At 59.2% G+C, this 126,391-nt stretch overlaps 5 protein-coding genes across 13 annotated transcripts; 2 read left to right on the top strand and 3 right to left on the bottom strand.

The window, feature by feature from the left end:
* Positions 1-330: 330 nt before the first annotated feature.
* Positions 331-6,579, bottom strand: LOC106491494 (dnaJ homolog subfamily A member 1-like). 3 transcript variants are annotated; one of them, XM_067313381.1, is made up of 8 exons: positions 6,527-6,579; positions 4,954-5,104; positions 4,673-4,871; positions 3,513-3,617; positions 3,142-3,369; positions 2,782-3,012; positions 2,243-2,343; positions 331-2,148 (listed from the first exon to the last, which is right to left on the bottom strand). In XM_067313381.1, the coding sequence occupies exons 2-8, from the start codon at positions 5,083-5,085 to the stop codon at positions 1,921-1,923; spliced, it is 1,224 nt and encodes a 407-aa protein (XP_067169482.1). In that variant the 5' UTR covers positions 5,086-5,104; positions 6,527-6,579; the 3' UTR covers positions 331-1,920. The 3 variants fall into 3 exon arrangements, with proteins under 3 accessions (XP_067169482.1, XP_067169484.1, XP_067169481.1); XM_067313383.1 differs by having other exon boundaries at positions 4,954-5,165; positions 6,527-6,544; XM_067313380.1 differs by lacking the exons at positions 331-2,148; positions 2,243-2,343; positions 6,527-6,579 and adding an exon at positions 2,350-2,517 and having other exon boundaries at positions 4,954-6,372.
* A 4,547-nt stretch (positions 6,580-11,126) lies between these two features.
* On the bottom strand, positions 11,127-19,618 carry NES (nestin). The gene is made up of 4 exons (XM_067313365.1): positions 18,744-19,618; positions 17,404-17,528; positions 16,880-16,953; positions 11,127-15,953 (listed from the first exon to the last, which is right to left on the bottom strand). The coding sequence occupies exons 1-4, from the start codon at positions 19,554-19,556 to the stop codon at positions 11,881-11,883; spliced, it is 5,085 nt and encodes a 1,694-aa protein (XP_067169466.1). The 5' UTR covers positions 19,557-19,618; the 3' UTR covers positions 11,127-11,880.
* Positions 19,619-23,794: 4,176 nt separating this feature from the next.
* On the top strand, positions 23,795-40,272 carry BCAN (brevican). Of its 4 annotated transcripts, none has more exons than XM_067313367.1 (14): positions 23,795-23,852; positions 28,839-28,931; positions 29,038-29,430; positions 29,931-30,105; positions 30,233-30,360; positions 30,445-30,738; positions 32,382-32,780; positions 33,549-34,343; positions 36,549-36,656; positions 36,807-36,965; positions 38,396-38,478; positions 38,958-39,102; positions 39,289-39,471; positions 39,762-40,272. In XM_067313367.1, exons 2-14 carry the CDS (start codon positions 28,847-28,849, stop codon positions 39,785-39,787), a joined length of 2,973 nt encoding a protein of 990 aa, XP_067169468.1. In that variant the 5' UTR covers positions 23,795-23,852; positions 28,839-28,846; the 3' UTR covers positions 39,788-40,272. The 4 variants fall into 4 exon arrangements, with proteins under 4 accessions (XP_067169468.1, XP_067169469.1, XP_067169470.1 ...); XM_067313368.1 differs by lacking the exon at positions 23,795-23,852 and adding an exon at positions 27,188-27,244; XM_067313366.1 differs by lacking the exon at positions 23,795-23,852 and adding an exon at positions 27,821-28,040.
* Positions 40,273-41,164: 892 nt separating this feature from the next.
* HAPLN2 (hyaluronan and proteoglycan link protein 2) lies at positions 41,165-42,998 on the bottom strand. Its single transcript, XM_013951109.2, has 5 exons — positions 42,911-42,998; positions 42,360-42,710; positions 42,029-42,145; positions 41,562-41,747; positions 41,165-41,448 (listed from the first exon to the last, which is right to left on the bottom strand). The coding sequence occupies exons 1-5, from the start codon at positions 42,996-42,998 to the stop codon at positions 41,165-41,167; spliced, it is 1,026 nt and encodes a 341-aa protein (XP_013806563.2).
* A 2,783-nt stretch (positions 42,999-45,781) lies between these two features.
* Positions 45,782-51,686, top strand: RHBG (Rh family B glycoprotein). 4 transcript variants are annotated; one of them, XM_067313378.1, is made up of 10 exons: positions 45,795-46,239; positions 47,774-47,960; positions 48,152-48,302; positions 48,438-48,585; positions 48,776-48,942; positions 49,232-49,369; positions 49,629-49,762; positions 50,044-50,165; positions 50,761-50,834; positions 51,066-51,212. In XM_067313378.1, exons 1-10 carry the CDS (start codon positions 46,050-46,052, stop codon positions 51,129-51,131), a joined length of 1,377 nt encoding a protein of 458 aa, XP_067169479.1. In that variant the 5' UTR covers positions 45,795-46,049; the 3' UTR covers positions 51,132-51,212. The 4 variants fall into 4 exon arrangements, with proteins under 4 accessions (XP_067169480.1, XP_067169479.1, XP_067169477.1 ...); XM_067313376.1 differs by lacking the exon at positions 50,761-50,834 and having other exon boundaries at positions 45,797-46,239; positions 51,066-51,686; XM_067313377.1 differs by lacking the exon at positions 50,044-50,165 and having other exon boundaries at positions 45,797-46,239; positions 51,066-51,686.
* The last annotated feature ends 74,705 nt before the right edge of the window (positions 51,687-126,391 follow it).

Below are 126,391 nucleotides of genomic sequence, written 5' to 3' on the forward strand. Positions count from 1 at the left end.
GGGAGGGAGCCCAGCTCCGGAGAGGAGCAGGTCCCGGAGTCCGGGTCAAGCAGCTCTTCTCCGGGGCTGAGCCACCGGCATGGGGTGGTGCCGGGGGCACGGGATCCCGCAGCCGGCTCGGGGATCAAGGCTTGGGCGTCCCCGGGAGCTGCGGCAGGTCGGTGACCTCGTTTGGGTCCCCTCCCTGGCGTGCCAAGCTGGGGAAACTGAGGCACGGGATCCAAGCTGGGAGCAGCAGCTGGAGCGCGAGTCACCTCCCGCGTTTGACCCTCCCGGCCCCCGGGCAGCCCGGACTTGATCCCGCGGGAACAAAGCAGCTGAGGTGACTCGGACTCGGGATCGCTTTTAATGTCACATATACAAAGTCTCCAGAAAAAAAAAAAAAAAAAAAAAGGAGAGATTTAAAATTCTTCCAAAAATAAATTATAGGGACGGGTCTTTCCCCCCCACCCCCTTCTGTTCTGTGCAAAGAGAAAGGAAAATTCCCCTCCGCTCCCCAGGGCCTATCCTAGGCTTCAGCAAGGAAAGCAAACGGACAAAGCAAGTTAGACAGACAGGCCCGGCACCGGGCCGCAAGTCAGGCCCTCGAGGTGTCCGTACCCTGTATCCGCAGGCGGAGCAGCGCCCGACGGAGCCGTGGACGCCGACAGCACCGGCTTCTCCCCTGCCACCCTCGTGCTGGAGCCGAAGGGGAGGGCAGAGGTGGACGGCAAGTTTCTGGTGTTCCCCCAAACCGGCTTTGTCTTCCAGCTGCGAGCGCCTGCTCCGCACCAGCCCCTCACCCCTGCTTCTGGGCACCATCCGGCACAGCCGGCTCTGCCAGCAGTCACCTCGTGGGAAGAGGCGAGAAACTGCAGCCGGAGCAGCACCGTTCGCGGCCGGAGGTGCCAAGAGAGCCGGGTACGAGCTGCCCCGTGCCGTGGCGGCTGCGCGGCTCTTCCCTCCCGGCATCGAGGCGGCTGCTTTCCGCAGGGAAGCGAAGGGCCTCGGCGCTTGCTGATGGGGAAACTGAGGCACGCGGCAAGGCCTGGCTTTGTCATCAGTCGCAGCGCGGCACATGACACGCGCCCGGCTCCGGCTGTAAATGCCAGCTGCACCCAGCCGCTAACCCGCTGCCTCCGCTCACATGGCTCCCGGCCCACAGGGAGGGCTGGCGCTTCAGGCACCTTCGGCGAGCGCCACGGCCCTTTCGGAGCAGACGTGCGCCCGGCTGGGATGCCGGGAAGTGCCACAGAGCCAGGGAAGAGGGCTGCGTCTGGAGATGCGAAGGGCAGCAGAGCCTTGCCCAAGTTCAGCACCAGCACTGCCAGCTCCCTCCTGTCCCTGCCAGCACCGACAACCGGGGCCTCACGTCACCAACCGGAGCCCGTGCGGGAATTTCCCCCATTCGAGAGCAGGTAAAAGGGGCCTGTCCCTGTCCCCCCCACCCCACCCAAGGCAAAGAGCACCCGCCTGCACGGGAACGCACGGTGAAGTCTTCCTGGGGGCACCGCAGCATCTTTGCCAGGGAATGGTGGGGGCCGGAGCAGGTGGGAAAGGTGCGGACACTCCCAGAGCCTGGTGATGAGCGGCGCTGAGCCCCTCTTCCAGCATGGATAGGCAGGAATTAGCCACCGCTTCGCCTAACCGCAACCGGACCCATCTATGCAAGCTGCGTCCTGACCCCACCAAGCCCTGCCTGCGCTCCCCCGGCCCCAGAGCGGGACCCCTCCGGAGGGAGAGGACATGCCGAACCCGGAGGCAGCACCATTCCCGGCTCCTCGGGGGCACGGGGGAGGCTAAGTGCTGTCGGAAAGGTGACCTATGTACATCCCTGAACTTCACGGCTCTGCGAGCCCCCTTCCCCGCTGAGCTGCCCCGCTCCCCCGCCCCTGCGCGGGAGAAGCCCGGCTGCCACCCGCGGGGGCTGCGGGCCCCCGGCTACGAGGTCTGGCACTGGACGTGTTGGCGCGCGCCGTCCTCAAAGTCGTCTTCGTGGTACGCTTCGCCGGCGTAGGGCCGCCGGCCTGACCCGCCGTGGGACGTGTAGTCGCTGAGCTCGACCTCCTCCGTGTCCTCCGTGGCCATCACCTCCTCCTGGGGTGGGAAGAAGGCCTGGAGCTGGCGGAGCCGCTCGGTGGGGAGCCAGCCAGGCTCGGGGAACTTCACCTGGGAACCAGAGAGAAGAGACGGAGGCGTGGGATGGGGCATGCTGGGACAAGGATCAGCTGGCGGTTGGACACCGGAGCCGCGGGCTCCTTACCTGGAATTGCAGGATGAGTTTGCCCTTTTGGAAGGGGCTCCTGAAGACGGGCATGCCCTCATTGGGGACACACTTCAGGTCCCCAGGTCGGATGACGTCACCTGAGATGGGAGGTTTTAGCATGATCTCGCTCTGCAAGACTTTGCCCTGGCCCAGGGCCTCTTGGCATCACCCCGGCTCCTTGCTGGCGCTGCCTCCACGGCAGCAAGCCCAGGGGCATCGGAGCGTAACCTGGGACGTTGCCCGTAACCCACCCCAATTTGTGGAGGCCAGATCTGGATCAAAAAGGGAGGAAGAGTCACATACCCGCAGAGCAAGGATGCAGCTGGGAGCAAGACCCAGGAGTTCTGCGCACCACAGCTCTAACCGCTAGGCCTGCATCGCTCCCGGCATCAGGACCGTCGGGATTTCTCTGCCCAACCTCCCCAGCTCTCTAACCACGCTCCTGCTTCCTTCCTAGGTTCAGCGCCAGAACCCGGTTCCCCAGACCTCCCTGCCCGGCATGAGGGGCCCAGGCGTCCCGGCGGCTGCCGTCCCACCTGGCTGCGAGGCGATGAGCAGGGTCCTGTTGTCCAGGGTGCGGATGACCTGCCGGCAGCCGCACAGGGCATCCGCCAGGCTGATCTCCCTCTTGACGATGAGGTCGTCGCCGCTGCGCCGGAAAACAGGGTGCTCCTTCTGGTCCAAGACGATGATGATGTCCCCGGGCTCCAGGCCGGGTACTTGGTCCCCTTCCTCGTGGAACGTGATCTTCTGCCCGTCCTTCATGCCTGCGGGATGCCCGGGGAGAGCTCAGGGCCTGGGGCTGCCTCCCAGGACCGTCGGCTCTGGGGCAGCGCGTGGCGGCTGTTTCGGAGGCAAACGCTGGCCGCCAGCCCACCGGGGCGACCCCGTCTCACCTTTGTCCAGGTGGACGCTGAGGATCTTCTTCTCTCGGACGACCTTGCGGCCGTTGCAGGTGAGGCAGCAGTCCCGGGGCCGGATCCACTCGCCCTGGCCCTGGCACTGGGAGCACACCGTCTGGATCTGCTGGATCATGCTGGGCCCCAGCTGATGGATGCGGACTTCCATGCCCGAGCCGTGGCACTTGGGACATCTCCTATGAGCACCCTCCCGGACCCCGCAGCCTGCGGGTGAGGGGTGGCAGAGGAGATGAGTGCCCGGGATGCACGAGGGGAACACGGCTTTGATCCCAGCTCCCTTCCCTGCGCTGGGACAGGATCCCAGGCGTCCTGCTGCCCGGTCCCTCCGGCACGAGGCCGGGCCTCACCTCCACACTTCCTGCAGATGATGTTCTTCTGCAAGGACAGCTTCCGGGTGGTGCCGTTGTAGAGGTCCTCCAGCGACACGGAGAGCTGGTGCACCACAGTTTTCCCTGGCCGGATGGAAGGGAGAGCCCAGCTCAGCACCCCGTCGCGCGCGACCCTCCCGAGCGCCCCGTGCCGTCGCTGCCTCGGCCGCGACTGGCTCCTGGGAGGAACGCGGTGGCTCTGCGGCTGTCACGCAGCGGATTCGCCTGATTACAAGGCTGCGTCTTTGGCCGCTACTCTCCCCTCCCAGCGAAGGCCCCTGGGCTACACTGGGCCACCAAGCGCGGCCCAGCCGGGCTCCGTGTCCATAATTCTCCCTTGGGAGTGCTGACTGGACAGCTTCCCTCTGGAGCCGGCACTGCTTAATCCTAGGGACGGGGACAGCAGGAGGAACAGAGATGATTTTAAGCTGAGCTTGGAAGAGCCCTCTGGCAGGGAGCTGCCGGCGTCTCCCAAGCCTGGATCCTGCTGGCTTCCCCAGGGCTTGGGACAGCCTCAGGTCCCCAGCGTGGGTCGGGAATGGCTCCTTCCCCCGGGGCCCATCCACTCAGCCCTCTGTGAGAGCCGCGTGCCCTTCCCAGCTTTCAGCAGGGCCGGGACGGCTTATCGCCTCGACCCAGCTCCAGAGACTTTATCTGGAGTCGCTGGGACGCTCTCGTTTGCTCCCTAATTACCCTGCTATTAAATCAAACCACTTCAGCAACAACAACCGCGGCAGAGTCACCTGGCCAACCTCTCCCATGACCCAGGCCAAAAGCATCTGCACAGTCGCGGGTGCAGCCTTGCACGCCCTGCGTCTTGCCCCAGCCTCCCCCGGGGCTCGCGGGGAGCCGAGGGCAGCGCAGCACTGAGTCACCGCCGGCCCTGGCGGGGGGGAGGCTGGGACAGGGACAGGCCCTTTGAAGAGGGGCAGATGGAGAAAGTAATGGAGAGGATGACGAAGAACCGCGCCAGGCTGCGCGCTGCGGGACGGAGGCGGCCCGCGGGCCACCAACCGGATCCTGCTGCCCCCGACGCCGCTGCGCGCGGCGAGCCGATCCCGTCCCGTCTCCGCTCTCGCTGTCGCCCCGGCGCCAGCAGGCAGCACCCAGGGTCCTTGGCGCCCGCGGCGGGCAGGTACCTCGTCTGTCGCCTCGGCCGCGCATCCGCACTCCGCCGCCAAAGAAGAGGTCGAAGATGTCCATGGGCGAGCCGAATCCGCCGCCCCCTCCTCGGTTCCCCAGGCCGCCTTCCTTCATGGCCTGCTCCCCGCCGCGGTCGTACAGCGCCCGTTTGTGGGAGTCCGACAGCACCTCGTAGGCTTGGGAGATCTGCTTGAACTGGGGAGGAGAAGAGGAGGAGGAGGAGGAGGGTGAGCGGGGCCAGGCGAGCCGGGGCAGGCGCCGGTGCCGCGGTACCTACCCGCTCGCCCTCGCTGGGGTTCTTGTCGGGGTGGTATCGGAGCGCCAGGCGCCGATACGCCCGCTTGATCTCGTCCAAGGTGGCCCCGGGCCTGACGCCCAGCAGGTCGTAGTACCCCGTTTCCTTCACCATCTTCCTCGCTGCCAATGTGCTGGGAGGGGGAAAAAGCCCCGGGATGCCGGCTTCCGCCTTTGCCCCGTCTGCGGCTGCCTCTACCTCGAAAACCCGATTGAAGCGGAAGGGTTTTTATCTCCGCTCTCGCCGCTGGGTCTGCGGCCGCCCTGCTGAGTTACCCCACACCCCCGCCTGCCCAACCCTGCCTCCGTTTCCCCATTTTATAAAGCAACAGCATCCTCCGGGGCAAAGCGCTTCGAGCCGGGGTCCGGGCCTGACTCGGGGCTGGCGACTGCGGCTCCTCGGCGCTGTTGCCGAGCCGCTTTTCCCCCCCCCCCATCGCAGGAAGCAACGTGCCGGGAGCAGATAAACCCCGCGCAGGGTGTGGACGTGTTTATCTTGTGACTTAGGGGCCGTGGGTGCCGAAGGTGCTAGGAGGGGACGCGGGGAAGCGCTCGGCTTCCTCCGTCCTCCCAGGCCGCCCCCTCGCTCGCTTCCTGCCGGCACCGCCGGGCCTCTCCGGGCTGGCAGTAAATAAGTGGCTCTGGCTTGACAACTGTCAGCTGACGGCCGTGGCCAAGGCACGGAGCGGCCCGGGCCCCGTGGCAGCGTTACCGAGCGGGATTGAATAACAGGAGCCAGGGGCTCGGCGCTGGCTCCCTCTGGCCAAGGCTCTGGATCCGTCCCGGCTCCGACAGCTCCGCGGGCCATGCTGCCTCCGAACCTGGGGGGTCGCGTCCCTGCTGCGCCCCGTCCAGGGAGGCCTCGTGGGGTGTCCGCAAGCCTGTCGCCGTCCCCCGTGGGCGCCGGGGGCACCCCCAAAGCCTTGGGCACCCCCAAACAGCGCCCCACCTCCCTCATGGGCCGGGGGGACCCCTGGGGAGGGGAGTCAGGGCAAGCAGGGCCCGGGGGAGGGGTCGTGTCCCCCCCCCCCCCAAAAAGCTGAGTTGGGGGGGGGGGATGGACCCAGGCGTCCGAGCAAGGGGACAGCGGCCCCTTGGGGCTCTGGGGGCGAGCGGGGCCCAGGCGTCCGGGAGGAGGTGGGGGCAGATCCTGCCCCCCCTTCCCCCCCCCCCCCCCCGAACGGGAGAGGGGCCCAGGCGTCCGGGAGCCAGGCTGGATCCCTGCTTGGGGGGGGGGGAAGCTTTTGGGGTCCCCAGAAAGGACCCAGGCGTCCGGGAAGCGGTGGGGGCCGCACTGAGGGGGGAGCAGAGTCTGTTTCCCCCCCTTCTCCCCCCCCCCCCAAGCAGGAGAGGGGCCCAGGCGTCCGGGACCCCTGCCTGGGGGGAAGGGATTTGGGGAGGGGGGGACTGGGAAAGGGGGGGGGGGAATCCCCGCCGCCCCGCGGTGGTGGGTGGGCGGCGATGCCGGCACAGCGCGGGCCCAGGCGTCCCGGGCTGGGGGGGGGCTTGGAGGGGGGAGGAGGGGGCCCAGGCGTCCGAGCCCCCCCGGAACTCACCGCCGCCGCCCGCCGCTCTGCCTCCCGTCTCCGAACTCTCTGGAAGCCGGGACACGCCCCCCGCCGACCCCATTGGCTGGAGCCCACCCTGCGGGACACGCCCCCCTCCGCGGCCAGCGCCGCGCCCATCGGCGCCGGCCACGCCCCTCAAAGCCACGCCCACCCCGCACCTCCCATTGGCTCCCGGCCTTTCCGGAGAAGGCTTGCGAGGCGGGGGAGCTGGCGGCCTCCCGATTGGTCGCGGAGGGAAGGACGCCCCGCCTCCCGGCCGACGCCTCCCCTCCCATTGGCCAGGCTCGGCGGCCAATCGGGTGAAAAGGTGGGAATCGGCCGCGCCGCGGTTTGCCTGCAGGGGGCGCCGTGGTGCGGGCGGCGGCGGCTCCGACGCGGCCCGGAGGGGGCGCGGCCGCGGCACGTGCGCTGAGTTGCCCGGCCTCAGCTGCGAGTCCGGGGAGCGGCGCCGGGCCCTGGCGACCCCCTCGGTCGGGTTAAAGCGGCTCCGCGGGGGGGGGGGGCGGGCAGCTGGATCCTGTTAGTGCTGCCTTGGGCTTCCTCTGACCTGTTGTGGTGGAGAGCTGGGAAAAGGGACTGTGAGGCGAGTAGGCAATGCGGGTAAGGGGAAACTGAGGCACGGGAGGAGTAGATCCCTCCTGGAGCCAGTACTCAGTCAGGCTTACTGGGGTGAGAGGTGCTTTCTGCTCCTGGTGACTTTGTGCCCTGCTTGGGCTCCTGGGGGAGCGGGGCTGCCCCCAAGCCGGGAGCAGGGGGTGCTCCCTGCAAGGGACAGCAGCCAGGAAACAATCCCTGGGGCTGGTGAGGAGGAGGAGGGCATCGGAAAGGAGGGAAGGCAGCAAGGTGGCAGGCTGCCAGGGCGCTCCCGGGTTACAGCAGGATTGGGGCTGTGCGGGCGAGGGGACAGTGGATGTGCTCCCATCTTGCTGCCGGTGACCCCGTTGCAGCGCCCGCGGGGCAGCTGGCTGTGCTGCGAGAGCTGTCTCCGGTGTCGGCCTCCAAAATTGCTGGCCATGTTTGGAAAAGCTGCCGGGTCTGGAGCTGGATGCTCTCCGGTTCCCGCAGGGCCGTCCTGGCCCCGCAGCGCTGTGCCCCTGGGTCTCCCCACGCCCCGGCCCAGGGGGCAATTCGAGGAGGGTCAAAGGCGCCGCCGCTGCCTTCGGCTCTCCCCGGAGGCCGTAAATCTCCCCTCGCCCCTCCGCCATGAAACCCAACCCTGCCGGGCAGTTGTCGCCCAACTGGGGTTTCAGCGACCCCCTTCCCACCTGCCCAGGGACTCGGGGGGGGGGGGGGGTTGCACCAAATTCCTGCGAGATGCTGGGGCTGCTCCCCCTCTGTCAGCTGCTCGCGTGGCCCCGTCCCAAATACCGTGACGTTTGCCCTGTGGCCCGAGCCCCGGAGACGGCACTGGACCCTAATCGTAGCATTACGGCCCCGACCCCGGGCTCAGGCCCGGAAGGCGGCGCTCGGCGATGGGGCGAGCCGGGCTCATCCCGTGCCGGCTGCGCAGCGCGGAAGGAGCCGCTTTGTTGGCGTTTCCTCCGCTGCCGGGTGAGTCAGCTCCGCGCATGGCACGTGGGCTGGCTCCCGGCCCGCCGCGTCCCTTCCCGACGCCCCCGATCTCCCCGAATCCCGCCTGGGAGATGCAGTGCGGCGACGTCGCCTCCTCCCCCCCGCCCCGGGAGGGTGCTGCATCTCGGATGGGCTGGGGCGTTTTTGGGGAGGGATGCTGGCACGGGGGAGCGGGATGCGCCCGCTGTCAGGGAGGAGCGCGACAGGTCTTTGTACCGGGATCGCGTCTTGCCCGCGGGAACGGCTGGAGCCGCCCGAGATCTCGCCTTCACGTGGCCTTTCCCGGCCCGAACAGGACCGGCTGCCTAGGCGAGAGGGGAAACTGAGGCACGGAGCGGGGACGCACGTGTCCCGTGTCTCTGCGTGCCAATCCCTGCTTTGCTGATTGCCGGACGCATCCTGCGCCCTATTTACCGGCTGTTTCCGGGGCCACGTGCGGGTCCCTGGGCTGCTTTTTCGGGAGAAGGAAGCAACTTTTGGGGCACTTATTAGCAGAGGGGTGATTTCCTCCTCCCCCAAACCATTTTGGTGCAAAGGAGCTTTTCGGGGTGCAGCCAGCCGGCGGAGGCGGGGGGGGGGGAGGATTTGCCACCGGTCGCCCCGTCCTTCGCCCCACGCTGACGGACGGCTCCAGGCGCGCATTCCCGGCGGGGGCTCGACCGCCGGCATTCGCGCCGCCCCGATTCGGCAGCAGCTGTCGCGGCCCCGGGGGCACGGCGCAGCCGGGGGGTCGCAGCCCGGCAGCTGGGAGAGCCCCGAAAACCGGGCCAGAGCTTATTATAGCCGGCCGGAGCTATTCCCGGCGGCAGCCGGGGGTGGGTTCGGCAGCGGCAGCACGGCACGGCCAGCCGGGATGCTCCCCAGGCTCATCCGGGGGGACCAGCCCGTCTCTCCGGGGGGGGGTTCGGATCCATCCGGAGGGGCCCCAGCAGCCCCGGCACCGGTATATTTAGCATCCCGCAGGGCTCGTTTTGGGGAGGGGGAGCTGGGGCCGCCTGTGCCCCTCGGGGTGTATTTTTAGTCCTCTCCTTATAAGGCTCCTGTGATTTTTTTTTTTTTTTTTTTTTTTGGGAGCTGTGAGCGGAGTGAAGTCATCGCTGAGGTCATCCCGGCGCTGGGCTCACCCCACAGGGAGGTTTTGTGTGGGCTCCATTGAAATCTCCCTCTCGGCCCCGGCCTTAAAGGAAACAAAACCCTTAATTGTCTGGCGGGGGGCCAGGCGGCGGCCGAGGGGGCTTTCGGCGCCTCTTAAAGAGCCAGCGCGGCCGTGGCGGCGGCGTGCGGGCGCCCACGCGCTCGTGCACGGGGTGCACACACGGGGTGCACATGCGGGGCCCCGCGTGGCTGCGTGCACCTCCGGGTGCCCCAGCACGTTTTTTGGGCGCTGCAGGGTTCCCCTTCCAGCCCAGCCGGTTTGCACCCCCCCCCCCCCCCCCCCAAAATTAGATGAGCAGCCTGGGATGGTGCCGTTGCACGCTGGCCTCTGAGGAGAGCGTTGCCTTAGTCCCGCTCCAGGATGGAAACCCCTGGGGTTTGCAAAGCGCCCGGTGGCAGCCCCTGCCTCGGCCCCTCTGCACCCTGGTGACCCTCATCCCTTCCTCCTCCTCCTCCTCCTCGGCGGCGAGGAGGGGGCTGCCGCCCTCCCTCCGCCATCTGTCCCCCCTCGTCTCTTTGTCAGCACCGGGGCAGGCTGGAATGTGTATTAATTTCGGGAGGAATGTCGCCTCCCGCGTTGCCAGGCTCCGCGGCGGCCCCGCGGCACGGCCGGCTCCTCCGCTCGCACCCGCCGGCTGCCTCGGCCCCGTCCTCGCCCCCGGCCCCGGGGGAGCCCACGGGGCCCCGGCGTCCTGGGCTGCCGCTGCCCAGGTCTTTGGGCCAAGGGCTGACCGAGCGCTGGCTTTCTGCCCGATTAAACTAATCACAGGGGTTTTTTTAATTTTATCACGGAGTTTGGATCTGTTCGAGTTTGTCCTTAAAAGGAAGCCGTCCCCTCCAGGGAGAGGAGGGGGCCGGGGGCTTTGCCTTGGAGAGGCCAGATAAGCGTCGGGTCCTTATCGCTCTGTGGCTCCGAGCGCTGCCGCCCGGGCTAAATTCGGCGCGGGGGCAAGGCGACGGGGCCAGCCGGGCAGGCGGCCCGGGAGCTGGCGCTGGCCGGGCGCCGCGGGCCGATGCCGAGCGCCCCGGAGAGGTGCCGAGGGCGCCCGCGGGTGCGCAGCCGGGTGGGATGCTCCGGCCGCGGGTGGGATGCTCCGGTCCCCCCCACCGGTGACTCAGCCCGTCTCCCCGCTTGGCATAAAGGAGCCCTTTCTCCCGGCGGGCGGCCGCCGCCGCCGCCACGCCGCGGCTCAGCACATCGGCACAAAGCGGCGATTGACTCGGGCCGGGTGCCGGCGCGGGGGCACCCGCGGGGTCGGGCCCCTCCGGCAGGGCTGCGGCCAGCGCCCCGTTTGCACGGCATCACGCGGGGATGCGGCCGGCCGGCGGCTATTTGCGGGGCGCCAGCTGGCCTCCCTCGTGCAAGCTTATTTTGGGCCCGGATTAAATAAAGCGAGGCTGGGCGCTGCCCGTCCCCCGTCCCGCTCCGGGCAGGGGGTTTGCAAGCTCCCCTCGCAGCCCGGGTGCTGTTTGCCCCTCGTGCATGGCGGGGACGGGGCGAAGCCGTGGCGGTGCAGCGCGGGGATCCCCGGCGCGCCGCTCCCGAGTGCCGGAGCTCGGCGGCCGCGCGCTGCCCCGCGGGCAGCCTGCCCAGCCTGGGCGGAAATAGCGGCCGTTTTCTGCTGTCTCATGGCTAAAAGGCGCCGGCGGCGTGTGGGCTGGCATCCCTTCCTCCCCCTCCGGCCACCCCCTCCGCTCCACCGGCCCCGGTGTCTGCAGGGGCGATAGCAAAGCCATTCCCGTTGCAATGCAACCCTCGGCATTTCCCAGGGCGGAAAACAGCCCCCGGCTACATCCCCCCCCCCCTCCGACCAAGCCTGCCCCGTCGCTGGGAAATGAGGAAGCCGGGACTGCAGCGGGCTTCGAGTGGGAGGACGATGCTTTATTAAATTAGTGGCAAGGTAGCGGATACATCTCACGTGGTGGAGCGGCGGCGCGAGCAGCGGCTCGGGGCCGGGCTCCGACGTGCCCGGGAGCATCCCGAGGGCTGGGAGCGGGGCCCCGGCGGCTGCGGGCGTCCTCGCTGCCGGGGGGACACGGCAGGAGGCGTCTCCGGCTTCCCCGCTGCATTTCCCCGGCGGCAGATCCGTGCAGACTGGTGGGTGCTTGTGAGGTGCTTTAGGGCAACCGAAAAAGGGGAAAATGCAAGGAAAGTGGAGATAGAGGTTTAAATTAAATATTGCAATGGGCAGTGGGGTCTAGATGCCAGAGCAACCATGCGGTTTAGGGGAAAAACTGAGCCTGATTCGTATTCACTCTTAAAACAGGCGTGAAATGCCCTTGCCCGTGGGCAGAGCGGTGTAAAGGGGTCCAGGGAAATGAGGATCAGCTCCGATGCCTTGCCGAAACAGGACCGGGCTGGTGCATCCCTCCTCGGCTGCATCCAGCTCCTTGCTCCGCTTCGCTACCTTCTACCGGGCTTCCACCCGCCTGTGTTTAAAAAGAAAAATCCACACAAACGTGTTAAGAAATCATTAAGAAACGGAGAAGTGTTACGTGGGCGAAGAGGCTAGGTGAGGCGTCCGATTGTCGAGAGGGAACGGGCTACGGGAGAGCGTGGAAGGGGCCGGAACGCTCTGTCGCTCCGGGCTCGGGTCCCCCCTCCCCGGGCGCCGTCAGTCATCCTCCGAGGACCACGATTCCTGCTCGTCCTGGAGCCGGCGCCGCGGCGGCTGGCCGGGAGCGAGGTGGAGCACCTCGTCCCCCAGGGCGGACACCACGGATGCACTCTCGTGCTTCCCAAGCAGCGGCATGCTTTGAGTGGGATTTTTCCCGGCGGGGGCTTCTCCATATCCCGGCCCTTCCGGAGGTGGGGGCACCGCTGCGGAGGTGGCCGCCGGCTCCGCTTCCTCGCCCGGGAGCTCCTGCGCGAGCGGGACCTTCCCAAATTGCTCCTGCTCCGCGTGCCCCTCCTGGTGCCTGGCCGGCTGTGCCTCGGCGATGCCGTTGGGCAGCTCCTCGGGGAATTCGGCCAGGTCCTCCAGGCTGGCCTCGCTGTGCAGCCCGTTCAGCTCCCGGTTCTCGGCCCGGATGATGCCAGCTGTCGCCGGCTCCTCGGCGCTCGGTGCAGCGGCCGCCGGGGTCTCTTGGACCGTGGGCTCCTCCTCGCTGGACGACACCGGCGAGGAGTCTCCATCGTCTTCCCCCAAGTCGCGGGGTGGACGTGTCGGCTCGGTCCCGCCGGGAGCCTGCTGCTCGGCTTCGGCCAGCCTTGCCCCCAGCATCAGCCCCTGGTTGAACTCCAGGGCTTGCTCTACTATTTCCAGAATATCCGAGTCTTTCATGACATCCGCCGGCATTTTCGCGGGGAGATCGAGCCCGTCTGCGGTGTCTTGATTCGTCCCCGTGGAACCGTCGTGCCCAGGGTCACTGCCCCCTCGGTCATCGGCCTCCTGCGAGGATCCTGGAGGAGGTGGGTCGGCATCCGAGATCTGCTCCTCCTCGGCCGGGAAAAGGCTGTCGCCATCCGGCATTTTGTCTTCCGGAGCCAGAGACGGCTGCTCGACCAACGCGCTCTCCGCTGGGGCGGCTTCCCCAGGATCCGTCTGTGCTTGGAGCCCTCCAGGAGGGATGAGCTCCGCTGCCCCGGACTCGTCCTCCTGTCCCGGGAAGGGCTCCTCCATCCCTGGCTGCCAGGGGGAATCATGGCTTGGAAACTCTGCGCCTCTGCTGGCATCGCTCTCCGGTTCGGCCGTGCCGCCGACCACCTCATCCGGCTCGGCAGCGAATCCTTCCGAAGGCTCTTGTCCCTCGTGCGTGCCGGAGTCTGCGTCGGGGCTCTCTGCACCCCGATCTGGCTCGTCGGCGATTCCCGTGAAGCGCCCCTCACCCGGGGGCGAGCCGGGCTCCACCGCGGGCACGGCATCCTCTTCCTCGGCAGTAAAATCCCCAGCTCTTGGCATCTCGCGTTCTTCCGTGGGCATTTTTATACCTTTGTCTGCTTCTCCCACAAACGCTTCAAAGCATCCTTCCTCCTCTGGCACTGGAGATGTTTCTCTGGGAGCTTTTAGATCATCTTTGCTGGCTTCAGTTGCTTCGACTGTAATTTCTTCAAAGTCCTCTGAGATCTCGGCTTCCTCCGAGCTGGGCACCTCTTGGTTGGGAGCAGAAACCATGAAATAACCTTCCTCTTCCTCGGCACGCTCTGCCGCAGGGGCTGGCTCCATCCCTGCCTCCTCCTCTTCGTGGCCCTCTTTTAAGGGAGTTGTTGGCGTGCGGCTCCCCTCCAGCTCTCCTTCGTCCTCCACAGCAATTTCGGGTCCCGGATCTGGCTCTGTAGCATCTTCACTAGCCAGAGGGTTCGGGCTGGATGCAATCGCAGCCAGCATCTCCCCTTCGTAGAGGTGCAAAGGCGTGTCGTCCGGCAGGGTGTCCTCCAGCTGAATGCTCTTGCCTGTCCCTGGCTCCTGCCCCAGCTCTTCCGTTCTCCGAGTGTCCTCCTCCTGGGACTCATCGCTTTCTGCATAGTCGCCCGGAGCTTGCTGAAATGCCGCTGAGCCCGTGCTGGCCTTCTCCGGCTCGTCGGGCTCTGAAGAGAGCTCACCCCCTGCGTCCTCAGCCCTCGTCTGCGCCTCCCATGACACCTCCGGAGCTGTGGCTGGCTCCTCGTCCCCAGGTGGGTCCTGGTGGCCCTCCTGGGCTTCCCTCGCCAGCCCCAGGGCGGGCTCGGCCTCCTGCTCCGTTTCGTTTTGTGGCGTTGGCTCCTGCCGGCTCATCCTACTCCCAGTGTCGTCTTCATCATCTTTTCCCATTTCTTCTATTTCCGCAGGTGAAATGCCCTCTGTTTCCTCACTTTCTGGTACCCCTGTGCTTGTGAGGATGTCATCTGCCCAGGCTGGCTCTTGGGATGTGACGCTGGCATCTTCTCTCCCTGGAGACCCTTCCATGTCCTCCTCCCCCTTCATTTCCCGGTCCTCTGGACAGTGCTTTTGGTAGTTGTCATCGTCTCTGCCACCCAGGACTTCCTCCCTCGGCAGGGTCTCCAGGTCCTCCTGCTCCAGCAGGTCATCTTCAAAGCCATTTTCTTGCAGGCCCCCAGACTCCTCCAAGGTAACTTCCTCCTGCCTCAGGTCTTCAGGTCCCAGCGGCTTCCCTTCAGCCCTGAGGTCCTCTTCTTCCAAATCCTCCTCTCCTGGCTCTCCCATTTCTCCCTCACCATCTCTTGCTCTGTCTGTGATCTCCTCTCCCATGGTGTCTTCTTCAGCCCTTGATGAAGCTTCTTCTGCTGAGATGCTCTCTTTGATGCTTGAGGGCTCATGTTCTGGGCACGTCTCCTCCCTCCCTTCTTCGTCCGCAGCAGGATCTGTCTCGCACAGAGGCATTTCCTGGTGCCCCAAACTTTCCTGCTCTCTCTCAACAAGATCCTCTTCTAGGTGGCTTTCCCCAGGCAAAACTGGGTGACTTTCCATGGGGCAAGCGTGAGTGGCTTGGATTTCCCTCTGCAGGGACTCCCCTTCTCGCACTTCCTTCGCTTCTTCTGGGAAATCGCACTCTTCATCCTCCCTAGAAGGGCTCCAGGGTTCCCGTCTCTCCTCATCCTCTGAGAGGTTCAACGCCTCCGTGCTCACAGCCTCCACGTCATCTTCTCCTTGCTCCGGCTCCTCCAGGCCTCCCCCCACAGCAGCCGCCTGGCTGGGGTGACCTGTGCTGCCTTCCCAGCACTCGGCGTTGGGCCCGGATGAAGCAAGCGTGTCTTCACCCAGCGGGCTGTCTGCAGTGTCACGCACAAATTCTGGTTCCCCGCTCTCCTCTGGGCTCAGCAACATCGGCATCTCTTCCTCTCTGCTTCCTTCCTCCTCCCAAGATCTCATCTCCTCCTGGGTTTCTATTTCACTCTGTGCAGCAACAAGAAAATCAGGTGTGCTTTCTTCCTCCTGCTCGCCAGATGGTCCTAGCTCCAGGTGGGACGTTGCTCCGTCCCGCTGAGCAGTGCTCTCCATGTCTGGTTCCTTGTGCATGTCTTCTCCAGCCCTCTCTTCCAAAAGGGCTTCAAAATTGGCATCCTCAGCACCGTCAACCTCCTCCGTGGGGTGATCGGCTGCCGTCCAGCCGGGGAGCTCAGGTGCACTCCCTACCCTGTATCCCTCTGTAGCCCTCTCGGCCTCGAGCATGGGCTCTTCTTTGGGCTCAGCATCATCTCTCACCTCCTTGAGAGCATCTTCCAAAGCTTCGGTGACCAGCCGGTCAGGGTACAGCAACTGTGGGGTGGGTGACTTCCCAGGTGGCTCCTCGCTGGGGTCTTGGGTCTCCTCGTCCACGGCTTCCTCGTGAGGGTGCTTGTTCTTCTCGCTTGGCTCTGGCCCCGCTGGGACCATGGGGCTCAGGGGCTCGGGTTGCTCCTGGGAGCAGGGATGGGTTGCTGCCTCCATGCCGGCAGCTGGGAGCGCTCCGCTGGGCGGTGCCGGGCTTGGCACGGAGCGGCCGGCAGCACCGTGGTCCCTGGAGGGGCCGGCAGCCTTCAGCGCCGGGGACTGGAGGACCGAGTTGATTTTCTGGAATTCCCTGGTGACGGGGCTCTTGCTTTTGGGGGTCAGGGCCTTGAGGGAGTCGCTTTGGGTTTTCGCTAGCTGCATCTTCGCCTCCACCTTGGGGAAGACGGAGGGGCTCATCCGGTGATCCCAGGAAAGCAGCCGCCTGCTCTCGGGCGTCGCGGGCTGGAGCTTGCTGGTGCTCGTTTCCAGCTTGACATCTGCAAAGGGTGACGGCAAGAGCCGGGGTTAGGCTTCTTCGAGGGCGGAGAGGGAAAAGCCCAGTTTTTCAGGGACGGCTGTGCACCGGGGAAGGCCCCCCCGGGAGCACTGCATGAGCCCGGGGGTATTTTGGGGGATGCTCATGTGAGGGACAAGGTCTGCAAGAAATGGGGCTCCTTGGAGGAGCCAACCTGGTGCTCGGCAAATGGGCCCCATGCTGCTGAACCCCGTGGGGCTTTTGGGGAGGCTGGAGGGGCCCTGGGGACGCTTGGGTTGGGGACCGCCAGCTCCCTGCGACACCTCTGTGCATTTTGCTGCCTGCTGGCCCGTGTTCCCTGTTCCTATTTTTAAACAGCCCCTTCATGGAGACCAGGAAATTCCTCCCTGGAGCGCTGCTGAGCCTCAGCATCTCCTGGCAAGCTCGGGGGGGATCTGCACCCTGCCCACAGAGCCGGCTTCCCCGGGCCAGGCAATGCCGAGGATGGTGCTGGGAACCCGATGCGGGATGGCGGAGCCGGACAGGAGCCTGGGGAAGCACCAGCATCCGAGCGAGGTGAGGCCGAGGGGAGAAAAGCAGAAGGCACGGAGAAATGCTCGGAGGGTTTTTTAGGGCAGCCTGAGGTCCAGCCCTCCTTGGCCTCCCCGTGCACGGGGGGATTTTACCAAAAAAGAGGCGAAGAAGCAGATAAACCCAGAGCCGCCTCTTCCCCCTCCCCGGCCTTATCTGCTCCGCTCCGGAGGTGTCGGGAAGGCCAGCTCCAGACGGACCCAGGAGTCCCGCGGCCGCTGTTAGCACCTTGCTATCGCGGCAGAGCCGCCGCTGCCAGGAAAATGCTCGTGTCTATATTCAGCCTCGTCCCCTTAACCCTTGCGGCATCGGTGCCGGGTGGCCCGAGCCCCGCGTGCCCGGCCGCCGCGCTCTCACCTCGCAAGCCGTTGGCCAGCTTGTACTCGCCGGCCGGCATCTGCAACCGGGTGCTTTCCGCTTCCAGCAGTGTCCTGGAAGGAGAGGCACGGGATTACGCGTGCACGGTGGCGTGAGTGTTCGTGCAAGGCAGGATCTGCCTTGCTTTAGGGGGAAACTGAGGCACAGAGCGGCTGCGGACGGTTTCGCACGGCATCGCTCCGGTGGCATCGCTTGCAGCCCAGCTTCAGCGCCGGGGCAGCCTTTTCCCTAGGGAATCGCAGCCCTTTGCAAGGCGGCTCCCGCCTCGCCGGGGCTCTCGTCCCATCCCCCCCGGCCCCGGGATTAGTGTCCGCGCCGGGTGACATCATGCTCTGCCGGGGAGGCCCCTTCGCCGGGGACAGCCCCTATTGTCATGCTAATTGTCCCCCCCATCAGTCCTCTCCCAGGCTGCTTTTGTCCGGGGCCATCTGGAAGCGCCGGGCTGGGAGAGGGGCGCCGGGCTGGCCGGCCGGCAGCGGCGGTGGCCCGGCCGGGGACCTCACCTGTAGGTGGCCACTTCGAGGCTCAGGGACATCTTGAGGTGCATGAGCTGCTGCCTGTCCTCCAGCACCTGGGCGATCTGCACCCGCAGCGCCTGCTTCTCCTGCTCCAGGGCCTCGAGCGCCAGCTGCGGGCGGCAACGCGGCGGGAACGGCGAGGTCAGGGCCCCTCGGCCGCCCGCCGGAGCTGGGACGCGGCTGGTCCCCCCTGGCTGCGTTGGGGGGGGGGGGGCCGGGTGGCACGAGCGGCTCTCGCCGGTGGCGTGTTCCTCCCTCCCCATGGGCGCTCTTCCTCCCCATCCTCACCCTCTGGTTGCATGGGAAATAACCGCTCCGTCCCCCTTCCTGCCGTGGGAGCCGGAGGATGTGGGTGACTTGGCTCCAACAAGTGCCTCCTTCCTAATCGGCGGTGCCGGGGGAAGGACACGCTTGTCCGGGTCTGTGCAAGCCCCGGAAGCGGCTCTCGCGTCCCCGAGCATCCCATGGGATGCTGCAGGGAGAGGGGTGCCGGGGACGCGCAGCCTGGGCACGGGGACCGTGGAGGAGAACGATGCACGGGGAGAGGGAGCAGGGCCAAAAGGCACGTGAGCCAGAGGCGGCCCAGCGGAGGAGGAAGAACGGAAAGGCCGGCTGGGCTGTGGGAGCCGAAGCGCTCCGCCGGCCGGGCCGCGAGACGCCGGCGTGGGAAAGAGGCGTGTTTCGGGCGAGCGGCCGCGGCGCCCTTCTGCTCCGCGTTGCCCGGTCCTGGCTCCCGGACCTGGAACAAAGAGGGACCCCTTCTCCGCAAGGTTTGCGGTTCCGGCTGCTCCCATTGGAGGGGCCTGGCCATTCCCGGCATTTCCAGCCCCTTCGCCGCCGCGGCCCCCCCGCAGCCTCCTCCGCTGAATTATTTTTGCAGCTGTCCGGCCGCAGCTGCAGCAAAGCCGGCCGGAGTTTGTCCTTCCTTTACGCCTCCCCGCTGGCTTGACCCCGGTCCCGGCTCCCAGCAGCTGCGGGAGCCATGGCAAGGGGAAGCCGTTTCCCCTGGGAAAACTCACCGGTGCCAGGGGGAAAAGCCTCCCGGCTGGTCGAAAAACCAAGTTGGGGCCCAGGGGAGGAGCTGCTGGCTCAGAGAGGATCCCCTGCAGCGGTGCCACCTCGGGTCCCTCTTGTCCCGGGGCCAAGGATGTCACCGAGCTGCTCTTCCTCCCGCCCTCTGCCTTGTCCCCAGCTGTGACTTATCCCGAGCCGCTGCCCGGCCACCCCATCCTCTCCGGGGCTCTTCCTCCTGGGCTTTGCTGCCTCCTGGGCTTTGCACCCGTGGGGCAGCGCTCCCTTCCCCGAGACGGGGTGCCCTCACCTACCTGGAACTTCTCGGCCTCCCCTCTCTGCTCCTGCCACTGCCGCGACAGGCTTTCCTCCAGCATGTCCTTCCGCGCTTTGAGCCCCGCCAGGTCCTTCTCCAGGTGCTGCAGCTGCAGCTGGCTCTGCTGGTTGTCTTCCACCGCTTTCCAGAGGCTCTCCTTGGCTTGGCAGAGGGAGCTCTCCAGCTGGGACACCTCCGTCTTGTAGGTCTCCACGGCCCCCTTCCAGATCTCCGAGAGTCTCTTGGAGTAGTCCTCCACCTCCACGGGCTGGAAAGCCACCGGCACGCAGCGGAAGCTCTCCAAGCTCTGCGAGAAGCTGGCGATCTCGTGGTCCAGCCCCGCTTTCTCCTCCTCGTGCACCTCCAGCAGGGCTTCCACCTCCTTCTCCAGCTGCAGGGCTCTCTCCTTCAGCCAGATCTGAGCTCTCCTCTCCTCTTCCAGCTCCTTCTTGCTCAGGGACAGCTGCTTCTTGGCTTCTTCCCGAGCTGCTTGCTCCTTCTGGCACCTGCTTTTCACGTGCTGGATCTCCTCGTAGAGGTTGTCCCGGGCCAGCTCCACCGAGCACTTCTCCCTGAAGGCATCGTCCAGCATGGCCCGCAGGGCTCGTAGCTCCTCCTCGTACTTGGTCCTCCACGAGTCCTCGCCCGGGCTGCCCTTGGCGCTCTGGATCTCGGCTCTCAGCACCTCGTTCTCCTCTTCCAGGAACTTCACGCGGGCCAGGTAAGCCTCCAGGCGCTTGTTGAGGTCCCACATCTGCAGGGACTCCTCGCCCAGGGCTCTGGCGCCCACGAAGCCCTCCATGCTCAGCATCGGCGGTGCTGCCCGAAACGCGCTGGCCGCCGGCACGGGGAGGGGAGGGAGCGGAAAGGCAGGCGCGGGAGCGAGTGGCTGGGAGAGGAGCGGCGCCGGAGCTATTCATACTCCACGGCCGGGCGAGGGGGAGGCCCCTGAGACCCGGGCGGAGAAGGGGGGGTTAACTCTTCCGCAGCCGGGATGCTCACGGCCCGCCCGCGTCCCGCCCGCCGCCGCCGAGAGCGGACACGTGGGATGGCTCCGTCCCGACTCGCACCCCGTGGAGATGGGGGTCCCACGCGGGCACCCAGCCGGGGGAGGGCGGCTTCTTCCTCCCCTCCCTTTCTGGGCTCCGTTTTGCACCGTCCCAACAACGTCGTGCACTCGAGCGCTTTAAGCGCCGGGAGCGACCGCCGGCTCGCGCGAGCCCTCCGGCATCCCCGCCGGCTCCCCCCGGGAGAGGGGGAAATCGCTGCGAAACGTCTGGCAATTTTCAAGCAGAGCCGGGCCGCGCACGTGCCAGATTTCCCCAGCAAGGGGCTGCGGGGGGGGAGACGGGATGAGCCCGGGATGGGGGCCACCTTGCCATGCCTTGGTTTCCCCAGCAGCGTTTCCCTTGTTCCCGAGGTTTGCAAGCGCCGGGGAAAGGCGAGCTGAGCCCCTTCTCTTCCCGGCTGCCTCCAGCTGCAAATCTCTCTCTTTCCAGATGTTGCACGGCTGGAGCCGGGAGCCCGTTGGGACCTCGCGGCGCGGTCGCGGATTGCCGCAGGTTTCGCCGATGGCCCCAGAAACTTGGCAGCCGCTGGATGAACATTTGGTTTTGCTCACGGCTTTCGCCCGTGCGGGGCAGGTCTTTCACGGTGGGGTTACGAATCGCTTCGTGGGGAACGTTTGGGGGGATTTATTTTTCCCAGCTGATTTATTTGGGGGGGGGAGAAGGGGGGGATAGGGTTTAAAAATCAAACTTTGGGGATTTCTGCAAACAAAAGAAGGAAAAAATCGTTTGGATAGTGACTTTTCACCAGCTCTTCCTCTCCCGGTGCAATGGTGGTTTTTCCCCTCCGGGGAGGATCCCTGCTCCGCCCTCGTCCCGTGCAATGGGGAAAAGAGTCGACGTCCCCCCCCCCCCCCCCCCGATCCCTCCCGAGGGCCTGGCGCCGGCTCGCTCCCGCCACGCGCCGCCTCCGGAGAGGCGAGCAACAGTCCCCTCTGCTGGCAAAGGCCACCGGAGAGCTGCCGCCGAGGCTCTCCGGGCCGCGTGTACCCGTCCCCAGCCCTTTGGGGTGGCCGCGTCCCCGGTGCCGGCAGTGCCGGCGCCCCGGCTCAGCTTCGGTGCTCCCCGAAGGGATCGGCTTTCCGGCTAATCTCCGTCCAGACATCCTGTCTGGTTCCCCCGGCTTGGGATTGCAATGCTGTTAAGCGATAGGGCCAGCACGGAGGCCCCGTCTTCTCCCCGTCTCCGGCGCTGCAGGAGGCTGGGAGATGGATCTGGGCCGCGCTCCTTCCTCTCTTCCTCCTCCTCCTCGTGCTCCCATGCAAAGGGCAGGTGGGGCACCAGCCGTCGGCATTGCAGAGGCCCCGGGAAAGCTGCTCTGGCTGCTCCCGGCACATCGTCCCTCTGCCTTTCCCCATCCATCCCACCTTTCCTGCTCCATCCCCCCCTGCAGAAAGCCCGGCTGGGTTTTCCCCTCCGGCGCTTTGCACCGTCCGCGGGCAGGGAGAGCTAAGGCAGCACCGGGAACCGGTGGTTGCTAATTAAGGGATGCTAATTGGGGCAGGCCGCCCGTCCCCACTGCCCTGCTTTTTTCCGCCAGCGCTTTTTCACGGCTCCGTTTTCTCCCTTCGCCCCGCACGGGTGCCGCTCGCGTGGGCACCCGGCTTCCCAGGAGCGGCCGAAGGGAGCCGGGCCCGAGTGCCGGCGCCTGCCGCAAGGAGGCCCCCGGGGCTCGCGGCTGCGCCGGCGCCTCGGCCCGCGTCTCTCCTCCCTTTCCTCGCTCCCCCTCTCCTTCCCCTCCTTCCTCCTTGGCCTCGTTCCCATGCCTTTTCCATGGCTTTTGCCCCGTTGTGCCCGGTTCTCCCTCGCCGGCCGCCCTGGGACCGTCTGGCTGGGAGACGAGCTCGGGGCAGAGATACTAGCTGGGGAGTCTCCCAGGGATGGGGGTGTCCGTGTGTCCTGGTGGGATGCTGAGGGTCCGGAGCCCCTGGGATGGGGGTGTCCATGTGTCCTGGTGAGATGCTGGGGGTTGGGAGCCCCTGGGATGGGATGATCCAGGATGCTGGGGGGTCGAGTGTCCTTGGGGCCAGGGATGTCTGTGTGTCTCTGTGAGATGCTGGGGATCAGGAGTCCCCTGGGATGGGGATGTCCAGGATACTGGGGGTCAGGAGTCCCCCAGGATAGGATATCTGGGATATTGGGGGTCGGGAGCTCCCCAAGATGGGGATGTCTGGGATGCTGGGGGTCAGGAGACCCTGGGGATGTCCATGTGTCCTGGTGGGATGCTGGGGGTCAGGAGCCCCTGGGATGGGGATGTCCGCGCACCCCCTCCCCTCCAGGCCTGGCTTTTCCCAGCTCCTGCTGGGATCTTTCTTCCAAACCACTGGAAGAGGCCAGTGGGGTGAAGGAGGGGGACGGGAGGGCCCGATAGCTGAGCCAACTCTGCTCTCCTGCGGGTCTGCACCCAGGGAGGGGAGCAGGGGATTCTCTGATGTCTGATAAGGGTTGTGCGCCCGCTGCCACCCTTCGCCGCCGGCTCCTCTCCCTCGGCCCCGGCCAGTGCCGCAGCCAGCGGCCGAGCGGAGATTTCCAGCCTGAGCTGCGGCAGCCTCCGGGCTGGAGCGCTGCGGCGGGCGGCAGCTAACGAGCCCTTCTCCGCTGCCCGTAATTATTTCCCGGGGCGACGAGTGATTAATTTTGCTCAGGAGCGGCAGCTTTCTGCAAACTCACCCAAGCAATTATCGGACGGGCTCGGCGCCGGCCTCCCCGCGGTAAAGGACGCTGCGCGCGCGAGAAAGTTGGAGCCGGATCCGGCTTTAACCCCCCTCCCCGATGCTATACGCGGGAAACCCGCTCGGGTGCGGAGCGTGCCCAGGACGCCTGGGCCCCGCGGACGGCGAGCATTTCCCACCTCTCCTCCTCTCGGGCGTCTGGCTGGGCTCGTCCAGCGCCGCAAGGCTGCGTTGCCTCTGGATAACCGAACCGGCGCTGGAATTTGGCTTAACCAGCCCGAAACGCAGCCAGCGCCGGGGTGGGGAGCGGGCGCCAGCTGGCGCGGCGAGGGCCCTGCGGGCGGGCGTCCCGCTGGGGCCAGGGCACCGCGGCCTCGGCACCCCCGGCCCCGGCACACGCTGCCTCCGAAAGGTGGGATTTGGGGATTTTGGTGTGCATTTAAAGCACTCCTCTAAGAGCAGGCTGCATCTAAGGATATATTGATTATTCCGACCGCGTGGATATGCCCCTCTTCTCCCCCACGGTGGCTGCTTGCAGGTGGGGAAACTGAGGCACGGCGCGGTGCTGAGCACGGCGAAGGCACGGGGGCAGCCACGTCTCGCTCCGCTGCTCCCGCGGCCCCTTCGGCTGCTGCGAAACCCCCCCGGGGGCCCTGCAGTCCCGCACGGCATCTCCAGGCATGGCAAAGCGCCGCTGGCTGCCGCTAGCCCCTGCCCGTAGCCCCCCCCTCCGCGGCCAGCCGAAGCTGCCGAATGCCGGAGACGACTCCAGCTCCCGGCATGGTCCGAAACGCAGCCCCCGTGGGATGCCGCTGGCTGCAAGGATGCTCCGGCCCCGGGAGCGTTCGCCTTCCCGCACTGCAAGCGGCGGCTGCTGCGCGAGCCGCATCGGCTTAAATAACGTGCCCGGCCGGAGCATCCACCTCTCCCCGCTCGGGATCTGGTGCTGGGTTTTGCCAGCTGCCAGGAGGGAGGGAAGGGGAGGGACGAAGCGCTTGCCAGCACGGTAGTAATTTTTTTTTTTTTTTTTTTAATTAGGGGAAGGAAGAAAATATAAAAGGAGGAGGGAAAAAAAAAAAAAAAGGAGGCGAGGACGCGGACACACACAGAGATCTCCTCTTTTTCTCGGCGCCTGCACTTATGCCTGGCGGAGCTCGTTCCCAGCCGTCCTGCCAACCTGCTGCCGAGCGCATCCCGTGCCTGCGCTCTCCCGGCGAAGCTGCGGCTCGGCTCTGCGGCGCCGCTCGGCCGCAGCCCCCCCGGCTCCCGGGCGAGCAAAGTTGCCTCTCCCGGCTGCGCCGCTCGCCTCGGATCCCGCTGCCACCGCCGCCTCGGGAACGCTGCTGCCGCCGCCGCGCACGGAGCAAGGTGGGATGCGCGCGGCGCCTCTTCGGGGCTCGGGAGCGGGTCAACTCCCAGCTCCTGGGTTTTTTTCCCCCCCTCCCCGGCTCAGCATTCCTGGGATGCCCAAGGAAGGGATGCTGCCAGCAGGGAGGGGTGGGGGGAGCTGGGTCATTGCTATTAATTCCAATGTCTCCTTTAACCTCTTTCTCTCGCGCTGCCGGAAAGTCTAAAAGCTGGGGCAGGGCGAGGGGGAAGGACACGCGCTTTCCCCCCGCGGCGGAGGATGCCGGAGCCGGCGCTTCGCGGGGACACCGGCGCCGGGGAGGTTTGTCCTTGGCACCGGGACGCTTCTGCAAGTTGGGATTTTTTTAACGGCTCAGCTCGGGCAAGCCGGGCTCTGCGGCGCTGGAGGCGCACGGCCGCTTCCCGCGGGGGGGGGGGGGGGGGGTCTGGCTAAGTTAGACGGAAAAGAGACTTTAGCCCTGCCCGGCTGCCCCGGCGTGTAGGAAATATAGCAAATAATAGGATAACGGAGCAGCGGGATCGGCGCTGGGCTCGTGGACCCGGGGCATCCCCTCTCCCTGTCCCCATTCCGCGCAGCCCCTGGTCCTACGGAGCTTGCGCTCTGCATAGCGGTGGCACCGGAAAGGGAAACTGAGGCACGGAGCGGGCAGGGGGCTCTCCCGGGGTTTGGGGCTGGCTTCCTCTTCCTCGCCCAGCCTCCAGGTCTTTCGGCTCCATCCCAGCCCTGCCGGTGTCCTGGGATGGGGGAACAGACATGTGCATTTTGGGGGGGGGGGGGGTTGTGGCCTGCCTCCTCATCCATCACACGGCCGCCTCCGTCCTGCCTGGCTCCGGATCTGGCCACGGAAAGCCCAGGCGAAACCCGGGACCTGTTGCTTCTCCTGACGGCTGCCGGAGGGGTGGGAAAGACCCGCTCTGCCCCTGGGATATTTGCAGCTGGCCTTTTCCTGGCTGCTCCGGCGGGTTTCCAGAGAGGCTGTGCAGTGTGGGGTCTGTGCCAGGTTTGTCCCAGCCCGGGGGAGCAGGACGCCTGGGTCCTTCCTCCGGGCCTTGGCTCCGTGATTTAAGGCCGCTCCCTGGGGATGCAGTGCAGGGAGTGGGTTTGGCCTGGGGAAACGGGTTTAGACTGGGGAAACTGGGAGCAGGCCTGGCTGCTTCCTGGGGGGGGGGGGGGGTGCTGCGATTTAGCGCCAGGGAGGTGCCAATCCAGAGGCTTCCCATGCCGGGAGGGACGTGTCGCACCCGGCTGCCATGCCAAGGGGACCGCGAGCTTGGACACCGCGTCTCCCGCCCCGCCTCGTGCCTCAGTTTCCCCATCAGTTAAACATTTCTCCCCCGCGGAGGGCTGGCGCTGGGGGACGTGAGCCGGCGTTCCCAGCCAGCGTTCCCGACCCGCCGCTCCGCTGGGAACCGTTTCACCTTGGTTTTCCTTGCGTGCCGGCGCGGTGCTTCGCTCTGCAAGGATGCGCCGCGTCCCGGCCGCGTGCTCAAGGATGCCGGGACCAGGACGCCTGGGCCCCTCAACCCCATGGAGGGGTGGGGGGGGGGGGCACATCCCCAGCCCCGCGCCGGCGCTGCCGGCAATCCGGCGGTGGCCGTGGGCCAGCGGCTCGTCTCCGTGGGTGGGTGCCGGGGGGGGGGGGGGGGCGGGCGCCCACCCCTCCTGCCCGGGGGCTGCAACAAGGACCCCCTTTCTCCGGTGCTGCCGAGCCCCGGCAGCCGGAGGGATCCCCCCTTCCCTCCCCTTCTCCCCACCTGCTTCCGGGCTTTTAAGCCGTGCCAGCTCTCCCTGCCTGCCAAGAGGCTTCCAGGGGCTGCCGTGCCGCTTCCCCGCTGCATCCCACCCCCCCCCCCGCCGCAGCCCCCCGGCTTGCCCGCAGCCCATCCCCATATCCCGTATCCCGTATCCCCCGCGGCCGCGGGTTTTCCCACCCAAAGGCAGGTGCTGTTTTCCTTGAAACGCAGCTGTGTTTTGCACGGGCAGTTTGATAGAACTTGGCCGGGTGAGAAGGGGGGCGGTGGGAGCAGGGCCGGGGGGGGGGCGTTGCAAGGGCGCAGGGGAAGCGGGAGCTGGTGGGGGAAAAACGCCGCGGGAATGGGGCAGCGACCTTCCCGGGAGCACCGGCAGGAGACGCCCGCTTGGCCCCCGCAGGTGCTGGCAGCGGCACGCCGGGACCATGCAGCTCGGTGCAAGATCCGTGCATGCACATGGAGGGGGGGGGACATGCATGGATGCAGCCGGGGATGCAGCCGGCGCTCCAATGGGGCACGTTTCCCCCCCCCCCCCCCCCCCACCCTGGGAAGCCGGCTCGCTTCCCGCCTGGAGCGGGGCCAGGCGCTGCCAGCGCAGCTGCTGACTCACTCTGCAGCTCAGCGTCCCTGGAAAGCCGCTCGCCCGCTCGCCCGGTCCCCTGCCCCCCCCCCCCCGCCGCCCCCCCCGGCTCGCTGCGGGCTGCCAGGGCACCTTGGGAGCCGCCACGAGCATCCGGCACGTGGAGGGGGGACGAGGGGGGGCCCGGTCCCCTCCCCAAGCCGGGCTCCGACCTCGTGTCCCCGCAGCCAGGTAGCGCGAAAGATGGTCCCTGTCCCCTTCCCCCCCCCCCCCAAAAAAAAATAGCCGCTCGGTTCCATTTTCCGCCTGGTTTCCCACGGAAATGAGGTTTCGGCGCTCCTGCCGCGCGCCCGTCTCGGTCGGTGCCCCGGCGCCGCCCCAACCCCTCGGCCGCCTCCGCACGAGGGCTCGGAGACCGTGAAGCGCCGCCGGGTTTCGGCAGCTGGGGAGGGGAGACCGTGTCCAGCCCCCGCTCAGCCCTGTTACGAGCCACCGGAGAATCTACGGGGGGGGGGAGAGGTGGGCGAGCCGCGGTGCTCCGAGAGCCCTTGTCCCTTTCCCTGCTCCTTCACTGCTTTTGGCCCCAATTTTCCCCTCCCAACCTATGGGCTGAAAAATTTCCATTTATGGCAAATAGCAAAAAAAAACCCACCCCAAAACCTCAAACCCGCCATCGGCGAGGCTCCTGCCCCGTCGCAGGACTCCGGGATCTGGAGCTTGGAGGGGAGCCCGGGGCCGGGGCGGATGGAGGGCAGGGAGAGCCCGGGTGTCCCCCAGCTCGCCCCCGCCGCTCCCGGTTCCTCCCGGGGCTCCGCGGCGCCTTGGGAACGGGAACGGGAAGAAAAGGCGCCGTCGACAAAAGCCTTCGTGGCTCCGCCGGGCGCGGGACGAGCCGGGCCGGGGCCGGCATCCAGCCCCCGAGCTGGCCCCCGGCCACGGCGCCGCGCAGCAGCGCTTTGTCTCGCTCCGGAGCCGTGAGCCTGAATTCCAATGATCCGGGCAGAGCAAGAACGGCCCCCGGTGTGGTGCTGGGGGCTGCACATCCGTGGTGCTGCGGGCTGTACGTCCATGGTGCTTGGTGCTGGGGGCTGTATGTTGGTGGTACTTGGTGCTGGGGGCTGTACGTCCATGGCGCTAGGGGCTGTACATCAGTGGTGCTTGGTGCTCGGAGCTGTACGTTGGCAGTGCTTGGTGCTAGGGGCTGTATGTGCGCTGTGCTTGGTGCTAGGGACTGTGCATCCACAGTGCTTGGTGCTAGGAGCTGTACGTCCATGGCGCTAGGGGCTGTACGTCGGTGGTGCTTGGTGCTAGGAGCTGTACATTGGCAGTGCTTGGTGCTAGGGGCTGTATGTTGGTGGTGCCTGGTGCTGGAGGCTGTATGTTGGTGGTGCTTGGTGCTAGGGGCTGTACGTTGGTGGTGCTTGGTGCTGGGGGCTGTATGTCCATGGTGCTTGGTGCTGGGGGCTGTACATTGGTGGTGCTTGGTGCTGGGGGCTGTATGTCCATGACACTTGGTGCTAGGGGCCATGCGTTGGCGGTGCAGAGCCTGAGGGACCGTCCGCCCAGCAGCCCTGGCGCATTGGCCCGGGGGGAGGCTCGGGGAGCGGCGCTCGCGGGGGGATGCCCGCGGCGAGGCCAGCTTCCCGCCGGAGCCGCCAGGGAGCCGGGCCGGAGCGGGCGATGCCGGCGCCGCTCCTGAGGCTGCCGCGATCGATGCAGCACCCAGAGCTCATCAATCGCAAAGCCTCCCCGAGGCTCAGCATCGCTGCGCTCCCGCCGGGAAACCGCCCAGCGCCTCGTCCTCGTTACAGGGCGCAGAGGAAACCGCTAACCCCTAACGAACCGCCGGCGGAGGGGTGAGAAGCAATGAGACCGTGCGGCGGCACCGCTCCGCGCCCCGGCTGCAGCCTCCGTCCGCAGACGCCGCAGCCGGCGGGGCAGAGCCCTTTGTGCCAAGCGGCCGGGGACATAATGGCTGCTTTGCTCGGCCCCGGTTTTCCCAGCCCGCGAGCAGGGAACCTCCAGCGTGAGCTGAATGGCAAAGAGGAGCCGTCCCGCTCCTCGCCTCCCGCTCCGCCCCGCGCTTTGTGCGCCGGCGGCGCGCAGCCCTAACGCCCCCCCCACCCCGTGTGCTCCTGCCCCGGCTGTGCACACGCGTGCACCAATGCACACATGCACCAATGCACGCGTGCACCAATGCATGCATGCACCAATGCATGCATGCATATGCAGGCACACATGCACAACTGCATGCATGCACACACGTGCAAGCGCCTGCTTGCACCCGCGCCTGCTCACCTCTCCCCCCACAGCCAAGGCTCGGGAGCTCCAGCGTTCTGCCTCGCTAAAACCCCACTATTAAAAAAAAACCCTGCTGAGGTTTTTAAGTGCGGCACCTCCCAAAACGCGGCCCGGCTCTGGCACCGTCTCGCCGCCCGCCGCGGGGCCGAGGGCTTGTGCTCAGACTTTCCGTGCCGCCGAGGCCAGGCTCGCCTCTGCTGTCCCCAAAGGACCCGGCTTCCCGGGAAAGCTGCAGAGCTGCATCGGTCCTTCCCCCGCGGGGCAGGTCCCCGGGTTAGACGCATCTTCGTGGCTCTGGTCGTGCCCAGATGCCCCGTTTTGGTTAAGTTTGCACCCAAATTGGCTTCTTGCAGGGCACAGGATGGCCTCGGCCCTCCCGCTGCTGCTGCTCTGCGCGTTCGCCCCCGCGGCGGCGCTGGACACCTTCGTCCCTGAGGACGGCGCAGGTAACGGTGCGGCCTCGCCGCTTGACGGCCCCCCCCCCCCGGGACTCAGGGACGTCCTCGGTGGGGGGGTCTGGCCGCTCACGGCCCCTTTCGCCCTCCCGCCCAGACGACCTCAAGGCTCTGCAGGTCTCCATCCCGCGGCGCCCGGCCCTCGACGCCGTGCTGGCGGGCGACGTGACCATCCCCTGCCTCATCACCTACCTGCGGCCGGTGCCCACCGCCAGCGCGGCCGGGCGCCGCGCCGTCCTGGGGGCCCCCCGCGTCAAGTGGACCTTCCTGGCCGAGGGCCGGGAGCTGGAGATCTTGGTGGCCCGGGGGGACCGGGTGAAGGTGAGCGAGGACTACCGCCTGCGCGCCTCGCTGCCCATCTTCCACCGGCAGTACACCAACGCCTCCCTGCTGCTCACCGAGCTGCGGCCCAACGACTCGGGCATTTACCGCTGCGACGTGCAGCACGGCATCGAGGACAGCCACGACATCCTGGACCTCAAAGTCAAAGGTAGCCGCGCCGCGGGGTTCGGTGCACCCAACGCAGCGGTGCGCTTGGAGCGGAGCAAATCCCTCTTGCAACAGGGTGGCTGGACTCTTCGTGGGTGCAAAGGGGTGGCTGGACCCCACTGGGTGCAAGGGGTGGCCGGACGCTGGTGTGTGCAAGGGGTGGCTGGACCCTGGCAGATGCAAGGGGTGGCCGGACCCTTCATGGGTGCAAGGGGCAACCAGACCCTTCACAGGTGCAAAAGAGTGGCTGGACCCTTTGCGGGTGCAGAGGGGTGCCTGGACCCTTCCTGGATGCAAGGGGCAGCCGGACCCTTCATGGGTGCAAAGGGGTGGCTGGACCCTGTTGGGTGCAAGGGGTCACTGAACCCTGACAGATGCAAAGGATGGATGGACCCTTCATGGGTGCAAAGGGGCGACCAGACCCTTGGCGGGTGCAAGGGGCTGCAGGCTCCGAGGATGCTGCCGAGCCCCCGGCGCAGCGCTCGCCGCTCTCTCCCGCAGGGGTGGTGTTTCACTACCGCGAGGGCTCCACGCGCTACGCCTACACCTTCGCCGAAGCCCGGCAGGCCTGCGCCAGGATCGGCGCCCGCATCGCCACCCCCGAGCAGCTCTACGCCGCCTACCGCGGCGGCTACGAGCAGTGCGACGCCGGCTGGATCGCCGACCAGACCGTCAGGTGGGCTGCGGACCCTCGGCGCTTGCAAAACCCCCCCCCGGGGGGGGGGGGGCGGCTCCTCGTCCGCCCGGGCTTCGCCTCCGCCGGGGCTCCGCCGCCAGCCCGCCGCTGTGCTCCCGCGCCCCAGGTACCCCATCCACGCGCCGCGCGAGGCCTGTTACGGAGACATGAACGGCTTCCCCGGCGTCAGGAACTACGGGGTGGTGGACCCCCAGGACATGTACGACGTGTACTGCTACGCCCAGGACCTCGCGGGTAATTGCGCCGCCGCGGAGCCGCCGGCCGCCCCGAATCGCGGCCGCCCCGGCTCTGACGCCTCCCTCCTCTCCCCGTTGGCAGGGGAGATCTTTTTGGAGACGGCGCCGGATAAATTCACCCTGGAGGAAGCCGCGGCGCGCTGCCGGGCGCTGGGGGCCGAGCTGGCCAGCACGGGCCAGCTCTACGCGGCCTGGAGCGGCGGCTTGGACTCCTGCAGCCCCGGCTGGCTGGCCGACGGCAGCGTCCGCTACCCCATCGTCACGCCGCGGGAACGCTGCGGCGGGAGCCTGCCGGGAGTCAAAACCATCTTCCTCTTCCGGAACCAGACGGGATTCCCCGACGCCCGCAGCAGATACGACGCCTACTGCTTTCGAGGTAAAGGAGCCCACGCCGCCGGGAAGGGGCACCCGGAGCCCCCGGCTGCTCCCGGGCAGGGGCCGGCGCGAGGTTTAGGGTGCAATTGCTGGGGCGCCCGGGCTGCATCCGCTCCCCCTCCCCGCCTGCGAGCTGTTGCACTGCGTGCAAAGCGTAGCGATGCCCTGCACGGCCTCGGTCCCGCGCGCCAGCCCGTCGCGATCGTCTAGCGATGCCCCGCACGCTCCCAGCGCCGCCCGCCGCTCTCTCGTGGCTGTTTTTGCATGCTCTCGATGCCGCACGTCAAGATAGGGAGGCCCTGCACGACCTCAGCGTTGCACGCCGCTATATCGCGACGGCGGAGGGATAACCTGCCCGGCCTCGACGCTGCGCACCGGCATATCGCGACAGAGCAGGGCTGTCCCCTGCGGTGCCGGCAGCCGGCTCGGCTCCCGCCGGCGGTGGCTGCTCTCCGCGTTGCGCCCTGCAGACCCCCGGCGCAGGAGCAGCCGGCCCCTCGCCTCCGCGGGACCCGCCGGGGCTCGGCTCCGGCACGGCTCCATGCGGCACAGCTCCCGGCTCTCCTCCGGCGGCGCTGGCTGCCGGCCAGGGGCATTTCCAGCGGGCTCTGCCGGCTGCTAGGCAGGGCTCGTGGGAGTTATTTTGAGCAACGGAAACCTATCGATAGCGAAAAGGACCAAGGCAGCGAGCGGCGAGCGGTGCAGAGCTCCTAGCTGCCGAGGAAAAGCCACCGCGGCAGCAGCAACGGGCTGCCGGGGGGGCGAGGACGCCTCGCGCCCTGCGGATGTGCCAAATCCTGGGGCTCTGAGGGTTTGCCGGGCCAGGAGGTTGTTGTCGGTGCAACCTCCGCTCACTGCCCCCTTCCCGGCGTGATCCCGGAGGGATCGCACAGCTCCGTGCCTCTGTTTCCCCATCCCTCAGCGGAGCGGGGGGGCACTTGCATCCCGTTGTCTCCAATGCCTGGAGCTAGGCAGGGCGGACCTGCGTGCTGTAAGGAAAGAGCCGGGCGCCGAGTCCCGGGCACGCGGCTGGATGCCGGCCCAGAGCCGGGACCCTGGGGCCAGGACAGGGCTCGGAAGCGGCATCCCGGGGCGGGGGGTGCCGGCGTGCATCGAGGCGCAGGGCTCGGCGGCGGGAGCGGGAGGAGAGAGCTGCACCCGGCGAGGGCAGGGCAGAGCGGAAAAGTGCTGCGAGCGTAAAACCCGACACCGCCTGGCCCGCTGCCCTCGGCCGCGGGCCTTGGCCGGGCTCCTGCGGAGGGAATTGGGGCTGGAGCGCCGCTGGCCCGGGCTCGCTCCGGGGCCGGCGTGCACGGATGGTGTAAACCAGCATCGCTCCGGAGCGCGGCTTCCCACCGCGCCGCCAGGTCCGGACGGTCCCTGAGCCCCACACTCCCCCCCTCAGCGCCCCTGGGAAAAGGGACCTTGCCCCGTGGAGACCCTTTTCAAGGGAGAAAAACGGGAGCGAGGACAACCGGGACCCCCCCCCCCAAACCCAGCGTTATCCCTAGGGAAGGCTGTAGGGCTCCGGCTCCCGCCGCGCCGGGGCATCCCGCTCCGCGATGGCCCCCCCCACCCCCCCCCCCGGCCTCTCGCCAGGGGCCGGGACAAGGCAGTAATATCCCACTTTCTTTCTGCCCACAGAAGGGACAAACTCTTTCCCTGAGGCTCCAGGAAAAAACCGAGCCAGTGATCCCGAGAGCCTCCACGGGATTGTTACAGTGGCAGAAAAGCTGGAGGAGCTGCAGCTGCCCGAGGCGCAAGTGGAGATTGAGTCGCGCGGGGCCATTTACGCCGTCCCTTTCCTTAAGGTTGACGCTGAGCTGGAAAAGCCGAGCTTTGGCCCCGAAGACGCGGCGGGGCCGGGGGCCCGGCGCCCCCCGCTAGCTGCCGCCCCTTTGCCCACGGCCCCGGGCGGCCCCGAGGCGGGCGCCCCGCTTAGGTGCCGCGCGAAACCAGGCAGCTCCGTCCCCGCGGACGAGGAAGGGCCCAAAGGGACGGGTGGAAATTGCCCGGAGGCCGGTCGCGAGCCGTCCCGGACGGGTAGGTGGAGGCTCCGCCGCGGTGCGGGGCCGGGGGCCGGAGGAAGCCCGAGGAGGGGGGGGGATTGAGGCGCCGAGTTTGCAAGGAGCGTTTGGAGGTGTCCGAGGAAAAGCGCGGGAAAATACCCTCCAGTTTGGGGCCGAGCTGCTCCGCTTTGCATCCGTCGGTTGGAGGCACCGGCCAGGATGAGGCACCCGTAAGCGGAGAGGAGGCTCGTGTAGATGCCTCCCGGCGTCTCACCGGAAAACGGAGCTGGTTTTGCAGGGAGCTACGCGCCGGGGCCTTTTGGGGGATCGTTACATCCCTCCTCGGTGCTAATCGCTAGGTGTAGACGTGCCCGAGTCCTCTTCCCCGTGCTCCCGAGGTTTGGGGAGCTCGGTCCTGCCCTCCTTGGCCCGACACGGGGACGGGGTGCCGGCCGGAGCTGGGAAACGCGAGTTGCCGAAGGAGGGGTGCCGGCAGCCGGAGAGAAAGGAGGCAGAGCCCGGACGTCGGTCCCCTCCCCGGGATGCCAGTTTGAGGGGGCGAACGTCACGCCGAGGCTCGGGGCTGCATCCGTCCTGCTGGGAAATGCCCGGGGGGGGGGAGATATCTTTTTTTTTTTGGGAGGGGGCATTTCCCGTTCAGCTCTGCCCACCCCGGAGAGGGGCAGGACCTGAACTGCTCCGAAGCTTTGCCGCTGCCGGTCCCATCTGCTCCGCGGGGTCTTTCTCACTTGCTGGCATCGGGTGCAAATGTCTCATGGCTTTTTTGACTTGCCTGTTGCAGAGGAGGAGGAGGAGGAGGAAGAGCAGGAGCCGGAGCGAGCGCGGGGCTCCTCGGCGGGCAGCGAGCGCGGGGAGCCGGCGGAGGAGAGCAGGAGTCGCCAAGGCGGAGACGACATCCAGCCCACGGAGCCGGCCGGCCCCGGACAGACCCTCTCCGTGCTTTTCCGGGCGGGAACGGCCGTGGAGGTGCCCACCGAACCGCCTGTGCCTGAGCGAGCCGCTGCAGGTGACGCTGCGCAGCTTGACGGGCTGCTCCGGCCTCTCCCAGCCACGGCGGCCGGCTCCCCGCTCCCGACGGAGCAGCCGGCAAGCTCCAGGGACGCCCAGGTGACGTCGCCGACCGGTGCCACTTTTGCAGCCTCGACAGATTCCCGGGAGCCGGCGCCGGGGGAGCCCGTCACCCCAGCGGATGGCTGGGTGCCCGGCTGGGCGAGCACCCTCGGCCCCGCTCCGGGCGGCTCCCCGGAGGATGCCGAGCTCTCCGGCGCCGGAGGAGCCGAGGGTCCCGCAGCTTCACCGCTGCCCGCCGCAGCCACGGTGCCGCTGCAGGAGGACGGCGAGGAGCAATCGGGGGCCCCGTGGCTCCCCACGGCCACGGGCCACGGCAGCACCCCGGAGGTGCCAGTGGCCACCGCGGCACCGGGACGCGGGAAGGACGGGAAAGCCGCCGGCGGGACCGAGGAATCTTCGGAGGAGGAAGAGGAGGAGGAGGAGGAGGAGGAGGAGGAGGAAGAGCCGCCCGCTCCCTCTGTGGCTACCGTGGAGGGTTTCCTTGCAGCCATTCCCGGAGAACCAGGTGGGACCCGCAGCGATGGCCTCACCTCTCCCCATCCCGGCGCCTCCGGAAATGCCTCCGGGCCGCCGGCGACCCCCAGCCCGGCGGCACCACCGCGGCCCGGCCGCCCCACGGAGCGAGCCGGCCGCGGGGCCAGCGGGAGCCCGGCGGGCCGCCCCGGCGCCCGGGCCGCCTTGGCTCTGGCGGCAGCCGTTTTGGCGGCTCTTTGGCGCTAGGGAAAAGCCGCCGCCTTTCCTTCGTGCCGGGCTTTGCTCCGTCGGTCTGTCTTTCTCTCTCTTCCTCCTCCTCCTCCTCCTCCTCCTCTCTTCGGCTGGATAAGGGAAGGTTAAAGGTCCGGAGAAGCACATATTTGTCAAACAAATTGGTCTGAGCTATGCATGCACTTTAAACCTCTTCTACTTCTGTGAAGTGTTTTAATGACTGTTTCCGTGAAAAAAAAGGAAAAAAAAAAAATCAAAAGAAGGCCCCAAACCCTACTCGGACTAACAGTGATACTAATAAAGGGAATTAAAAGCTTTCTAGAACAAGCACCTCGGCTAGCTCTTCCCTCCGTCCTCGCGCCTGCCTCCTCGCTCGCCGGCCCGCCTGCGCGGCCCCCACTGACGAACTAATCCCCCCTCCGAGCCCCCGGTCGCGGCCGGGCTCGGGATGCTTTCCCGCGCGAGCCGGAGGGTAGCGCGGGTTTTTTTTGGGGGGGGGAATCGGCTGTTTTGCACCGTCCGTCCAGCTCCGTGGAGGGGAGGGAGGTTGCAGAGCCGGGGAGGGCAGGCACCTTGCCAGCATCCCGCTGAGCCGTGGCGCTCCGTGGCCAGAGCGGCCGTCGGGATCGGGGACCGGCTGCGGTTCGGCCCCCCTGGTATCGAGGCAGCTCCGTGAGCTCTGGCCGCCAGCACGGGGCCAGCAAGCGCTGCGTTTCCGTCCCTTCCCGAAACAGCCCCGGGGCCAAGCCGGTCCCGGCTCCGATGCAGCTGCACGGCATGGTCCGTGCTCCTGGCGGCTCCGTTAGCTGCTTAATTAAAACCAGCCCCACCGTGATTAGGGCTGCTGCACCTCGCTAGCCCCCCTGCGAGCAAGCGCCCGGGGTGACGCTGGTCCCCAGCGCCCATCCGCGCTGCCCTTTGCACCGCGGCGCCCGGCTCCAGCCTTCGGAGGCGCCTCCAGAAAGAGCCAGAAGAGCCCGGGACGAGCAGCGAGTGCCCCAAAATAGCTCGTCCTCCCGCTTCTCCGCGCTCCGGCTCATTGGCGCTCCTCGGCACCTTGCAGCCGGATAATTGCACCGCGGCGGTGGCGGCGGGGGGGGGGGGGACGGGATGGGCGAAGCGAAGCGGCAGCAACGTCCTCGGCCGAGCCGCCCGCGCTGCAAAGGCCGTTAAACGGGGGCCATTCGATTAGCCGGTGTCAAGGACTTTGCTCTCCGCTCGAGTTGGCATCGGCGGCAGCCCTTAATCATGCACTTTGCAGCCGGGGGGGGGGGGAGGTGGCAGCACGCGCTGTGCTCTGGGCGCCTCCGTGACCCGACCGGGCTGATCCCAGCCGGAGAAGGGTGCCGGCGCCGGGGGTGCGGGCTGGAGGGGCCGGCAGCAGGGCTGGGGGCCGGCTGCAAAGCTCATCTTGCCACGAGACTTGTGGCCACGGCATGCTGGAGGGGTTTTTTCCCACCCTTTGCCACCCAAACTCCAGATGTGCAAGGGAGGGGGGGGGCAGCCCCATTGCAGCCCCCCCCCCCAGCTCCGACAGGGCACACGCAGCCTCTTCCATGCGAAAGCAAGCGCCGTCCCTGGACCAAGCCAAGGACCTGGCACAGCAATGAGCCTGCTGATGCACCGAGCAAAAGCAGCCGGCTCGTGTCCCTTCTCGCCCGGAAGCGGGGGCTAGCGGGGGGCCAAAGCCTCCGAGCCAGCCAGCTCCGAGCCCGGCCAGCTGAGCCGGGCGCTTCCCATGGACTAAGAGCAGCGAGAGCTGAGGTGGGGGGGGCCGGGATATGCATGTTGCCGTGTGCATGAGTCCTTTCCCTCCCTCCTCGTTCGGCTTTCGAGCACTTAGTGGCCAAAGTAGGCACCTAGTAGCCACCCTCTCTAGTCAGGCGCGTTTGCAAATCTGCAGCGACAAGGCCAGAGCCCCCTCCTGTCCCCTGCTGCCCTCGGGGTGCCGGGAAGGCGCCGGGTTCCCGCGGCCGCGGTCAGGAAGGGTGCGTGTGCCTTGCAGGTGATTGCATCCCCAACCCCTGCCTGAACGGAGGGACCTGCACCGAGGACGGCGCCCGCGTCGGCTGCGTGTGTCTGCCGGGCTACGGCGGGAGCGCCTGCGAAAGACGTGAGTCTCGGCTCCCGTTGCAGCCTTGGGGGTAGCCCGGTTACCCACCCGCGAGACGTAAATGCGGCGGATTCAGGTGCTGCTTTGCTTTTTGGGCCCCTCGATGCTGACCCTTTCCTCTCTCCCCCCCCGTCCCCCGCCACGACTCAGCCCTGCAGAAGTGCAGCCCCGGCTGGGACAGCTTCCAGGGAGCCTGCTACAAGCATTTCTCCACGCGGAGGAGCTGGGAGGACGCGGAGACCCAGTGCAGGCATTACGGGGGCCACCTGGCCACCATCCTGACCCCCGAAGAGCAGGACTTCATTAACGGTACGTGCCGCGCGGCGCTTTGCGTGTGCACACGGGGTGGGAAGGAGGCAGATACAATCTGGGGAAAGGCAGAGAAAATAAATAGTAAAGGAACTGCCCGATATGATGAGCTGATTGATGGAAATATGATTGATTGATAGCTTGGCTATTTAGAGGCATGGAAAGCAAGACTGGCAGAGGGCTGGCTAGACGGACAGGGATGGAGAGCCAGGCAGACGGATGGGTAGACGCATGGGTAGGTTACTACAGAGCTGAGTGGATGAGCAGAAAGATGGATAGCTGCATGGATGGGTGGACAGACTGATAGAGGTTAGACACGTTCAACCAAAATTGAAGGCGAAGCTATAAACCATGGGGAAGCATGCGTGGAAGGAGAGAGCAGGGAGGAAAGGAGAAAGAGGCCGAGCAGGACAGAGGAGGCAGCTGTGGTGACAGGGCAGAAAGCGAAGGGGCCTGGAGGGACACTGGTGAGAAGCAGGAAGGGCGAGGGAGAGACCAGGCAGGGACCTGCAGGGAGAGGACAAGCAAGGACAGGCAGGGACCTGCAAGGACCAGGCAGGCACCTGCAGAGACTGGCAGGACCAGGCAGGGACAGGAGGAACTTGCAGGACCAGGCAGGACCAGGCAGAGACTTCCAAGGACAAGCAGGGACAGGAGGGACAAGAAGGAACCTGCAGGGCCAGGCAGGCACCTGCAGGGACCTGCAGGGACAGGAGGGACAGGTTGGATAGGGGGACAAGCAGGGACCTGCAAGGAGAGTCAGGGACCTGCAGGGACAGGCAGGACCAGGCAGGGACAGGAATGGACCTGCAGGGACAGAAGGGAAAGGCAGGGACCTGCAAGAACAAGCAAGGGCAGGAGGGACAGGAACAGACATCCAGGGAGAGGCAGGACCAGGCAGGGAGAGCAGGGACAGGCAGGGACCTCTAGGAAGATGCAGGGACCTGCAGAGATGGCAGGGACAGGCAGGGACAGGCAGAGACCTCTAGGAAGATGCAGGGCCAGGCAGGGACCTCCAGGAAGATGCAAGAATGTGCAGGGACAGGCAGGGACCTCTAGGAAGATGCAGGGACCTGCAGAGACAGCAGGGACAGGCAGGGACAGTCAGAGACCTCTAGGAAGATGCAGGGACAGGCAGGGACCTCCAGAAAGATGCAGGGACCTGCAGGGACAGCAGGGACAGGCAGGGACAGGCAGGGACAGCGGGGACAGGCAGGGACAGGCAGGCTCTGCTGCCCTCTCCTGGCGAGCCCCGGCTCCGCCGAGCCCGGCGCTGCCGCCGGTCCCGCAGCGCGGCCCCGCTGCCCCTTCGCTGCGCTCCCGTCTCCCTCCTTTGCAAAAGCCCAAACTCCTCGGCTCCTTGCCCGAGTCCCCCCCACCCAGGCTCTTCGGGACCCCCCCCTCTAACCGCAGAGCCCTCCGCCCCCCAGATCAGTACCGGGAATACCAGTGGATCGGCCTCAACGACCGCACCATCGAGGGCGATTTCCAGTGGTCCGACGGGAGCCCCTTGGTAAGCCGGGGCCGCCGAAACCCCAGCCCTCAGCATCACCCCCGGGAGAGGAAACCGCCCGCCCCACACACACACACACACACTCCGCGGGGCAGCCACCTCCTCCTCCTTCTCCATCACTTGGAAAATATTCGCTTCCCGCGGGATGAGTCACCCGCCCTGCACCTCTCTATCGCCACCGCGCCGGGGCCAGGCTTTGGAGCGCGAGCCAAAGCCGCTCCAAAGCCTGGCTTAGAGGCAAACTCTTGGCCGGGAGACGGAGCGCCCCGGCGGCGCTTTTTAGTGCATCCAACCCGGAGGATTTGGGGCCTCCGAGTCAGGGCTGGCCCTGCCGGGGGGGGGGCCACAGAGATAGGGCTGGAGGCCGGCGCCCGCTCGCGGGGCGCTTTGGGGCCGAAAAGCTGCAGCCGTGCACGTGCCGGGGCCGTTTCGGCGCGGCGATAACCCCCCCCCCCCCCTCCTTGGGGCCCTTTCCAAAGCTCTACGAGAACTGGCACCCCGGGCAGCCCGACAGCTATTTCCTCTCCGGGGAGAACTGCGTGGTGATCGTGTGGCACGACGGGGGCCAGTGGAGCGACGTGCCCTGCAACTACCACCTCTCCTACACCTGCAAAATGGGCCTGGGTGAGCCGCGGCGAGCGGGGGCTGCCTCGCCGGCGCCCCGGGAAACTCCCTTCGGTTGGGATTTGTGGTGGAAACGGGGTGTGGGGGGGGGGGGGGGGCGAGATGTTGGGTTTTGGCGGTGGCCGGGTTGGGTTAGGGATGGCCACGTGCCGTGACCCCCCCCCCCCCCCCGGCGCCTTCCCGCAGTGCTGTGCGGCTCCCCGCCGGCCGTGAGCAACGCCCGCGTGTTCGGCAAACCAAAGCAGCGCTACGAGATCGACTCCATCGTGCGGTACCAGTGCCGCGACGGCTTCGCCCAGCGCCACTCGCCCATCGCCCGGTGCCGGGAGGACGGCACGTGGGAGCAGCCCCGGCTGGTTTGCCTCCCCGGTGAGCGTGCGCATGCCATGCCGGGCCTGTTTACACCGTTTTCCCCTGTTTTTGCACCGCCCCAGGGCTGTGGGATCCCGGGACACCCCAGCTCCTGCTGAGCCCGGGACAAATTTTGGGCTCCTCCATCAGCGCCCCAGCGAGAGACACCAGCACACGCAGCATATGGGGCAAAGCAGAGGGTGGCTGACCTCAACTCCCCCTTTTCCAGCCTGGAAAATAGTCTGGCTTCACGGGTTTCCCTTGACACGTGGTTTTGCTTCTTGTGTCCCGTTCCCCCCCCCTTCAAGGTCCGGCTCAAACCCCCGACGACTGAGCAAGTGCCCCAGGCAGGAGCCACCACCTCCCCGGGCCCTGGCGCGGAGGGGTACGGCACCGGGATGCCAGCGCCGAAACCAGCAGGGAAAGAAACCCCCACTTTTCCGATTTTGCCTTCTCGGCTGTTTTATACCTGTATAAAGAATTTCTAATAACTAAAGATCCCCTTCGAGAGAGTCAGCAGCGACCCGAACTGGAAAGCCTCACTTTGCACGCAGGGCATTTGGTTCCTGGAGTTGCAACAGCGTCAAAACCGAGCTGGGGACCGCGGGGCAGGGTGACGACACCGGCGTCGCCTTCGGATCCTCGGATCCTCACCCTGCTCCGTCCTCACACGGTGGGGACGGGGACGGCAAAGCCGTGGGAACAGAGGAGCCTTTGCGCTTCCCGGGAGAGGAGGGAAAAGCTGCCGTCCCGGCACACGCTGCCCAAAGCGGCTCCGTCCGTCCCCCCCCCCTCCCCAAACCACCCTCCAGGCTGCTGTTGATATTAAAACAAATAAACCGATGGCGCGGAGCGGTGGCCTGGTCATTTGGGGCAGCCCCAGCACGGAGGGGGGGAAGAAGCAGGGCTAAATAACTAAATAACGGGGAGCTGCGGCCTCAAATATCCCAGCACCCAGGAGGTCTCAGGGACCGGGCAGGGCTTGGGCTGGGATGTGGCTCCCGGCAAACACGTAGGATTTGGGGATGCATCACTGGTGCCGGGGGATGCCGGCGTCTCCCCGTGTTGTTTTTTTCCTCCCCGGCCTCCCGCACCTCCGTGCCAATCTCCGGTGCTTTTTATAGCCGTCCCACACTGCGCTGAGCAGCGAAATGCAGAAATCCCCGCGCCGCCACGCCAGGGACGCTGATAAGCCGCTGGCGAGGGCGGCAGGTCCCCGAGCGCAAGGATGCCGTGGGGCACCGTGCCAGCTCCTCCCCTACCTGGGACGGAAAGTCCTTGGCAAACTCCCCTCGGCGAGAGGCCAAACGGTCCCGGCGGGCAGAGGCCAGGCAAGAAGGCGGCTTTGCCATCGCTTTATTAATTGAGAAGGCGAAACTCCATTAGTCACGCTCGTTAATGCCCGGCTCTCCAGCGTATTTGCACCAGCCGGAGCCTTCGTGGCCATGGGGAGCGAGGACGGGGCGGGAGGGAGCGGGGACCCTGCACTGCCCGCTGGCGGGCTGGATCGGACCCTCTTCCCGGCCTGGCAAAGGGTCCGGCTTCTCCCGCGAGCCCCGAACGCCTGCCGAGAGCGGCCGAAGCAGGTGGGTGCACAGGGAGCAGCTCCGTCGCTCTGCAGGAGGATGCACAAACTACCCCAAACCAGCCCCAAAAAATGCCCTCCCACCCCAAATCTTGAGCCATCAGCCCGCCTCGCGTCCCGGCGCTCCTATCTCCCCGCGAAGCAGTACGTGCCGTACGTCCTCAGTTCCTTGTTGGGGAAGCCGAAGCTCCGGACGCCGGGGTCCGGCAGCCCCCCGCAGCGCTCGCGGGGGGTGGCGATGGGGTAGCGCACGCTGCCGTCCGCCAGCCAGCCCCCGTCGCAGCGGTCCAGCCGGGAAAACTTCCAGGCGGAGTAGAGCTGCCCCACTTTGGCCAGGGCAGCCCCGTGGTTGCGGCACGCCTGCCCGGCTTCCTTGAAGTTCAGGTGGCCGCGGATGAAGTAGACCTGGCCTGGGGGGTGGACGGAGACATCGTGGGTGAGGTGCCACCGTGCACCAGCCCCTGGGGATGTCCCCAGCCCCATGTAAGGGATCTCCGCCGCGGGAGGACAGCTCGGGCCCTACCGTTGACGGCGGAGGTGAAGCAGAAGGCGTCGAATCGGTCCTTCAGCTTGTCCCTGGCGCCGTAGGTGCGGACCCCCGGGAGCAGGAGGTGGCCGCCGCAGGGCTCGCGCGCGTTGATGATGGGGTAGTGGACGGTGCCGTCGAGGACCCAGCCCGCGTTGCACCAGTCCAGGCCCTCGGTCCAGGCTGCGCGGCAAAACCACACGGGCTCAGGGAGGGGACGGGGGCTTCGGGCAGCGCCGGGCTCTGGGGCTCTGCCACTCGCGGGAGGGAGCTGCCGTTCCCGAAAGAGCAGGAGCCCGGATGCCTGGACTCAACTTAGAGCGCAACCAAGGAAGCAGGGCCAGAGCTCAACCGTCTTCCCGACACCTTCCCTACCATGCTCCTCCCCGCTCCCTTATCCAGCGGGGCCAGGTTTTGGGGTGGAAAGAGGTTTGCTAGCGTTGCTGCAGGAAGCAGGGCCATACCTTTGTAGAGCTGCTGGTAGGTGGCCAGCCGGGAGTCCTGCTGCTCACACGCTCGCTTGGCTTCGTGGTAGTTGAACTTGTAGCGCCCTTTGCTGGTCTGGTAGGGGAAGACGACGCCTGGAGGGGACAGGGATGGAGGGTGATGGAGACCCTCTTCCCCAAGGAGGTTTTGGCTAATCACCCCCTGGGTTTGGGGTGCCGAGGAGGAGGCTGGTGTCCAGGCGAGGTGGCTCCAGGCTCCCGTTTCGGTCCTGGGACCCTTCGGGACGTGCCAAGCTCCACCTCGCCTCTCCCCCTGGTCCGGGGATCACGGGAGGGAGCCGAGGCTCACCCTCGAGGTGCAGGGTGAGCGAGACGCTCTCGTCCTCCAGCCCGTTGACCAGCTGGCAGCGGTAGCGGCCCTCATCCTCCAAGGCCACGTCGGCGATGGTGAGCGAGGCGTCGTAGCGGTGGCTGTGCCGCAGGCTCACGCGGGGGCTCAGCGGCCCGTAGTTCTTGTGCGACAGCCCGTTGGTGATGATGATGACGCTCTCCAGGTAGTTGGCCGGCTCCACCTTGCTCCATTTCACCCGGTAGTTGCGGGGCAGGGCGCGCAGCACGCAGGGCAGGGTGACCGTGGCGCCGCGCTGCGTGTGCACCACGGCGTGCAGGGGCTCCAGCAGGTACTGCAGGTGCGGGGCGGCTGCGGGGACACGCGGGTGGGGACAACCTCGGGCGCTGGCTCCGCTCCGCAACCCTCCTCGGGGCACCTTGGTGGAACCTCCTGCAGCCCTCAGTCCCAGCCCTGGCATCCCGGGTGGTTTCCAGCCGCTGGGATGCTCCCCCAGCGTCACCTCCCTCCTCCAGCCCCGACGCCGGGCAGCCGGGCCCCTTCCTCCCTACCTGGGCTTCCCGTCGGCCGCTGGTAGATGCCGGAGGCTGGAGGCGCCCCCAGGAGCCAGAGGGAGCCCAGCAGGAGAAGCTGGTGCATCCTTAGAGCCGGAGGCAGGAACGTGCCTGGGAGCGAGCAAAGGGGTCAGCGGACCTTGGTGTGGCGAAGGGGGGGACGCAAACCCCTCCTTAGAGGGGACAGAAAGATGCTTGGCTTTATCCCGCCGTGGCCTTCCCATCCGACGGTGCCAAGCGTTGCACGAAGCAGAGTGACAGTCCCCGATGGGGATGCCGCGGTGAAGGGACGCGCCCAGCGGAGCCGGGAGGACCAGCCCTTGCTGCGAACCCCGCTGCACCCCTCCGCTTCGCACCGCGGGGATGCGCCGCCGCCGCCGCCGCCTGCGCCACTCACCGTCCCCAGCCGCGTCCTCGGGCGAGCCGCCGATCCCATCCAAAGCCGCCGGTGCCCGCGGCGACTCGGTGCCAAGAAGCCCCGTCAAAGCCACCGCATGGCAGGACCGAGGGCTCCGGATGGGGGCAAACCTGCTCCGTGAAGAAGAGGGACGAGGGTCCAGGACGAGGCTGCCTCCCCGCGGGCCGGCTCCGACCGCGGACGTCGCCCGCTCCCGCGGTGGGCAGCCTCACGCCCGGCGCGCGGCCCCGCTCCGGCTCCGCGGCCCCTTCGCGCCTCCGTCCATCCTCCACCCTGGAGCGGCCGGCACCGAGCCGTGCTCCTGGCGCTCACTCCTTGCCCCGTCGCCGTCTCTTCCCGCTTTCTTTTTTTTTTTTTTTTCTTATTTTTTTCCCCTGAATACCTCCCCGAGGAACGCACGGAGAGGAGGAAGCACAATTTCCCATTGTGAGCGTCTTTCTCTTTATTGTTCTGCTCGGCAAAACACAGCGGGCGCCGCTAACAAGCGGGTCTTTATTCGCCGGCAACAGAGCCGGGGAATTCAAGGAAAATGTCAGCGCCGCGCAGGGCTCCGGCCCCTCCTCGGATCAGGGAGCCGGCCCGACCCACAGCCGCTGGGACACGGGGCAAAGACGCCCTTCGGATTCATCCCCAAACTCACGGGGATGGTGCTCCCTGCGATTAAGGCATCAGTGCGATAATTAATTTTACGCCCCCTCGCAGCAGCGGGGAGGAGGGTTCCCGATCGGGGATGTTGTCCCAACCCTTTGGGGCTCCGCTGGGGTTATCCCGGCCGCGGGAACGGGGGTCCCTCCGCTCTTGCAAGCCTCCGAGGCCAAACGCTTCGCCGTCGGCACCTCGGAGCGCCGGGCGAGGATGCTGCCGGCAGCCCGACGAGGCCGCACAATGGGGCTGTGTTCGGGCCTCCCTTATCCGCTCCCTCCCCCCCCAGGTCCATCTCCAGGGACGGAGGAGGCTCAGCGCGACCGCGACCCAAGACAAGCGGCCGTCTGTCCGCGGCGGCACAGGACACGGCGATCCCGGCTCCGCCGCGGCACGCACGGCGCGGCAAACAAACCTCCCCGGCGGAGACGGCCGCGGGACCCGCTGCCCCTCGACCTCCCCTTCGGTCCGAGCGCTTGGTAAAGTTCGGCTACTTGCTCGGTGAAAAGCGGAGCCCGGGTTGAGGCGAAAACCTGCCCTAACTTTGGAGCCTGCCCCGCTTTAAGGGAGAACCTCCAAGGTCCTCCCAGCTCAAGTTGTTCAACGAGCCGGGTCGTTTTGGGGAGCAAAAAGGGGGACAAACCCCTGCTTCCCCCGGCACAGAAAGGCAAAAACGAGCGGCCGTCACATTGCACGCTCTTTCCCAAGTCTCTCCCCTTCCCAAGGCTTTTCGCGGGTCCTCGGTTGTTCGGAGAGCAGCCGTGGGCTTTCTCAGCCTTCCCGAGCAGTTCTCCACCGCGTCGCTCCTTCACGTGCTCACAGCTGCACGAAGGGGGCCAGCGAAATCCCCCGGCAGGTCTCTTTTGGGTGGAGGATGCTATTTTTCAGCCCTGGTACCATGAACGAGCCGAATTGTTCCTTGCATTTTTATCCCAAATGGAGGCAGCTGCTACACCCACCGCTCCTGACAAAATTACAGCCCAGAGCAGGGCCCTGGTTAGTCCAAACGTGACTCATTCCCTGCGCGGTGAGCATCACCCCCCCCTTCCCCATCCTGTTCGCTTCGGTGGAATGACCCCAGCTCGGTTCTGGTTATCTGAGATCATAATTTGGCCCAGCTCTTTGGAAAGAAGTTACCCCCGTCACTTCCCGAACAACCGCTTTATTTCGCTTGTCAGCTCGTTTCTCTTCCTCTCCCTTTTTGGGTTTCGTCCCGTCTCACGGTGCGTAACAAACACCTCTCCGCAAAAGCAGAAGCGGCCAAAGAAAAGAAAAGCAGAAGAAATAATCGCGCCCCAGAGAGGATGGCGGAGAGGAGAGCTTGGCTTCAGAAACCAGGCCTGGCTCGGCTCCTTGCCCTCGTTTTGCAAGACTAAGCTTTTCCTCCTGTCCATACGGACCCTGGATACGCTCCCTGCCGACCCGTGGCCCCGGAGGCAGCTCCCGAGCGGGGATGGGTCCTGCTCCGGGTTGCACCACGACACCCTCCTTCCTTGCGGCACAGCCGGTCGTCTCACCTGCCTAACCTGTGATCCACCCCGATCCGCCGCGTTTCTCCCTTGCTGACCCAGAAAGTAATTACGGCTGCATGGAAAACATCACAGGGTCTCCCCAGGCTGCGGTTCCCCCCTGCACCCCCAAATCCCACCCCAACCGAGGGCCTGCTCCCTCTTGCACCTGGCTAAGCTAGCCCCGAATCCCGTGGTGCCGACCAGCTCTTTGATTTAATCCGGACTGCTTTCCCCATGCCCTGATCCACTGAATCTAGCAAAACTGGAATCCAGCCGCAAACGCTTCCCCGGGGCAGCCCGGGCTTGGGTTTCCGCGTCATGGGAGCTGCCGGTTGCCCCGAGGCTGACTCCGACTCCCCGCTCCGTCGGCCAGCCGGGCCCGGAGCAGGCTCTTCCGGCAGTGCGGGAAGCATTCGGGACGAGGGCGGGCTGCGGGCAGGAACTCGCGGGCGGAGTTTGTGCCGGCCGCAGGCGTACCTCTCGGCTCCGGGAAAGGCGCGTCTCCGTCTCCCGGCCATTTCAGGGACCGCTGAGGGGTTTGGCCTCTTCTCGGCCGTCCGGTGACATGTCCGCGCACGCCGCCTCCTCGAGGCTCAAGGTCTCCGGGACGTGCTTCTTCCTCCAAATCCTCACCATCATCCTCTTCGCCGTCTTTGTGCGGTACAGCCCAGACACCAGCCCTGGCCTCCGCTCCGGGCAGCTCAACTGCAGCAGCGGGAGAAACCCCAGCTCCGACTCGGGGTTTCACCACCCACGTGAGTACCCCCATCCCGGACGGGCGCTTCCTACCCCTGCTAGCTCCGAGTCAGACTTCACGTTAATAAAAAGCAGGAGGAACAGGCGGCTCATTGAAGCTGCGGGTTTGGGTGCTTGCACATCCCACCGAGGAGCGGGCGCTTGCACATCCCATCGAGGAGTGGGTGCCACGCGTGCCACCAGGCAGGGCCGCCCGCCCGCAATTTGGCTGCTCCCCCTGGACAAACCCACGCCTGAAGCATGGACCTCCAGGGTCCAGAATATGCGGTTCAATAGCTGGAGTCACCTGGCACGGTGATTTAACCCGGGATGTCCTCGCATCCGCGGATGGAAAGCCTGGCAGCTGCTCCTAGCGTTTTGGAGCCTGCAGAATTTCCCACGGACCCGCTGGGTTTTTGCACCGCTGAAGATTTGCACCGATCCCGTTTCACGGGGCTCCGTGGGCACGGAAGGCATTGCTGCAAAACGCACCCTGGCCTGTTTTCGGGGGACGGATCTCGACTTTTCCGCCAGCCGTCATGGGAGACTTAAGGCCCCTCCGCAGCCAGACCCCTGCCCGGGCAATGCAAGGCAGGTGGCTCAAAACGAGCCCGGATTTGCTATCTGCCCCGTTCCGGAGAGCCTGGGCGGGCGGAGGGGAGCCGTGCCGTGCCGCTCCGGGCAGCGAGCAGGCAGGTTCTCCCGGTTTCACCAGCCCACGTAACCCCACCCCGAGCAGGCAGTGACTCACGGGGACACCCGCTCCGCGCCGGAGGACCGCCTGCCTCCCAGCCAGGGTCTCGCCCTGTCCGAGCGCTTCCCCGGCGCATGGAGCGGTGCCTGGGCACAGCGGACCAGACGGCATGGCCAAAGGGGCACGAAGGACGTGTAGCCCGAGCAAGACGCGTGTCTCCCCCCTCCGCGGTTTGCTGCCAGACGGTGCCAGACTGGGGTGACGACCCAGGCTGTTATTTACGCTTCGGGCTCCTTCATCCCACTAACCAGGACCTGACGCTTTCAGGCCTGCTGGGGAATAGAAAGGTCCTCGGGAGCGAGCGAGACGGGGGTGGCTCACATCTCAGATGCACCTTTGCACTGATGTCGCCAACACGAGGTTTCGGGGCTGCAAGGGGAACCGAATCCTTGTGCATTTAGTCTGCGCAACGCAGCTATGTCCAGGCCAAGGCACGCACGTGGGGTGGCCTGGAGCCATCGCAAAGGGTGGCGGGGACGGGCTGAACCTGCGACTACTGCAACTGTCCGTGCCCTCCTCTGGAAATCACCAAGGAAGGTGATGCAGGGCCAGATCCACCATGGGTGTAGAGACACGTCAGTGGAGCAAGGCTGCTTCGCGTTGGCTGAAGCCTCCAGCTCCCCAAAACCTGTTTGAACCCCTTTAGAGCATGAGACGTCAAAGCCTGCTTGGGGGGGACAGGTAGGCAAACCCTCCTGCCTGGTGATGCTCGTTGACATCCGTGGAGCGGGGCTGGTGGATGGGAATCGGTGTCTGCCCTCAGCACCCCCAGCCTCACCTTTCTGCCTCTCCTCCGCCAGGTTTCCGGGACGTCCACCTCCAAACTCTTATAGGCTTTGGCTTCCTAATGGCCTTCCTCAGCCGGTACGGCACAGGGAGCATGGCCGTCAACTTCCTTGTGGTGGCGTTTGCCATCCAGTGGGCCATCCTGATCCAGGGTTTTTTCTACTCCTTCCTGAACGGCAAGATTTACATGGAAGCACAGAGGTAAGGGAGGAGAGACCTACCGCTGCTTGGCCCCACTGGACCAAGCTCCAGTCCTTGCATGCTTGTTTCCCCCCTCTGTAAAAGCTCACAGCTCTGATTTGGAAGGGGAGTATGAGGACAAACATGACCAGGCTTCTCGTGCTGGCCCTCTGGCAGCACTGGGTCCCATCCCATGCCTCTCTCCTTCCTAGCATGGTCAGTGCCGACTTCTGCGCGGGAGCCATCCTGATCTCGGTTGGAGCCATTCTGGGCAGGGTAAACCCCCTCCAGATGCTGCTGATGACCCTGCTGGAAGTCGTCCTGTTTACTGTCAACGAATACATCCTGCTCAGCCTCATGGGGGTAAGTCACTGATCTCGGGCCCACCCGAAAGGAGGTGGCCATGGGTCTCTATTTAGCCTTTTTATATCAAGACCTGCCTTGGCTGCAGACACAGCTCTTTGCCTCTTCCAGCACGGTATTTTCTGTACTCACTAGGTAAGCGACAGTGGGGGCTCCTTGACCGTCCACACCTTCGGTGCTTATTTTGGCTTGACAGTTTCGTGGATCTTGCGCCAGCCCCATTCGGACAAGAGGAACCAGCAGCAGGACATGGGGCACTATCCAGATGTCTTTGCTGCAGTTGGTATGGATCCTACAAAACCAGAATCATAGAAACAGTGGTGGAAGAAAGTTTCCCAAATACTCAACCTGAACCTCCCACCTTGCAATCCGTGGCCACCGCACCTTCTTCCACCGTCTGGCAAAAGCACAAGTTTCTTTCCCTCGAGGGAACGATCCCGGCTCCAAAATCTGCCTGTTCCACTTCCCCTCAGGAACCATCTACCTGTGGATCTTCTGGCCCGGTTTCGCCTCGGCCACCACGGTCCGTACCAACGCCGAGCCCTGGGCAGCGCTGAACAACTACCTAGCGCTGGCAGCAAGCACCTTGGCCACCTTCGTCATCTCCCCCCTCCTCCACGAGGAAGGCGTGCTGCAGATGGTAGGTCCTCTCCTCCATGGGACTGCCAACACTGGCAGCCACCCCAAGACATGACCCTAGTCCTATACACTGCCCAAAGCCTGTCCCACAGGGACTGTGAGCATACATAAGTTATGGGGGACAAGGGGATGGGGAGAACATGTCTTGTAGGTGAGGAAATGTCCTGCCCGTAGGGTTTTTTAGGTCTCTTGAGACCCAGTTTGGTCCCTGATAAGCCCAAATCCCCCCACAGCTCTTGCTGATGTTCTCCATGAGGGCAATTCCCCTGACTCTGTCCTGTTTCCCTTAGACCCAGGTTCAGGACGCCGCCGTGGCCGGCATGGCCATGATGGGCATGGCTGGGGAGATGCTGCTCACTCCGTTTGGGGCCCTCATCGCGGGATTTCTGGCTGGCCTGATCTCCCCGCTCGGCTTCAAATTCCTCACGGTGAGTCGCCTCGTGACGGTCGAGGCCCCCGGTCCTGGGTCAGATGAACCCCCTGAGCCTTCGAGGTGGGGAGAGGCCGCGCTTCCGCCCCGCTCGCTCTGCTGCCAAGGAGAACTGGGGCCTTGCAACCAGCCGTAGCCAGAGGGCAATTCCTGCTCCCAGCCCTGCAAACCCAACCCACAGCACGGCCTCCCCGCGAAGCCGCCGGGCGCCGCGAGCTGCCTCTCCGAGCCCCGGCTGTTCTCTGCGCTCTCCCCAGCCCGTCCTGTGCTCCAAGCTGAACATCCAGGACGCGTGCGGAGTTCACAACGTCCATGGCATGCCGGGGATCCTGGGCGCCTTGCTGGGGACGCTGCTCACGGCGCTGGCAAGCGCTGATGCTTACGGCAACAGGTGAGAAGAGCCAGCGTCGGCATCGCCCAGCGGCCCCGTGCACCCAGCTGGGGATACCTGGGGCAAGCTGGACCCACCAGCGCCCCACCAACCTCACAAGGACCCACTCTGGGGACCTCTGCAACAGGGGATGCTCCATGCACCCACTCGGGGGACCTCTGCAACAGGGGATGCTCCATGCAACCCCTGCTATGGGACCCCACCTACAGCAGATCACCCCGTAGACGTAAGCAGAGACCTTTGTGCTCTCCCTACAAACACGTCCCCGCTCCGGCTTGCAGGATGGAGCTCGTTTTCCCCCACGTAGCTGACGGGAGCTGGACAGCCACCTACCAGGCAGTCTGCCAGCTCTGCGCGCTGCCTGTCACCCTGCTGCTCGTGGTGCTCGGAGGGAGCGTCGTGGGTGAGTTTTACCTCCGGCGGGCGTGGGATGGGGTGGCGGCAGGAGCGGAGCAGCAGAAAAGGTCCAAGGTGGAGATGGCAGCTGTACTTTGCAGTCAGAAAGACAAATGCACATGTATCTGTGAAAAAACAGCAGCGATTAGCGGGGGGAAATTAATGACATTCCCATGCTCGCACACGGAGCCAGGAATAGACTGAAAGTGCAATTTCCTCACCGCAATCACAACCTGGAGCTGTGATCCGGCGCGGTGCCGTACAGCCCAGCAGCCTTGGCCGCGGGCAGCACGGTGCTGTACAAACGTGGAGCCTGCCACATCCCGGATTCATCCCCCTGGGAAAAGCTCAGGAAGGGGCCCGGGCTCCCGCGAGCCATCCGCGCCGGGGCGGCCGCTAGATGTCAGGGAAAGCCCGGCCGTGCGGAGCCCGGGGCTGGCGGACCCTTTCCCAGCCTCGGGGGCTGCAGCCTGGCACCCGGCCCCGGAGGCTGGGAGCAGGGATCCTGCTGTCGGAGGGGGGTGCCAGGGTGTGTGTGTGTGGGGGGGAGCACCCACGATTTCAGCTGTGAAATACCCTTACCTGGCTTTCGGCATTCCCAGGAGCCATCCTGAAAATAAAGAGGCTGGGATCTCCTCCGGACACGCAGTACCTGGAAAACAAGACCCTCCGGGAGGTAAAGCCGTGATTTTACCACTAAAACACCATTGCGCTGCTGCCCCAGCTGAGCGCACGGGCTGCAGCCACCCTCCCTCCTCCCGCGGCAGCATTTCGGCTCCGGGGTGGGCAAGGTGGGGGGGTAAAGAGCTTCATTAAAGTCCCCCCAGGTCCCACTAGGACGGACCCCTATGTTCCCCCCGACAGGGTCCTGATTTGCTCCAGGATCCATGTCTCTGCTTTGGCGCAGGTGTCCGGGGAGCGGCGCGAGCGGCGGGCGAGCGGAGAGGAGCTGGGTGCCAGCACCTCGGTCTAGCGGCTCCCAACCTCCGGCAACGTCCCGCTTCGGCCGGGCTCGGCCCTCCCGCCAGTGCCAGGGAGCTTTCGGCGCTCCAAACTCCCCAGCTGCCCTCTCCGGAGACAGCCAGGGTTGTCCCTGCATGGGATCCAGCACCCGTTCCCAAAGATTTGGGGGAAAATCAGGTGCCCGCGGGCCTTTCCGGGACCGGCCCGCGGTGAAGAGGTGCTGCAGCGACGTGGGTGCTCGCCGCGGGGAGAGGGGACGACCCGGCTCGCTCCAGAGAAACCTCAGGGCTTCGGGAGCAGGACGCGGATCCAAACCTTGCTCAGCTTCCGGGCAGCTGCTTCCCGTCCCCGCTCTGCGCCTCCGTTTCCCCATACGCCGCTCTCCGAGACCTGGGGAAGAGAGGAGAGCTAGGAAGGGGTTTTCTTTCCTTTAGGGATGCTCTATCGGGGAAGGGATATCGCAAGCTCAAAAAAAAAAAAAAAAAAAAAAACAGCAGAGAACTTTCTGCAGACACTTTTCAACAAAAAAAAATAAAGAAATGAGCTCTTTTGTAATTTCAGGATTTGCCGGTGAATTTATACATAAGCTGCCTGACTTTGCCGGCTTGGTTTTCTTCAGGATTCTTTTGAAAAAAAAAGAGAGAAAAGCCCCCAGGACCCCCCCCACCCTAAACGACAACTCTGCAGCCCCCGCGGCCCCATTTGGGCCATTTATTGGGGTTTTGGTGTCACCGTTATTAAATCCTCCCACCTCCAGGATGATTTTTCCCCGAGCTTTGGCCACCAGAGGGTGCGACAGCACAGAGCAGCCTGCGCCTGGGAAGCAGCCAGGGTGACGCCGGTGTCCCCAGGACAGGGATGTCCCCTGCCTTCCCCTTGCCTGCCCGGCACGGCTGCCCTGGCATCGCTCCGCACCCAGGGAAAAGCCCCAAAACGGGGAGACGGCCCTGGATGCTCACTCTGCCCGTTTGGGCAAGGGCCACATCGCACGCTAGGAGCCGGGGATGAGATCCCGGAGAAGAGAAGGGGCTCCACTTCCATCCGAAGTGGCCAGACTCAGTATTATTGCCTTTTAATATCTGTTGTTGTCAATGCACGTAAAGGTTTTTAAATAACTGCATCAAAGACGCAGTAAACATTAGCTTTTGGGTTGACCGAAGTGCTTCATTTTTAGATTGGGCTCTTAAATAGAATTAGAGAAAATTTGAAGACTAAAGTGTCGCTTCCCAACAGAAGTTCAAAACTTTTCACTTCAAGTTATGTCAAACTCATCACTGCAGCTTCTCCAGGGCGTCGGGTGTTAGCTGCAGAAAAAGTTACTAAAAGCCTGCAGAAATCGAGCCATTTGCTCAATGCTTTGGTGCCACCGAGTTTCCAAGAAGCGCCCAGAAACGGGGACACGTGGCTCTGCTTCTGCTTTGGCCATGAGCCCTGGGGCAGGTTTCTCCCATCCCCGCTCTGTGCCTCAGTTTCCCCACCTGCCTCGCAAGATGCCAGGAGCCCACAGCCTTCCCCGGCGTGCGAGCGAGTTTGCAGCTCTCGGATGCCAGAGAGCAGCAGGAGCGGGGAGCACCAGGGCCAAGCGCCGGGCTGATCCCAGCTGCAGCCACGCGGCTCGGGGATGCTGCAAAGCCTCCAGCCCCACATCTTTATCCTCAATTCCCTTTCCTACATCTCAAAAGCAAACTACTGCGACGGGAAGAAAAGCTCCTCCAGCGAGCTCATTGCAAGAGCCCGGACGCGCGGGTCCGGCGCAAATCGACCCTCCCTCCTGCCCTCCGAAAGGCCGCGAGGTTTCACCATCGGCAGCGAGCTCGCGGGGCCCTCGCCCGGGCACCGGCGCGGGGAGGTGGGGACGGCGAGAGCCTGAAAGGTTTAGGCAGCGAACAAATTGCTTCTCTGTAGGGGCCGTTTTCTTCCCGAGCTGAACATAATGACGGCAGTTTGGCGAACAGATGGCGCGGCTAAGCAGCTAATCCCGCCGGCCCCGCTGCCTCGGGGAGAGGCGGCGGCGCTCCCGGGGCCCTTCCCGGGATAGGCGGGTCGTCACCGCCGTCTTCGCGGGCTCGAGGCGTCGCGCCGTCGCCCCTTCTGCTCCCAGGGCGGTTTGGGCATCGGGCGCCTCGTGTGCCTCGGTTTCCCCAAACCCGACGGGCGGCTCGCTTGCCTCGTCACCCCTATTCCCTGCAAAAGGCAGTCCAGAAAAGTTCGGTTTACTCTGCTTTTCCCGTTTCCTTCTCAAGATGCAAAAAGGGCCCCCAAAGCGCTGCCAGCTCGTACAGCTTGGGCGCACCGTGCGCACGTGTCAGGCTCAGGGAGGTGACGCCGGGACCCTCCTGCTTCCAAAAGCCCAATTTTTGCTGACGCCACATGCTAAAAATGATCCTCTATCAGGCCTCCTCTTCCTGAAAGAGGGTTTATCTAAAATGCAACAGCAGGAAAACCCCAGAGCCCAACCAGCTGCCTAAACCTCCTCTTGTTGCCGGAGCAGGTCAAGCGGCTGCTCTAGGCGAGTTTTGCAAGGGAAAGCACTAAAAAAAAAAGATCTTTTACAGCTGGGGAAAGCGAGGCGCACCAAGATGCACCCAAATGTGCGCTGGAGTTAGAGTGGGACGCGGAGCCCAGGCTCCTGCGGCATCCGCCTCCCCGGCGCAGCCGACGCCGCGTGATAGAAAACCAGCTAATCATCTTTCCCACCTTCGTTAGGGTGCGAATCGTTATCCTAACGACACCTGTAAAGCTCCTCGCCAGACGAGGCGGGCGCAGGCTCCTAACGCCATATGGGCGAGGGGAAGCGTGGGACCCGGGCGGCCCCGCGCCGAACAAAGAGGCGCGTGCCGACGGCTGCGGAGCCGAGAGCCCGGGCCGCGCTGCTCCTGCTATTAAATACCTTAATTCTCCCTTAAATCAAGGTCTGTCCACGCTGGATGCATCTTGCTGCTGGTTTGGAGCCTGAAAGCAGCACAGTTATATGGGGACAAGCCTTAGGTGCGTCCCTGCTTGCAGGAGCCGTCTAGGTTGCATGGGGTGGCTGCCGTATGGGGCACGCACCGCCCACCTTTCCCATCATTTTTCCCATATAGTCTTTTGGAGAACGATCATCTCCTTCCCTGACCCCGAATTTTGGGGAGCAGAGCTCAGCATCATTGCCAAATCGCCCAGCAGCTTTGGCCTGCCGCAATTGCAAAGCTGCTTTCAACCCCCCCCCCCCCCCAAGTAATTGCAAGCAGCGTAACGAGCTGCTGGGCACCATTTTAGCAATTAAAATTGTTGGCATTGGGGCCAGGCCGGTGGCTTTGTTACTGTCGGCACCCGTTTCGGGGGAGAATGGGCACCGGCCGGGCAGGATCTCAAAGGGAAGCGTTTCCCTCCCGCCGAACAATTGCCTCGTTCTTCGCTGGGTTAAAAAAAAAATAAATTAAATTAAAAAGGGGGGGAAAAAAAAGCACCAGTAAAACCGGGAGTCAAGTTTATTTACAAACTGAATACAAAGCGAAGGGCTGGGAACAAAGGTGTCATGTAAGGGACAGTCACTAAGGGGCTCTTTACCCACACTAATTGCCGCTTGCTCCTCGGTCTGCGGTGCAGCTGAGCCAGCCCCCGCGGGTTCCCCTGCGGAAGGAGCGGGCGCCGCCGGCCCGCCGCCCGAAACCTCGTCGGGAAGCCGGCGGGAGCGTTACTGCTGCGCAAAGCTGGGGGAAACACGTCCTTACCGAAAGGACATCGAGTCCTACAGCCGGCAAGCGCGTTGCTTCGCCCAGGGGTTCGTCCCGTGCCGCCCTCACCTTAGCCCAGCGGCGTGTTTGATGTCCCATTGGAAACACGCTTGGCTTTAAATTCCAGCAAATTAATTCCGGCTCTGGTTTTCTGCACGAGGCTAAAGAGCCCTTTAGCTCCAGGCCTTTTATCACCGGTACTTGCCCCTTTCTGCACAAGTGCTGGGCTTCCCAAAACCCCGGGCAAAAGCGGGGCCTCCCGGGTCACCTTTGCTGAACAGCCCGAGGTGGGAAGGAGCCGGAGTAAAAGGAGGAGCCGGTTTCACTTGTCCTTGAGCCTGCGACCTCCGCGCGTTGGCAGTTCTCCCCCCCCCACCCCAAAAACAGCGCCGCGGGTGCAAACAGCGCCGAGCCGACCCAGGAAAGTGGACTCGATTCTGCCGGAAGAAGAAAACACCCCCGAGCCTCGGGATAAGTCGTCCTCAAGCGACGATGCCTGGCGGCTGGCAAATGCGGGGTCGCTGCGCTGCGGGAATGACAGCTAATGGCTGTGAGAGGAGAAGGAGATCTGGAGAGGATGAATGAATTCGGTGCTCGCAATGACGTTTCCAAGCGGACCGCGCTTCCATCCAGAGCAATACCAGAGGCCAAACAGCAGGGACTAGTACAAAGAAAAAAGGGGGGAAAAAAAGAAATTCCGTCATGAGCTTGTGCTTTGCTCTGCTCCTGCAGCAGGCGCGGGGTCCACGCGGCTGGACGTCCCTCCTGCCACGTCCCCAGCGCCACCATGGCCCTTCCCTGCCGGCATCTCCGGTGCTGCTCCCTACAGCACCTAGCGCGACCAGAGCTGGTCCCACACCAGCCGGCTCCGAGCATCCCTCCCGAGCCTGGAAACAGCCTCTCCCTCTTCCAGTCCTTTATCCCGCTCCTTTCTTTTCCATCCCCAAATCGCCCCCGCAAGGTCTGCCCTTCCTGCTCCCTTCCCCGCTCTCCCCGGCATCGGCAGCTCCTCCGCGGCTGAACGGCGGCAGCGGCGGTGCAGGGAGGAAGAGGAGGAGAAAGCGCCTGCAGGAGCCCAGGGGTCAATTTTATTGACAAACCGCCTCTCGAAGGGCGCGCGCGGGAACAAAGCGGCCCCGGCGCCGGGTCGAGCAGGGCCCCGGCGGCCCCGGCAAAGCCCTCCAGGCGAGTGGCCTTTACCGCGCTGTTTGCTTAACCCCTGACCCTGCCTTTGGGGCTTTAATTGCAGCCCCGGCTCGGTGACAAATTGGCATGACCAGCGGGCCGGAGGGTGGCCGCCGAGCCGACGCGCGCCGGGAAGCCCGTTCCCTGCTCCGGCAGGGCCCCGGCTGCCCGACGGCAAGGACGAGTGACCCGGTTAAAAACCCACCGCCGTGGGGGCTCTAAAAACGGGTTAACTGACCCCAGTTTAGGGGTGGTGCCCGGCAGCCTGAATCGGCAGCAAAGGTGCTGGCGATTTGCCGAGGGTTTTTCCAGCGACGCGGACTGAACCGCAACATCTGGATCTGCATCCAGCAGGCTCTGACATGCATCTGCCTCGCGCAGCCCTCCCAAACGCTCGGCTCGCTCAGGTTTCCTCGCGCCGGGATGCTCCGACGCATCCCCGGCCGTGGGGCCCATTTGCCCTGGATGGAGGCGCTTCCCGTTTTTGTGCTCGAGCAGAAGCTGCTTGTCGGAGCCAAAGCTAGGAATGAGCTTCTGGAAAACACAGAGCTAAAGCCCCAGAGGAATTCCCACAGCTGCAGACGGGGGATCAGGAGCACAGCGTCAAGCCAAAGAGGGCTGAAATCGTCCCGTTTCCAAAGCTCCTGGGAGAGAGGTGGGAAACGACAGACGTGCCCCTCTTGTGATCACAGAAGTCTCATTTTCTGCAGAAACCAGACTAAAAACAAAGAGAAAAAGCCCCAAACCAGCCACCTCCAAATCCCCATCCCTTTTACGGAGCGTCACGAGCGTCGCAGCCGCTCCAAGCGCTGCCTAAGTGGTGCAGAGCTGCGGGACACGAAGGTACCGCTGTACCTGAGACGGACGCCAAAGCGGGTATTACCGCCGGCTAACGGGACTCCGCAGAGCTACAGCACAATCCCCCAAAGCCCTAATATTTTGTCTTAGCTTTTTCTGCCGTCCCAGGCGGCTGTAATCATCAGATGCTGAGACCAGACTGCAGAGTTTTCCCTGCCCGTAGGTAGATATTTAACATTTTCTGTTGACTACATCACCTAAGATAAATCCCAGCTGCTCTTTAAAGGGGCTGGAGCAACGTCGGGCCCCGACTCGACATCGCCACCACGACACCAAAAGGCAGAGCCGAGGTGGGGGCTGTACATCCGACCTGCCAAATCACCTTAAAAACAGAGCAGCCCCACTTTGAGGTAAAATCCCCGAACATCCCCATTGGTGCCTGTGCCTCATTTCCAAATCCTTTGCAGAGATCTTTGCATATCCCAAAATACTTTTAACTGCAGGTTCCATGTCTGTCACCTGTCACCGATCAATACATTTCAGTGCTGTTATTGTTATTATTACTGCTATTAAACATGCACCCATCCAGTTCATAAACCAGACACCCTGACAAGGACGACGGGGCCAGGAATAAGCAGGGCTCCTTTTCGGGAAGCGCAGCCATCGGAGAGAGGGTGCGGATTGCAAGAACAACCCCTTGTTGTCCCCCCCGCAATCGCAGGGCTTGGGTTGATTCGCAAGCGAGAACCGGATTGCCGGCCAGGAGAGGGAGAAACGCCGGCATGGGGTGGGATGCAGCTTGCCCCGAACGATGCCAATAAACTGACGGGAACCACATCATCCAGGGCCGGATGCTTTTGACCTCCTGCCGCTCCGGGCAGCTTCAGTCTGCTGGGATTCAAAGGAAGAGCAAACGGGCTGCAAGAGCCTGAACTTGGCTTTGCTTAACCCCCTTCCCTCCCATCCCTGCACCTCCCTGTGAATAAATCTGGGATTATTTCCTTCCCCCTGTTTCTCTGCCTCGTGGGACAACCGGGTCCTTACGCTCTGCTGGCCGTTACCTAGCCACCCTCCCCGCTACCCCGTGGGTCACTATTTCCCCCCAAAACCCCTTTGGTTTCCACCAGTTGAGGTTCTTAGCGGTTTCTCGCATGCAACCCTTTGAGGTTGTTTCATGCAAGGCTTGAAAAGGCTCCTGCTTCCTCTGGGTGGCATTATCATGATAACTGGTCTTAATTCAGCGCCGCTCCAGGCTCCCAGCTGGACCCTCAGTCACGCCAAGTCCTCCCCGACACCCTTCGGCTGGCACGGAGAGGCCAAAGGAGCGCCTGGGTCCCAGGATCCCGGGGAACGGGCCCAGCCCCATTTCCCAGTCTCCATCCTCATATATATTCCCTGCCCGTCGCCCCGCGCCTTTTCTCTGCGCGTCCCCCTTTGGCGAGAGCTGCCCTCCTCTTCCCCGCTCCCACCGGGCGCTTCCCCCCTCCTCGCCGCCCGCCTCTGTCCTCAGCATTCCCCCTTTTCTCTTCGCGCCCTCTATAAACAAAGCGCCTCAGTGTCTGCAGGAAGAAAAGTTGCATTATGCAAATGGGAAAAAGCGAACAGGAGGTTTCTCACTCCGAGAACCCCCCATTCCGGGCCTGCACCTCGGTTTCCATGGCATGCCCAAAGCCTGCTGGAGGCTGGTTTGCATACGGATGAGAGAGGAGATGAAATCAGCACGAAAGCCCATCGCTGACAGAACGCCATTGTTTAGCCTGTCTGATTTGGAGGCTAATGAAACGCCATTAAAAAAAATAATAATAAAAAGAAAGAGAAGGGGGGGGGGAAAGCCGCTTTCATCCTGCCTTTGGTCAGCGACAGGGAGGGGGGTTTAAATATGACGATGGAAGATTGTCTGCGCGATGGGCTCGGGGTGAAGGTACGCTGGCACCGGGGAAAGAAATTCCCAGGATGCTCTGCCCCGGTGAGCCGGAGCGACACGGACAGGAGATGGTGCTGCGAGCAGAGCACGGGGTTCGGAGAGGCTGCGACGGAGCCGGTGCAATCAGCCCTGCTCTGCTCAGGAAGGGGCAGCAGCAGCATTTGCAGGCTGCTTTCAATGGCACCAGGCTCAGGAAGCACCAGAGCCTCTGGAAACACCTGGAGGAGACGGGATGGAGCAGGAGGCCGGCAGCAAGCGCTGCTGTCGGTCCCCGGCGCCTCTCCTGCCCTCTCGCACCCGCTGCGCTCGGGCCGCCAGAACAGCGCGATCGGCCTTGAAAGGGCTGATTTGCTTTCCGTGGCCCATTGAAACGCCGGAGAGCAAAGCCTGTTCCCTCCGGGCGCTCGGAAACCTGGCACCCCTTCCACTTCGCCTCCCCATGCCCCTTGGCCCAGCGGCTCCTGCTGAGATTTTGCTGTCAACAGAGTTTTGTTCCCTTTTCTAGCGCGATGCAGAAGGGACACAAGGACCTTGGAAGTGGCAGCTTCTTTGACACCACTATTCTCCTTCGACCCCCCTGGCTGAATAAACAGCTCACAAAAATGGAGTTTACTGTATTTCCTCCTCAGGGGGAAAACACTGCATCCTGGTCCTAATTAATTTACCTAATTAACATTATCTTCATTGGGCCTGTATGCAAAAGCCTCTTCTGTGCTGGCTGGGACAGAGGAAAAAGAACAAGAATAAAATATATTCAGGCATCTCGGCCTTGACTGTAAAAGGGACATCGGAGAAAGAACTGCCTGGCTCCAATGGTTTCCGGCCGCGGGGGCATCGCCTCCGCCTCGTCCCGCTGCTTCGCAGCAGGGTGCGGGATGGGCCTGGGTGTTCCTGCACCGTGGGGGTGCAGGGCTCATCCACAGGGAATTAATTGCTCTGCACAAGGGAAGGGTCTTTGCACCACCGGGATGGGCAGACACGTGTGCGCCGATGCCTGGCTGGATGAAGCATGGAGCAGGATGGAGGATGAGGGAGAGATGCTGTGAAAAGGGGGGGGGAAATCCAAAAAGATAACATCTGTGTAGCAGGGCTAAAACTCAACCCCTGGGCTGGCTCCTCCGCTGCATTTATCAGCGAGCTCTTTTTGAGGGTGCACCAGTTAATACCCGCCAAGGAGCCCGCCCCGTGTTGAGACCCTGCTTTTTCCCCCTCCGAGGTCTGCCCAGGTCCTGGGCAAGCGCTGCTCAGCAAGGCACAGGGCCCTGCGAACGCGCCGCCTTCGCTGCCCCCTCCCAGCAAACCCCTGCTCCGCTATTTTGTGCTTTTCCCTGCCAGATGCCAGCTCTCTTCAGCCTCTTTCTTCTCCCCTCGCTTTGCTTTGCCGCATAGTTCCGGAAATCAGAAACAAAAGGAGAGGAAAGAAAATAGGCTGGATCTGGGGGGGGAGAGGAGGGGGAGTTTCCCTTCCGTTAAGCTTTTTGCAGCTCTCCCTGCCTCCCAATATGAGGCACGATGTGGCATCTCACGTGACAAGAGCTGGCGCCCACGTGTGCGGCCACGTGACGACGTGCCCAGCTATGCCAGGCTGCAGGATGGAGAGGAAACAGAAGTATTTGGGACTGGGTTCTCAGCCCCATTCCTTCAGCTGGAGGAATGTGAGGATGTGGAAGAGAAACTGTTCTCTGCTCCGGACCCATGGAGCATTCCCAAAGCGCTGCATGCATTCCCAAAATGCACACATTTGGGAAAAGCATTCCCAGGCTGTGTGCTCGCAGGCCTTTGGTTTTTACCTTGCACAGCAAAAGCTGCACTTCCAGGGCAGGCGGCCATGGACTCGGGCCCTGCTGTGGCTATCAGGTCCTCTCCAGACCACATACTGGCAGCCAGAAATTCCTAAGGACGGAGAATTGCACAGTCCAAGCCTGCACATTGCTGCCTCCACATCTTTCCATCCTTTCACCTGCGACCTATGCAGTCAGCATAGGTTTAGGTGTCCAGATCAGAATCGTTTGATTTAGGAACATTTTTGTTTTATAAAGGGAAATCCCCCATCCCAGGCTTCATAACCTTTAGCCAAAATGGCCAGCAATCAACCTGTAATTTGTTTTCCTTACCGAAATAAAGTTTGAGGTGTTCATTTCCATTTGGAAGTGCCAGCTCCAAGGGAGCTGCATTTCCCCCTGCTGCTGATTTACAACAGCACAGAGTTTTAATGACACAGTAGGTAAATCTCATCCCCGGAGCACCAGGAGTTGGGGAAGGGACCTTTGTCCTGCGCTTTGAGTGCCCTGACGGACAAGGAGGAGAAAGAGGGAAGGTCTCGTCACCGCAGGCATCACCCCCCTGCTTTGCTTTATCCCCGGGGAGGCGAAGCACAGCTCCAGCAGTGGGAATCCTGCCACCGCGGCAGCAAAACCTGCCCGAGCTGCAAGGCCGGGTCTGGCAGGCTCCAGCCGCTAGTAGGAGCCACAAAGTGCGAGTCTGAGCAGCGACAGGAGAGCAGAGAAAATGGTCCAGGCTGCTGGGAAGAGATGCACGGAGACAGCAGCCAAGGCTAACACGACCCCCCCAGCAACACCCAAACCCTCCTCTGCCCCAAGGAGCCCATGAAGGGCTCTGCTGCTCTGGTGCTGTTTTGCACACGCGCACGTCCCAGACTGCCCAAATTGTGCTTTCCTGCTGCAAATTTGTGGCTACTTCCACCCAGGGTAGCAAGAGCACAGGGTCTGCACCGCTTGGTTCCCAAAGCAAGGTCCCATCAGACACAGGATCTCCAGCCACCTCCCTGGGGATGAGACACCATGGAGTAGCTCAACTCTGCAGAGGGCTAGGAAACGCGAGGACAAACGCCAATGCTGCAACGCAATCTGCCGAAAGCAGAAATTTCTACAGCTCAGCTAAAACCCAAGTCAGGTCCTGGAAGAGAGACCTCAGACATCTTCACCTGCCCGCTGGGCCAGGCAGAAGGGAGATGCTCCCGCTGTCAGAAGCCTGCCACGAGCTTTGTCCACCCCATTTCCAGCTGCCGCTAGACTTTCAGTAATTCCCAATGACCTCATTTTCACTTAATTTTGCAAATCATTTTTGGGTTGTTGCTTTTCATTTTACTCTATTTTTAATTTGTTGTTGTTTCCCTCTGAGCCGGAGTTTGTCATTTAATCAACTTAGACCCAGATAGCCTGGAGGGTGTTTGGGGAAGGGGGGTAGGGGGGAGAGAATGAAAACGCTAATGTCACATCACCTCCCTAAAATGAGTTTTAATTGTAATCCTTTAATCCCTCTCAGATGGCCCTCTCTGCACTGACGTTTTTCATAATTATTCCTTGCCATTTTCCCATCGGTCTAAGGAGTGTCTTCAAGAGGGAGGGGGTGGAGAAAAGGCCCTTTTATAAAATAATAATAATGGGCCAAATTAAGACACAAAGAGGGAAATAACAAGGGGCAAGGGCTGCAGAGACAGAATGGGGATTATTAATGCCTCCCCCCCTCAGAAATTTCAGTGATGGTGCTCTCAGCCACCCCAATCAGTGGGCAATTGAGGCTTGTTTGCTCGAGTGGCTGCACCCTCCTACAATGACCCACATTTAGCCAAATGGCTGCATTGACAAAGTACCAGGTGCGCAGGATTGCAAAACCGCCTCGAGGCAGCCGTTCGCCAGCCCGCTCCGCTCAGCCCCGGCCACCGAGAGGGGTCAGCTTGTCCACACGGGGCCAGCCACCTCCAGGACATCACGGATCGGACACACGGACGACGCGGTCCATGGGGATATCCTCTCCTAGCATCCCTGAGAGCTCAGGGCCCTCTCCCACCCTGGAGAGCTTTAGCTCAGGAAGGCTTTAAGGGCCATAGCAAAGCCGGAGCTCACTGCCGAAAGCACATGGACTCCAACTCGCTGAGCTCTCCTCACTTTTCCATGCCCGATGACACCAATACGCTTCACCCTCTGGTTGTCTCCTTCCCCTGTGCTTTCCTCATAGGAACCCAGAGGATCCTGTTCCATCTGCACTGCCAGGGAGACCCCTGCCTCTCTGCAAAGCTGGACCGGACTGGCAGGCCCAAGGCAAGGCAAGAGAGCAAAGTGACTTACCGCCCACTAAATGAAAAACTCACCCTGGACCTCAAAACAGAGCTCCCCATCTGCAATCACCAGCTGTGATTTACTGAGCTCTGAGCAGCTGCAGACTTCACCCAGGACCCCGAGGCACTCGCTGCCATGCATTGCAGCAACATCTCGCAGCCCTAGCACAACCTCTGCACCCGCCGTGCCAGTGCTGTACGGTCCCAGCAAGCAAAACCTGTTGGAGGGAGCGTGCGAGTCCCATAAAAGTTCACTGCACTCTAAGGACTGGCTTGGAAAGCCATCAGGAGCCAAGTGCCCTGCTTAATCTGGCACTGGGGGGGCTCAGATCTCTAAAGATTTATGGGTGTTAATTTACAGGAGTTAAGCCTGACCCTGCTTTGAAAGGATGTGGGTCCAGCAAGTGTGAGCAGGGAACTGAGCTGCCGTGACAGTCTGGTTCCCGAGCACCGGCTGCAGATCTGGCATTAACTCCAGAGATGCTCTGGTCAAGCAGCCCAGCAAAAGGGGAGCATTTACAGACCACTGCACTTGGACTTAATCTGGAAAACCTCTTGTACGGGCCTGACAGGGGTTAATCCACCCCTCATCTCTTTCACCCTCGCTCCCCTCCCCGGCCGCAAAGCTCGCTGATCATCGCTAATTGTTGTATTACTTCAATGAGCCTGACCCACGAGGCTCCCATGCCTCCTCCCAGCCGGCCCTCTCCATTTCGGCTGTCTCGCCGCGACAACCCGCAATCCATGCTATGGCGCACGGATTAAACTGACAGTGCACGCCGGCCGCCCGGCCCTCGGGGACAGCAGGTCGCAGCCGCCGCGACCCCGAGGGGCGAGCGATTCTTGCGGGAACAAAAGGGCCCCTGTGCGCCGACGGGCAGGAGTTTGCGTGCAATTAACTCCGGGCAAACCAAACAGCCCGAGCTCACGAGCGCAGCGTTTCAGAGCATCCCTGGGGTTTATAGACTCCTGGCTCCGAGGGAAGGAGGTCAGGCAGGAGAGAAAGCACCCAAGCAGCAGGAGCTGGGAAACGAGAGGGGAAGAAGGCACAGAAGAGTCCAGGGTACACATCAGGGAAGGGGAGGGGGGCAAAAATAGAATTACAGCCGGGGTACCACCTGACAAATTGTGTCAGACACCAGGAGCGTTTGGGGAGGAGAGTGGCAACGAAAAAGATCACTTTAATTATCAATGGTTGGGCACCAGATGAAGTGCAAAGTGGCTAGAAAGCAGTGGTGGAAAGGTCAGACACTAGGTTTCCACCCGCAGCCTTGCCTTGGGGATGGAAATGGGGAAAGTAGACAAAACAGGATGCCTGAGCCCCACATTTTGCTCCAGACCAAGAGCCAAGGGCTGGTTGGGGTCCTGAGCAGGCAGCGCCGGGCTCTGAGGTGCCGTTTTGCCTCCTGTCTCTGGAAAAACACAAGCCACATCCAGGCAGGCAACAAGGGAGCTAAATGTCCTCAAGGCTCCCCCTCCACCCAGGTGCATCCTGCCTGAACAACAGGTTTTCCTCCAAAATTATAGAAGGGAAAAAAAATTAAATCTCCCTCCACGATTTCTCGAGAATTCCCATGTACCAGCATCAGAGCATTTCGGTGGGAATTATGTCAAAACCCGATGACACAATTACGTGCAGAATTTTACTGATGCAATAGTTGCACTAGAGATACAACACAAAAGTCCAACTGAAATGAAAAGGTGTTTTATGGTATCAGAATAAAGCATTTCAATGTTACTGGCATTTAGTAAAAGTATTAGAATAATGTATTAATTCTTTTCCCCCCAACATGGAAACACTGCTATAAAACGTGTTGATTCCAACAAAACTGCATTTTCAAGCAGAAAGCCAGCAAATGGCTTTTCCTCCTACCTCCTGACTCTCCTAACCGCCAGCGGGACTCATCCTTCCCCGCCGCTCAGTGCCTGCAGCAGCGGGGCCGGGTTTCGGGGCCGGCTTTTAGACAAAACCGCGCAACAGCCAACACTTGTGATTTTTAACTCCCAGCCTCAAAGCACTGAGAAAATGCGAGAGCATCATCCCTGCTCTCCAACACCACTTCCAACTTTTAAAAGCAGACATCCCCGCAGCACAAAGACTGAGAAAGAGGGAAAGCTGGGGGAAAACAGAGCAGGGAGTTTGCATCATTTTGCACCAATGTGATTGGTTTTTTTAAGTCATTTTCCCAGGTATTTGGGAAGGGAAGCAACTCCCACTGGGAAATGCGGGTCTGGTTGGCAGCCACCTCTTTCCAGGCAGCGCCTCTCACCCCAGACACAGGCCGGGAGCCTCCGCAGGAGGCCAGGGCCAGCTCCGACCCCCTTCCACCCTCGTTTATTTTCCTTTCCGCACGCACACGGAGGCTGGCACCGAGGCGTGGGAAGCAAACCCGCAGCTGCGGGTCCCCGCGCCGAGCAGCCGCCGCTGCCAGGCCACCCCCAAACCCGCTGCCATCCCCGCATGGAGGCGGCTTCAAGGAAGAATTGGGGAAGGGGAATAAAAAAAGGGGGATAGCAAAAAGGGGGGGGGACAGAAAACAGCTCCCTTTAAAATAAAGAGGAGGAGAAGAAAGCAAAAGGAGGGGGGGTGTAAAAATCGTTAGCACTAATTATCAGGCAGAGGGACAAACGATTAATTTGCAAGTCAATTAGTCTCAGATAGGTTCACGTTTCCTGTTCTCAGCCACTGAGGGGGAAAGAAAGAGGGAGACACAACTGCGGCCTTAATCCGCCTTAGAGGAGCAGCCATGGCAGGGCTGCCTGTCTGTGCCAAGGCAGAGGGAGGCGGGGGCCGCCGCTACAGCTGGCACCGCCGCCGCCAGGAGGAGGAGGAGGAGGGGAGGCAGCCGTTATGTGCCCATCATTGTGCCCATCGCACAGCCGCGGCCGCCCTTGGCACCGCGCCGGCACCTTCCCCCCGCCCCGCCATTTGGGAGCCCCCGCCGCCATTTTGTTGGTGGGCACCCAGCAGGGAGCCCGGCCCGCTCGCTTGCCGCGGGTTCCTCCGCCTGCAGAGCCCAAGGACCAGCTGTCCTCCTCCCCATCCAGCCCTCAGCCAGGCCTGCGGGTGCCATCGTGGCCTGTGGGCGCTGTCACGGCCTGCGGGCACCATCGAGGCCTGCGGGTGCCATGGAGGCCTGGCCACAGCGGTTGCTAGGAGACGGCGCAGCCTGGCAGGGCCTCAGCTCATGGCGGCCTGGCTCGCAGGGCCACGCTGAAGCAATGGCAACAGAGACATGTCCTACCTCAGCTGGGACCACGCTGCCAGCAACCAGCCAGGAGATCAGCTCACCTCAGCAGCCCCAGAGCAGCACCACCACCCCACCACATGGCTCCCTGCCAGCCCTCCTCCACCAAGCCCCCAAAAGCCTCAGGTTTCACCCCAAACCATGCTCAGGGCAAAGCCCCAAAAGAGCCACCATGCAGGAGAGAATTAGGAGGCAGTTGGAGAGGAGCCCAGGAGCCCGGCAGGAAGAGATACAGGCTGCATCTTTGCCATTCCCCCCACACACCCTTAGCACAGTAGCTAAATTATGATTTTTTTTAAGCCACCTCCTGCCCCCAGTCCTCCCCAACCCCCAAAGAAGGGATATTTTCTAGAAACATCACAGCTGAGCCAGTCAAAACATCCAACCCACACTGGAGAGGCATGGTGGGGGGGGATAAGAAAAAGGGGCTCAGAGCAACAGCAGCCACCCCAAAGCACAGATGCTGAGAAGGGGGGGCAGCCGCCATCTCGCTGCTCCCTCCAGCTGGGATCCCCCAAATCGGGATCCCCACAGCGAGGAGGAAGCCGCCGGCTTCGTGGGCGCAGGGGAGGGTGCAGCACCCGCATGGCGTGTGTGGGGGGGTGTATTTGTGGACACAACATGTCTGGGGCAGGACAAAAGCCACCTGATTGACACAGAAAAGGGAGCGGACAAAAGACCGCGCAGCGCACATGCAAGGGTGGGGGGCAGCCGGGGCCACGTGCTTTTTAAGGACCCCTTTGCCCCCCCCAAGATTTAAAAAAAAAAAGATAATCCTGCAGGATCATTGCACCTAGGCAGGGAGATTTTTAAAAGCACCCTCATCCACAGCAATAAGCCTTTTGCCACGGTCAACCCTGCGCCGCCGTGCCAAGCCGAACACACATGCAGGCGCCTGGGAGCAACCACCCTTTGCCCAAAGCCTGCAGCAGCTTTTATACCCCTTTGCAGCACTGCAGAAGACCAGGAGAGTGGCCTGATATTTGGGTAAAATGCCTATAGATCCGGCGAGCAACTAGCTCCACCCTAAAAGCAGCTCCTTTTCCCTTGCCAGCATGCAAAAGCAGCAGCTCTGGCAGTGCAAAAAGGCTCTGCACCGTGCTGGGGGTGGGCAATGGGGAAAAACCAAGCATTTTCTTGTTCCAGGCAACTAATTCCACCTGGAGGGTCCTGAAGCCACAGACAAGGACCCAGCCGAAGCCCCAGGAATGCTTGGATTTTCCTAAGGAGTTTGCTCAAACCCCGTTTCCCTCCCACACACACACACTCTCCATGCATTAACTAGAAACAAAAGTGTTTGCAATTTCCACCCGTTCCACCGTGACGGGGAGTCGCGGAGCAGCAATTGCTTCAGTGCACAGACTGGGCTAGTTTTGAATGCCTCTGACCAGGAAGGGTAAAAAGAAACTGCTCATCTTCAAAAAAAAAGTGAAAACTCATCATGGTTGCTATTCTTTCACTTTAATCATATTCCAAAAATTTCCATAACTGATTAGCTCTTGTACCTGATAAGCTCAGGGATTGTTTTTCAACCCAAAGTAGTTTTGAACATGATGGACCCAAGTTTAGAAACTCTCGACCAGCTGCACACCTGGAATTTTCTATTTCTGTGTAAGCGTGGTGTATGCCTGTATAGGTATCAGCAGACTTATTTTGATGCAATTTTAGATTTTAAAAATTTTGCACAAGAAAAATAGGAGCACTAAGAAAATATTTAATTTACAATAAAGAATCAATTCAAACCCCTAGGAATAATAGGTGATACCCTGGGACATTGCAACACAATGGGGACAAATTGGTTCCCACCAGCCCAGGATCTTGTAAAAGCCTAAGTTTTTTTTATTTTTATTTTTTAATGTGGGCATTTTAAATTTTAATTTAAAATGCAATATTTTGTAAGAATAATTTCTAATAGAATGCTGACGTTTTTGTGCTTTCAGACATTTCTCTAACACTGTTCATTATATAAATGAACATTACTTCTAGTGGCAGTAATAATAATATAGCTAAAATCTCTTTTTAAACTTCTGGAGGCAAATGATCATTGCGATATATGCCCCAAGCAGAAAAGGATTTTTTCGTTTGCCAAACTGAGAGACAAGGTGGGAGAATTACATTTAGTAACTGGCTTAAACGGGATCCTGCTTGACCCGACAAATCCTGGGCAACAAGAAGGCTTTGTCTGAAAGCGTGGCAGCCGAGATTTCACACTTCCTTCCACACAGAGCTGATACCAGACCCAGAAACACACAATATTACCCCAAACTTGCCCCCGTGGGTTTTAAGGAGATAATTTAACTTCAACGATTTTTAGAAGAAAAATGATTAATTCGGTTAATTTAAAGACTTTTTGCCCATTTATAAGGCAGGAGAAATGATGGGAGAAGCGGCAGAAAACGAAGCCGAAGTTTGGCAAGGAAGAAAAGGGGGGAATTGCAGGGTATTTGGGACTTTCCCACGCCTTCACCTGCGGGCGGGACCGCTCGCTTCGGCTCAGCCGTCGGGGGAGGCTGAAGGAGGGAGGAAAACGGTCAGAGAGGGAAAAAGGGAGCATTTCTCCAAGAAAAGGAAGGAGAGACAATCTCAATAAATTTTTAAAAATGAAAAAAAGAAATAGAGGAACAGCGAAAATACCCAGTCAGGACGGAGCAAGAAGCAACCGCAGGGACATGCCCGGGTGATCTGGGCTCCGCAGTTTTCGCCCGAGCCGCCCCGATGGGGGGGACGGCACCATTCCGGGGGGAGTCTCTCCCCTCAAATGCCCCTTTTCCCGCAGGTTTTAACCCGGGTTAAAGCACCTCAGCGCCTGCAACTTCAACACGGACCTCGTCGCTGCCGGCAGAGCCCTGTTTGCAAACGAATATTTGCCCCGGGCTCGCCTGTTGCGAGCCGGGTGCGGGGAACCTCCCTTGGCAGCCCCGGAGGCTGCACCGAAAAAAAGGGAAAGGAGTTAACTTCGTGCCTTTTGTTATTTCCATTTGTTAGTCCCGTCTACCTCGCTCCTAATCTGGGGTTATTCCGATCAACTGCGCATCAACTAATTTAATTAAAAAAAGCTTATTTTATAATCTGTTTTGGGAGGGGGAAATCTCCGTTTATGATTTTTTTTCCCCCTGCCTGCTGGATGCGGTCATTATTCTTGCATTTTCTAATGAAACGTAAGATTACAAATTAATTGAATTGCTTTCCTCCCCTCAATCTGTCATCTTTGCTAAATTTGGGGCTAATCATAAATAAATTGCAAATATCCAAACAAGCAGAGGGTTTTGATTTCTTTTGCATCGTTTTTTACCAGGGAGGGGACTAGTTTGGGGCATCTCCTTGCAGGCAGGAGAGCAAACCCTGCATGGCAGGTCCCGTTGGAGCATCCCCTGCCAGGGCTCACCCTCCCCGCGACTCCCCTTCCCAAATCCAGAGCTCAGCTCTATCACCTCTGCGGAGAGAAACGGGGGGAAAACAGCAAGAAAAGCAAATCGGAACAAGAGAGAGGCTTGAATGGCTGGGTAATGACAAACGAGCAATTTTTTTTTTTTTTTTTTAAGGAAAACATGCAAACATTGATTTTAGCCAATTGCATGGCCCCACAGAAAAGCCTGCAAAAAGTGCTGCAGTGTAGGAGCAACAGCAGCTTGGGAAAATGTCCCCAAATCTGCGAGACCCCCAGAGGCGGCTCTGCACCGTGAGCAAACCCTGCGCGGACACGGGAGGGTCCTGCAGGAGCGAGCGCAGCGCTCAGCCCTTTCTGCACCATGTCAATCCATCACCCACGGATGCTGCATCCAAATTGCAGCCCTGAGATAGTCTGACACTTGCAACCTTCAGAAAAACCCAGAGCTTCAAAAAAAATGTGCATTTTTTTTTAATGCACAGGCAGTTTGTCAGTACTTTTACAAAAGTACCGTAAATCCTGAAAAATAATTTATGTGATTTAAGCTTTCCACTTGATCCTCTAATATTAATTTCATTGTTTTTAATGAGGGTTTTTTTGCATACCTAAACACACTTCCTATATTTATAGCCATAGAGATTAAATATTGTATTTTTTAATTTACAGCACAGCTAAAGTACTGCAACTGGATTTTTTTTAAAACAACCTTTCATATTTTTCCTTTTTTCCTACTGGCATATTCTGTCACTATTTGATCATTTTTATCATAAACAGGGTTTAAACTTGCACATTTTTTCATATCTGGCAATTTTTAAATGGTGAAAAATTATTCCTCTGTAATATAAAAACATCACTGGAGCCAATGCAATTGTTCGCTTCATGCATATACATACCTGCATTTTCGCACATACTCATACACATGTACCAATAGTATTGCTATAGTATTTTATATCTGTCTCAGACTCATGCCCTTTGCCAAGCACAGGCAGTTTCATCATGAACCCAGTTTTAACCAAAGCCTTAGAAATCAAAGTGTATTGGTATGGAAAATATCTTCAGAAATACTTTAATTGTGGTTATTTTGCTGGTTTCCCCAGGAAGCCACTGACAAGCAGGACCCTCCGGTTTGCAACCTTCTGGTGCAGAGTGAAATTAAGATTCATCCTGAGGAACCTATGGGCCAAGACAAGCAATAAGAAGTGGTCATGCAGAGATGGACCATGCCGCAGGCAGTGGTTCCCACTCCAGCCTCCCAGCAGGGTCCTGTAAGTGCAGGAAAACCCAGGAATATTGATGTCATTTTTACATCTGCAGATGGACTGAATGGCCATGAATCACCCAACCAGGCACATTTACGATGCAGGCAGGTGCCTCGTCTGCAGGTGCAGGGGGCTGCTTGCAAAAATAAATGAAAGGCAGTGCAGCATCGTGTCCTCGCAGGTCTTTGCACCCCAAGAAGCTTTGTCACCTGGATGGGGCTGAGCTGCCTTGTATCAGCCATTGATCCAGCTCATGAATATTTGGGCAGGCAGTAGATTAATGCCACCCAAGGCCCAACAGCCAAGGTGGACCCACCTGTGTCTCCAGTGCAAAGCTGACCTGTAGTCCTCATTCATGGCTTGTTCCTTGGACATTTCTCCCATGTAAAAGCCCCCCTGCACCACTAGCTGGTGTAACGCTGTGCTTCAGCCCATCAAGTCAGGGAGCTCTGGCAAGCCCTGCAAGACATTTCCACCCCACTGCCCTTGCCCAACCCTTCTGGAGAAGCCAGGTCAGATAAGGAAGCATGGACCCAGCTCCAAGCTCATTGCCTGAGCAGAAAGCCCCAGTGAAGAGCAGCTGGAGCAAAGAGGCTGGGCTGGACCAGGGCAGAGACATCCTATTTTTTTGGCCGATTTTTGGCTGGAAGGACCATGCCACCCTTTCCCACACCCCCAGCACAGCTCTGGAGCACCAGGAGGTTCATCAATGCCCACAGTAGCTGCTCCATCAGCCCATCAATGCCAGCATGCAGCTGCTTGGGGTCTGGACACAGATGTGCTTCTCACCTGCTGATCAGCAAGGACAGAACTGCCAGGGCAAAAATATCACAAAAATATCTTCTTTTAAACACATGCAGTGTCCAACACCATTGCTGCCAACATGATTCCTCGCTGGGGCCCTTTGCTCCCTCCTGGCTCCTTCCAACCCTGAACATGGTGCTCAGACCTGGTACATTTAAACTTGGGGGTTAAAAACACCCAGGGAGGATCCTGGCCCTGACAGCAGCCAGGCACCAGATTGCAGCTTGGACCCAGCCCCACCAATGCCGGGTGCACAGCAAACCCCTCGCCTGTTACAGCCACCTTGTCGGAAAGGAGAACCGGTGTAAGCGAGGTTGGTATTTAACATCACACTCGATGCACCCAAAAGGCTCTTTCCCTGCTGCAGCCTTAAACCAGCCTGCGTAACCAATGCAAAAAAAACAGGTATAAACTGAATATTCCAGGTGCCTGCAATGCCAGGGGATTCCCAGCTATGGGATGGGGAGACCACCCTCCCTGTCAGAGTGGGTTTCCAGTAAGATAACTAAAACAGAAAAGTCTAAAAGCCAAGATAAATTATACTTAAGGCCTTTATAGAATAATGAAAAGGGCTGTGCTATAACTGAAGGGCCAGCAAGTGTCATTCAGGGGGGGCCCAGAAAGGACACATCTCCAGAACTTCTGGAAAATTAAACATGTATTTTAATATTTTTCCAAAAGCTTGAAACACTTTCCTAGCCTAATAAAACCCAAGGGGCTTTTGAAGCCAAACATTGCTGAGCTGAAAGCAGCCAGGCTTGGAGGGGGGGGAGGCAGGCTGTGCACCTATTTGCCTCCCTCCCCTTATTCAAAGCAGGCACCACAGTGAAGTAGGGTTACTTCCATTTAACCCAAAAAAGTCACCAAAATCAAGTTCGAGTTTGCAGACTGACTGGCTCAATCCGAACCTGCTTTTTTCCTATGGGAAAAGCTGCAGCACAAGGAAACATGTTTGACCTGGTGGTAAATAACTGCCCCCCTCAGCTGCTCCTGCAGCAGGACCCAGCGCTGGGCTCCGCACAAATCCGGAGCAAGACCGTGCATTTCAGCCCGCTCCATTTAACAACAGAAGTTTCAGGACAACGTCTCTTATTAACTTTGAAACCGCAATAACAACAGCTGCCCAACAACCCGTTATTGCTCCGTTATAAAGCAAACAGGGCTATTTCCCTGCTATCGCTCGCTTTATGTATGCCATACATCATTCCTTCCTAATCCCCCATTAGAAAGAAAATAAAAACATTATCACTGGGAAGATGATAAAGTCATACATACATATCCTTTAATTATATATAAACAATTTCTGATAACGTTGTCTAGGCTGCTCATTTCTTTCTAATCCTGATAACTTTTATTCAACCTTTATCTAAGGGATCACCTTCCATTGCAGGAACAGGCCTGATCCTTCCTTCTTTCAATTACTGCAAGCAGCACTAAAAAACTGGATTTTTTTGGTGCATATGTGATTAAACAGTAAACCAGGCCCCCCCTCTCTCCGGCAGCGCAAAGAGGTTTCTCAGCGAACACGACCGTGATTTTTCAGTCGGTGGCAGCCTGCGGGAGCTCGCTGGTGCGAGTCAGCACCGAAAGCTCAGCCAGCTAATGCAAACCAAAGCCAAATCTTCACTAATTTACACCAAACAGCTCAGACCAGCATGTTGTTTAACCTGATATTTTATCACAATGGGGATCGGTTTAGTCTATTCTACATGGGCTCCCCCCCCTTTAGCGCTCCCATTCCAGCAGTAGTTACGGGATTTAGCACACAAGGGCTCCCAAGATCACTAATCCTATTAAACTTCTGCAAACATATGGGGCAAGAGCCACCGGCTGCCCAGGGCCACGGAGAGGGGGGACACTCGGAGCAGCAACGACCCCAAATCCCTGGGAAACGCCATGCAAATGGCCCCAAAACCACTGCTAAACTATTTCCTCCCCAAGAAAAAACACGTTTCCCTGTGCCAGTGGAAAGCTCCAACAAGCACCCGGGAAAGGAGGGCAGCGGCTGCCAGGCAGCTCCGAAGCAGCAATATTTCTTGTGGGTTTGGGGGGGAGCAGCTCGTCGCTGTTTAATTTATCTCCCTTTAAATCGGATGGTTACGATTAATGCACAGCCCTCGACACCGGGGCCGTGTTACCCGCCAGGTCGCTGCGGCGTGACAAGCAGCACCAGCCCAACGGGAAAAATCCACCCCCTGGATCATGCCTGGCTCATTGGTGGAGTAAAACCCAGATTTCCAGCAAAACGGAGAAAAGCGCACATCCACGGACACGTCTCCTCTCCGAACTTCCCGTACCTGCCGCCGCACAATGGCCCTTTGTCCGCCAGCCCCTGCGCTTCGTCGCCATGAACGGCCAGAAAATAAATGGAAAATAAACAGGCTCCTCGCGGCTGAACCGCCACGTTTCCCCCCCCCCCCCCCCCCAAGCTAACACCACGCTGAGCTGCTCTGACAAATCTTCCCTTTCTAAAAAACGCCGGCGCAGCTGAAAAGGGGGTTGTTTTCACTTAGCAGCAATGGGTAATTTTTTGTCTTCCTAAACGGTTTTCCTCCCTTACGCTGCAAGGGTGTATTTATAAAAGGGTGGTTTGCTATCGCAGCCGCGGCACAGACAGGAGCAGCCCGATACAGACACAGGGATCAGGATTATCGCAACGCGGCATCGCTGCTCCGCGCCGGTTTTAAGCCTCAAGCCTGGCTGAACGCTGCCACGTTCAGCTCGACAATTTATTAGTGTTGCAGCTCGGGCGTTATCTAAAAATACAGTGCTTTTCCCTCAGCCTGACCTATAGAGCACGAGGAACAGCAATTGGGTAAACACAGATCTGGTCAAAATATTTCAATAGGGGGGCAGGGGGATTCACTGGTGGCTAATATGGGGTGAGCACCCTCCATCCTCTTCCTCAGCAGGGCAAAGCCTCCCCCGCTGCTCTTCTCAAATTTGGATGAAGCTCATGTCGAGGTGGCTAAACTCAGCCAAAGGGCTCAAATATTAGGGCAGCAGAAGACTGGCTGTTGCACAGCCCCATCTTCCCCCCACCTGGTTTTCCCAGGCAAACAATTATGTTTTTTTAAAAAAAAAACCCTTTCCGCTCTCAGCACCAAGCGAAGAATTTGGCAATAGCAGCTCCAGCAGCCCAGAGCTTTCCCTTGAGAGCTGTCACTCGATTTCCCGGGATGCCAGTGCGATGCACTCGCAGCTTTTCCCACCTCCTGCCCCGTTTCCCCAGCACATGCCAGGCCTGGCCCCGCTTCCCAGAGTAGGCAGATCCAGGAAAAGCCGGTTTGCAAGAGACAGCCCAGGCACGAGCCACAAAAATAGCTAGGCTTGCACAGAAACACCCCCAAACCAGCCAAACCATCACCCAAGAGCAACCTCCATAGCATTTAAAGGTGTTATCTTGGCTCTTGCAGTTTTGACCAAGGGGGATTTGACTCCCGGGACCGGCCCTGGGAAGGAGCACTTGGGAAGGGAGCAACAGTTCACTGCCAGGGTTAAAGAGCTCTTCTCATCCCTATTTGTGCAAAAAAAAAAGCAGTTGGGATATCACCAACACATGGCTTGGTGGGTGGAGCTGGCTGGACATTTTTCTGATGGAAAAATGACAATTCATCAAAAGCAAGATGTCACACAAATGCCGCCCGTCACCGCGGTTTGTTTGGAAGGAAAGATTGGGAGCAGGGGGGAAGCGCCAAAACAAGAGCAACACGTTTTGCTTTGGGCTTTTCAAAAAGGAGCTCTGAGATCATTTGAAAAAATTCATTTCAATATTTCACATTTTATTGTCTAATTTATTTTGCAATTTCACTCCGAGAAAAACATTGATGTTTTTGCTCCTGTTCTCTCTCAGAAGTGGAAGAAAGGGGGAAGGAGAAGGGAAGAAAAATCTCAAATACTGCCAATGAATTTAAAGCATCCAGTTCCCCTTCTGGCTGCCTTAATAAGTTCAGTCTTGAACCTATAGAAAACCTGCTCAGGAAAAAAATCTCACTCAAAACATTTTATCAACAATGAAAAAAATAGATTAGGAATGGAAATTCCCATGGGAAAGGAGCAATTTGGAGAAGACTTTTTTGGTGGGGGAGAGGGCGCTTGTGGAAAGCGCGAGCAGAAGATCCCGGATGGGATGGGGGAAGGGACCATCTGGAACTACTTGTTGGGGCCGATGCAGCATTGCGGCGAGCGGCACCAGATGCCGCTTGCCACGGTTGCACCAAGCAACCCCCCCCCCCCCCCGCTGCAGCCATTTGGGTGGGGAAAAGCCCCGATTTGCCCCACAGCAGCCGGGAGCAGGCTTCACCCCAGCGCTTCTGCTCCCGGCTACGCAGCACAGCGGAGCCTCCAGACCTTAGACCTAGCGAGCTGCCGCCGGCACTGCCGCAACAGCCAGCTTTGTTCCAGGGAAAAATAAGTTCAATGGCCTTATATTAAAAAAATAATCAAGAGGAAATGCAACGGTGAAGGGCTTGTGTGGGAGAGGCTGGAGATGTGGTCACTGGAGGAGAGGCAGTGTCCATGCATGGGTCATTCCCAGTCCATGGTGCTGGTAGCGTGGGAAAGTGGGTGACCCAAAATGACGGAAAGCTGCTGCAAAACCAGCCAGGCGTCCAGCTCGCAGCTCCCACAAGTTCGGACAGCGGCCATCAGTGCATCCCCACGCTGGGGCTCCTTCCTGGAGGAGGCAGTGGGAAAGAGGGAGGCTAAGCCGGACCCACCGGTCCTTGGGATGGACCATGCTTCATGCAATTAATAGCCCGCAGGCTGGCACCTCTGCAAAGCAGCCCAGGGGGTGGAAAATCCCCATCCACCCTTTCTCTTTTGGAAAACGCTGCTTCCTGCCACGTGAATCGCAAAGGGGAGAAGCAAGAGGGAGCAAGCGCCAAGCCCTCGGTGCCCTGCGCCTCCTCTCCATCCCACCCTCCCAGGAGGCTGCCGCTTTCCCAGATTTCCCCCCTCTTTCCCGCGACACCCGATGCCAGCCGCTCCGCAGGCTAACGCCGCTGCCCCTTTTGTCCGCGGGCATTAAAACCCCGGGAGCGCGGAGGTGGCGGGGGGCCCGCCGCTGCCAGCCCCTCTCCTCCCCGTGGGCTGTCACCGCGTGATTAGTGGCCGCGCGGCGTTGCCCGTCTGGCACCGGTGCCCCCTCGCCGCAAATGCCATTGGCAAAGCGCTGCACAAACAGCTTTTCAGGGCTCGCCCGGCTCTCCCGGCTGCCATAGAAACCCCCGTTTCGCTGGAAGTATATTAAAGGGTGGCGCTGGCCCTCGCACTGAATTCATCACATTGTATTCCCCCAGGATAAAAAAAAGAAAAAGGAAAAAAAAATAAAGGAGAAAGCAGCCCACCCCTTTGTGCCACTGCCTTCGCTTGCTCCATCCCGGGGAGATGGCCGCTTTCTGGTTCGTTTTGCGCTTGCAAACCCAGGCCGCCCTCCCCGGCCCCTCGCCCTTCCCAGCTGCTTCCTTCGCATCTTCCCAAACGCCATCCAAAGGTGCCAAAAGGCCCTTTGGAATCAAAAAAAAAAATGCAAAGAGGAGGGTGAGAAATGTGGGGCAAACCCATCCCGACAGCCATCCTTCCCTCCTCCACCGCCTCCCACCCCTGTTTCTCCCCAGCATCTCCCATAGCCGTGGGCTAAACCCGGAGCTGCTGCCGACAGGTCCAAATGGGGGGTTTCTGCAAGGCAGGGGGAGAAGCCGACAGAGGGATGCTGGGACAGAGGGACCCTTTCCTTAAGGAGCCAGGTTGGATGGGAAATTTCCGGCTGTCATAGCAGCAAGAGTGCTAAAAAAATGCAAAGCAAATATAAATAAAATGCCAATATTACGCTTTTAGAACACACGATTTGAGGCGCAACCCGAAACGGTGCAATTATAACCCCTTTTCTCCCCAAAGCGCCGAGCGAGTCCAGCCCCGCAGCACCGATCCAGCCCCACAAGCTGCCTGCGCCGAGGAGGCAGCTCGGCCACCCTCATTAACCCAGGAGGGACCCTCGGGGGCAGCAAAGAGGTAATTTAGTTATTTCAGGCTCATCTGACAGCGCGAGTTGGAAGTCACCTATTCAAGCGGATTTCATGCCCTGCCACCGGACGTATCTCTCTATCAGGGCGGCCAGCGGAGGTCTCGGCACAGCAGCACCCAGCGGCAAAGACCCCAGCAGACCCCAAACACTTGGGATTTTCACCCAAGGGTTAAACCCCACTGCTTTGGGGTTACAATCTGGCTTTTTGCTTCCAAAACCCTCCCTGCTTCCCACACGCATCAGTTCTGGTTTGTGGCAAATCTTTCCCTGGCTTTCCCCCCCCGGAAAAATTCGTTTTGTTGGACATGTCCTCCTGAAGCTTCCCATTTTAGCAAAAAGGTGTCAGTTTTATCTGCATTTTCATTTGCCATTATTTTTAACCAGTTCCCTCTGCAGAACAGCTCAAACCTGAACTGAACTTATTCCTTATTATTCACATCCGCGCCTAGTAGCAGCAACTGAATGCCATTGGCATCTCAAATCTGCAGCAGAAGCGTTCATTAGGAAGTTTAAGGATCCATCTTGCACATTTATTTTTGAGCCATTTGTTTTACCTCCACCAACAAAACCAGCAGAAAGGGACAGACCCAAGCCCTTCTGCAGTGTGTGGTCCTGCACCATCAGCTTGCTTTGCTCAAAGCACCCCCAAAGAAAGTCTAATTTCAGTCCAGAGCCAATTACGAGAAATCCAGTTTGGGTTTGCTAAGTCCAACCCTGGGCTTCCGCGGCTCCCAGGCTTGGCCTGGGTAGCAGGAGGCATTTGGGCTCTGACCACACAGAGAAACCAAGGCTCAGACAAGGTGCATGGACACCTCAATCCCACTGATTTAAAGAGGCATGGAGCAGTCATTGCATCTCTAAAGCCACGAGCACTCAACACCCTGCCCATAACTACCTCTGGCAGTGGGATCCAGTCCCTCCATCCCTGCTCACACGCTCCCAGGGGAAGGAAAACCCTCCGAATACATGCACTGTGGTCAGATGCCACCACATGGGGTGGTCCCAGCTCTGCACTGGGGCAGCTTGTCAGGAAAGGAGCACAGATGGAAGGGATGTAGCATTGCTTAAAGGTCGGTGGAGAAGGGCACTTTCTCTGCTCAGGAATGAGCCCTTCGGTCCCCACCTCCCACTTGCTCAGGAGCATTTCCCCAGCTCATCTGCCTGCATGCAGCCACAGTCCAGATTCCCTCAGTGTTGCTGCAACCCCAACCAAGCTAAACCTGGTGCAACAGCCCCAAGGGAACGAGCTGGCCCCTTCCTGGCCCCATGCACAGGGCAGGGGCAGCCAGGGGAAGGAAGGGTCCCTGCTCCAAGGCATCCCCGCAGCAGGCACAATTTGGGTGTTGCACATGCTGCAAGCAGTTTGCAAGTCACATCCTTGCACCACGGGACCTCCCGCGGCTGAAGCCTCCAAACCACCTCTCAAACTGGTGCAGAGCATCTGCCTGCAGCCACCGGCATCCCCGGTTGGGGGGGCAGCAGGGACCCCTCGCTCAGCCCCTTCCCAGCACATTGGTGCCGCTCGACAGCGGCGTGGGGACCCTTGGCGCTCGTCTGGCCGCTCTCTGCTCATCTGCATGACAAAAGCCTCCATTCTTGCGAACTTGGGCGACCTCCCGACCTCGCCAGCGCGGGGAGTGAATGGCTTTAGTCTGCGACGACCATCATGTCACTTTGATTAGCGCGTGAATAAACTCTCAATCCCGGCGCGGGGGAGGCAGGGCCAGCGGGGAGCAGCTCCGGCCTCGCTCCTCCGTCCCTCCGCCAGCCCCGGGACCACGCCGTTCGCCCCGAGCACAGGCCACGGAGACCCCACCACCCAAAGCAGAGGCTGGACCAGCCTAGTCAACGCACATTCCTGCCCCTTGTCATGCAGTGCAGCAGTGCAGGCTGCTTTCTCCCTTTACACTCTAATTCCAGCATCTCGGGTTCACCGGGATCGCTCCCAAAATCAGCAACACAGGGAAACTAAAATAAGAGACATCAGTCTGATGGCCAGGTTCCCAGAGCCAGGAATTTCCGGAGAAGCCAAGTTTCACACGGGCAATCAAAAAAGTTTGCTAGAGCTGACAACGTGCTTTCAGGTAGGCAGATGATTCGCACTTCTAGGCACTGCTTTTTCCCCCAAAAAAGCCCCAGGGATCTTGCATTTTGGGAGGCCCTGCAGTATATTCCAATTTACAAGCCCGTCTGCAGCACATAACACTTAAACATCTGCTTTTCAAGAGAAGCTGGGCTCTTGCACATCTCTACCGCTTGCCGCACATCCCACAACATCTAATAAACTCCAAGTTTGTTCAACACCTACTGCAACTGCCAAAATATCAGTTTTAAGCGTAAAAAAAGCAAGATGTGTGGAAAAGGGTTAGAAAGACAGTAAATTAGGCCCTGCACGAAGGGCGCTACATGGGAAGCTAATGACCTTTTGTCTCTCCTGTCTACAGACAGGCCTCATTTGCATGTATGCAGTTGGAATAATCTCGCCCATATTTCAAGCGTGTGGCTGCATCCCTGCATCCTCCTCCGGAGAGGGTCCCTCCCGCTGTGCGTGCCATTATAATAGTGCAGCCACTTCAGACTGCCTTTAAAACCAGCTAGACACCAAGCAGGCTTCTCCGGGCAGCAGGAAAACCTTCCCCAGGGAAGAGGAAAAAACCGGCCTGAGGTCCAATACGTGACCAAGGCAAGGAGCTGCAGTGCAGAGCAGCCAAGCGCACCCCGAGCACGCAGAAGCACTTGGAGCAGCCGGCTACAGGGAATATCCTGCGACTTCAGGGCAATTGCTCCAGTTTTTGCATGCCTTGCATGCACATTGCATGTTTTACTGGGTCCCCGCACTGACACTTGGTGGATACCTTTGAAGCAAGCGCACCTTCCTTGCGACAGCCCCCAATCCCAGCGCTGTGCAAGGACCTCCTCCAGGCTAGGAGAGGGCAATTTCTGTGCTGAAGTGCAGCACCAAAGCAGCAAACATCTTGCCCAGCCTTGCCAAGCCACCTGGCAGAGCTCAGCTTCCCAGCCAGCCTCATTCACCTTCCCCATGCAGTTATGGAGAGCAGGATTAGCCCCATCTTTGGTCCAGAGCTTGAGCATCAAGCCCCACCAAGCTGTTCGCAAGGCTCCCAGCATCAAACGCATTTCATTCCGTCTCGTGCATGCCGTGGAGCTGCTCCGCCGAGTGCCCGGGTCTCATCCGGGCGCCAGGGCTCAGCACCCCTCCGGCGACAAGGACGCATCCCACATGGCAGCAGTGCCGCGGCAGTGCTTGGGAAGGCAGCTCCGTGGCAAGCGCGAGCCCTCAGACAGGCAGAGCTGTCAATCCGGCCCCAGTCGCTCAAAAGATTGATTGTTTAAGGCCAAAAAAAAAGAAAGAAAAAACAAACAAAAGAGAAAAGGGAACTTATGGACATGAGCTGAGAGGCGGGGAAAGAGGGGAGGGGAAACGAGCCCGGCCAAGTTAAAATTCCGACGGAGAACTTGCAGCTGAACTATAGAGTCTAGACAACCATTCATAGACCAGGCCGCAATTGTTATATAGCCTCTATTGTCTTAATTAACCATTTTAGCTGAAACGGGAGCAGACGAACCTTTTCTTCTCCATCCCACCCCTCCTCTGCTGCACGCTCGGGCAGACAAACACGCAACCAAGTCAAGTGCTTTGGTTTAAAAAAAACCCACCCTCCGCACACATACACACACACCTTCTTTCGGGGGAGATCTTTGCAAGGTTCCTTGAGAAAATGACTTGCAAAATAAGCAAGGGGAGAGGGGCTAAGTTGGAGGTGGGGAAGAAAGAAATGCAAATCCCAGTGCAACGTGAATGGGAATAAATGGGTTGATTCTTTTAATCTCCTAATGTGCTTAATAAAGCATTATTGCAATGCAAATTTTATTTTAATGCCGCACGTATTTTTTGACATGCTGGTAATTTTAGTCGGCTGAACAATCCGCTGCTTTGTTTTACCAAGTTATTTCTGTTTGGGGGGATATTTTTGAGGGTGTCACGGGACCTCGGCCAACCGATACCCCCTGGGAATTTCTGCGGCATGCTCTTCAGAGGCTTGAGCTAAAAAATAAATAAATAAGAGGGCCAAACTCTCCTCTCATGACCCCAGTATAAATGCAAAAAAATTCAGAAGCACTTTTCACCCCCTTGTCTGAACTCGCACACCCCACAGCCTCTCTTCACCCCTCCCCTTGCTACACCCCATTTGCACTGATTTAACAGGGTTTTGGTGGAAGACAACACTTCTGGAGAGCATTAACTTCCCCCTGAACAAACCAGAGCTTTACAAACACTTTGAGAGCCAGCCTCACCCTGAGCAGGGGGAAACCTGCCTCATTTTATGCCAGTGTGTCAAGGTGCAAACCTGATTGCAAAAGAAAGAAATTAGTGACAATTATAATCATCCTGCCAGGCTGCAGCTCTCTGGCAGAAGACTGTCACATTGGCAGGATAAATGCAGCTCAAAGAGCTCCATAAAACAAACGTGGACACATGCAAGTGGGCAAGTTTGTGAACACGCCTCAGTCCACTTGGCAAGGGGGCTTCTGAGCAGAGCTGAGCCCCCAGGCGCTCCCTGCACCTAGGGACCGCTCTGCTCCCCTATGGAAACCCAGAGAGATGAGTTGAAGGACAGGGAACAAGTCGCAGCATCCCAACGCAAGGATGAGGCAGCAACGAAGGGCAGGACAAGCCACGGGCAAGCATTTAACTCCAGAACAGAAAATCCTGGAGCTATCCCAGAGGCAACGACTGCATACACACAGCACCAAGCTCTCCCCATCCTCCTCTCTACTCTACAGCCATGGAAGCCCTTGTTGCAGGACATGGGGAAACCAGAGGTGTAAAGAGGGTCAATAGCAAAAAAGGAGTCAGGCACCTCTGTGCAAGACTGCTCCATCTGTGGTTAAAAAACAGCAGCTCAGAGACAGTGGCAGGAAGCCTTTCACCAGCAGGGAATGGCTGCAGGAAGGATTAAGGGGATTAATGTGGTCCAGGAGCTGCTCCTAAGAGGTTTCCACAGCTAGGAAAACCAGTCTGCAGAGTGAGGGTGGCCATACAGCAGGTCTTGCCTTTACCAAAGGAGCAAAGAGCTTGCAAACTGAGAGGTCCAAACTGCATCCTGCTCTCTAATGAGCCTCCCTCAGGACCTGCTAAACCCACTAAGCTATCACTAATGTCCTCCCAGGTCACAAAGAAAAGCACTTATAGGGAGAAAAAGCCAGTCCTGGGAGCTCCCATCCACTCTCTCAGGAGCATTTGTGGGGCACAGGGCTCCATCAGCCAGCTCAGCCCCTGTTTACACCACCCAGTGCACCCTCTTTCCAGCCAGGCACCCACAGGTCAGCAGGGAGCCAGGCTGTGCACCCTGCACACCCCATCCCACCTACCCCACCTCCCCAGGGGGCTCCTACCACCACTACAGCAAATTCACGAAGGTCCTTCAGAACAGCAGATCCTAGCAGAGATGACCAGGGTCATCAACACCTTCCATAAAACCTTTAGCATCACCCACAACAAGAAAACAGCCAAGCTCTCAAATGCATGCAAAGAACAGAAACCAACCTGAGAGCCAAGGTGCAGGACATCCAGTACAGGGCCAAGGGCTGACAGAGGCACCCTGCAGCAAGGCAGCAGCTCAGAAGAAGCTAGAGAAAAACCAGACGCCTTCCAGACCTTGCTTTAAATAGAGCAACTGCCCCAGAAGCCAGCCCCACCTGGGAGCCCCGATGGGCTGGTCCCTGCCTGATTGCTCACAGGTCTCAGGTGGGATCTGCTCAGGCCCTTGGGTGAAACCGCGGCTTGTTTCCACCACCCGGGTGTTAGCAGCTTGGTTGATGACACCCAGCTGGGGATGCAGGATGGAGCTAGAGTAGGTGGAGCTGGCTTCATGTGCCTGCTCCATCCATCATGTGCATGCTCCGTGCACCACGTGCGCGCTCCATCCATCGTGTGCACTCTCTGTCCATCGTGTGCACGTTCTGCCCAGACAAGTCCAGCTTAGGGAGGGCACAAGCAAGACACGCAGGACACATGCTCTGCAAAGAGGGGCTGGAGGATGGCAAGGGTGCCATTGCCTCCGCATACACTCATCATCTAGTGCAATAAGGTCCTCATTTTTGTTAAGGCCTCCAGGCACGATCTTAATGTTACCTCTCTAATAATAATATTTCATCTGCCTTATCTGATTAGGTTAGGCTCATTTGATTTTTGCAAAACACCTTTAATCACCTTGCAAATTCCCCATCATTATGAACTGAGCCACCACAAACATTTTCAGCAATCCAAGTTTTATTTTCGGCAATCCTTTTTTTTTTTTTTTTAATGCAAGAAAGGCAGTTGTAAAAAAAAAATTTAAAAATACGAACAAGACAGAGGCTGAGAAAACATTAACAAGGCCCTGTGCTTTCTGCTAAAGTGCCTTCATTTCATTATCATTAAATTTGCCTAGTAATTAGATTTTGGTGCATGAATATTTTAAAAAAATGTAACAGACAGGCTGTCAAAAAAAAGCACGACAACATCAATTGGATAATTTTTTAGACAGAGACATTCATAAGCAATTAACACAGATTTCCTGGCTTTGAGGACTTTCTTTCTTTCTTTCCTTCTTTTTTCTTTCAGCCTCGCATTCCTCACCTGCAAATCAAAAGAGAAAAGGAAAATCGCTGTAAATATCAGCACTCCCATTTATGCTATTTTTTTCCCCATTTGCCAACATGCTAACATGATCGCGGGGCCGTTTTTTTTGCGTCTCGCCGTCCGCGCGGAGCCCGTGCTTAGCATGCTCCGGCGCTGCGCTCCCTGCCTCCCGCCCCAGCCTTGCTCAACACGGGCGAGCGCGAGCTTGGGTCATGTACCAGACCTCCCCACTCCTGCAGGACCAGATTAAATTAAGGTTGCATGAAGCTCCTGTCTTGATCTTCAGGCGTTTCTGCTGAAAACAGTGATTTTGATCACTATTTGCATAATTGTACAGTTAGGTATTCACCGGCTCCCTAATTATACGATCCGTGTTCGACACGGCTTCGGAGGAGGGAAGGCGCGCGAGGGGCATGCTGAGCTGGAGCTGCGGCGCCGTTTCCCCCTGCGCCCCAGGGCCTCATCCTGCACCCGCCTGAGCTCAGCCCAGCAGGAAAAGCCCCTTTTTGAGGGGGTTGGAGCTCCGGGGGTGCAGGAGCGATGCCCGTCCGTGATGCACGGCTGCCGGGCCGTCTCCTTGCGCAGGAAACCGCCGTGCCATCGCCCTTCTCCCACAGTGCCGGGGATCCGGCCGAGCTGAGCGGTCCTTTGCTGACCGTTTCCAGCAAAGCGTTTCCGAATTTCCCCTCCTCAGTGGTCCTGGAAGAGCCAAACCTTTCCAGAAAGAAATCTGCCCTGGGGGCTGTTTGGGGGATGACTCAATATTTGAGCTATTTTGGGCGCTGGGTAGCACAAGGTAGGTTCAGTCCATGGTGGGAACCAATGCAGACACCAGACTACATTTCCCATAAGACTCATACGGTATCTTCGACTCTATGAATATTCATGGCAAGGAGAAGGTTGTTCAAGATCGGCTTCTTCCACTCACCATCGGCATTGCCCAAGCTGCCGCTCTGCTGACCCCACTTCACGGGAGCAGGTCTTGATCCCCTCTGAATTCTCCATTGGGAAGATACCTCCGCCTGAGACCCAAGGCCACGTGGCCAAGTGTGAAAGGCAGGGATTTCGTTCCAGGCAGAGCTTCCAAAGTTTCTGCTTTTAGTCCTAAATCAGGACCAAACACTCTAGAACAGGGGCCTCTTTGCTCTGCACACCCCAAGTCCTTAATAAGCCAAGTCCTCATGTTGGCTGAGTCCTCTAAACAGCTAAATGCCAGACCTGAGCTTTTCCATGCAACGAGAACCTGGAAAACACATCCCTACCTTCCCGTCATGCCCCGGTTTGGATGCTGACCACCATGTCTGCGCTCCAGAGGACACGTCCCAGCTCCAGGGCAAAGCCGGCGCCACTCAAAGCCCCCCGTGCTCGGTCTCTGCTTGATTTACTAGAGCAAAATTTTGCAGTAAGCCCCGCTTGGGACAGTTCAGGGCTATTGCAGGCAGGTAGCTAAAATAATCCTAGCAATTCTTAAAGAGCAAGCACCAGAGCTAATTAATGCACAGGGAAGAGGAAGCAACAACAACAAAAAAATTAGTATCTGACCTAAACATACGTGGATGTTAAAAATCTCTCTCTATATTATTTTTGTTATCATCACCATCATCACCTCTGGTAAATTAAAAATACACAAAACAACCACACACAAAGAAAATCCTAGACCTCAACTCAGGTCATGCCTTCCTAAAATCTCCTTTGCAAGGTTTTATCGGCAAGAGCAGGGAGTGGAAGCAGTTGGTACGAGCAGCTGAAAGACCAAATCGAAAGCATGTGAGCAGATTAAAGAATCAATCTGCCCATTTGATGCAGAGGAAATCCCACTAATTATAAAGAAGGGGCTTATTTCCTGGAGTCACTCTGTTTGAAGTCATCAAAACTAGTAATACTTAATTACTCTACTTTATGGCATATATAACATCGAACCCCCTTCTCCCACTCGCCGGTCCTCCAATGCCATTGCCGGCGCGGAGGTTTCCAGGGGGTTACGGTGATGTTCCTCCCGTACCTATGCACTTATTTATTCAAACGAAGCCCTTAACAGCCCTCACACGAGCCTGCAGGGAAGCATTTAAACGTGCTGTAAAAGGAGGTTCTAATGAAAAAAAAATACCCCGAGTGATTTAGCCGTGCAAGCTACCCGGCTATTATTGCAAGCGTGTGTGCTTTGTGGGCCTGCGGCGCTAGCAAACACCTCCAAAACCGGGTCCTTAGCATTAACTCGGAGCGCAAGTATTTGCCTCATCCTAATCCTCGAGAAGGTGCTGGCAGGGGCATTTTGGAAACGGTGCCGCCCCCAGCTCTTAAGCAGCCCTCCGGGCCTCGCTGAGCAACCTGGCTGGACCCGAGGAGGAGCGGGCTGCTGGCTTTGGGGGTATGGACACATCTGGGGTATGTCCATAGGAAAAAAAAAACCACTCGGATATTTAGGGGAAAACCCCATGCAAAGAAAGAGTGAAAGGTAGACACTGGGTCTTCTCAGAACTGGTATAAAGATATTTAATGTTGATTTTCCTCCTCTCTCCAGATGGCCGGAGGGCAAACACGCTCCGCACATAGCCGGGATGGGCTTGCGCTAGGGCCAAAAGCTGCAAGTCTCGTAAAACTCCACGTGAAAGCCCCGTTCCTGGAGCCGCATGATTTGCATGGAGGAGAATCACAGCTTTCACGAAAAAGCGGCAATAATCATGTTTTTAAAGGTAGAGAGAAGCGCTTGAAAAATGTGACCCAAGAAACCCTATCAGGGAAAGGCAAATAAGTTCATTTTTTATTAAGTCACGCCATTTTCAGGGCAATCTCGAGAGCAGCTGAACGCTGCCGCATCCAAGCCCTTGGGCAAGACCAGCTCCCTAGGAGCTGGGGCAAAACGTCTTTAAGCTCAGCTCTGGCTGGTGATGAGCCGCTTTTCAGACATCTCTCTGCCTTTTGCCAAATAAACCGGTAAATTCTTGGGGGAGACGGGAGCACGCCTCTTCCTCCATCGCCACCTACCTAGGTCTGCGGCCGCTACAGAAACATTGCTATTAATACTAGCAATAATACTCACGATTTATAACCATTTAAACGAGAGGAGAATAAGGCCTGATCTTAACTACGCTTGTGCCGGCAGCGCTAAAAGGCAGCGTCTTGGATTTACGTTGCTGTGGCCGAGCCCAGAGCCGGCGCGAGCAATAAGCTCGAGAAGCAGGAAAATAAACGCAGCGGATCGTGGCGTGCCGAGTCCCGCGCTAGGTTTTCTCCGCTGCATCCGGGAGTTTCTATAGAGCAAAGCGGCGAGCGCGGCTGGGGGAGTCGGCCGGCGATGGGAAGCTCGGAGCTGCTGTTTGAAATTCTGCACATACCGCCCGGCACCAGGAATGTCCTAGGAATGCTCCTTTGGAGTCACGAGGCTTCGCGGCCAGGAACTGCGTGGGGAAAAAGGGGGTTTTTTTGCCTAAGAAGGAGAGGGAAGAACGTTGCTAAGCCCAGGTTTGGCCCAACTCGGGGAAGCAACGGAGCTCCAGGCGAGTCCAGCTGGCCTGAAAAATCCTCTGAAGGTGGCAGAAGCCTGAGGTGGCTCCTGTTGACTGCAGCTGCAGGCAGCCAGATCCTGATTCGGGAGGACAGCCCCAAAATCCGGCGTGCAGCGCCTGTCGCATCCACTCGGATGCCGCACTAAGGGCACATCTCACTGCGCTAGAAAAAAAATATTCATAAGCGTGCAAAGACCCCTGCTACTCTGCTTCTGGTGGGAGGAAGGATGAGTGCTAACACAGACTGATGTCCACACCACTGGTCCGGGGTTGGCGTTTTGCCGCTCGCCCTGCCCTCGGCTCATGCTCTTCCCACCCTGCCTGCTGCCTTTTGCAGAAAAGATCCAGCTCAGACTCCCAGAAACACCCAGTGGGGGAAGGATGGATTTGCCCTATGGCATTAGCGTAGACCTGGAAGATGAAAGCTCGATTTCCAGCCCCGGGGCCACATCTGCACCGGGTCCCTCACCCACCTGGGCTCCCTGGAGATGCAACACCATCCCCGCTTGGCTATTGAGGGAGACCATCCACCTGGAGACACGTGCCCGACCCCAGGGCTCTCTGCTCTGGAGATTTTAGCTGCTTTCACAGCACAAATCAAAAAACAATAATTCCCTGAGCAACACAGGAGCCGGACAGGGAAAAAAACCCTCCAGGCTTCTTGTTGACGCTAACGGGCCGAATTTGCAGCGTCGGCTTTCCGACGGGTCAGCAGCTTTTCTCGGTGCGCGGAGGCGGGAAAGGCAGTTAGCCACCTGCGGATGATATAAATAGTCCGAGATGGACCTGAAATAAAACCCTCACATCCGCGTCCCTCTGGAATAAAGAGAAACCCAAGATGAGCGTATGCTGATAATTTTTTTGCAGAGCATCCTCAGCTCGGCAGTGCCAACCCGGGAAAAGATGGATCCACTGCAAGGCGGCTGGCAAGAGAGCAGTGTGGAAGGGGATGTGTTTTATCCAGGGAGGTTTTCCAGGGTCGGAGACCTTCTCCACTGCAATCTATCAAAGCCAGAGAGGAACCAGCAGCAGGTCTGAGCACCAGACCCTCGTTGCAACCACGAGAGCGGCGACCTGCTGCAGAGGGGAGCCCCGGCGCCGTCCCCGACACTTCCGCAACCCCAAAAAGGGACCCGGAGCCGAACAACGACAGTTTCTCCCATTGGCCCCAAATCGGGAGAACAGCAGCGTCCGGTGCTCCCGGAAAATAAATGCATCGGCAAGACCTAGACCTCTCCTTAAAGCTAAGCCCGGGCTGGAGGCGCTTTCCTAACGCGGGGCATGGCCCGGAGCACAGGCGGAGGCGCAAGGGGATCCGGCCGCGGCTCCCGGGACGAGCAGCTCGCCGCAAGCCGCCCGAGGTCCGTTTGTCACTTCTCCCCCATTCTCCGCAGTTTGTACACAGGCGTCATTAGGGATTCGTTCGGTTTCCCTAGCAGCAGGCATTAGTCTGGCTTTCCTTTTCCCGCCCCCCCCCTTCCTCGCTCTCGCGCTCGCTCCCTTTATTTTTAGTGTCTTATTTACAGTTTGACAGAGTAACTGTAACCCTTGCAAGCTACTCCAGCGGCTTTAATCGGGGGAATAATGGGGCCTGTCTGGCGCTGAATAGCGTTTCGGGGACAGATTGTTCCCCACCGGCCCGGTGGGGGTAATTTATTTATGTGCGCACTTGTCAGCGGGAGAAAGGGACGGGGGGGATCTGTATGCGCCGAGGACCCTGCCGGCGCTGAAAGGGAGGATGGAGAATGGAGCCTGGGCCGGCCGTGAACTTGGAGGGGCCGCCGGCCTCATTCCCAGGCCCTCGGCACGTCGCCGGGGCCGGGCGGCCGGGCGGGCTCGGAGCTCCAGATGGGTGCGGGCGGTCCGGCCCCGCATAGCGGCGGCGCGGGCATCCCGTCCCATAGCAACGGTACAGTAGCAGGAGCACAGCGGGGGTCTGGGAAGAGAAGGAGAAGGCTGCGGAGAACCGACGGGACGGGCCGGCACAATGGCCCCCGCCGCTCATATCATAAATTACGCGGCGGCCACAAAGGGGCCGCGAGGACCCTCGTCCACAAAGGACCGCGCCGGCCAGGCAGAGAACCTTCTATGCGACGGCATCTTCTTCCCCGTCTCCCACCTTCCCACCCGGAGCTGGTCTCCTCCGCTCCGTGGAGCCCCGCTGCGCACCAGAAAACGCGTTCCCAGCATCTCTCCGCCCGCTTACGCCTCTGGTCCGTCACGCTTCCCAGGAGCAGAGGTGCTCCTGAGGATGCTCCACAAGCTGCTGCTAACCGTGGATTAACCATGCCCAGGAAAGGGGGACACATGGCTCCTGGTCCCGGCCCCGTCTGGAGGTGGGATGCTTCCTCCTTCTTTGACTCTTCAGCAAAAAGGCCCTTTGACTCTTTTTTCCTCCATAAGGAGCAAAAGCTGGAGCGTTTTGCATTTACAGCTGAGCACGGCAATGCGACGTCTACACCCAACTTCTCAGAGGACCATTTGCCGGGCGGCGATTCGGGGGCGACTGGGCTCCCTCTGGCCATCTCCAGAGACGTTCCACCATGAGCCGGCTCCACGTGCAAGCCCGGATGGGAAGATCTGCCCTGAGGGACCTGCCACGAATCCACCACGGCACCGGGGAATCCTCAGCCGGACGGCACTCTCCATTAACGGAGAGGACTCACACAGCAGAAAGGAAGGGACAGACACGCAGGGGCTTCCTTAACACCCACAACTGCTCAAGAGAGACATCTAACACGGTGCGGAAAGCAAAGGAGGGCTTGGATTGAGCTGTCAGCCAAAATGACTTCAACGCTGTTAAAATAAAACCTCCTGGAACCTGCCTGGACCTATGCAACAGATATGGCAAAGTGCCACCCGAATTAGCTGCTAATGTCCCTTCAACGTCTTCCCTCTTGGCCTGCTTCCCGCGTACACTTGGCATCTCTCTTTTGGAAAGTGCGAAGAAGCCTTGAAGTTAGTGTAAAATTGCATTTTATACTTAAGACCTTTTTTCATGTTGCTGGTGTGATATAAAGATACTTTTGGGCTGGCTGATACGCGTTTTAGATGGGTACGCCATTTGGGATACGTGGGGCTTTGCCTTTCCAGCGCCGCTGGTGCCATCAAGAATGAAACCTCAGCTCCGGTAGACTCCATGTGCTATATAAAAGTAGCCGTATCAACACGAAACGTCTATTACCGGCGGTTTACCGATTTATTGGTATTTGTTAAGAGGTGCTTAGAGCCGGGGGCGAGTTGCAGAAGTGTGAGCGCGGGCAGCTGTCGAGGCGTGCACGTGCAACGGCAAAACCTGTCCCAGGGTCCTCTCCGATGAGGACGCGACACCAACACGTGTTGTCCTCGCTGGTCTCTCTGCTTCCACCTTTGTAGACCCCAAATCGTGCTGTTAGGCAAACAGTGAGCTAGGGAACGGGGCATTCGAGGTCTCCAGGCCGTGGTGGGGCGTGCGCAGAAGAAGTCTTCTCAGGATGTCCCCATGCTGGCAGAGAGCCCTTGCAATGCTCCGCGTGCTTCCCCACCGCGCTCAACGTGCGGAGATCTGAACGAAGCCCTCCATGGTCATTCGAGCCGGCAATCCAGGCGCGAGCTCTCCATCGGGGCGAGCAACTCGGCACACGGGGCTATGAGAGAAGGTTTTGCGAGGGGACAGTCTCTCCCGAGCACCTCGGCAGCCCCTCGGACGCCCCACGTTGGCCTCCACGCTGGTGTCCTCCAACCGGCGTAGCTCACCACCAAGGGACACGCTTGGGCTAAGAGCCTGTTTCGGGGGAGATCTTCCTCCTGGCAGAGGGACCCCTCTCCAAGGGGACCTCTTGGAGAGGTCCAAGCCCCCTTGGAGCTCCAAGACCTCTCCAAGGCGGACCTCCAGCCAAGGCAAGCGTGCTTGCGCGAGCTTCAAACAAACAACAGCGCGAGCAGAAGGTCTTCGCCCCGGAAAGGTGCCCGGCGGCTCACGCTGCCCCGCTCCGCGGGCGGACGTCAGCCCGGCTCCAGCGGATTTAACCCCCGGCGAGGGGCCGCCGCGCCGCATCCCTCCATCCCGCCGCGCGGGGAAGGAGGTGACGGTGGACGGAGGGAGCGTCAGCGCGGCCGAGGTGGCACCGGAGGGGGGGACCCCCTCGTCCGGGTACAATGACCGTCTATTCTGCTGATCACAAGCCTAATCCTCTTTGGTTTTTAATTGGCATTTGGGCTAAGCTGATTTAAACCTCTTCACCTTGTTGGGTCCCCCCCCCGCCCTCCCCACTTCTTTCTTTTCTTTTTTTTTTTTTCTTCTTTTTTTTCTCTTTTTTTTGGACCAAATAACGCTGCCGTCGCCGAGTCGCCGGCACAATGACAGCTTTGTGCGAGGGCGAGCGGAGAGGGAAGGCGAAGGGAGGGGGAGAAGGGAAACGCGCCCGAGCCGCCCCGAAACAATGGCGAGTTTGTGATTCAGCCTCGGCCACGGGGGGCGACGGCCCCCGCTTCGCCCGCGCCTCATTAACGCCGCGCCGTCCCCGACCCCGGCGCCGTGCCCATCACCGCGCCTCGGGGCAGCTTCGCCACTCCCCTCCCCGCCAAACCCTCCCACCGCCCCGGGGCTCACCGGCGCGGGCGGCTCCGAGCTCGGCTCCCAGCGGGTCGGCGGCCGCGGGAGCCCTCGGCTCCGCACGTGCCGGCTGGGATGCGTGTCGCGAGGGAGGAGGAGGAGGAGGAGGAGGAGGAGGAAGGCGCGAGGGCGGCTCGGCTGCGGCTCCCCGCGTTTCGGCACGGTGCGGCTGCGCCCCGGCGCAGAGAGATGCTGCTGGCGCCTCCGGTGCCTCCTGGCATTTGGAGGGGGCTTTCGGTGCTCCCGGTCCCCGCTCCCGGGTCCGTGTTACGCTTTGGTAATCTGAATTAAAAACAAAAGCGACAAAACCACCTTTATTACCCTCTTCCGCAAATTCTACACCTAAAAGACAAAAAAAAAACCAAAAAACCCACTAAAGATGCTCTTTGTTACCTCGGGTGGGAAGGACGTGAATTTGGAGCATTAAGACGTAACAACACAGCAATAATGGAAGTTAAGGCTATAACAAAATCCCTGGTTGCTGGAGAGTTTGGGCGAGCGAACCGCAAGCAAGGTGCCTAGGGCACAGACAAAAAAAAAAACCCAAAAAAACAAAAAAGAAACCCAAAAAACATATTTAAATATATATCCCCCGTATATAATATATCCCCCATTTCCAGAGGCCAACAGGGACCCGCGTGGTGGGAAAACAGTTTGATCAAACCCGGAGAAAAGCGCCCAACGCGACGTATTCCCGCAACTTTAACCCAGCGGCTCTGCCCGCTTCTTGATGACTTGGGGGACTGATGGACGGGGGAAAAGGATCGATAACGCCGGAGAAATCAAAGACACGATCCAGCCCAGTGGAAACGAAGGGATTTGTCGAGGCTGGAGAGCGGATAAGTGGCAACGGAGAGCGGGACCGTCCAGACCTCGTCTCCTCCTGCACCGCTACGCGACGCTTCCCGAGGCCTCGCAGCGGCGGGACGAGAAAAAACGAGCAAAATCCGTGCAACGGGCACCAAAGGTCACGAAAAAAAAAGCAGCGAGGACTCGACTACGGCGGCGCCGCTTAGCCGCGGAGCCAAGAGCCTTAGTGCACTTTTGCAAGCTTTAGGAGAGCGTTTCCCATTCCTGAGCGAGCAGCCGCCCCGACGCGGGCCGAAAACACGTTTCTAGGTCTCGGGGCAACGGCGGGACGGGGAGAAATTAAAAAGAGCAACGAAGCGGCCCTGGGGCAACGCAGGAAAGGTTTTCACCCAAATCGCAGACCTCGCGCAGGCGGATCTTTAGTGAAAAGCACGCCAAATATTGCAATTCCGTAGCACGATTCATACCCTATCGGGCTAGGTGTCCTATAAAGCGATTTTTTCCCTCGTTCATACCGGCGTTAGTGCAATGATTTCTCACGCCCTGATTTTGCGCTGCCCCGAGCCAGGTAAAAGCCCCTCGCGCCTGGGCGGATCGAGCACAAGCAGGGTAGGAGCTCAGCTGCGATTCACACGGCTTTTCCCCAAAAGAGCCAACACACGTCCTCAGTAAGAGACAACCAAGGCTGGTGCATTTTTCTAATCCAAAAAAAGAAAAAGAAAAAAAAAAGGAAAAGAGCTATTTCCTTGATATTACTGCAGTTCACAAAAAAATTAAGAATAAATTTCACCTAATGACACTAACAGAAATACTGGGGTTGAGCCCTGAAGCCCAAACAGCTCTGTACTCAGTGGGGATTTTTAGCATCGATTAAAAAAATTCTTTAAAAAAAAAAGAGAACTGGACAATTGCCTTTGGTTCCGTCCCCTCTGCAAAAATTTCAAATAAAATCAAAGCCGATTTTCCCTTTTTCCTTCCGGCCGGGCCACGCAGGGCCCACGCTCCCCCAAGCGAGGTCCGGGGGTTCCCGCCTCACCGGGACTCGCCCCCGCCGCAGAGGTGAGAAGGGAAAAAAGAAGGAAAAAAGCAAAAAAAAAAAAAAAAATCAACCTCAGCGACCCACAGGGAGGGAAAAAAGGGAAAATCCCGTCGAGCAAAACGCTGCCGGCGCCTCGGCCAGGTCTCGACCCAAGGGCGCCGCGGGCGGGATGCTGCGGGGATGCAGCAGGGATGCTGCGGGGATGCAGCGGGAATGCCGCCGGCTCCCGGAGCGTCGCCAGGCCTCGGGAACAGCATCGGCCATTTTAACACATGCCGGCTGCCTAAAATGGTGGCTCCCACCTTTTTTTTTTTTTTTTTTCCTTTTTTTTTTCCTTCCCCCCCTTTCTGCTCCCGTTTCAGCACGCATGCCCCCGCGGGGAAAGGGGAGGGGAGCAGGGCCGGCAGGAGGGCGCGGGGGGACGGGAGCCAAGGCGGAATTGGAGGAGCAAATTAAAAAAAAAAAAAAGGAAAAAAAAAAAAGGGAGAAAGGGGGGGGGAAGCGGCGAGGACGCGCGTCGGGCCTAGGCGCCGCCGGCTTTTGTGCAGCGGGAAGGCGTCGCGGGAACGCGAGCCCCCGGCGGGGCGCGGGAGCCGCGGGAGCCGCGGGAGGGGGCCCGTGGGGTGCGGGAAAATCCGCCCTGCTTTCTTCGCCGGTGCCCCCCCCCGCCACAATCCCGCTTTGACTTTTCCCACAGAAGTAGCCAACCTCCAAGAATGCAAATGACATTCATTATGCAAATGCATGCAAATCAGGTTTAACTATCGGAAGAAGGGCTCGGCATTTCTAATGGGTTAACTCTTTCGCGCGCGACGCCGCGACGACGGCAGCGGCAGCAACCCTGAAAACGCCGGTGTCTTCCTTCGGGCTTTTTGTTCCCCCGTTTTCCTCCACCGCCGTCGCCCCGACGGCTCCCGGTCCCCACGGGACGGGTGGCACCGAGCCGCCTGTGCTGGGCGTCGGGCTGCGCGACACGGCGATGGGTAAAACAAAGAGCGAGAAAAAATAAATAAATAATAATAAAAAAAACCATCGGCACAGGAGCGGCTGCCCCTTCGTTAGACGTGTCGGCAGGAGACAAGACAAAGCAGGGCTTAAACGGGGAATTAAAGGGAAAAAAAAGAAGAAAACGTGGCTGTCCACAGCGTGGAAAACCCTCCCGGCGATACGCGACAGCAGCCGCGGAGAGTTGGGTGTTTAAGCCCAACCCGCGCACCGGGAGCAAAGAAATGCGAGAAAAACGTACCAAAATCCCTGCGCCGTTTTGGGCGTTTGCACTGAGGAAGAAATGATATGAATTTCCCCCGGTGCTGGCTGAGCAAATCATCCCGCGGAGGCGAGGGGGAAGAGGAAGGGATGGCGATGAAGGCCAAAGCCGAAGGGCCCAGACCGCGGCGGCGCCTTCAGCCATGCTCCCACCCATCTCCTTTCTCTTCCCATCGGAAAAAAAATGCATTACTATGCATCGAGGCCGGGATTTCACGACAGCAGCTCACCCTGCGGTTTTTCTGTTTTGGGGAGCAAATACGGGGAAAAAAAAAAGCAATTTCCCAGCCCAATCAGAGCAAACCCGCCGGGCGCAGAGGAGCGGCAGCGACCCGGGCGACGGCTGGCGGCAGCCCCCGGATTCGCAACTTCGTCTAGACGGTGCCGCTGGCTAAAAGAAAACACCTGCAGGAATTACCGGAGCTACGCGTGCTGAAATGAGTAGTAAAATGCAGAAATACACGTCTTGCAAAATTCCGAATATCACAGAGCTGTGCTGCTATTGATTAGCAATAATAATCGTCTTGCTGCGGTTGGCCTCCTCATGCCTCGTCTGAGCTAAAACCACCTGATTTTTCTATTATTTCCCATAGCTCCTTCCAGTACCCACCTGGTTCTTCCCAACTGCTTGAAAACTCTTATTATTTAAGCCAGAAGCTTTTGGGGGCAGGAGCAATAATCTCTGCTAGGGCAAGAGCTTCCCAATTCGATTCAGGGTTTTAGGGGGTTGCTCAGAGGCAATGCAAAAAACGGCAGATTTACAGGCAGTCTGGTGCGCTCTGAAGCGCGAGGACCCAGAATTACTGGCCATTTATAAAAATAAACCCATGTTTTTAGTTATTCTGGTCGCAGTAGGTTGCAGCCTAGCGAGGCCTCTCCACAGTCGAAAACACGCAGCACTTCCGCAAGCCTTGAGCGCTCAAAAAAAGCGAGTCGGCCCCCTCCCTGCTAAAAAAAGATGGGGGAAAAGGGGAGTAATCAGCAATTTTTTTTTTTTTTTTTATTTGCACACTGAAGGCCAGAAGACCAGCTCTGCGTTTCCGAGCTTTGCTCCGCTCCCGGCGCCCTTCACTTGCTTTTGACTCCGAGCCACAATTTCCACGTTTGCACACAATTCCAGAAGCTGGAACGGGGCAGATCTTTGAATAACTCTTGGAAACGATATCAATTAAAATAATAATAATATAAAAAAATTTAAAAAAGGGGGGATTTAAAGTGCAGGTAGGGAAAAGCAGCTCCTCTGCAGGAAGGGCTGGGAGGGCGGCGGGGTTCGCCGGGCAGCCGGCGACGCTCGCGCAGACGGCTCCTTACTGCTCATGACTAATACGCAGCATCATTATCATACCGCGGTGCTGAGAAAGCAAACTTGTCGAGCGCTGCCTTAGGAGCGCGCAAACAGCATGCAAATCGGCATTTACCCGGGACGGCAACCGGCGAGGAGGCGCTTAGCGGCTACCCGGCGTCACAGGCGTCCCCGGCGCTCCGCTCGCGGCAGGAATGAGCTGAGGCTGCTGGAAAGAGAGTCAAGTTTGGGGGTTTTAGCACCGTGCAGGGAAGGAAGCGCTGCAGAAATTGCTCAGTTCCCTAAAACCTCCCTTGCAGCGTCACGTGAATAAGGGTTAGGCACCATTTTCATTAAAAGCGATTTTTTTTTTTTAAAACAGGGTTCCCATTCACTCTCCTCTCTTTTCCTTTGTATGCTTTTATATACATATATATAGTATGTATATGTGTATATATAATATGTATGTATGCATATGTGTGTGTGTGTATACATATATATATATAAAGTCATTTTACACCTGTTTCACAAAGCTTTGCTCTGGTTCTCCCCATCCTCGACATGCCTCTTTGGCCTGCAAACCTCCATCATTTACGCGGCCCATAGGCACCGCGGCAAAAGTTATCGCGTGGCAGCGCCCACCCTGGGCCTTTGGGCACGGGGGGAAAAAAGGGGAGTCGGGCACGTTCGCCGGCTCCATCTCAAAAATCCAACTTTCGAAACATTTTAATCACTTTGCGTTAGAAACCTGCTGCCAAATAGCACACGCTGAGCGCGTTTATCCGCGCGGGGGGCGGGATGGAGTCTGGCAGCTCTGAGAGCGGTTCTTGCCGAAGAGGCCCCTGCGCTAGCGCTTAAAGGGGAGAGATCGATGCGAAGAAATGCAAAATGACAAAGGGGAGTAAATAAATAAATAAATACATAAATAACACACGGGATTTTTACGCTGAGACGGTAAGAGAGACGGTTCATCTCCAAAAGTTAGCAGGGAGGGGAGAGAAGAACGGCTGCGTTTGCAAATTAAAACAGCGATTTTTGGATACCCGCTTTGGGGGCGAAGCGCGCGGGAGGCTCAGTTTTTCCAACGTATTTCCGCAAAACAATTCCCAGCGGTCTCCATAAAAGGCCCAGGTGTTTGCACCCCTAAGACGGGCGAGCGCAGCTCATAGCGGCTGCAGCGAAACGCAGCTAGGGCAGAGGAGACCCCGCTCCGCGTTCGCCTCGCGCGACCTGCCGGACGGTCACCATGCGCCCTTTTTCTTCCCCGTTTCTACCCTGGGCTTCGCTTCGAGTTCCACGGCGCAGCGGGGATGCCAGCAACCCCCCCGACCCAGCAGGACCTTCGCGTTTCTTTCTAGAGAGCTCCAGTTTGGGGGCTACTTTGGGGCACCTCGGCGGCGCATCCCGGCCGAGACGCCCCAAACCCGGGGATTAGGAAACCCGGGGTTGAACCCTTCGCCCCCGCAAGTCAATGCAACATCACGGCCACGAGGCCGCCCTGCTCCGAGCGCGGGTTAAAGTGCATCCCGGCGAGGATCCCGGCTTTTAACCGCTCCGCGCGCGGGGAATTTTGGAACAGCGATTTCCATCGCCGCGGCGCTCCCGGAGGCGCGGGACCGAAGGGGACGCCGCGGCGACGTTAGACAGCGCAATAACCGTTTCCCCCGAGATCGCGGTGGGAAAACCTGCGGTTTGATGCCAAGGCCTCAAAAAAAAAAAATAAAGCAGGAGGCGAAGGCTCCCGGCATCATCACTTTGCCCCAGATTTCCTCAGCTCGCCGGATTGCAAACCCTTGCCGGACCGAATTTTGCAACCCACTTTTTGGGTTTTTTTTTCCCCCCCTGATTTTCCCCGGGAGGCGCGAGCGCCCGAGAGTCCCGTTTGCCCGGGACCCGCGTCGCCTAAGAAAGCGGCGGCTCGTTCGCCTTCCACAAACTCCGCCGCCGGCAACAAAAGTCCCTTTCAAGCCCTTCCAGACGCAAGTCCTTCAGCTCAATTAGTCAGGCACACAGAGACACAAAAAAGCCTCCCATTCGGCCCAGCGGCTGGCCGCGGAGGACAAGGGCGAAGAATGGAGCTTTCTCCCACGCTTTCACCGGGTGTCATAACAAGCAGAAAGCCCTCTTACCGCGGGATTATCGGAGATAAGAGCCCGCGGGAAGACCCCGGGCAGGAGCCCCGGCTGCAAAAGCCCGGCGAGGGGGAGGGAAGCGGCCGGAGGTTGCGGTTCTCGAGCCCCGCGCGGGGCGGCAAAAATGATTTCAAAACAAAACAAACGCAAAAAATAAAAAATAATAATAATTTAGGCTCTGGAGCCCCCCCGAAATCCCGCACCCAAGAGCCCCGGCCACCACTTTTCCCCCCCAAAAAAAATCAGTGGCCGCTTTGGGAGGGATGCGGGTGTGCAGCCTGCACGGCCTCCGGCTGCCAAACCCAGCCGCTGCTTCCCTAGAAACGGGCGTTTTGGGGAGCAAAATAACTTTTTTTTTTTTTTTTTTTTTTTAAAGAGGGGTCAAGTTTTGGGGTTGCTCGAAGCCCAAACAAAGGGGCAGAAGGGAGCGAATCCGCCGGAGACGGGGATCCGTAGGCCAAAGCGGGCGCCGGGTCGGTGGCTGCCGCAGGCCATGGTGCTGCCGCTCTCGGCTGCTTCTCCCAGGCGGAATCGGCTCCGAAAAGGGGAAAAAGTCCTCGAGGAACGAGCCGCACGTTGCGGGATTAATCAGAGCTCCCGAGCGAATTAGGAGCCCAACTCCCTTTTGCAGCCAAAGTCCCATGCCTTAATTCACCGAGCCTTTTCCCCCTGCCGAACGCCGCCGTACGTGGAGCCCAGCTCCTTGCAAAGCCACGATTCCTCCTCCAAGACCGGAGGCACAAAAGCAAATCCAAAAGCAACTGTAAGAAATTTGGTTTGGGTTTTTTTTTCCCCCCCCCCGCTGCTCGGCTCTGCAGATCTCCCTGCTACACAGGATCGATAAATAAACCCCCCAAAAAATCAGAGTTGATAAAAGCAGCCGCGTTTCGTGGCCATTTTTGAAGGATCCGGGTGGGGATATAAACTCGCCAGCGTGGGGGTGGAAGGCAGAGAAACTCTCTCCGAATACATTATCCCGTAATTGTAGGGTTTCAAGCACTTTCCGCGGAGCCAGCTGGTGCTCGCTGATGCCAGCGAGAGGTTATTTGGCCTAGACGCCATCCCAGCCGGATCAGCCTGGGAATCCCGAAAACAACCTGCCCCTATGAGCCACCGTGAGAAGTGGAATATTTCGCTCCCCCGCCGTCACGGGGCATTGCGAGCTGCGCGACGTGCTCGCGCCGTTCGATGCGCGGCATCGCGCGTGCACGCGCCGCCGTTCCCACCAACTCCGCCGCTCTCGGAAATTAAAGCCGGGCCTGATCTGCTTCCTAGGGCGGCTTAGCGCTCCCACTCAGCCGGTTTAGCATAATCCCGGCGGAAAAAAAAAGGAAAAAAAAAAAAAATCGGTCCCTTGAAAACGCAACTGTTTGCACGGAGCCGCGCGCCCCTCTCGGCCCCCTTGCACAGGCCGCAGGGTCTCAGCGGTGTTTTTGACCTCCATAGGTGCCTCCATAGGTGCCGACGGCTGGAAACGCCTTTGCACAGCGCGCGCCCGACGCCTCCAAGCAAGCCAGAGCTTCCCGTGCCCGGGAATGGCTCAAGGCGCAGCCCCGAAAACCCGCCGCCGCTTCCCGGCCTCGAGAGCACCGGAAAAACCACGCGGGCCGGGATGCAAAAGTGCTTGGGAAGAGGAGGAGGGAAAATATATATATATATATATATATATATATATATATATATATATATACACGATTTCTTTGTGGTTGCACAACGGATGCGCCACCGCGGCTCCGAGAGGAGCCGGGAACGAGCCCAGCCCTGCCGGATCGACAGCCAGGAGGAGCTGGGAAACCAAGGCACCGATCGGCTCCCGACTGGGATCCTCGCAACCTCCTGTGTCCCTGCTGCTTGGAAGTATCCACATCAGCCCGTCCTTTTGTTTGCTATATTTATAATTAAGGAAAAAAAAAAAAAAAGCAGAAAATTACTTTGATCAGGAATTCTTTCCTCAAACACAAAAATCCAGAATTATTTTTTTTAAGTATTTTTAACAGTTTGGAGCTGAGAATTTATCAATATTATTCATCAAAAAAAGAAATATTTTCCCCTTTCCAAACAAAAAGTTAATTTCTACTGGAAATGTCAGAAAACATGGATATATTTTTACATTTTCCAGTTTTCTGGCCTGCAGCAAGCACCGCTATTGCCTGCTCCCCACGGCCGAGACCCTCGGTTCAAAGAGGGCCGAACTCCCGTGGCCGGAGCAGCCTGGGGATGAGGAGGAGGAGGAGGAGGAGGAGGAGGAAGGCCAGGATGGGAATACCTGAACTTCTGTCATGCAGAAGTTTCTGAGCCCAAGGGAGGCCGGTGCAGCGCCCGCGGACGAGCTACTCGGCCCGGGACCGTCCGTCTGTCCGTCCACCCCTCACCTCCTCTGCAGAGCCATACAGTGACTTATTAACTGTCCACATTCCCCAACCTTTCGCACGTCGGGGATGGGAGAAGTGCAGCACATCGCAGCTAGAAATCTGACTTACAGAAGGGTTTTTTCTTACGCTGCTCTGGCAATGTAAAGCAGCCCAAAATGAGCTGCACTCGCTTCAGGCTCCCCAGTATCATGAGCGGCGCAAAGGGGCTTTGGTTTAAATAACGGATTGATCCGCTGCATTTTCGCACCCCTTGCATAAGCCTTAAGGACAGGAGCCAAAAGACACTCGATCCCAGAGCCTTTCCTGGAGCATTTCCAAAGTGACCTATTGAACGAAACGATGAATTTTCAATAATTGCATTCGTATAGGCTAGTTCTTCTCAATGACCGGCCGAACCACAGAAACCCTAGCATTGCATCTGCTCCTTTTTCCCCCCCTCCACCGCAACCACAGCGTTTCAAAACGTGAAAAAGACGGTGGCGAGCTAATCTCTCCATACAGACCACGGCAGCCTGTCGCCCATTAACGTCTCCAGCAGTTACGTAGACGTAAGGGAGAACGGAGCAGTCAAATCACGGTGTCCGAGCAAGCTTAAATGGCCACATGCGAGCTGCAATTGGGATCAATGTCATGCCAATGCGCTGGGCTTTCTTATTACCAGTGTGATCCGGGAGCAAATCGGGGTGAAAAGAGAGGGGGGGGGGGGGAAAGGAAAAAAAAAAATCAGCTGTTTGCAAGACCATTACAGTTCATGTCTCCGAAGGCCTTCGAGACCTTCGGCGGTCACTTCGACAACTGGAAACGCTCACCCGCCACCGGAAAAGAAAAAAAAAAAATCAGATTAAAGCCTTTCTGCCGCGAGGCCAGCGGGGCTGGATCCCCTCTGCCCTGCCGGGGGGGAGCACAAAGGAGCCTCGACCGGCGCCGGGCGCGCGCTGATGCTGAGCTACGCCGGAGGAAGATCCGGGGCTCGGCACGCGCCCCGTTGTCCTCCGTGGCCGGAGGGACGGCGTCCCGGGCGCGGGCTCTGCCGGGTTGCATCCCCCCGCGTTTCGCCCGCATCCCGGCTCCAAAACCCCCCGTTCCTGCCTGCGCCTTTGTTTTCCCCCGGCAAGCGACACCATCCCGTCCCAGCCTCCGGGCTGAGCACGATTGGCCACGTCGGAAAGCCAAAAGCTGATCGCGCGGCATCGTTCCCGGCCCCTCATTGGACAAAAGACGCGGTTTTTTTTTTCCCCCCCTTGAAGGGAGATCCTGGCCAATGGTAGCTGGCACGTGGCAGCTCACCCATGCTCATCCGAGGATAAAAGCGCCTCGTCCGCCTCGCCCGGGCCAGCAGCCGCCCGGACCGGCTCGCGCGAGGACTCACGGGGTCGCAGCCGGCTCCGGCGGCGACCGCCTGCCTCCCGGCTCCGTCTGCCGTGCGGCAAAACCCAGCTGCCACCCAAGGCAACGGGGCTTGACCTCGTCCTGCACCGCGCCGTGCTCTGCAAGATGCTCTGGGTCCCACCAGGTCCATGCAGGACTTTCCCTTCCCTGCAACGGACCCAGGCTCGGGTGGTTTCCGGCTCTCGGTTGCCCATCGCCGGCCTGGAACGGCGATGCGTTGAGCTATTTTGAGGGAGAACCGGCCAAAAGGCAACAGAGAACAAGGCAGAGAATAAAACCGGAGCTTGCAAGAACTTCCCTAGGTCCCTACTCCGACGGGCTGTACGGCCCAGGCGCTCGGACACAACCGCTGGAACAATAGAAGCACCTAAATGAATCATTGAAGACAGGAGGGAGGTTTTCCTTAAGCTCTCCCCAAGCAGATCATAGTGGGGAGTGAACACAGGCAGTGAATTATTCTGATTTAGAGGGCGAGCGGGGGGGGGGGGGAAGAAATCTTGTTTATTAATTTCGAGTAATCATATGAGCAGGACAAATCTTTCACATTGCACCCGCAACTACAGCCTTTTCCTGGCCAAGGTACCAGGGACAGTGTCTTCTGCTCTTTTTAAAGGTCCCGATGAGCTCAGCCAGCGCACGAGCCAAACGAGCGGGTCCAGCAAGGCTCACAAGTCAGTTCTTTTCCTACGTCTCACGGGAGAGGGGTCTCACGGAGTTGCAATGCTAAAAATGCTCCTTTCCAAAATTAGTGCTGTCACCCATACTTGATTTTTTTTATTATGCAATCTTTTTTTTTTTCCCTTGGAATCACCGTTCTGCGATTCTATATAATGCATATCTTAATCCATTACAAGACCTTTTGTGTTCTTCTAAGCATCATCAAGACGCCTTTCCCAACAGGCTGCTATATTTTGCAGATGGCATCTAAGTCAACCAGTCTGACCATTAAAAGCGAGCGCGATGCACCCAGTCCACGTCTTTGACCCAAAATTCCCTTCTAAGGTAGAGCAGGCAAAAATCTCAGATTCCATACGGAGGAAGTTGAGAGATAATCCAGCGAAAGGGGTAAGGACCAGCGTGAATTTGCAGTCAGAGGGGATAAATTACACAAAATCAAGCTCCCCAATTAGCCTCATGCAGTTTCATACATAACTTAAGGGTTTTGGGCTTTTTTTTGTAAATCCCCAATCCTGGAATCTTGAATCCATTCAAAGAAATGTTCATAGACAAAGGGTTAAAGAGAAAGAAAGAAGGCAGTTGGATAGAGGTACTAGGAAAGAAAAAAAACAAAGAAAACTGCAAGAAACCATTTTCCAAATCATCATCTCCTTCTTTCTAATCCTGATACTCAAGTTATTTCTGTCTGGGAACAAAATTAAACATATAAGGGAGGAGAGGAAAAAAAAAAAAAAGAGAATCCAGTGCTCGTATTTTCGAAACAGCCATTAATAAACATTGCTCTGTTGCTGCTTTATTAAACAGATAATCCAACACAGTAATCTGTATTGATTTATGGATTCCCTGATGCTATACGACTGGTTACGCAATGAAAGTTCATCCTTGATCTGTAGTCTGTGTCCTGTACTTAACTAATTCATAATCTGATTGGAAGTTTTACTTTGTTAATTCAATTATAGTTAACAGCAGAGGAGAGAGCGGCAACATCCTTGTCTTTCTCAAGACAGACGTTTTCTTCACATGCACAGAATCAGTAAACTCTTTCTTAAGAACATAGGAAGCAAATAGGTTCTTAAAAAAAAAAAAATCCTACCTCGGGTTTTAATTCCAGTTTCAAAAAGTTGTCTTTTTTTCCCCAGTTCTTTTTTTTCCGCCTCTCATTTCCTTTCTCTTCCTTCTTTTCATTTCATTTTTTCTTTTCCTCATCTTCCTTTTGATGAATTTCCTTTCTTCTCCACATCCTCCTCAGGCGTGTAATGGGGTTATTTTTACTTTCGGTTATCTAGCTTTATGAAGAATTGACACCACTCATACAGCTAGATAACCAAAGATAACAACCAACCCCTGAAGTCTACAGCATTAGCAGGAAAAAGCCAACCTCCTTCTTCTCCAGCAGGTTTCGGTGGCACATGTCTTTTAAGGAAGGAATGAGAGAGGAAACGAATAAAGAGAGATGCAAATATTAGCAATGAGATCGGGACTGTCAGCACCCAGTTTCATCAGTGGCCCTGCTCCCGCGACCCAAGGAACCCAGGGCTAAGCTCTCCTGGACGTCAAGGGGACAGGCAGGATCAGGCCCTCGAAAATACAATTTTGAGCAGAATTACAGGATGGCCACACAGGAGCAGTCTATTTTCTGCCGAGTTTAAATTTGTTTCATTTGCAAACCAAATGGTGTTCTGCAGGTGCTGGGAATTAGGCACACATTATTTTTAATAACCCCAAGCTCTATCAAATTAATACATTCAAACCAGTAATAATCAAAGCAAATATAATTTGCACCCGTAACTTCGAATACGCATTAAAGACCAAAAGGACATTTCCCCACCCATAAATACATTTAACGGTCTCTAAACAAAATGCCTGCAAAAAAAAAAAAAAAAAAAAAGAACCTGTCGGTTAAAATACATAATAACTTGTGATGCTTTGGATTCAGCCAAGATCTGGAGGAACAGAAGTGAAGAATAAACACAGAGGAAATGATGAAAGGAAGGGAAGGGAAGAAAGAAGAAGGAAGGGAGCGACTCCTACCCCCAGCTCAGGACCCGCTGGCCCTGCGCGCGGGGAGCACGCGCCGCGGCAGGGACCCGCATCCCGCCGCCCTTGGGGGGGACCCGCATTCCTCTGTTTTTTGGGGGGGGATCTGCATCTCTCCATCCTTGGGGGGACCTGCATCCCTCCTTCCTTGGTGGGTACCTGCATGCTTCTGTCTTTTGGGGGGGGGGGGAGATCTGCATTTCTCCATCCTTGGGAGGACCTGCATCCCTCCGTCCATGGAGGGGACCCGCATCCCTCCGCCCTTCCCTCAGGAAGGACCCGCATCCCTCTTCTTGCTTTACCTGCATCCCTCCTTCCTCCGGGGGACCCGCATCCCTGCGTCCTTCCTTCCTCTGGGGAGGAACCCGCATCCCTCCGTCCTTCCTTCCTTCCTTCCTTTGCGGGGGGCACCCTGCATCGCCCTCCTTCCTTCGGGGGAGCCGCAGCCCTGCGTCCTCCCTTCGCGGGGGAGCCCGCAGCCCTCCGTCCTTGTCTTCCTTCGCGGGGGAGCCCGCATCCCTCCGTCCTTCCTTCGGGAGAGCTGCCTGCCTCCCTCGCTTTCCTTCACCTGCATCCCTCCTTCCTCCGGGGCGGCCGGCCCGGGCACGTCCACGCTGCGCGGAGGCGCAAGGGCAGCGCTGCGCGGCTCCGCTTCCCCCCCTCGCCTCTGCCCGCAGCCCGGGCCGCGGGGAGCCCGGAGCCGGGGCCGGGGCCGGGACCGGGGCTCGGCTCGGCTCGGCTCGGCTCCTACCTGCTGCCCGCCGGGGCGCGGGCGCTGCCCGCCGCTGCCCGCAGCCTCTGCGCCGGGGGGAGCCGCGCGCGGCACTTTTCATTCATGCTTTCACACTCCCGGCCCTCGCCGCCGCCGCTCATTGGCTCGGCCCCGCCTGACGTCACCTCCCCTGACTCCCACCCCTCTGCAGCGCCTATCGGTTCATCAATGGGCGGGGGAGGGGCCGGGCGCGGCGCGCACACACGCGCGCGCACACACGCGCCGCTGCCGTCCCCACCGCCACCATCCATCACCACCATCGCCACCACCACCATGACCGCCACCCCCACCACCACCCATCCCCACCACCATACCCATCCCCACCACGATCACCACCACCGCCGTCCATCACCACCACAACCACCACCACCACCGTCTATTACCACCACAACCACCACCACCATCACCACCGCGATCACTACCACCACGACCACCATCCCCACCACCACCCATCGCTCCCATCATCACCACTGCAACCGCCATCATCCCCAACAACCATCACCCCCGTCCCCAGCAACCACCGCAACCATCACCACCACTATAACCACCACTGCCACCATCACCCCATCTCCCCAGCCTCCCCATCTCCCCTAGCCTCCTCCGGCCTTCTCCATCTCCCCCTGCCTCCCCAGGGAAGTCCCAGGCTGCCCAGGCTGCAGGAGCGGGCAGGTTGCAGCGCACCCGCACGCACCCCCCAATTGCAATTTTCAATAAATCAAAGCCTCCTGCCTCTCCAGGATGGACCCAGCAGCACCAGCGCTGACCCGTTTCAGCACCTTGCACACACACGCACACACAAACACACTGTGCACATCTGCACAGCGAAACAAGGAAAATACTCGGGAAAGCAGCCCGCTCGGAGCCGCCCTTCTGGGCTGGATGCTCTCCCCGCACTCTGCTATGGTGCTGGGGCCTGGCCATGTTGTTCAGACCTCAGACGGAAATCAAATGCTATTTTATTTCTGTAGTTTTAACCCCACGGGCTCGCTATTAATTACCCTTTTATTTTCCCTGTTATAATATAGATAGCATCAAAATTAATAACACATTTTTCCTCAAACAAAAATGAGTTGTTTGGGTGTTTTTTTTTTTCCTTAAAATTCCTCTTTGCCTTAGAAATCTTTGCTGTGTTGGGCGGGATTTTTTTTTTTCCTAGTGTGAAAACATTCCCGTTTATGGTTGTGTGGGTTTGGGGGTTATTTTTTTTTGCCTCCTCCCCAGAGCCAGCCAGTGGGTCCCCGCAGTGGCCCATCCAGCACATCCTCCCCATCGGAGCCCTCTCTCCCAGTTTCCCACACCGGGAAACGTGGAGTCCACCGGATCGGGCTCCCGTCCAGCCCGGTACCTACGTCCTGGGAATGTGGACTTGCCCGGGAAGCTGGGAAAAAGGGCTGGATCGTGTTCGCAAAATAACACCGACAGGGCGAGCGGGGAGGGGGCGAGGGTCCGGGAAGGGGGGGGGACACAGACAACAGGGACCGGCTCGGCCCTGGCACCCCCAAAACGGCCCGGGGGGGGAAGGTCCCCGGAGCCCGGCGCTATTATGGGCAACCCCCGGCCCCAACCCTCAGCTCAGCCCCGACGCGGCGGCCCCGCTTCCCCCGGGCTCTGCCGGAGCGGGGCACGGCGCAGCCCGGAGCCCCCGGCCGCGGCCACCCCCCTTCTCCAGGGTTATATTTTCCGTGCCCGCCCCGTGGCCTCCTGCCTGTTTTTTTCAGCTGCGTCTCGGTTTTTTTTTTTGTTTGAGTTTTTTTTTTTTTCCCTCCCCACCTTTTCCCTCGCAGTCCTGTGTGGGGATAAAGCCGCGGATTTTGGAACATTTCGGGCGCCCGCGCTGCTTCCCTGCCTGCAAAGGCGGCTCCCAACCCCGCTAAAAAGCCGGGTTTTCTTCCGCCGAGGGGCTCTCGGGCTCGTCCGCCTTTGCAGGGGGTTCACAGCCCGCCGGGGGCTCTCCCAGCCCGGGGGGCTCCTCGTCTGCACCCCGGGCCCGGGGCAGCCGCAAGTGCGGAGCAAAATTGCCGTCGTGACCCTCGACGGCAGGGAGCTGGCGGCTCCCTGCACCGGCTCGTCCTGGGCAGGTCCGGGCGGCCGCGGAGGGGGGATCGCCACATCTCTCCCCCCACTCTTTGAGGAGAACGGTGGTTTCAGATCCCTTCCCAGAGCCTTTCCCATCCTTCATTAAAACTCGCAGCCCCCCACTCGGTGCTCTCTCCGTGCACGTCCAGGGTTTTTCCCAGTGAATCCCCTTCCTCCCCCGGTCCTCACCCTGGCAGGAGCTGCAAGAGGGCTGGATTCCTTCCTTCCTTCCTTCCTTCCTTCCTTCCTTCCTTCCTTCCTTCCTTCCCTTTTCTAGGGTTTTCCCCTTGACCCACCTTGGCCACGGGCAGCCGCGACGGCACCGCTTTTAAACCTGCTCCCCCGAAAATGAATTTATTTCTCCTCCAGGGAGACTTTCCCCTCCAGGGACAGGGACCCGGGGCGGGCAGGGCGCAGGGTTTGGGGTGAAAGACAGGGCAGAGCGGAGCCAAAGCGGAGCTCGGGTATTGCAAAGCGAGAGCGAAATGCCTGGCGGGGGGGCAAGAGAGTTTGGAAGTAAAGCAAAAACTATACCTGCAGCCGGGGCAGCCGGGTCTGTCCTGCAAGAGAAGAGACGAAACGGCACAGTTAGAAATTTGGCGGCGAGCGGGTGCGTGTGTCCGCAGCGGGCGCAAGCTGCACCGCGGCCGCGCAGCTTCATTTAATCGCTCCCGGCCCTCGCTAAAGCAGCTTTTTTCCAAACACAGCCGCACGCCTTGCTCGCTTCTTATTTTCCTTTTTAATAAATCTACATAAAGAACCTAAATTTCTAATATAAGGTCCTTCAAAAATAATAAATAGGGATTTTTTTAACTGCCAAAAGACGAAATACAATGAATGTCTCTATTTATCCTGAGATGCACTGCGAAGACACGTATGCAGCATTCAAACTTATATTCTCCACGGGATTATCCTGATGACAGTGCATTTTTTATTAACATAGCATTAGACACGTCCCGATCCGTGAAGACTTAGGAAAGGATACGTGTAATTTGCAAAAGATGCCCGGGTGTGTTTTGAGTTTCATTAGCAAATGAAAAGCTGCTATATGGTTAGTTGATTTTCTCTAAAGTCGCTTATGCAAACTGAAGCCAGACAAAACCGCAAACAAATAAAATGATCCGTTGCAGAGATGTAAGTCCCAGGTTCACACGGTTAACGGAAGATTTTACGATTTCCAGCTTTTAATATTGCACGGACATAATTGCATAAGGATAAACTTATTTTGGGGATGTCCAATGCTAAAAAAAGGAACGCATTCAGCTCCAGCAGGACTTGACCCCGCGAGTGCGGAGCGCGTTTCTGGAGCGACGGCGAAATCAACGGACCAACCGATAAAAAACGCTGCCGATTTTATTATTATTATTAATTTCCCCGTGCACAAAACGTTGCAGCACAACTACCTTTCCTTCCCCCTGCCTCTGAGAAAAATTACGGACATACTGCGAGGGTGTGTATTTTTTAGAGAGGGTAAAAATAGTCCCGGAGCTATGGCAAAGCCTTGCAGGAGAAAGCGGGAAGCGCCGGGAACCGCTGCGCCCGTCCCCGGCGGTGCCCGGCGTGTCCAGGCCGGGTTGGCCCCGCTGCAGCCCGCTTTCTCCTGCGAACCTGGCAAACGCCCCTTCTGGGATGGGTTTTTCTGGCAAGAATTGCTGCTAAAAATTGTTTTCGGCTCGTTTCCGTGGCCTGCTTTAAAAGAACCTCGGCGAACACCACACAAAGCTGGGCCAGGTTTGGATACACAGATTAATAGGCGGGTGTTTTAATTGAATGGAGCAGCTATCTCAGGGCTACACGAAGTCGGCCGCTCACAAGCAGTCAGAAGGAGGGAGAATTATAAGAAATGCAACACAACAAGAAGTTTGCGAAGAGGGGGGGGGGGGGGGGGGGGAAAATCCCCTTCCCACCTCTGCTCCTGGGGTCGAAATGCCCGCCTGCTCGCAGAGTGCCGTTTGCAGCCGGGCTTTGCTCTCGCCACGCAAAAGGAGGTGCAATCAGTGCAGAAACCCAGCGCCGATGCCCAGCACTGGAGCCTATTGTAACTCGGATTTAATTTTCTTTCAGACACATCCATTAGGATTTGCTTATTCGATAACGAGCTACGGATACGGCTGTCCCCGCGCTCCGTTGTGCTCATCACCTTCCCCCAAATTCCTCCTAGGCGCAGCCCGAGATGGGAAGCGATGGCAAAGCCTGGAAAGCGGGAATTTCGGAAAAAGCCCCCCCCCTCCCACCTCCGCCTTTGCGAGAGGCAGCCAAGGCACCCGGTGGGTCCCGCAAGGCCCTTGAGCGAGCAGTGCATGCGTATCCTTGCGCACATCCATGCAACATGCATGTGCGCACCGCCAGCCCGGGCACTGCCCGCCCCCCCCCCCCGCAGCACCCCCGGCCCCCGCCGGCCGGGAGGCTTTGGGGGAGCAGCTCTGGGCGCGGGGGGCCGCTCCGCACCCGCGCACCGCCAGCGGCCCCTCGGGCACAGCACAAAGCCCCTTCTCCAGCCCCACTCTCCGCTCCATCCCCGTGCCGCGGTTCCCGGGCGCTGTTTGCGCTCGGCGGGGTGGGCTTTGGAAACGGAGGGCAACAATGAACCCATATATTCGCGGAGGAAGGAGGGAGAATTGCCGTTTTCCGCGAGGCCTGTCCTTGAGGAAGCCCATCGCTTCCCCCGCCTGCGCGGCCCCGAGCCGGCGGCGCGGCGCTTTCGGCGGAGGCCCCGAGGCTCAGCCCGGTGCTCGGGGCGGCCGGGGCGCAGGACGGGTTCGGGGTAGGATGCTGCGGCTCCCGCAGCCCAGCGCCATCCCGCTGGCAGCGCGCAGCGCCCGCGGAAGCCCCGGCGCCGGCCTCCCGGTTTCGCCTCGCCCCCGGCCACCCGGGGCCCCGGCGGAGGAGAGGGGACGGGGGGAGACGCGCTCCTACACCTACCGAGCAGTGCCGTTAAATCTATATTCTAGCCGGCCGCAGCTGCAGAGCAGGGAGGCGGCGGCCGCGCCGGAGGAGCGAGGCCGAGCAGCAGGCGCAGGCGGCGGCGGCGGCGGCGGCGGCGGCAGCGCGGCGAGGGCCGGGGCCGCCCGGGGCCGCAGCCGCCACCGGGCCCGGACCGCCGCCGCCGCCGCGGGAGCCTCGCCGGGAGGCGCCGGGGCCGCCGTGACGCGCCGCGCCGCCCCCCGCCGCCGCCCGGGCACCGGCTGCGCGGCGCTGCCCTCCCCTCCCTCCTCCCGCCGCGCCCTCGCTCTTCTCTCTCTTTTTTTTTTCCTCACTCCTCCCTCTCTCTTCTCTGCCTGCACCAAAGCCCCCGATTCAGCCCGGAGAGAGAGAGAAGGGAGAGAGAGAAAAAGGAGAGAGAGAGAGAGATGAGAGAGAGAAAGGAGAGAGAGAGAGGGAGAAAGAACGGGAGAGAGGAGAAAAGAGAAAGAGAGAATGGAGAAGGGAGAAAGAGAGAGAGGGCAGGGAGAAAGAGAGAAAGAGAGAACGTAGAAAGAACGGAGAAAGAGAGAGGGGGAGAAGGGAGAAAGAGAGAGAGGGAGAAGGGAGGGAGAGAGAATGGAGAAAGAGAGAAAGAGAGAATGGGGAAAGAAAGAGAGAATGGGGAAAGAGAGAGAGGGAGAATGGAGAGAGAGAGGAAGAACGGAGAAAGAGAGAATGGAGAAGGGAGGGAGAGGGAGAGTGCAGGGAGAAAGAGAGAGGGAGGGAGAGAAGGGAGAAAGAGAGAGGGAGAAAAGGTGAAAGGAAAAAGAAAGGAAGAAGAAAGACTCCTTTCCCCGAGGCCGCAAACCCCGCTCCGCGCCCGCAGCCCCCCGCGCCAGGGCCGGGTGGGCGAGGGGTCCCCCGGGGCCGGGCCGAGGCGCCCCCGCGTCACCCCGACGGGCGGGCGCGGCTCGGGGGGGCCGGGCCGGGGGCTGCCCCGGAGGGAGGAAGGGGGGGGCGACTCAGCACCCCCGTCCCAGGGGCTGCTGCAGGCCGGCATCCGTCTGGGTCACCCTCGGGATCGTGGAAATGCGGCGCTCAATTGTGGCGGGCGGGCAGCCCCGGGGGGGCCGGGCCGGCGGGGAAGGGGCGAGCATTTCCATAAGAATCACGGCCCGGCAAGTTGCTTTGAATGAAGGGAACACTGGAGGGAAAGTCTAGACGGGGAGGGGGAGGGGGCCGCGCTCGGCCCTTCCCAAACTTTCCTAGCCCCAAACCTCGGCCGAGGCGAGCGGCGAGCCCCGGCGGGGGGGGGGGGGGGGGTTGTGCGGAGCCCCCCGGGCCGGGGCCGGCACCTTGCGCCCGAGCCCGGAGCCTCCCCTCGGGGAGAGCCCCCAGGCCGTGCCCCCCCCGGCCCTGGGCACGGTGGTCGGGGGGGGAGCTGGTGGCCGCCGCGGTGCCCCCAGCCTTGCTGCAGCCCCTCACCGCCGCCCCAGCCCGGCGCATCCTCCCGGCCCGGCCCTGCGGCGCTTCTGCTCCCAGCCCCTAATAAAGACGCTTTGAGAGACAAATTCCTCCAGCTCTCCCCTCCCTCCGCCGGCTTCCCCCCCCCCCTATTTTTTTATTATTATTTTCTCACCAAGTCCAATAAATTGAGCGGCTTGTCTGGCCTCAGACGTGTTCAGCAACCCAAGCCCCGAGGCTTTTGTTCCGCCAAATCTCACATTGTTTGTCCGGCTCTGGGACCGGGCGAGCGCGGCGCGCACACGCACCGCGGGAGCCGCCGCGCCGGCCCCGACCCGGCCCGGCCCGGCCCGGTCCGGCCCGTTAACCCGGGGGAAGCCGCGAGGGGGGTCACGGCCGCGAACGGGAGGCAGCGCGACCGCTGCCTTTCCCTGCGCGCCGCGCAGCCCGGCCCAGCAGCCCCTTTTTCCCCGGGTTTGTCCCCGTTCCTCCCCCGGGGGGCGGCGAGGCCCGCGGGCCCGGCGTGGGAGCGGGGGGCGGACAGGACCTCGCCTCTGCCCCCGTCCCCCCCCCCCGCGAGTGGCGGCGCCCGTGGGCTGGCTGCTCCTCGGGCTGCAGGTTCTGCCTGCGCTGCGCTGCCCGGCTTGGCTTGGCTGCTCTGTCCTCCCTCCCTCCCTCCCTGCCTGCTCTGCCCTCGCTGCCCTCTCTGCCCCCCTGCCTGCACTGCCCTGCCCTCTCTGCCCCCCGCCTGCGCTGCCCTCCTCTGCCCTCCCTGCCTACGCTGCCCTGCCTGCACTGCCCTGCCCTCCCTGTCTGCACTGCCCTGCCCTGCTCTCCTTGCCTACCTGCCTGCGCTGCCCTCCCTGCCTGCACTGCCCTACTCTCCCTGCCCTGTGTTTGCCTTGCCTGCCTGCCCTGCCCTCCCTGCCTGTCTACCTGCCTGTCCTGCTCTCCCTGCCCGCCCTGCCCTCCCTCGCTGCCTACCCTGCTCTCCCTGCCTTGACTGCCCGCCTGCCTGCCCTCTCTGACCACCAACCTGCACTGCCTGCCTTGCAAACCTGCCTCCCCTGCCCTCACCTTCCTGCCCTGCCCGCCCCCCCGCCCTGCCCTCACCTGCCCGCCGCGGCCCGAGCGCGGCTCGGCGGCTCCGCAGCCCTCGGCGGCGGCGCGGGTGGTGGCGGAGCGCCCGGGGCCGGGGCCGCCGCGCCGCGGAGGGGGCGCCGCGCCGGGCGAAAGGATATATACGAGCGGCCGAGGAGCCTCCACGTAGCCTATACGTAAAGTATACGTATTATACTTAAAAAAGTTGCGATGCAAATGCGGGGACCGCTCCATCTCAAGGGGGTTTCGCAAAGGGAGGAGGAGGGGGGGGGAGCTGCGAGGGGGAGGGGAGCAGCAATATTTCAAAGCTTCCTTAACCTATGTATTTCTAGAAATCGATCAGCAAAGCACAGCAGCCTGGCAATTAGGCGCTCATTACCATATATGCAAATATGGCAACCCATGTCCCCAGCCGCGGAGGCTGAGATGTGCAGAGCGTTTCTTAGCCAGGCGATGAAATTACAACCTGGTTCTTCACTTTAAAATTGGGGGGAGCCGGGAAAAAGGGGGGAGAATAAATGGAGAGGGGAAAAAAAATAACGTATCTAGAGGCATTTGGGTGGTTTAAAAGGAAGCCGCTAAACGCGGAGCTGGAGGCTGTGGGAAGCCGGCGGGGCTGCGGGTGCACAAAGAGCTCGCTGCAGTCCGCCGAGGATGTGCAGCCGCGCTCGTCTGGGCCACTCGAGGATGCTTTGAATCATGTCTCTAATTAGGCAAAAGTCAACGTGTGCAACACGGTCCAGGACACGCTTCTCTGCTTACGAGCGGGCGTGCGCGGCGGCAGCGACCAAAAATGAAATGTTGCTTCAATATCTCGCAGCCCCGAGCAGAGGCAGTGCCCTCAGCCATGTCGGATCTGCAGGTTGGACACTGAAAAATAGCTGTTAATTAGGAAAAAATGCCGCGTACCAGGTATCAGGACTGGCTGGGGGAACCAAAGGGCTCCCAGCCCTCATCCTGGCAACAAAAGCCTGGGCGCACCGCTCCGGCTGCGAGGGCACCTTCAGGTGTAGGAGCTGGCCGTGCTCACACTATGTAGAGAATATTTGAAAGGTAATTGCTGACTTTCGAGATTTTTTTTTTAAACCAATAAACCCGTAATTTCCAGGCGCGCACGCTCCATCGTGCGTGCCCTTGTTACGATCAAGAGTTACCTGCAATTTTATAAGCGTTGTCGTTTTTGCTTAATAAGCACAGATTAGGAGCAAAGTCCCCCTGGCATTTATTGAATACTGATCAAAGTTGGGGGTGTAACTACAGAAGCAATACAGGGGAGCGGATTTCCTCTTAACCGTCCATCAGAGGGAAGTGTGGGTGACATTGCCAGCTTCTCCGACTACGGCATTTTATGAAGTTATAATCGGCTTTATGCTCCCCCCCTCCCTCTATTTGGGAAACGACTTTGTTTTCCTCCTTCCACAAACCTTAATTACAGCCTTTAAAATAAGAACAATGCACACGTCAAGTTAGACTCAAATTTTCTTCCCTACTTTGGATTTTTTTTTGTTTTGTTTTTTTGCAGCGAATGAATAAAATCTGTTCTATTTTACCAGCTAACCAAACCTTAAAATAACCATAATGAAATGAAATCAGGAATCGATTCTTTCCTCTAAGCAATTTTCTTTTTTGACTGGTTTAAATTAAAAAAATAAAAAATAAATAAAGGCGAAGTGAGCAAAAAAATGTCCCGAGGGCTCTAACAAGGTGGCAGCGAGCCCCAAGCCCTCACCGCGGCACCAGCCTCACCCCGAAACGGCACGGCGCGCTTGCAACACGGCTAAATTTCATGCAAGTGCAATCAACACGGTGCTCTGGAGCCCGAATTACATTTCTGCTCTTTGTGATGCCCGTTCGCACACTTCCCCCTGTCCTCGCCCGTGCCAGCTGCAGGCAAGCGAAACAGACGTGGAAAAAAAAAGGTAATTGCAGGGGTTTGTTTATTTTTTCTTTTTAATTGGGAAAAGCCCTTTCAGTGGTTGAATTTTGCAGTCTGCATCCGAGACAGTTTCCCCAGCCCTGGTCAGGCAGGTCGCTGCTCTCTGCATTCCGGTAGGTAGTTTTCTCTGCCCCGTCCCTCCTTAATTCCTGAGCTGCAGGGATTTATTTTGTCCTTCATTTATTTATTGTGAATGGCCAGAAACAGAAAATAGTCTGTATGGCTACAGGCTGAAGGACCCTTCTTCACCCTGAGCATTTCAGTTCCTTCTTATTTTATATCTTGATACGGTAATTATTTATATTTTGGGAGCAAATGCGCTAGTTTCTGTAAATCTCCCGTGGTTTCCGAAATGCAGAGACTACCGTTTGAAAAGGAAAAAAACATCCCTTTCGGCTCCCCGTCTCTTGGCAAATTCGCAGTTACCGACGACCAACGAGATGAAGCATTTTCCCTGCAAAAATACCCACTCCAGATATGAGAGGTTCTGGCATCACTTGACTACCCGCGAGTGAGGAAGGCAGCTTTGCTCGCCAGATTATGCTGAAGAAGTGGATTTATTTATTTTTTCCTTACCCCAAAGTAGCAATTAAAGAAAGTGGCGACTTTTGCCTTCAGATGAGGCTCATCTGTTGTCAGTCCGCTCGGTGAGATGGAGGTGATGTGTGCCCAGACCCACCGCACCTTCTTTTTTTTTGGCTCACAAAGCTCTGCTTTATTTTCTCTCGTACTGCACTTAAAAGAGCAGGGGCTGGGGAGGGGGGGAAGAGAGAAATAAACTCATCCAAGGTTTTCGAAATCACATCTCGGAGCACACGCTGCGCAGTGCTGGCTCCTCCAGTCGAACGCGCGCAGCCTTTGCCTAGAGCCGAGGAGTTTTGTACCGCTCTCATCATCTCACATTTATTTTTTTCCAAAGCGTTAGTCATTTGCCGGGTAGCCAGTGAAAGGGGGTTATTTAAGGAAAACAGGCGTTTTAAACTTTTTTTTTTTTTAAGCGAGTTGATGAAAGGAGGCGAATTCAGGGCTGCGGGAGGGGTTAATCTCCGACGACAAGAGGTGGATTTTCACCTCGGAAAACAGAGCGGGATTTTCTGCGGGTTGTGTCCCGGGGGATGCAGGCGGGGGACGTGCAGAGGGTCGTCGTCGTCGTCCCCCGCGGTATTTGCGCGCGCCGCGGAAGCGCCACCCGCGCACGGAGCCGCGCAGCCCCCCGCGCGCATCCCGCGGCGAGCCCGCACCCGCGGAGCCGGCGGCGCCGCTGCAGAGACACCGCCCGACACGGATTAAAAAATATATATATACTTTTTTTCCAAAAATGCGAAAAAGGCGCCCCCGTCGCCCCGCAGCACTGCGGAGCCGCGCAGGCAGCGCGGGTCCCCGCGGGTTTTATTTCCACGGGGCTCTGCGATGTGCCGAGCGGCTGCGGGTCTCCGGCAGCCCCCGGCCCCGGCCAGACCCGGCAGGGCCACGCACGACGGGGAGCCGCAAAGGGGGCGAGGGCTGATTCCCCCGGGCTGTGCATATGCCCTATACGTGCATGCCCTATATGTAGGTGGAGGGTGCAGCACATATGCATGCAGCGTGTGCATTCAACACAAGCGTGCATGCAACGCGTGTGCACATGCAGCGTGTGCACGCCATGCACGTGGACATGCAGTGTGCACGCAGCGTGTGCAATGTGTGTGCACGCAGTGTGTGCACACAGTTTGAATTACATACAGCTGCATATGTCCACACACCAGCACCATCCACCTACGGAGCCCAAGCACATGCAGGAAGCCGGGAGACAAATGCTCTCAGGGCACCTCTGCGGCCCTGCACACGTGGATTGCAAAATACGCACCGCTCTCCCCACACCTCCCCGTCATTAAAGGAAAAAGTCGATCTTTTTGCTCGCTAACAGGTACTGGACATCACTGAGCACCACGGATTGCACCAGGCTGCAACCACAGGTACATGGATCCTGCAAGGCCCCAGAGCAGAATGAGCCTGCGTGTTCCCTGGCAGGATTTTTAAGGGAAATCCCCCTCTTTCTGCCTGCTGGATCAGAGCGGCTCCATTTGGGAGATGTTTGAGCTCTGTAAGAAATGCCACAGATGGTTCAAAGAAGGTTTTTTTGGCTTTTTAAGTATTTGCACCAAGACGTGCACAAACACGTGTGATCCTAGACAGACCACATGTGCTTATTTATCTATAAACTATAACCATGCAACATCCACTGCCTCTGAAAGCATATATTGCTGGTACTGTGTGACATTCATATACAGGTTTTGCTTGAAATTCTCCTCATGGTCCCAGTCTTGCAAAAATTCGGGCATTGGTGTCTGGTCAGGTTAATGGCTGGTAGATTTTTGCAGGGGACTGGACCCGGCTGATTTTTAAACAAATGTCTTTGTCTCAGTGCTAAAAAAATACCCACGCTGTGTACTGCACCTTTGTGCAAACAACTGCATTCAGCGGGCATTTTTGCTCCTATCTATCTGGGCCGCTCAGTGTCACCATATAAAAATCTCCCCAGACAAAGAAAATTGCAACAAAAGATGCGTTTTAAAGGAAGCAGTTGAGCTCTAAAAGACAGCAGCAGTGAAACTCCCGGAGCCATCCCCAGGGCTGTGCCAGCCACCGCCACTGTCGGCCCCGGCGTCCCGGCGCTCCTGCCCATCCAGAGCCCTCGGCCCCAGCCGCCTTCCCCGGGTATCTGCATGCTCTACTCCTTCCTACCAAGCAATGCCGGATTTCTTATCCCAGACTGAGATTTTAATAGTTCACCCCAAAGACCAAGCCGCAGCTTGATGCCTTCAAAAGTGCCCGCACAACCTGGGAGCTTCACAAGAGCCCGACAACAAGCAAATTCATTTATATCGGGTAATCCTGGCCCGAGATGTGATGTTATCCTAATTCCCACTTTCAAACTCACCAGCTCACCCCCAAACCGGTAATAAATAAATAAATAATAATAATAATAATAATAAAACCTAAAAACCACTCCCTTTTTCCATACCGAAAGAGGAACCTCTGTTTTGTCTCAGCAAAATTGGGTAAAGCGTCCCCCCGGCACCTATCCCAGCTCACGCAGCTGCCCAAAGCCCTCGGGTCAGCAGGTGCCTTTTCTTCTGCTTCAAAGGGCTTTGGATGGGAGCTGGACAGCTCTTTTGGAGACCGGCATTTGTTCGTAAGAGATGCCTGGCACGAACGCGGCCTGATTACAGCCCTGCTCGTTAAAAAAACCTTCTCTAGGTATTGAAGGGGATAACAAGGATATTTAAACATTCCCAGCGTGCACCTTTAAGCGGCGGAAAATAAGGGAAATTGCTATCGTTTAATTCAGTATTGCTCCTTTTGAACTCCCACTGGCTTTGCCTGCAATTGTTCCCTTCGCCGGAGCTGTGAGCGGAGTCTGGATTACGGAGGCGCCGGGGCCGCGGGGCCGGAGGGCGAGCGCAGCAGGACCGGCTTCCCCGCACGGAGAAGGGCTGGCGGGGCCAGCTTGCAGCCGGGTTTTTAAAGGTTTCCCTCAAAAGCCCAGAGCCAGGCTTGGGTTTGGGGCCCGTGGACCCAACTGGTAATTCCTCTTGCGTTTTGTGCGCGAGGGTGGAGCAGCAATTCTTTTTTGCCCGTATCTCTGAGGAAACCGTTCCAAAGCAACGGCAAAATCCACAGCTGGTGCTCGTGGATGAGACGCTCAGCCATGTTCTGGCAGAAAAAAAGAAAAAACTGGGGGGGAAAAAAAAAAAATAAAGATCTAATTTTAGATGTTCTGCAATGCCTACAACAAGTGACACACATGCATCCCGCGAGCTGCGTGGCGCGAGCGCGTGGTGCCTATTTTCAGCCCGGCGCGAGGAGAGCGAGCGAGAGCTCGGCGCCGCGGCGGACCCGGCGGCGCTGTCCCCGGGCGAACCCCGGTCCCCACGCGCCCCTCCGCCGCGCCTGGCTTCCCCCTTTCTCCTACAAATATCTTCCTTTGGGGAATCTTTCGGCTGGGGAAGGCTCGTTCCTTCATATTTGCCGAGAGTTGCAACACCCCCGCGTGCAAGGCGGCTGGCTGGTTCAGGGGGCTCGAGGAAATCCGCTTTCCAACCTCCCGCCCCCTTTTTCCCCTCCGGAAAACCGGGGTTACTCTCTCTGCAGCCCTGGTGACAGACTCGCAGGGGTCCCGGGCGGAGGACAAGGCCGTTCTCTGCTTATTTTGGGTGACCTGATCGCGGTTTTGCTTAGCCGAGAAGCCCCGGCACGGCCCGAGCTCCCGGGGGGAAACGCTCGGCCCGCCTGTGCCCCAAAAAGCAGCTTTTTGCAATGCATTTGGAGACCGAGTGATGAAAGACCCGAGCCAGGCAACAGCAACCCGCTCTTTCATAGCAACTTAATTATTTTCCAAGTCTTTCGCCCTCCAGACTTGCGTTATCCGAGTCTGGTTTCAGCGAGCCGACGCTGCCGTGCCGGTACCTCCCGAACCGGCCCCATGAACCCCCTGCTCCCTCCCCAGCCCCAGCTCCCGCCACGAGCTTTCCTGCCAACCCTAGAGGTTTTGGACAGAGGCCCAGATCCGGACAGTTCCTTATTTTCCTCCTTTTACGCCCAAAGGGCAACGCGGGGACGGCGGCAGCTCCCTGAAAGGGGGAATCGCCCGCCGAGGCAGGACAAAGCGCCTCAAAGGCCTCCCCAGGCTACGGCCTCCTGTTATCCCCTAACCTTAGGGGAGGGCGAGGGTCTCGGCTTACCCGGCCTCGCATAAAAAAAAAAAAGTCTCCTCCATTCTAGCAAATAACCTTTATGTCCAGGGACTAGCAAAGTTTGCTTTCTCCCTCCAGGGTTAGTCGCAGCGGGAGCGAAAGAGAAAGCCAGCGCTTGTAGGAGGTTCCCTCGGCATAATAACCTCAGAGGAGTTTAGGTCTAAAGACTAAAAGGCTCTATTTACTTTCACTGACAAGGAACAATCTAAGCAGATGTCCTTTGATGGGATTAGTTATTAATCCTTGAATCATGGGTAAATGGGAAAATGATCCATTATTTTTCCGCAAAATCCTTCACTGCTTTAGACGCCGAGGATGGGGTGGAGGATTGTTAACAGAAAGGTCCTGACCTGTCTGTTTTTGCCGTTTGAGAATGTATTTTTACAGTTTGTGCCGTGGAGCGTGACTCTGAAATAAAAAGAAAAAAGCCAAAGAGGTTTCTGCTTCCACTAAAGACGGGGAACAATACGCTGCGTCAGACAGTTATCAATGTACAGACCCAAGCACTCCTTAAATAATAATGACAACGATGATAATAATAATAATAATAATAATAATAATACTTCTCTCCCCCCCCCCAGGTATATTCTGTGCTATTTTCTGAACAGCTTTGGCAACTCTGCCTAAATGTTTAGATCTTTCAGACGCCTCTGCGTCACGTTAGCGGCAAAACACAAGACGAGCGCCGCGCCGCAATATCTCCCCGGCAGGTGTGGCTTTGTGCCGGCTGCGTACTGCAAGTGCTATTTTATAAATAGCGCGTGTAGGTGGGTGAAACGCGCTCCTGAAGAGGGAGGTATGCAAGGAGGTGGGGAGGCACATTGCGTTGTCTCCCGGGCCCGGTTCCCACCCGGAATAAAGCTGCGCGAGCCCCTTCTCGAGTGGACAAAACCCCTTTGCATGACTGCAGCCGTGCAAGAACTTCCCAAGGGATAGGTGTGGATTATGTCTTCACCCGAGGCTGCTTGCAGGGAGAGAAAATAAGGAGCTCGGTGAGCGACGCTTGCTAGCGCATGGGTCATCGCATCCCTTTTCGGCAGCCCTTTGCCCCTGGAAACGCTCTCAACTAGCAGGAGAGAAGAACCCAAAGTTGTGCAAAGTTGAGTTTGCAGACTCCAAAGCAACTGGCAGTTTTTACCCATCTCTTGGCGCTGCGGCCACAACTCAACTTACTGGGATGAATATTAATAGCCCTGAGACAGCCTCACACCCCAGAACTCGGCACTCGGCTCTCACATGTAGCGCAAGCAGAAATAGCTTCCCAATGAATAATTTACTCTGCTTTCTTTTGATTTGCGGTCTGATTGTACACAGCAGTGCAGGCTCCGAGGGGGAAAAAAACATGTTCTGATTAAAGATTTATACTGGGCATATAATTCTGTTGCTGTTGTTGTTTAAATCTACTTCAAAGTTTGAGTAGGGTGGTCTGTAAAATAAACCGTCAGGGAGCGGCGGGGAACTTGCAGAGGGTTGCGGCGGGTGCAGGCACCCAGGCGCGCGTGCCCCGTGGCGGCGCACACACGAGCGCGAAGGCAAGCGGGTTTATCCCGGCTGCAGGCGTGCAATTATGGGTGCACGCTCAAATCCACCCGCATCTGCGTAAGCACCTGAATTTGCCTGGACTTGAGTGCATATGGATATTTGTGGCATGGGCACTTGTGTCCATTTATGCAAGGATACCTGTGTACCCACAGGGCCTCACAAATCAAAGTACAGGGAGTCTTATGCTGTCCCACACTACCTTTGCACAGGCTTTCCGGAAAGAAGTCTTCCTGGACACCCTCCTAGTATCAAATAAAGCTAAACCAGGGGATTTGAACACCTTCTGTGTTACCTTACCCCTAGTTACCTCCCCTGAGCTAAGGCCGAGCCTCTAAATAAATAAATAAATAAATAAATAAATAAATAAATAAATCAGGGAATGACAATATAAAGTTGTGCTTTATACTCAGAGAATAACTTCTGGCTGCCAGGAGCGATTATGTCCCAGGGGAAACTGAGGCCTGAAGCTGGAAGCTGGTTTAACCAAGGGTCACTTTGGCACACACAGAAGAACCAGACATAAAGATTGCAGCCTCCTTGCTTACTGCAACTTGGAAATACATAGGAGAGCAAAACCCCCAAATCCTTCTCAGGCCACGGGTTGAACGATTCAGAGCAAACGATTTTCTCTCCCTTTCGTCTGTCCTCCTTTGGCCGCCTTGTCCCTGGAGGGCAGAGGCGCTTCTTGGCGCATGCCTGTGCAGAACGCACCTCTAGCGCAGAAGGGAGCTGTAATACAGATACGATTATCACTATTTTTGAAAGTGCCTTTTGATAAACCCTCGTTATTTACGTCTTCAGCTTCCACTGGCTCCAGAAGAGCAAACGCTTTGTGCGGCGGGGACCGGCTCCCGCAGCACAGAGCCCGGTTCCTCTAAGAAAGCAATTTTGATGAAACAGCGCTTTCCAACAAAACTGTTTTGTTGGAAATTTTGGGGCCAGCTGCCTGCATTCAATTGCCTGAGCGTGCCATTAGCAAAACAGCAATAGGGCCCTCCTGCCCCGGAAGCAGAACGCCGCTCCAAGCTGGTGCAGAAGAGCTGCAAACCCCCTCGTTAATCTGAGCGACCTTTCCGGGGTGGGCAAGCGCTCGTCTCTGGGAACGCTGCACACCCCCTGACAGCTCCAAATCTGTCTTCACAAGTCCACATGGATTGAAAGACATACGAGGTCCAGGTCCTCTCCTCATCTACATGGACTGCAAATCCCACAGGCTTCCCATATGTATTGATGCTAACACTCTCTGGGTCAGCAGAGCTATGTCAGCTTGCACCAGATGAAGATCTGTTCCTGTATTTTTATTTCTTCTCAAGGAATTCAAATCAGCCTCAAGAGCTCATCAGGGCCCAGTCTTCGCTGGAGGCAAACATGACCTAGCTCCTGCTCTGCAGCGGGGAGGCAGCACATGCCAGCAGCACAGAGCCATCCGGAACGAGGGAAATAGCCGGGTTGGGACAATTTCCCCGAGCGAGCCAGGTCAGAACAGAGCCAACATGTTGCCTGAAAGAGGGGCACCCCCTGTCCACCAACCCCCCCCAAGCCCCTCGCTTCCAGCGGCAGTGCACCGCCGCCGCGCCGGGATGCGCTGAGTGACAGCTGTCAATCACCGCCCGCCGGCCGCGCCGCGCCGCGCTGCGCTTTGCCGCCACCTCGTGGCCGCGCCGGGGCGCAGCAGCCGCGCTGGGAAAAAAGCGATTTTCGGTGAAAGCAAGAAATGTGTCGTCAAGGGGGGGGGGGGGGGGGGAGGGGGCTGCGCGGGCAGGAGCTGCCCTCTAGGGGCCAAATCCTGCCTCCAGCCCTCGCAGCCCCGCGTCCCCCCCCCCCCCCCCCGGCGGGCACCCAAGCGAAGCCCCGAGATGGGGGCAACCCTGCACCCCCGTTTGCTGCACGCACCCACTCACGCGGGTTCCCCCGTTTGGGGGGGTTTCTGCATTTCGGGACATCCAGCTTTAAAATCTGGAGGTTGCTAGTGCTGCTGGCGAGCGACAGCCTCTTGCAAACACACGAGGCTGGGCAAAGTCTGGCCCGAAAGGGCCCCAAATCTGAGCGTGCAGCAGGGACCCCAAACCCGAGGCACCCCGGGGATGACACCTACCTGGCACCCTTGCCAGAAGCCACACAGAAATCCCATCTCCGCAGGGAGGGAGGCTCTTCCCTTTCTAATTCCAGGCCCATGTGGCTCTCGTTAGGGGAAACGGGAGCCCCGGAGGCACCAGGCACCGCGAGGGGTTCGGACCCGGTGGAGCAGCTGGGTGCCCTGCATCGGCCGGCAGCACCTTTTTTTAGGAGCAAGACCCCCACGGGCACCTTCCCCCTACCCACCGCCACGCCGAGAGGATGAGGAGGGAGAGGAAGAACTAGCCAGAGGCACAGAAAATTATCAGAAACGTGTATTTTTTTTCCTTTTTAATAGTAAACCTCTTTACAACAAATATAGCGAAAGAGTTTCCAAACAAAACTCATAAGAATTTTTCATGGTAATTATTATTATTTTTTATCTCCTTTTTTGGATTGTTTTTTCTTATTGTGGAATATACAATAACGCATCACCATACAGCACAGGAAAAAAAAAGGAAAAAAAAGGAAAATGGGAAAAACGAACTGGACGTCTCAACCACGTGCTGCAGTTCCTGGGAAGGAGCCACTGATTGTCAAGGGGGCAGGATGGGGGCTGGAACGTGCCGACATTCCCAGGGCTCGGGAGGTTTTCCAAGCAGGCCGGACCCCGAGGGTCCAAATACTCCAAGGTCGGGACCGAGTCAAAGATCCTGGGTGCATTTGCAAGCGCTCAGCATCGCTGCTCCCAACCCTTTCCCTGCTGCCTGGCTTTCGCTGCTTAACCCCGACCCGCGGACCCAGGTAGCAAAAAGGGGGGGGTGACAGCCCAGAGCAAAGGACCCTCTTTTCCCCCCCTTCCCCATCCCGGGATCCCTCCTGCAGGGCGAGCGGGACCTTCGCCGGGCTGCACCCACAAGCGCAGGATCCCTCGACTCACACACGCACACGCACACAGGTGGAGAAGCATCGGGGGGAAAAAACAGGTTAAAAATATATATAATATATAGATAGATAGATACACAGTTTATCTTTTTTAATTTTTTTTAAATTGCTTCTCAAAACAATAAATAAAACTACCAAGGGGGAAGTGCACATTTCTTTATTTTATTTTTTTGTTTCTACCTGTGCAGCATCCTGGGGGGGGGAGAGGGAAAGAGCCGCCTGCGACAACCCAGACGGGCCGAGTCGGGCAGGAAACTGGACTAACCGTAATATATATAAGTCGGGGAGGGTTATTTCTTTATCACCCTTTTATTTTTTAAGTGCATCACTTAAAGGGTCTACTCTATTTTACAAAGATTGCTGCGGATGCCCCAAAGCACGCCGACATCCATCTGTTTTATTGGAGTTACGGGGGGGGGGGAACAGGGAATTCGGCTGCCCAGTTTCCCAAGCCGAGTGCACCTCACCCGGCTGAAGGAGAACGAACGTTAAAAAAAGGCATCGCTCTTGGGGGAAAAAAATGGCGATTTGTGCAAACCGGCCGCTGCCCGGGGGGGATTTTGGGGGGGGGGGGGTCGCTGAAAACTGCCCTTTTGCTCAGGCCAAACTCTCCGCCCCGGCCGGGACCTGGAGGGATTCGGGGCAAATCCGAGGGGGGATGTGGAGACACGGGAAGAGCCGAGAGGGAAAAACCCAAGAAACAGCTGTACAGTTCCGGCCATGTTCAAAGTCGGTATTATTACAATATACTCTGACAAAAATATAATCTCATTTCATATCAATACAATGAAAAAAAAAACCCAAAAAAACAGTTTTTTGCCGTACTGTTGCCATCGCTAACATAGTGAAACTCGCTATTTACAATTACAGTAGCCAGGTAAAATACCGCAAGTGAGAGATCAGATAGAGAAGAAGGGGCAAGAGGGACAGACGGGATTTCCAGAGAAAAAAGGGAAAAAAGGGGGAAAGGGCCTCTTGCATCCCGAGCATGGCTTCCGGCTGCGGACAGAAGGGCGCCGGAGGTAGCGGAAACATAATACTCGTTTTACGGGTTGAGATTTTTGCAGCGAAGGGAAGAAAAATGAAATGGGGGGGGGGAGAAGAAAGAAAAAGGGGGTAAAAATGGGGAAGACGATCGAAGCCGGAGGGGATCAAGGGGCAGGATACGCCACCGGGATGTCGCGGGAAAGAGCCGGCGGGAAAGTCGCCCGAAAGCCCGTCCCGGGTTCAGTTTCCTCCGTCGCTGCCCGCCCAGGTAGCGGCAGTTTGCAGCGGTTTTTTTTGCCCCCCAGAGCTGGTGCAAAGATTTCCAATTCCCGCTGATGTTTCTTTCTTTCCTTTTTTTTTTTTTAGGAATTCTTTCACCAAAGCAATGCAAAAAAAAAAGAAAAAAGCAGGGGGAATTTTCAAGCAAAATGTGGATTTTTGCAAATCCCTTTTTTGCAAATCCCTTTTTTTTCCCCCCGCTTAGTTGAGAATTTTAACGGCAGGGGGAAAGGAATGCCAAAAAGGGGAAAATAACGTTCGCTTTCTCCTCGCCCCCCCCCGCCCGCTTTTTTATTT

The sequence above is a fragment of the Apteryx mantelli genome, chromosome 31 (assembly GCF_036417845.1).
Source record: "Apteryx mantelli isolate bAptMan1 chromosome 31, bAptMan1.hap1, whole genome shotgun sequence".
Taxonomy (NCBI): Eukaryota; Metazoa; Chordata; class Aves; order Apterygiformes; family Apterygidae; genus Apteryx; species Apteryx mantelli.

Coding starts and splice junctions, on each gene's coding strand:
- RHBG (XM_067313376.1), top strand. CDS start 46,050: ATGTCCGCGCACGCCGCCTCCTCGAGGCTCAAGGTCTCCGGGACGTGC. Junction 48,303..48,437: donor TCCTGCTCAGCCTCATGGGG/GTAAGTCACTGA, acceptor TGTACTCACTAG/GTAAGCGACAGTGGGGGCTC. Junction 49,763..50,043: donor GCTGATGCTTACGGCAACAG/GTGAGAAGAGCC, acceptor TCCGGCTTGCAG/GATGGAGCTCGTTTTCCCCC.
- HAPLN2 (XM_013951109.2), bottom strand. CDS start 42,998: ATGCACCAGCTTCTCCTGCTGGGCTCCCTCTGGCTCCTGGGGGCGCCT. Junction 41,748..42,028: donor CTACCAGCAGCTCTACAAAG/GTATGGCCCTGC, acceptor TTTGCCGCGCAG/CCTGGACCGAGGGCCTGGAC. Junction 41,449..41,561: donor CTTCACCTCCGCCGTCAACG/GTAGGGCCCGAG, acceptor TCCACCCCCCAG/GCCAGGTCTACTTCATCCGC.
- LOC106491494 (XM_067313381.1), bottom strand. CDS start 5,085: ATGGTGAAGGAAACGGGGTACTACGACCTGCTGGGCGTCAGGCCCGGG. Junction 3,013..3,141: donor CAGCGTCCACCTGGACAAAG/GTGAGACGGGGT, acceptor GGCATCCCGCAG/GCATGAAGGACGGGCAGAAG. Junction 2,149..2,242: donor AACTCATCCTGCAATTCCAG/GTAAGGAGCCCG, acceptor TCTGGTTCCCAG/GTGAAGTTCCCCGAGCCTGG.
- NES (XM_067313365.1), bottom strand. CDS start 19,556: ATGCTGAGCATGGAGGGCTTCGTGGGCGCCAGAGCCCTGGGCGAGGAG. Junction 17,529..18,743: donor GGGAGGCCGAGAAGTTCCAG/GTAGGTGAGGGC, acceptor TGCCGCCCGCAG/CTGGCGCTCGAGGCCCTGGA. Junction 16,954..17,403: donor CTCGAAGTGGCCACCTACAG/GTGAGGTCCCCG, acceptor CTCTCCTTCCAG/GACACTGCTGGAAGCGGAAA.
- BCAN (XM_067313367.1), top strand. CDS start 28,847: ATGGCCTCGGCCCTCCCGCTGCTGCTGCTCTGCGCGTTCGCCCCCGCG. Junction 29,431..29,930: donor CCTGGACCTCAAAGTCAAAG/GTAGCCGCGCCG, acceptor TCTCTCCCGCAG/GGGTGGTGTTTCACTACCGC. Junction 36,657..36,806: donor CGGGAGCGCCTGCGAAAGAC/GTGAGTCTCGGC, acceptor GCCACGACTCAG/CCCTGCAGAAGTGCAGCCCC.